The sequence below is a fragment of the Nuphar pumila genome, chromosome 4, assembly GCF_984573655.1.
Source record: "Nuphar pumila chromosome 4, dmNupPumi1.hap1.1, whole genome shotgun sequence".
NCBI classification, from domain to species: domain Eukaryota; kingdom Viridiplantae; phylum Streptophyta; class Magnoliopsida; order Nymphaeales; family Nymphaeaceae; genus Nuphar; species Nuphar pumila.
This window is the reverse complement of record NC_143252.1, coordinates 109,784,764-109,892,100: the sequence shown is the minus strand read 5'-3', so window position 1 is coordinate 109,892,100 and position 107,337 is coordinate 109,784,764. Positions and strand designations below refer to the sequence as shown.

Below are 107,337 nucleotides of genomic sequence, written 5' to 3'. Positions count from 1 at the left end.
ATTGAATGGTTCCGAGATTTTTCACCGACACAAACACAATAATATAAGGAAGAGTGTTCATTTTAAACGTAATAGTTTTTTTTCTAATAATTACTAAATAGCTCTCATCTTCAACTCTGAATCCCCCATCTAGATCTCTTTTCATTTTAAAGAATGATAAAAACAAACTAGCTATTAAGGTAACCTTCTAAAAAGATAAAATCTATCATAAAATTATGAATCCATACATAATCCAAAATAGCAAACAGAAATCCAAAATGCAAATGAACCCAGATCTTCTGCTCCCTTCGTGCATCGAGATCGCTGGCTCAGAGATTCATCCCAGATAGAAAAGAATAATTCTCTGTTGATAAGAAGTGTTCAACTATTTAACAAACACAAGCCCCTAAAGAACATAACATTCACATGCTAGGAACACTCAAATTGATAGACTAATAAACAGCTTGCAACTTTAAGATTAAAAAACATGACAAGATTGATGGTGAGTATCTGATGAAAAAAGTCATTCAGAAAAGCTGCCTCCAAGACACATACAGAACAGTTTGTTAAAATCAAGAGACAATATCATCAATCAATATTGTCAGTATCAGAATCGGACCTGTAAAGTTCGGCCAACCATTCAGGTGAATCGGCCGATTATCTATTTTCAAGTGAATCGTTTCTGAATTGGCCAAAAAATAATTAAAAATATTATGTGTCAATCATAACGTGACACATGTTAAAGCTATTAAAATGATATTAAAAAACTTAAGCTGTTTTTTTTACATTTATTAAAAAAATAACCGATTCAGGTTTATCGATTTTCTTAACTCCGTCGCTAATTAGCGATGGATTAGCGACAATATTTTTTTATCGTCAAAACACTAAAAAAAATGCTAATTAGCGACGGAATTAGTGGAAAATTTTTCCGGCGCTAAGCCATCATTCCCTCGCTAATTCCGTCGCTAATTTTCGATTTAAACCGTCCCACCTAAGGCGCGAAATTTTCCCTCCCCTCGTTCGAAATTTTCCCTCACTCCGTTTTTTCCTCCCCCCATTCGATTTAAATTGTCCCAACCTGAGGCACTTCTCAGGACGCCAGAAGCCCCGCCCTTCCTCTGAAGACGGGCAACGGCCTCTCGCACCCTCCGAGCGTGACAATGGCATCGGCCCTCGGAGGCCAAAGGCTCGCGAGATCAACTCCTGCTACCTCTCCTCCACGTCATCCTCCTCCTCCCGGCGGTGCCCCTCGCCAATCTCCACTGCCTGTCCCGCCTCTCCCTTGTCGGATCCCGTCTCCACTACGACCCCAAAAAGGTAGCAGTCGACCGATCGACGTCGCTCCTCTACCCCCTCCCACACATCCACTCCTTCGCCGACAATTTATTCCGTGAAGGGAGCGCTGGAGGTCCTCTGGCCGTCGACACGGAGTTTGTCGATCTCCTTCCAGGGGGAGTCGTTCTCCCTCCCGATTGGCCGCCGTGAGAGGCCGCCTGCGGCTGCCCGCGTCTTTTCTCCCGCCGTGACTGGCTCGCTGCAGAAGAGCATCCCGATGCCGGAACACACCGGTTCTGTGCAAAAAAAAATTCTCCATGTCGAAGAACGCACCGGCAGAGAGCAATTTTTTTAAATTTAACGACGGATATTATCCATCACTAATTTAAAATAGCGAAGGACTCGCGATGGATCATGTTTGTCGCTAATCCGTCGTAAATTAGCGGTGGATAAGTTCTGTCACTACTTAGCGTCGAAAAATCCGCGATGAAAGTTATTCATCTCTAATCCATCGCTAAACTGTTTAGCGACGGATTAACATCAAATTAGCGACGGATTTAGGTTGACGCTAATCCACAGTAGGGATGGCAGTGGGGCGGGGCGGGGGACAAGGTCTCCACCCCCGCCCCGCCTCAAGATTTTATCCTCCACCCCCGCCTCCATCCCCGATGGGGATGGATTTTATCCTCCACCCCTGCCTTCATCCCCGTTTCATGTCCTCCATCCCCGGTTCAAACGGGGATGAGGCGGGCGGGGATATTGCGGGGAAAAGTGGTCGGGGTGGGGATGAGGCGGGGATCGGGGCGGGGAAAAGTGCACGTCCATCCCCGGACGGGGATGGATTTTAACCTTCGTCCCTGCCTCCATCCCCGTTTCATACCCTTCATCCTCTGTCCAAACGGGGCGAGGCGGGGCGGGGCCCCGCTTTCCCCCAGTCCACTGCCATCCCTAATCCACAAGTTTCTTTTAGTGAAATGGTGCAATTGGAAAAAGATGGTGATCATTTTGAGATTGCGCCTATATGCGTGCAATGCTGAATCGGGCGTGGGGAGACCTGCACCTCAATTTAGGGATGGCGGTAGACCGGGGCAAGGGTGGGGTATAAGGTCTCCACCCCTGCCCCGTCTCAAAATTCTGACCTCCATCCCCGCACAAGTTTTAATTTTAACCTTCATTGCTGCCTCCATCCTCATTTCATGTCCTACATCCCCGATCCAAACGGGGTGAGGCGGGGCAGAGCCTCATTTTTCTTAGATCCACTGCCATCCCTAAAGAGTATTTTAGCATTTTACTAACGAGGATTGGGGATGGGGAGGGGCGAGGGAAAGCTTAAGTCCATCCTCGCCTCTATCCCCACACGGGTTTTGATTTTAACTACCATCAATGCTTCCATCCCCGTTTCATGTCCTCCATCCTCGGACCAAACGGGGCGAGGCAGGGTGGGGCCCCGTTTCCTGGGGTCCACTGCCATTCCTACCTCAATTGGGACTGTATTCATTTTCCTAGAGGTGTGCTGATTGCATACCATATTGCCCCAAAAGGACCTAAATGCATATTCATTTGGCGAGTCTGACTTCTCACGGCATGGAGACTTTTGTGGCTGGAATCGTAATCGTCGGATATTTGCAGGCAGCAAGAGAGATATGACTGGTCTTCTGGATCACCTAAAATGGGAAGTTGCTGACAATGCTCGAAGAAAATGGCCTGGCCAGGACTTGCGCTGGATTGGGAAGAACAGGGCATTGTAATTCTTATTGTTTGATGCCTTCTGCTACTGTTTTACTGCTTTTCCTTTTTTCTTTTTCTACTGTTTCTCCCTGTATCAGAGTGATACCCCGTCACTTATGCAGAATGATTTCACTGAATGAACTCCCTTTCTGTCAAAAAAAAAAGAATGAGATGGTGTTAAAATCTTCCCAAATGAAGAGAAGAAACAAGTGTAAGGACACAAATTTTAGAGACACTTGTCTTTTTAGGACACTATTTTTTAGGACAAGATGAAAAAGAAATTAACCATGAAAGCTCATTGATCCGTAATGTACTGTGACCTCGGGCTGGTGCAAGAATCGTTCTCCAAAAACATGGAAGAGTGTTGCATGATATCATATGGCTTATTATAGTATCGGCCTCCAACTGACCCGATACACAGTCCTGTATTGGTAAACGATGATTATTGGACTGCATCAGCTTGTGTGATACAATACAAGGTTGTATCGTACTGTATTGCATGAGGCATTCATAAGAAATGAAACACTTAAAGGTATTTTTGCAAGACGAAGAGCGATACTCGTTGCAATTTTGCAATATCGGACTTTCACAAATAATTCAAAATTTCACAATATTTCATGCGAAACTCATGAGTTTTGCAAAATTTTTGAAATTATATAATCTTTTTTGGAATATCGCAACCTCTAATGTGATTTTGTTGGCGAGTTTCATGAGTGTATTATTTTAGCATCATAACGCGCAAAAAACAGAAATTCGCATTTTGCAAAAGGTAAAAGCGACCATAAAATTTTGAGAACCTTTGGATGGTCCATCCGACATATTTGATAAATTATGGGGCATTTTTGAAAACTCATCATTTTTGCCATAGAATACAGTCATTTTCTATATAACTAATAACCAGGTTTGGGTTTTGTTGGGTTACAAAAATAGAATCATAAAACCAGGCTTGTATAATTTTATTTTTATTAAAAATAAATATAAAATACTCTGATTGGATCGAGTACCTAGCAAAAATTATTATCCAAACTCAGCTTGCATATGGCTCGCATCGACCTGAATATTATTCAAGTCGGCACTTTCTGTACCCATACCTGAGAATTAGGGTTCAGGTCACAAATGGGACCCATTGACAGTCCTAACTCTTAAGCCAACCTTATAAGAAAGAAGTTCCTAATTAAGTCACCTATTGATTTTTTTTAATGAACTCAAGTCATCCCATGATGATTGAACTTTTTTTTCTAGCCAGACAAGTGCATCTCATTGAATGACTATGGTATATTAGATCATCCATCTACAGCTCTGCCATCATCATCATAATCATCCATATACATCATCATGCTTATGTTATGTGTTTTCATCCACCCAACCCATGTCACAATACTCGAATTTAAAATTCATAAAATCAGGTTCTTTGTCATCTTGAACAAGCTGTAGGCCCCACCATGACTTTCTACACTTAGCTAGTGGTTGATGTGTACACACTTTGGCACTTGCCTAATTGGGCACGGCTAAGTTCACCCACATCCTACGGCTATATCTTTACATGCACAAAGGCCAACTTATGGGCACTATACAAATTGAATATTGAGGGCATTTTTTATGCAGCAGTGCTGCATGTGCAGCGCCACCGCCGGCAGCCACCCATCTCAACATTTCTTGAGATGGAGTCCACACCGGTCTCAAGAAATGCCAAGATGGGTGGCTAGGAGTGGCGCTGCATATAATGTGAACACTTGAATATTAGCATATTAAGCAACAATATGGATTATAAATGCCCTTGACATGGACCGATGGATCTAAAGATCTAATTCTCTAATTTCTATTACATATCGGTGAACCAAGAGTACGTTCAGCTTCAACTTTGTGGCAAGGGGAAGTCCCTGTGCCTTAAACTTGTGATACCCTGTCAACTGGATGACATTTACAAGTTGCCCTAACAGATGAATGAAACTTTTAGGGTATATTTTGGAAGCAAGAAAAACTCTTGTAGAAAAAAAAATTGCTTATGAGAAGTTTTAATATGATAATTTTTTTTAAATGAAAAATTTTCAATTGTTTGGGTGGCAAGAGAAAATTAAAATGAAAAATCTTTAAAAAATGAAAGAGAGGAGAGAGTGGCAGTGGTGGTGGAGGAGCTTCTCCTGCACAGTTTTTTGGGAGATGGGTGATGGCGGGTGGTGGTGAAAAATCAAAGTAAGGGTGGTGGTAGTGGTGGTGGAGCTTTTTCGATGTGGCTTTTCGGGGGGTGGGTGATGGTGAGTGGTGGTGCAACATCTCCAGTGTCATTTTTCGGGAGGTGGTAATGGTGGGTGTTGATGGATGATGGAGAGTGTGGTTTTTCGGGTGATGGTGGTGGTGAGATGGATGGTGGTGATGGTGAAAAATCATCGTGTGGTGGTGGTGGAGCATATCCAGCGTGGTTTTTTGGGAAGTGGGTGATTGTGGTGGTGATGAATGGTGAAAATTCATGAGAAAGGCGGTTTTTCAGGTGGGTGGTGGTGGTGAGATGTAGTGAGATGGGTGGTGGAGAGTGTAAATCACCATTTTCTCTTGGTAGGAAACATTTCTCTGCCTCCTCCCGATGGAATGTTTCTTATCAAAAAGTGTATTTTTTATAAAAACTCTTTCATAAAAAAAAAAAGTCTTGTTTGTAAGGGAAAAAAAAAACGTAGCAAATTTTTCCACTTTGTATCATTTTTATACATCTTTTTCACTTTCAAACTTGCCCTTAAAGTGATTCCCCAGCAATTGTTTGGTAACAGCGGTTTGTGCAAGTCACCATGTGATGGGATGTTGCAAGTTCAAATACCACTGGTATGGGTCTACCTGATTGTATAGAAGGGCTTGTCTATTGGAAAGGAGGAGGGCCTTAATCGCCAGCTTTTATCATAAAAAAGATTTACATCATGTTTTCTTGTGCATGTAATTTGAACTCTTTCCTGCCATTCATGAGATGAAACATGTAGATTGATTAGTGGGCGATTGGGCCACCAAGATCGGATTTCAGAATAGGCAGTCAACGAGAGTCCAACACATGCACATCAAATAGTAGATTTGGTGGGTTGATGGCAGTGACCACATGGTTCATATTAGATCTGGAGAAGCATTGATTCATCTCAGTTGTGTTATCATTTTTTTGTTTTTGATATTTTCACAGAGAAATCATCATAGACCTAGCCGTGCTGGCTCTACCTGTCATACTTAAGATCATTGCTCTGGCAGTTTAAAACTCTGTGGGCTGACTCCTTGCACACTTTGGCTTGAACAAGAGGTGACACCCATAGGATTTGAACCTAAACCACCTGCCTAGCAGCCTAGGTGGCTTGAACAAGTGGCGACACCCATAGGATTTGAACCTAAACCACCTGCCTAGTAGCCTAGGTCCTATCCCACTACACCAAACCCCTTTGAGGCAGTTGTGTTATCAATTACATATAGTTTTCTAATTCATATTCCAATTCTATCATGGCACTAAGGTTTGATTGCACCCACTCATCTAGAAAATTGAGAATAAGATAGGATATTTCATCTTGTCTCAATTTTCCGGGTAGGTAGGTGCATTCAGGGTGAGATAAGATAGGTGAACTGGTTAGAGGGGCACTAAGTAGGGACAAACATATCTGGTCTGGGTCCGATATCAGACAGAATCTGAATCTGATTAGTCAGATTCACTGATTCGGCAAAGCAAATAGAATCCAATTAATAATACTCGTGCCTGGTGATGTAGATTTTCGTTCAAATCCAAGCCTAACCCGAATCCAACTGATGCACAGTTACTTTATCACAAAATTATGAATGAGTAAAAAAAATGGCTAATAAATATAGATATGTTCAAATCTCATTTGCATCATCCACTGGCCACTCCGTTGGGGGAAGGGGTAAGCCCACCGAGTTTTACACTGCCAGGACAGTGATTGTAAGTACAGCTGGCAGAGCCAGCACGGCTAGGTCTCTGATACTGGGAGCGGTGTAGATGCTCGGGAAGGAGTAACATAACAAGCTACAATTGGACTTTTATAGTTTTGAAATATTGAATACCATCTTAGTTTGGTTTAGATTTGATATAACTACATCTGGGGTGGTATGTCAATAGCTAGAATTCAGGTTGGATATCCAACTGAATCCAAATTCAATTAGTCAGATTCGGTAAAATAAGAAATGTGTAATTATTATTTGGATCTGGAGTGGTTGGGAAGGGGTCCAGCCCATATTTCTGAAGGGCTAACTGGCCCATGCACGGGGAATGGCCTAGTCAAAGCCGGACCTGCCGAAAGGCCAGGCCAGGCGGACCAACCCAACTGGAAGGGTTTCCAATGTGCTGGGTCATCCCATTTTGAGGCCCAGTTAAATGAAATACGTATTTAGTGCCTGAATAATATAATAACAAACAAACATCATATTTATCACAAAAAATTAAGGAAAAATTAAAAAAGAAAAAAAAACACCGGTCTAGGCGCCCATGCAATTCTATTTTGACAACACCGGTCCATTTTTTTTTGGACAGTGGGTATAAACCCAACTAGGGCAGACACTGAGGCTATGTTTGCCAAAACAAGGAGTTGGGATTCATGGTATTTCCAATTCCACAAGATGTTTGAGAGCTCAATGTGGATTTCAAGTGGCTTTGACATTTTCATGAATTGATGTTGACTCCCAAACAACTGTCATGTCATTACATTTTTATTAATTGATTTTGAAAATTCAATTTTGTGTCAGATCAAAAGAACAACAAATTTTCCAATTTCATCTAGTTCATCCCCAAAAAAGATCTTGCACAGTATTCATATCAATGTGAAAATTTAGAAATATATATAGTGAAAAAGATGGGATCAAATAGATGAAAAAGAGATAAATGATGACTGAGAAATGTAAACCAATTTCAAGAGTTGCATAATTTTCTGAAAACTAAAAAAGAAAAAGAGAGAAAGTGTTGCCTTCATTAAAAAGGATTTTCAATAAAAAAAATATTACCTAAAAAACATTCTTTCTAACAAATGCATGAAAAAGAAAACAAAAGGGTGTGTTTGGAAACACACCTTCATAAGGCGCCGGAGTGAAAATATAGAATCTCCAGCACCCAAAACTGTTTGGGACAGAGGGAAAAGCAAAAAAAAGGAACTGGCATGGCATTTGCCAGTGCCAGTTCCTTGGATTGACTACCACCATGGTGGTACGCAACTTCCACACTGATTCCCCTACCGACGATAGAATTCAATATTCTGGTTCATCTTCCGATGTCTCCTCAACTTGCCATGTTAATTCCCAGCTACACTCTGCTAGCTGCAGCCAGGGGGAAGAGTATGCTCAAAGGAGAGAGAGAGAGAGAGAGAGAGAGAGAGAGAGAGAGAGAGAGAACACCCCATATGAGGAATCCGCTACATAAGCAAAGCTAATTTCCTCATTACTTGAAAATTCCTCGTACTTTTCCCTCAAAAAAAATCCTCATACTTGAAATTTATACCTCAACCTAACCCTAATGGGTTCTGGGAGCCAACTCCTATGGATCCTCTGGCCCGCTCCAACTGGAAAGACTCCTAAGCACTCCTTATGGTAAAGGACTAACACACTCCCTACGCCACACAACCACCCCACCCTGGCATCCCTTTTCATTCCTTTTCACATGCCCTTTCTCGCTATCCTCCCTTACTCACCCTTCTCACATAAACCTTAGCTCAAGATGTTGGATTCTGCATCCAGCTTCCCCTTCTACTTCTACAGTTGATTATTGAAGGCTTGGCATACCAGGGACTAGTTTGATTTTTTTTCCTTTTGGATTATCACGTCTTTATGTTTTTTAATAGAATTAGGGCTGCATATTGCTGCCATGTTCACTGACCAAAGGTTTTTTTTTTTAAGGCAAGAGCCCCCCCCCCCCCCACCTTGGGGACAAAGATCAAGTTTTATTTATGTTTAGATGACCCAAAATCTTAAAAACCAAGTTTTAGATTTTCAAAACTCAAAAACTTAACAAGATAAACAAAAATTAATGACCAAAGGGTTGCTAAGCTGAAATCTTGAGATATGTTCCTAATTAGTCCTATAAGCACCACCATCATCTTCTATGTGCACAAGGGTTAACCGAGTTGCAATATAGCTGCCCATGATAAAAGTAATAATAAAGAAAAAGAAAGGGAGATCTCCAACAAAAAGATGTAGTTATGTTTTTGAGTAGTTTTTTTTTTTTGTCGCCTTTTGCTGAACCTATTTATCTAACTATTGACTGCACACTAACCGTCTGACAGAACAAGATCATAGCAAACCCAGCTGCTTGATAAATTTCCCAAATTTATGTTGTATTTGTAAGCATATTTCTATTTTAATCTAATACCAGTTGCTTGATAAATTTCCGAAACCCGCTTGGTGTTCATATCATAATTTAATAAAAAGTTTTTGCTGCATTTGTTTGTCTTATTGGTGACTGAACCTATTTATCTTATTGATAGTTTCCTTGCACTTGCTAACTTGTGAAATTGTTTTGCTTTCAGTTGGAAGATCCTAAGCGAGTTCAATATGGATTTGGTAAATCCTTGGCCGGAATTCTGATAGTGCTCCCAAACAAGTAGATGAGAAGTGCCAAATCCATAGAATTTGTGGATATTAACAGCTCTCACCCTATCTACCACGTTTGCAAACATAGCCTAACTGAAGAAGACCTCAAACCCCCTTCCCTCACTCACCAACAATTGCTCCACCTTCCACCACTGCATTATCAGCAACCCTATCAATCAATCCCCCAAAACACATCATTGTGCATCCAAATAGATGAAAAAGGACATGATCAATAGAAAGCCAGGAAGAAGAGAAGAACGTGGAAGAAGAGAGGAGAAAGAAGAAGAATCGATCAGTTAGAAGGAAGAGGAAAAGAGGAGAAAAAAAAAAAACCTGGGTGCCAAAATCACCCGAGATGCATCGGACTGGCGTTGTCGCTGCATCCACTCCTTGTGTTGCCAACAACTACCTCTCCAGGAGAGAGTCGAGTTCTTGTGCTGGGGATGGAGTTGTGTTGCCAACTCCAGCCCCAATGCATGGATTTGGCAACACTAGAGCTCCCAAACGTCCAAAGGCTAGAGTGGAAACCACAAAAACAACACCAAGATTGTGGTGTTTGGGAACATAGCCTAACAGGTTTCTTCATCATCCAAAAAAAAAAGAAAATCAGACCAAATGCTTTATGGCAGACACTTATGGCCCACTTTTGTGAAGTAAATAATTTTCCTCCAACACTAAATTTGCTTTCAAAGGAGCTGTCATCCAAACAGCACTTGCTGATCGCACTAGACTAAGAATGAAAGAACTTTCATTGAAGTGGTCCTCATTCCACATATAATTACAGGCAGCCTTGTCAAATCTCTTAATATAATGCTTCTAAAATGAGAAAGGCAAAATCGAGATTTATGCTAAGTTTATACCGTTTCACTAATTCAAAATGCATTTCCCCTTTATGGATCGCCTTTAGTCTCTTGCATTTGTTCAGCAGCAATATATAATGGTGATAAAGTATTTGTTATTCATTAGGAAAACTGAAACTAAACAACTTCGACATAAAGTTCTGCAAGTAGCTAACATGTGGATAAGGCAAGGAACCACAGGGGATGCTGATTTGTTCAATCTATATGCCTAACTTCCAAAAGAAATTAAACAAAGGGGATCAAAAAGCATTGCTTCCTTTCGGAGGAATCTGGTAGAAACATGCAAAGTTACCTTCAGATGAAGATCTTGGGGATGCCACTGGCTTTTATCTGGGAGGCGGTGGCGGCGGTGCAGGGGGCACCTGGGATTTCGCCATACCAACCCATGCAACAATACCAACTGCAAGAATGACCCACCCTAATATATCATATTTGAGATCGCTGCTTTTCTTCTTTTTTGCACCCTGTAGAGAAAATGATTATTAGAGAGACAGGAAGGACAGTGTAGCATTGTGTTTTAGATTACACACATGATACTTCTCGGTGAAGTGCATCTTACATAACCAGCAGCACCATTGGGGCCTGATAGTCAATTTGAACATAAACATGTAATGTATTTCTCAGTGGCTGTGTAATTTTAGAATAGCAGCAGAATGGAAGTTAAGGGGACAAAACAGGCCGGACCTGATTCTGAGCTAGGCACATCCCAATCCAACCTAATCAGATCCAGGCTAATTACATTCAGATTCAGCATGACTGTGCAACCTTTTTAAGTGAACCAGGCCTGATCAAGTTTGTCCCATTTTTGTTTTATCACTTTAACCTTTTAAAAAGGACAAACTTGGGTAATAGATAATTGGGGCTTAAGAATCCTCTACCAGATTACCTGTAGTGTTATTTTCCTTCCTTTTTTTACTTGTAAAAGGATAAACTGGTTAGCGATCATGTCTGATACAAGAACACAAAATGAAACTAATGTGATTGTAACATTCATATATCTAGCTAAAACTCATGCCACATATCCCTAACTGGTAGGAATAACACAAGATGGCCTGTTGACTGCATACAATCATCAAGCTTTTGAAACCAGAATCCCATGCTTCTGTTGGGAAATCACCAAAAAAAAAGTACTAAGAATTTGGCAAAATTGCACTTTAACAAAGTTAGCATCAACTTATAATTCTGTCGCTTGATCTGGATCTCACCTGAATGGCCACTTGTGGTCCAACTCAATGGGTACCAGATGCACTGCATTCAGAGCATCTAAAAGACTGATGATTGAAACCTAAAACAAAGCAATTAATAGCTAGAACCTACCCTATAAAATAGCAAATAGTTCCACATACAGCTTTCCATGGAGTTGTGTCCCACACAATAGTACATCTCTCTTATTAAAGTTGCATAGAGCACACCTGATAGCTTAGTTGACATAGGCTCTAGGCAGAGCCTAGGCAGTGAGCCCCTAATCAGGCCTAGGCGGTACTCCAAATAAAAAAATTTAAAAATATATAAGTAAGAAACATGTATACAACATAAAATCAATCCACAATAAGCAATAGACAAATAACATGTTGTTGAACACTGTAAAGCAATTATATTAAGTAACCTTAACTTGCTCAAACAAATTAAGAATAAATTAACAATTGAATAAACAAACAATACAAATAACAATGTGAAGAACAACACACACAAAATAAAATCATGTATACAAAAAAATTAACAAAAACAATAGACATAATATAAGCAATAGACAAATGATGACTTCTTCTTCTTCTTCTTCTTCTTCTTCTTCTCAACAATAGACATAATACAAGCAATAGACAAATAATGTCTTTTTTTTCTTCTTCTCAACAATAGACATAATACAAGCAATAGACAAATAATGTCTTTTTTTTTCTTCTTCTCAACAATAGACATAATACAAGCGATGGACAAATAACATGTCTTCTCCTCCTCCTCGAAGAAGAAGAAAATAAATGATGTCTTCAAAAAAATTAAAAAAAAAAAAGCCTAAGTGGTCGCAGCTTAGGTGGCGCCTAGGCGGTAATATAAAGCCCCACCGCCCAAACATGGTCGCCCAGGCGGTGGGGCTTCACCTAGGTCGCATAGGCACCGCATTTGACAACTAAGCCTCCTAGAACCACAATAGCATCCACTTGAATGGCACGAGTTGCAGTTTATACAACAATTGTACAATCCCAGCCTTCAGCAAATGAGGACATGCAATCTGCCTAAGCCTCACAAAATTCCAAAGCTATTTGCATGCTTGAATAAGACTATGGACAAAGGACACGGAAATATCCAACCACATGGAGTCCACACTAAGATGAAACCAATGTTTATGCTATTCATGAGGGGCATGTCACAAGCAATGCAGGCCACAGATCAACTTGAATGCATCAACACTACCATTTCCAAGAGATCTTGCCAATCACAGACACTACAAGGAGGCTAAAGCCCACTTTCAAAAGTGAGCCATGGCAGCTCCAGCATCCCATATAGATGACAATGAATCCCATCATCTGACATAGGATGGGACCCATCCTACATTCAATCCTAGCCATCCAACCAACAGCTAGGATTAGTCCACATTCTCACCTGGATGTGGACTAATCCTAACTGTCCAGATGCATCAGTTGGAGGCTAGGATCAACACAGATCCTCTGATATATAATGTCAGATTCTTTTTTAATAGAGATGTGGCCTTATCACATAGGGACTGCAAGATCACCTTCGATGGCCAACAGCTAATGACATGCTACCATGTGGTGGTACTGATAAACAACTCTGTGCACAATTAGATTCACTAAACGTACAAGAACCATTAACGAGAAAAATTAGACTACATTTTTAGCCTTTGACCTGAACAGGTATGTGGACAAGGTATAGGACCAACATGGCAACTTAAGCAGTTGAAGAGACTTCATTTGAAGTCCCTCAAAAAGTCAATTCCAAGGAGTCCCCTCATCTTCTCTCCTCTTCTTAGAATGTGTGAGAACTTGTAAAACCAGCAAGCTCTGAAAACCAAAACCTTTCATTGTATATGTCAAAAAAGAACATGTTCAACATTCAAATCTGTGCATAAGTTCCTCCTTGTGTCTTTTTTACTAGAACATCTGCAAGAATGGTTATGGGAGCCAACAGAAGCTCCACGCTGATCGACTCTAGGCATATACAGCTCAATGCTTAAGCTCAGTAAAGCACCCCATCATATCGTAACAAAACCCCATTAACCTACAGACTGGGCTACTGCATGTGTCCTTCATACCAATTGTTTCATGAATGCAAGATGTATGAAATCTATAAAGTATGAAGACACTCTTTTTTCAGTCATTACAATTTTGTTTGGAAATGAAGCCTTGTAAAAACTTTACCTTCATATTTGACGATACAGAGGCACTTGCAGCAGCCTGTTGCTGGTGTTGTACCTGCCTGTGGACCTCTAGATGCAATTCAGGAGCCTAAAGGGAAAAAAAAATCCTCTCAATTAGTTGTTTGCAGCCCAAAATATGAACTTTTTCATTGTTATTATGATTAGTTTTCCCTGAAACTATAAACTTCAACACAAATATGCATTTAAATTGCCATTGTTTTAAGCTTTTAGCCATCAACAGAAGAAAAGACAGCTTATCTAGCCATACAAAACGGAATATAATTTGGAAAGGAGGACCTTGACCAAGCAAGCTCTATGAAACACATATTTTCAGTGGAAAACACTTTACCACTCAGAAAGTTGGACAAGTGGCAATATGCTAGTTAACAAACAACAGCAACAAGCACAAAAGGGGAAATATATACAATATTTCAAACATCTTAATTACTTGGAAGAAGATCAATGACAGAAGTACACCATCGTTATATCTTCCTTATATTCTTTAGTAGCCCGCAGGGCAGTTTTGTCATACATGTCAAACATTTTTTTTTCATTATTTATGTATCATGTGGGCATGAGATGTATTTTTTTATATTTTATCATTATTAGTTATAATCTAAAACAAGACCCCAATCACAAGATTAGAGGCCACAAATCATTGAGCCTGACATACACTTTGGACTTTCATAACATATAGAAAAAGGAAGAAAAAAGTTCACCTCAAGCTAAATATACAAGATTGTTTTGTTTTCTGTTGTAAAATATCCTTACTTTTTCAATGAGTTGGTACAGAAAAACAGATAAAAGCATTAAAAACATATTCGTTACTCAACCTTTTACTTCCCACGATTATAGCAATGCACACGGAAAAACACTCTTATGCACCAAAAGCATGTGCCACACACTCTCCCAAGGTGGCCACTTCACCATTATACTGCAATAGGCAGGACCACACCATAACAAATAACATGTTGCAAGGGAAAAAATACGAAATTCAAAAAAGAAAGGCCCACATGCAAGCCTAGTAATCACACATTGGTCGCACATGTGCTTTAAAATGATGAACAGTGTCAGAAATGTGTTGTTGCTGTTTCATGAAAAAAACAATTCAAGACAAACTCATTAATACCTCCTTTACAATTATTGTAATTTTAGAAGCCAGCACACCATGAAAAGGATATTGTAGACATCAATGATTTGCCGCAAAATAATTCCAATTGAACTAACAAAAGTACCTTATGCAAATGTGATGATAACTAAATGGCAAGAAGATGTACCTTGGCAGTCAACTCCAGAGACTTCAGATAAAGCTCGTTGTCTGGATCCTACAAAAGAAAAAAGAGTTGAGATCAACAAACAAAAAGCCTAAAAAGTACTAGCTGCAGTAGGCCTTGATCATGAAGATCAAAACAATTAACATTCAGATTTCACTATAACCTGACATGCATGATACACAGAATATCTGGTTGAACTAAAACATTAACTGCAGTAAATTTTGATTTTATCTCAACTGATTAAAAATAGCTCATAGTTGCTGTGTAGCCATTTTCCCAAGAACAAAGAGGATATAACCATTGATCACGCTGCAGAAATCCACATCCCAACCTTGAGACCCATGGTCGATGCAGATTTTTTGGGGTTGATGTCATTGGCCTAACCCATGCTTGCCACCCAACAGAAAACAGCGGTAGAAAAAATAATATTTAATAATAAGAGGCGGAAAAGGATTCAAAAACATCCACTGAGCAAATATAACCTTTGCTTAACCAACAAAATTGAATCAAACACTAACTACCAAGAAAATAGAAAACTGATTGCCAATTAGTTTCAGTAGTTAAATGCAAGTGTTGGATAAGTCACAAACATCAAAGTGTGAAGCCCTTTTTCAAAAGCAGATGCAAGTTGCAACATTATAAAAAACCAGTCTTTCAGCTAAGAATTCAATTTCTACAAGCTAAATTTTTCATATACAAGAAGATTAAGAATTTTGTCTTCATAAGCCAAAGCTGTAAACTGCCTAGCATGTGGCAAAAACTTGTAAAAGAATAATGAGAAGTGCACACAAAGCAGTGAGTTCCACAACTATCAATGCCAAGATACCTCTTCGACTGCCTGCTGAAAATATTGGGTCGCCTTCTTGAAATAAATCATTGCAACATCATGCTCAGAAGTAAGAAATGCATGGGAAGTGTGAGCATTTCCTAAGCACCATAAAGTATCATGCTTTCTTGGATTGACTTCCAACGCCTTCTCAAGTTTTGAAATAGCATCTAGTTCAAAAAGTGGCAAATTCTTCGGGTCAGAATTAATAAAGATCACTCTTCTAAATAAATATTCATCTGGACCCAAGACATGGAAGAAATCTTATATATGCTATCCATCAAAATTAGGCTCAATTAGATATCAAGCCAATGTTTTTGAGACAAACACATTAAACTCTCATCAAGAAACCTTAAGACAAAAGTTTTCTGTTTAAAACTTAAAAAACAAAAATCAAAATTCCCAGAATGCCAAGAATGGGAATAACAGAAGAATAAAGCATGTAAAATGGATACCTCTACCCAGCCCCCATACCTGTGTCACACCCATATAAGTACTGGGTACTCCTGGTTACGGGTCATCGAGGTTTTGAACTTAACTCAACCCATTTTTCCCATCATATCATCCAATCAACATATAACATATGCTTGACATCAACAGTGTCGACTATTACTATATATTTGTTGATCATTATTTGTCTATGTCACACGGACTCGGCTAGGGAGGTGCCGCACCCGAGTCGACACGCCCCGACACGGGTGCGGCTTCGGACACGGCCCGGACTCGGTCAACGCCGAGTCGGACTCGGTCAACGAGTCGAGGCCGAGTTCGTCCTTGTTTTGGACTCGGTCAATGTTGACTGAGTCCAAAAATGTCCATTTTTTAGGGTAAAAAACAAAAAAAATGATCTTTTTATATATTTTTTTTAAAATATATATAGCATGAGTCTTAAACATAAGCCCCACAAGAAAAAAAATCCGGGGGGGCGCTGCCCCCCTACGGCCCCCCTTGGACCCCTGCCCGCTGATCGCGCAGCAGGACCCATGCCGGGGGGAGCAAAGTTTATAAAAACACTCATGCTGGTGCCAAACTTTAGAGGACAATATCCATATATATGCACACAGGATATATATATATATATACATATATATTTTAAATATATATATAGCCGAGTCCCTGTGTCCAAAAATTTTAAAATTGTGCCGCACCCGTGTCGCACCCTCACCCGCACCCATGTGACATAGTTATTTGTTAGTTAAATATATACTTTTGACATGCTTTAGACTTCAAGTACAGAATTAACAATCCATGACTTTATGTCCAAAGTGCCTTTGAAAATGTAGCATAACTGTGCACTTTTGCACATATGTCTGTATGTATACCCATTCTTTTTAAAAACTTTTGTATCATATACTTAATAACTGTGTCGTGTCCCATACCACCCATATCAATGTGACATGGGGAACACCAAATGGTCACAAGGTGGAATACAGATGAAAAGGTCACATAACAAAAACAATAAAGAGGGGGTTCCTAAACTGAATAGAATTTCACAGAACAGACTTGGTGGTAACATTTTAGAGATTAATGTAAGCAAAAGAATACGACCTTCAAGATTCTACTCAGGAAAAAAAAAAGGAATGACCTTCAAGAACATTCACCAACACTGCATCAAAGAGTGGAAAAAAAAAACAAAACTCAAAAGCGAGCATCTCTCTCTCTCTCTGTCCACACACACACACACACACACACACACATATATATATATATATATATATATATATATATATATATATATATATATATATATATATATATATATATATATATATATATATTTGTGTGTGTGTGTGTACAGTTTTATGTATGTTTTGTGCAGTTATTGCTAAGTCTACGATATGTCTAGACTCATTAACATCATATCCTTGCTTGAGACATACGCATGTTGATTATTAAGTATGATACAAAAGAAAAATAGACAACTGATTTGGATGAATCATGTATTAGCAACTTGGGTGATTTTTTAGTGTGTGTGAGTCCAAAGTGCAGATACACGTGTTGTTAGAACCACTGTTCCTAAACCTACAGAATCAGCAACCGTGAACATTCATATGCATTCAACAACTAAATAAATTGTTACACAAAAATAGATTCCAGACCCAATTGAGCTCTTGAGTATATACTATGTAAACATTCAACAAGTTCATTAGTTACATGAACTGAATTACCTCTCCAGGAAACATACATACATATACATATGATATATACACACACACACACAAAAAGAAGAGTGATACCTTTAATCATGTTAACGCATCCATCTCCTTGCTGGAACTGTGATAATTCCAATAGTGCACCTCCCCATCTAGTCAAATTCTATTGACAAAAACAGCAACAATTATAAGCCAACTCATCTCGGCTCATGAAACCAAATGCACGTACTATGGATCAAGAACTCTGTTCTTTAACCCTTTTTAGCCTGTATTCACAGCTTACTGAAATACCCAACTCATGTTCCGTATAGAAACGAGAAAATGGGCTTTCTGATTTTATTGAAAGACACATGTTTGTTGTTTTCCAAGGAATGCGGATGCCATATATCAAGAGACGGCTCCATTCTCATGAAATTGGCTTTTGATTCTGTGGACCTGGACGTGCCATCAATAAAGCGCAAAAAAAAAACAGCATCCATGATCCACCAATAAAAACTAAATAAAGAGAATGAGAGAGGAAAGGAAATTCATGGATAAGATTGCCCTTTTTCTTGGTTTCTTGTAGAATGCAGAAGCTACTGTCGAATTGAATCACAATCTAAATGTATAGCAACAACAGCCAAGTAAGTGTGTTGACAGCAAATACCCACACATAGACACGCAATGAAACAAAACAAAGCTCGTGAATGAAGCACTGAATGCAATCGCAACAATACATATTTCACGGTTCACCATCGTTGTAATCAAATTAAAGCGACAAAAACCGCTACGATCAACAACATCCACGAAAAAACAGCAAAAAGAGCGTAGATAGTTCGTGCTGCTTGTTTAGCATTAGGCACTCTGCTCACTGAACCGACACTCGCAATGCCCACCAGTCAGCTACAAACTTACATAGACAACAAATCTTCCATGACCACCGTACAATTCCAACCAAATTTTTGTGGGGGCATAAAAAACACACAAAGAGGAAATTAATGAAACTAATGACAGGATTAAAAGTACTAGGGCTCATCAACAGTGAAGAGGACGATAACGCTTGCTCTATAGTGTGCCGAAAATTATTACCAACAAGAATGAACGATAAAGAAAGGCCCCAATTAAGCGTTCCCGATCTCCAGGGCTCGCTTTCTACAAGCAACACGGCTAGAAATCGAGATTCTTCGTTGTTGGGAATGACCAACAATCGAAAAACGATAGAAGATAGTGTGAAAATAACCGAATCATCAAAAACTTATACAAGGAAAAAGATGGTAAGAAGAGAGAGAGAGAGAGTTGGGGTTCGCTTACATCGGCGTCAAGGGGATCCTTGGCGTAGTTCACTTCGGCCGTCTTCCTCGCGGCTTCGAAGAAGAGAAGGCGATCCAATTCGTTGGTCGGAATACCGTCCATCTCTCTCTCTCTCTCTCTCTCTCTCTCTAGGGCACTAGCAAAGCGAGGGAGAAGAGAAAGGTTTGCTTAGGACGGACGGATTGAGAGAGAGAGAGGTAGAGTACTGCACACGTGTTACACCTTTGGACCGGCCCCGAGGTCCAACCCGTGAACCCCAAGAAAGGGTTCCCGGATACGGGTCGTCATGAGGTGGTATAGATTCGAACCGGTTTTCTGGACCATGTCCATGTGGTTTGGTTGGTTTAAACACACCCCAGTTGATACCATGGGCTTACCGGGTCGGATCAACGTGTACTATGTTGTCACTGGTGTGGTCTTTCATTGTGTAGCCTTCGCATAAGAGATTGGTTTCTATTCATGAATGGACCCTGGTTTAGATCCAATTATATGTGAAGAGTAAAAACCACGGTGAGTTTTGACTTGGCTGAAGTCTACCTAGTCCAGCCTGGACTCAAAGGCGGGGTTCACCGTTGTGTTATACAGTAGTTACAAGTAGAGGTGTCAACGGGTTGGGTTTACCTAGACCCGACCCGAACCAAACCCTATATGGTTCGGATATGGTGATAAATAAGAAGACCCGATTAAGACAGGTTCTGACACGAAGATCCGATTAATACATGAACCCGGGTATAGTTTGTGAAATTTTATACCAGACCCGGGCTTGACCCGAGTTCCGATTAAGACCCACAATTTTCAATGTAAAAATGCTAAAAACTATTGTTTTACAGGGTATGATCCGGGTCTGATTCATCTGGTTCTTACTGGGTCCGGGTATGGTTTCTCTTATGGTGAGTCTGATTAAACTTGGGTCCAGACCCGATACCATACCCAAAAATCGGGCCAAGTCTGGCTCCACCGGGGTCCAGACCAAACCCAACCCGTTGATACCCCTAGTTACAAGAGACCAAGGGTCTATAGTTCAATCTCAACCTCTACAGCCCTTCTCACCTAGAGCTGTAGTTACAAGGGACCAAGGGTCTGTGGTTCAATCTCAACCTCTACAGCCCTTCTCACCTAGAGCTGTCAAAGTGTTGGCTATCTGACCCATCAGAGTGTACCCAAACCCATTCAAATAACAATTTGTCGTATTTTACCAGGTCATGAAAATGAAATTCCAAACTAGAATCCATGTAATATCAATACATATAAAACACTCGAGTTGAGAGTTGAATCCGATATCCGACAAAAATCACAACCCGAGTCGGTTGGCAAAAGCATAACCCAAACCCGACCCAGATATTGCTCGGGACTGTATACTGCTTGGGTCAGGTTCGGGTCAACCTAAACAATATATGGGTCAGCACTTTTTATGTCGATGCTTAGAAATTCAGATCATGTTGAGTTGGGTATCCGGTACAAACCAGACCCATTGACAGCCCTATTTTCACCTAAGGATCGGAGGGATTAGCCCTAGCAAAGATTCATGGCAGTGGCCTTGGACTTGATTGGAGCCCCAGCATTAACATCCGCATTAGGTTTAGCTGTTTATGTGTGGTAGGCATTGGCATGGTAAATGGTTTTTTAATATAAATATACATATATGAGTTTGTTTGATGGTTGATTTAGTAAATATAAGGTTTTTGAAGGACTTGAAAAATAAAATAGCTCCCAGATTTTTAAATTATAACCTTGAATTTTTTTCCATCAAAAAAGGCCTTAACAAATATCTTTTCTTAGTGAAATGGACATATCAAATGCATACATGCAATAGAACTATCATGAAACTATAGTGTTTCAGCAATGCACTTTTGGGCACATCTCTTACTTATATACAGGTATATGTAAATTTAAGTTAGTTATACTAATGCAAGATTTTTACAAGCAATTAATGCTATTGAAACTTGCATCAAACATTTAGCTGAAATCATAGTGAGTGCAATCCAAACAGTGTTATATTTGAAATTATTTTAGATAATTATGTATTCAAACAAATATTATACATGTAAACACCTTTATTCTTCTCAATTACAGCCAAGACAAAAGTGGTAAAAGTCTATTATTGTTTTATAACCACAGTGACATTGACATGGTGTACTGATAAATAACAGTAAATTTTTTTCTCCAACCTTGTTGATATCTTTGGCCTTATGATTGTTTTTTTATCTGTTAAGTAGACCAATCAAAAGTTGCAATTTTTGTGTAATGCTTGTACATGGAGAATTAGCAATTGCCAATGATTTCTCAATTAAGTTAAAATTGTTTGTAGTTTCGAATTGCCTGGACAAAAGTTGGATAGGAGTTTAATAGTATTTGCTTATTTGTAAGTAATAACTCATAAAAATGACGTGGAAGCAATTAAATTAATTATAAAACTAATGTAATATTGTTTGAAATTTAGATGATAAATAAATTAAGATGAAATTAGTGGTAAAATTTTGGTAGTTTCCCTGGGCATGTAAGTTTTTTTTATTATTATTATGGATTAGCATATTTTGAACTTTTGGCGAAGAATGTAATAAAGTTTTTTGCAATTTAACGTTAGACTCTATTTTCCTACTTGCTCAGCTAGATTATCTTTTATGTGTACGTAATCCCAAATACAGGAGAATAATATAAATATAGCTATTATGTTTTTCTTTTCTTACATTAGTATAATCATCCAATACAAAAATATGCATGTGAAGGCACATACATGGTAAACTGATTGGTTCCTATGGTGCTTTATTGGCGTTGTTTATCTCTTTAAACCTTTATATTTTTTGTTAATATGGCATAGATCTTTATTATGTATGTGTAAGAATTGACTGTTGCATTATATTGCATTGTTTTTTAGTAGTTGACTCATTTTTTTTTAAATTGTTGAACTTAGTTTTCATTATAAAATCTAAATAACTCAGAATACTTTGTTGTCAGTGGTTTTCAATGGGGACGAGTGTTACATTAATTTTCTTTTCCTCTTTTTTCAATTTTTTATTTTAATGGCACTTCCTTCATTAGTTTTCATAGTTCCGAGTGCCTCTTAATAACTTTAAGGTTGTATATGTGTGTTTTCTTAGACAAGATGCAACTAGTTATTGTAAATAACGAGTTTGATTAGGAATATAACCTTGGAATTGTACATGGTTTTGCATGTGAATAGTACTTGTGGTACAAGGTCATATGGGCTTTTTTGTTTATATATATATATATATATATATATATATATATATATATATATATATATATAACAATAAAACAATAATAACAATTGATCCCAATCTATTTGTTGACTTTGATTGTTTTGTAGTTTTTTTTTATCTATCCCATGACATTGCTTATAATGTTTATTTGGGAAGGATTTCAATAATAAAGATTTTTAAAAAATACATTATAACGGCAATATTGCAACATTGCTATCATCATTTTATCAATGATTTTATTTAACCTTAAGTGCCTTTTATATTACATATACTCTTATTAATGTTATTATTATAACTTTAAAAATTACACTTATCAAAATTATTATTCAATCAAATTAATGTATACATATTTGTTATTTTCGTGGTGGGGAAGGTGAGATTTGCCGGCTAAGTTGTCCGCACATTATCGTCAAACAGCGGACATTTGGAACATAGCATTTGAGTACGGTCCAAAAAACGTTGGACTTTGAACAGTTGTTACAAAACGAACAGATCCGTTCTTTTTATTCATTTCGTCCAACTATAAACAATCCATCAAACATACCCCTAAGAATGTGCGTACAAACCAGACCCAAACATTGTTTGATTTATAAAACACTCGGTCAAAAGAAACTTGGATCCCATTCGTTCACGAACAAGAGCAGTTTTACCTAGAACCTTTGTCACAACAACACGGATATGTATGTTGTCTCATGTCTCCACGAGACACGAATATGTAATTTTATCAAATGATATCGTATGCCAAGTAGGCTGTTTAATAATACGAGGCGATTAAAATGAATTATTAATTTCTAATTGACAAAAATACAAGTTGATAATTTAAAGCATAAGAAAGAATAATTCTCATTCAATAAAAAAAAGTATAATTCCGAAACACACTATTGGACGTCATGATTCGTATCGCGTCGCGTCGTATCATAAAGAACGTGTCATCGTTCCGGCCGGTATAAAAACCGCATTCCCGCTTGCCTGGAGGGTCTCTCTCTCTCAGGAGGACTCGGAGATGCTGCCATCTGCGAACGAAGTGCTGGCGGTCGCCGGAGAGCCGCCTCCGGCCGCTGCTCCGTGGACGGATCCGGCTGAGGCGTGGGTGGTCGAGGTCCGCGCGTGGCTCTCCTCGCTCCCTGAGCGAAGGGACGTCGGCGTCGACGAGATGGAGGCGTGGATCCGAGCCAACGAGCTGAGGTTCCCCGACGAGATCAGGGAATCACCCCGAGAGTCGCTCTACCGGCGCATCCTCTCCGTCCACAAGCTCGTCCGGCAACCCAATGAGGTACTTCTCTCGACCGATATGCTGCTTCTTGTCACCTTACCTCTTCGGCATAGGGTACGGTTTTCCGTCTCGTTAGTTTTTTTTCATTGCTCCGATTCTCGTTTTCACCTGGTGTATTCATCTATAGAGTTGGTTTTTGCAAGGGATTTCTGCAGTATTTCGCAACGAAAGCTCATCGGTATTCTAATGTGCCACTGAAATTTCTTTTATGGCTAATTTTTACGTGACATATAGCAGGAGACAGCATCTGTTAGTACCGAGGCGAAGCTTTACCAATTCCAGCGTTCTGACATGTGGAAACCTGTTTATGCATGGTTAGAATCACTGGATACGACTGAGATTGTCAGAAACAGTGAAATAGTTCGCTGGCTTTCGGAAAATCCCGTAGCGAAAGATGCGTTGCAGTCGAGGAATTCCAAATATAGTTTCATGCATTACATACAGAAATTGCATAAGAAGATGCTGAGAAAACGCGGGAGGTTGAAGGAGGTATCGTCTATTTTTTGCTTCTTTCACGATGCTTAATTTTTTGTCATCTGTGTTAAGAGTGGTTAGTGGCGTTTGCACATACATGAGTTGAACCTATGTTCATTTGTTACCTTCTTGCATTTAATCATCGTGTCTTGCTGACCAATTGTTGAGATTGTTCTGCTGTTATTTTATTTTGTGTCTTAGATGTACTTTTGATTGAATATTACTAACTGGGCATTCAAACAACTTTTTTTTTGTAAATATGTGCTGACTATTGGTGCAGGCTCGGAGACCACGTGGACGACCACCCATAGGAAAAAATATGAAGGCCCTCAAGAGTGAGACACCATCAATAGCAGTAGTTCTTCCTGGTATGCAGATGTTCTCCTGTATCTGTTGCTACAATGGTAAAACATGTTCTCTTTCTTCAATTGATTACTCATGAAACATGTACAAGGATGTAAAGGTGGATATGCAACAAAAAAAGGCGTTGAAAAGTTGAATTTGTTATGTTTTCAAAGCTTTGTTTTGATTTTTTTAAAAAAGTTTGGAGTGCAAGAAATATAAGATCTTCATGATGCCTGTGACTGAGATGGATCATTCTCCAGATTGTGTAATGTATGAAAATAAAAGTTGTTTGTTTGGTTTGTTATTTTTAGATTTTTGGGAACATTCACGTTATTACTCTCCTCGATTTGTTTTGGCAAATTCATGGAAGAGGAAACTTTCTTTACATTTGTTATTTTGTCATTTATCCCTGCTATCTTTTGTTGTATGATCACCTTTTTTTCCTCTCTGGCCATACTATCTGTACATTCCCATGGTTATTATGGCATTCATGCTCCTAAAGCCTTGTAATGCACTTATCATAAATAGGGTAGTTTCTGATACTTTTGGAGGTAAACCTGTACTTGCATTTCATGTCCTTATAATTTTATGTTTTCCTTACCCTTTTAATAATCTTTCAGTGTTTTGATATGTTCATTACCTAGAAAGGAATGGTGGTGTGCTTGACTTTGAAGCCAAAACATGTGGTTTGTCGGTTGTTGCTCTAAAAGAGTTCTTTTGTATTTTTCATCATACCACCTAAAAGGTTTTATCCATGTGGATCTGTTTCTTTTTGAACTTTCAGAAAAAGCACAATCTCCTAATAAGAGGAGTGAATTGTGTGGTTTAAAAGGAAACTAACTATAGAAATGGCCCTGTTATGCTACCAATTATTGATGCACGCTTAATCATGTTACTTTTAACTCTAGAGCCCTAGATAAAGTTGAAAATAAAAAATTAGGACAAACATCGTTGAACATTTTAACTTTCTCTTTCTCTTATACTTTAACCTATAGTTGAGGAGCTTCACTCCATTATAATAAAATTTATTACCTTTAGGACAACCCTTCTTTCCTAATTAATCTTTATTCGGTGGTTCCCTGGTCAATGACATGCTAGCAACTTTAGCTGCTTTCTCTCCCTAGGCTTGATTTTCAATTCCTCCCTATGTAGTGAACATAGGATGTTTTTTTCTTTTTTTAGTAGAGAGAGAATGAGGCTTGAAAGGCAGGGCATGCAGGATTGGTATTTTTCATTCTGGTCTTTACCATTGGATTTCATTCCATGAAACTATCATCATCTTGCAAGTTTAAGAGAAGACCTATGGGTTGAAGCAATTGACACGAGCATGGTTTGAAAGGTCCAATAGTGTCATAACAAGTTCTGGATACAAGCATAATGTGGCCAATCATGTCATTTATGATACGATAGTAAGAAAAATTGTTATCTACTAGCATTTTAGACGAATGTTGATTGAAAAATTCACCTTAACTGATCATGTTAAAAACATCTTAAAAAAATTAAAAGGTTCCTTAAGCCTAAAGTTGTCATTAATCTTTATCTGGAAGAAGGCATTTGGAGGTGTGGGGTTTAAGGAAGTATTTTGGTCAAAAAACTTCTACAGCTACTATTCAGGAGAAGGGCATTGGATAGAAAATTGGGACTTTGAGGAGGAGCTTGGCCTTAATCAACTGGCTAAATTTTGCAAACTTTCTCTTAGAGAATATTTACAAAACTTTGTTTTAGTCCTGTTGGTGTCCCTTCTTGTTTTAAAATTCCATCTCCTTCTTTAGGAAGAGCCTAAAGGAGTGGGCTATGTCACATGGGTGCGGGTGCGGGTGCGGGTGCGGGTACGGGTGTAGATGCGGCACTTTAAAAAAACTTGGGTGCGGGCGTGTGGGGAGCGTATATATATAATGTTTAACAGTTTTAAGTTAACACTACGGGTATGTGTGTGTATTTATGTATTTATATATATATATATATAATATAAATAAAAAATGGATTTGATTAGGGTTAACTGAATCTACCTTTGGATAGAAATGGACCTCAATGTGGTTGACTTCACCTAACACAATGGAAGCGGTGCCCTGTTAGAAGAGTCCGTGTTACACAGGGAGTGGGCTTTCTGAGGTATTTTCTTGGAATATATGGTGCAGGCTTCAAGAAAGAATTTTTGTTTATTAGAGAAAGAAAAACTCCGTCCTTGCTTGTCTGAAGCAAATTAGAATTCTTAAGGTCAGTGTACCCCACAACAAACTCATAATCTTAGTGATAGAGGTTCAGACAAGTGGGACATCAAAACATTTCAAAAGTAATAATTTATCTATCTCCTTTTAACTTGGTCTGCTATATTTTATATAGTAAACATAGTGAGTGAATTCATGCATATGCCCTTACATCATATCATTTGGAAGTGATTGATTTGATTTCAACAAAGCTGCTCTCGGGTTCATATTGATTGGTTGAAAGACCTGAAAGAGAATTTTGTTTTTATTACTTTTTTTTTTTGGGGGGGGGTACTTGTTGGTACTGGATTAAAACGATTTGTTCACTTTTCAAGGGGATAGAACAACATTCCTTTTGAAATACAAAAAAAAATCTATTCAGGGCGGGGGAAAGGGGGGGAGGAATGAGAAATATTTTGTTCCACCTTAGTTCTTTCATCTCAAAGTCAAAGAGTTTCCATATTTCAAACTGTCCTTTTGTGGGAGGAAATGCGAGGCATATCTTGTTTCTTGGAAAGTTTTGGTTAAAATTATTGTCACTGATATTGCTGCTATTTTGAAAATATTGTTGATAATATTAACAAAATCAACTAAGCCTATAATATCGGAAAATTATTGCGATATTTTCAAAATATCACTATTTTATCACAATATTTTTGAAAAAGATCTTATTTTATATATTTTAAGCCCATTTTTTTGTTTCCTTTGTGTTTTAAAAACTTTTTAAACTTATTTCCTTATGTTTTTGCAAGAAAAATGATAGACAAAACATATTGTACTCTTATAAAACTATCGATATTTTTCCGAGAAAAATCACTTATTGAAATCTTTTCAAAAAAAGCCCTCTGCGAAAAATTACCTTGAATGATACAAGTGACTGGTTAAAATATTACTGTATTAGGTTACTGATTTAAGACATCAATAAAGCTGCCATGAAGTTGAAAGTGATGTAGTACAGGCACCATATTGTGACAAATCCTATATATCATGAGATAACCTAGCATATTCCAAGCTGCAAGTCAGGTTAGGCCACTTAGAGAACAACCTTTCATGGTAAGTGGCAGAACTTTCTAAAAAATCGTGCCAGCATAACCCTCCCATGAGAGTTCTTTCATTTGAGAAGAGGTGTGAAGGAACTTTCATGTGAAAGGGGGAAGGTGGTGGGAAATACTGGGGCCCACTTGTTCCCACCTTGTTGATTGGTTTTTTTCTTTCACCCATGGTGGGAAAGGGAGGGAAAAGGATTCCAGCTCAACATTTTTGATGCAGGGCAGGACCCGATTGGGTCCATCGTGCCACCCGATCTGCCACAAAGGGCAGATGAAGGACCCCGCGCATATGACTCACTTGTAGGGACGGAGCCACGACGCAGGGAGGTACCCCTGTGCACCTAAGTCAGGCGTGGTGGAGTTCGCACGCCCCAGAACCAGCTGCAGATAGAGGCTGACCCGGATCATGGGTCAGATCCAAATCTGGACCCACGACCCGGGTCTAGTAAACAGCCTTTAAAAAGGGGTTGCGTGGAGGCAGAGAAGATTGAAACTCCAGCCTCCTTTTGCCTTTTGCCTTTTGCATTTTCCTATTCCTATTCCTTTATTTACTTGCTTACTGTGTTCCTTTACATTCTTTACTGTTTATTGATTTTCCCTTGCTTATTGAAACATTTGTGAGTTTAATAAAGAAGTTCAGCCACACCGATTCACGGTGGGCCATTTGTTTCATCCTTCCTCCATTGTGGGCTGCATCAAAGTGGTATCAGAGCCGCACCCATCTTCATCAGCGAGATGGCTCTTGAAGCAGGGAGCGATCCAGTGCGAGGCGAGGAACGTGAGGAGGCCGGCAGCGAAGACCCATTATTGCGTGTCATGGATGTATTGACGAAAATCCAAGAAAACATGATGCGAATGAGCAGGGATATCGCCGGCCTGTCAAAGAGGATGGACGGGTTTGAAGATCGCGTGACAACACTCGAGAAACCCCAAGAGCCGTGCGCAACATTGTGCGCAGGCCTCGTCGAGGGCGCAACAGCAGGTCCACTTCCCAGCTTTACCGCATCCCTGCAGCCGACGCAACACCAGCAGGGTCGAAGCACCGCGTTCCTGCCGGCGACAACCCTCGCCCTTGATCTGAATAACGCGCAACAACACCAGGGAGCCCCGATGAGCAGCAACCCTCTGGTAACAACCCCACCATCTAAACCGTGCCTCCCTGCGTTGGGATCACAGGTAGGACCGAACCTGTAGGGACCCAGCTGTGTGCAGGGGACACCTGCCAGTCCCGGCGAGTGGTCGCGCGTACCTGGGGCTACGCTGCAGGTCGACCCAAACCTGCAGGGTCCCAGCCTTGCGCTGGGCCCACCTGCAGGTCCGACCTCGTGGCAGGGCACCACGCGCGATGCGCAACAACTGGACCTGGGTCGACAGGGCCCCAACGTCATGCTGGGCCCAGTTGTAGACCCAGGTTCGTCTGTCCGAATCAGGGGAGAGCCATCTCTCCCTCCCGATCCCGCGCGGGGAGGCTCCAAAATGGTACCTCTGCGAGCGGGAGCGGGCCAGACCCATTTGGGGGGACCTGACATCAGAGGGTCCAACTCGGTTTTTGTTCCAGCAAGGCACAGGCCCGTTTCGTTGGGACCAACCCTTGGGTCCCAGAGAGCGGGTTTGGGTCTAGACCTCCCGTACCCAACCTACCTAGTTGGTTCAGGTGCGCGGGCAACCCCGAACCAGAACCAACCTAGTAATTTTGACCCATAAAGTAGATAGCATGCCGACCCTAGCCCATATCGGACCCGGACGGAGCTCCAGTTTGGATTTGAGCCGGGTCAAAACCAGACCCATAATCCCTTGGATCGGGGATCGAGTTCAGACCAAGCCTATTATCCCAAAAACTCGATCCTCGATCCTTCTCATCCATATCTGGGTCCAACGAGTAGTGTAGGAATGGGCCCGATCCACATCCCATCGGGCGAGTCAACCCATCCATATACACATCAAACCCCATACCCATACCCATACCCAAACCCACCTATTTACCCAACCCTGACCCAGAACCCAGCACAACATCCGGCCCAACACCATACTCCTAACCCACAACCATATTATACCAATTCTACCCGCCAGGAACCAGAACCTCACCCGAACCCTCCCCCCTACCTTGGACTTCCCGTCATTCCAGTACCACAATACCGGCCGCAGATGGTGCCCGCCCACGGGCAAACCAGACCGAGGCAATGTCAGCAGGAATCGGCGCGCCCTGACCGCCGACCCCCCATCGGAAGAGTTCGACATCACCAGCATCCCGGCGAGCCATACCCCCTACGGGCAATGAAGCAGCATGGGACGACGACATTTTCTGGAACGAGCATCCTGCAGGAATGGTGGAGCCGCGACAACAGAGAGCACCAGACACTCCTCCACCTATGGCGTAAAACTGGATCTTCCGGAGTTCGCGGGGCGATTCGACGCGGAACAGTTTTTCGACTGGTCTTATGCAGTGCAGTTCTTCTTCGACTATCACACCGTCGCTGAACATCGTCGTGTCTCGCTAGCGTCTACGCGATTGAGAGGCCTAGCACAGACATGGTGGGTGGAGCTTCAACGATCAAGGGAGCGACAGAGATTAGAGCGCGTACAGTCGTAGGAGGAAATGCAAAGACTGATGCAGTCAAAGTTCGTGCCTTCGGATCACGTCGAACGAGCCTACAAAGAATACCTAACCCTGCGCCAAGGTTCCCGAACTGTAGCAGAGTATACCGCGAAGTTCCATCGTCTTTCCCTGCGTGTGCAAATCGAGGAAATAGCTCGTCAGCAGGTCACGAGGTACATTTCGGGTCTCCGTCCTGTTATCTTTGACGATTTTAGTTGTGTCACAGTGGAGACATTAGATCAAGCCAGCAGTTACGCCATGAACATCGAGGACAAGCTGAAGCGGAGGCAAGAATATAGGACGACTCGTAGTGAGCCCACCAGCCGACCCAAGCCGAGTTTCCCAACTAGGGGAGCAAGCTCCCCTAGTGATTTAAAACCTAGAACAGACCTTAGCAAACCTGACCAGTCAGGCCCAGCTTTCCACACCCGGTCCAAAGCCAAACCTAGTGAGTCGACCCTTCATTGTTTTAGGTGTCAAGAGTTAGGACATGTCGCGTCCAAGTGTCCGACCGTGAGCAGGAACGCCCATCTTGTTGAAGGGATTGTCGAGTCCGCAAGTGAGAGTGATAGTGATGACAATTCATTAGTTGAGGTTGAGGATGAGAGGGGAGTTATAGAGTTCGACGGCAACGTCGAAAGTTTATTGTCTATCCGTCATGTGTTGACCACACCCCGAGAATCGGCCCCATCGAAATGGCTAAGGAATAACATTTTTAGGACCCGGTGCAACTGTGAGGGGCACGCTTGTGATGTCATCATTGATACTGGAGCATGTGAGAACATGGTGTCTGAGAGTGTGGTGTCTACCTTGAAACTCAACACCGAAAAGTTGTCCCAACCCTATAAGATGGCCTGGTTCAAGAAAGGAAATGAGGTTCCCATCACTCAACGATGCCTAGTCCGGTTTTCCATGGGGGAACACTACCACGATGAGGTGTGGTGTGATGTAGCCCCTATGCACACGTGTCACATTCTCTTGGGACGTCCCTGGCAGTTCGATCGACAGACAACTCACGATGGCCGCAAGAACACATACTCCTTTGTCTTTAATGGCCATAGGATAGTCCTTCTACCTATCAAGGAGACTGGTTTCCTTACTGTAGACAAACCTGAGCGAGTTCCCCGGATCGCAGGCCTTTCGTACCGGCTCTTCCTGGACCATTGTCAGGAAGATGGCTATTGTTATGCCCTAGTGGCAAAGCCAGTGATGAGTTCGTCCGTGTCCATTCCCGCGGACGTTGCCCCTTTTCTAGAGGAGTTCCGCGACATTATGCCGGATGAACTACCTGATGGATTACCTTCGGCAATGGTAGTTCAGCATGCCATTGACTTTGTGCCAGGGTCGAGTCTACCCAACCTTCCCGCATATCGCATGAACCCCACTGAGCATACTGAGTTATTAAGACAAGTTCAGCAATTGCTGCAAAAGGGTTTCATTTGCGAGAGTGTTAGTCCTTGTGCCGTTCCCGCCTTACTTACTCCTAAGAAAGATGGGTCCATGCGCATGTGTGTCGATAGTCGTGCGATCAATCGCATCACCGTCAAATACCGTTTTCCCATTCCTCGTTTGGATGATATGTTTGATATGTTATCTGGTGCCTCCATTTTCTCTAAAATAGATCTAAAAAGCGGGTATCACCAGATTCGTATACGCGAAGGGGACGAGTGAAAAACGACATTCAAGACGCGTGATAGATTGTACGAGTGGTTAGTCATGCCATTTGGGTTATCTAATGCCCCAAGTACCTTTATGAACATGATGACCCAGGTCTTGCGTCCGTGTATTGGGAAGTTTGTTGTTGTCTACTTTGACGACATTTTGATTTATAGTTCCTCATTGTTCGAGCATTTGAGTCACCTGCGTCAAGTCTTAGATATTTTGAGAAAGGAAAAATTGTATGCCAATGCCAAGAAGTGTGAGTTTATGACGTCCAGTGTCGTGTTCTTAGGGTTTATTGTGTCATCTGATGGCGTCAAGGCCGACCCCGCAAAAGTCCACGCGATTGTCGATTGGCCTACCCCAAAGACTATAGGAGAGATCCGTAGTTTCCACGGGTTAGCCACTTTTTACCGATGTTTCGTGAGAAATTTTAGTACCCTTATGGTCCCCATCATGGAGTGCCTAAAAGGTACTAGTTTTCATTGGACGCCCGCGGCTAGCAAAGCCTTTACGATCATCAAAGACAAAATGACAGTGCTCCTGTCTTAGCTCTCCCAGATTTTAATGCAGTCTTTGAGGTTGAATGTGATGCCTCTAAAGTGGGGATTAGCGCCGTCTTGAGTCAGAATCGTAGGCCCGTTGCCTTCTTTAGTGAGAAGCTGACTCAGGCCAGGTGCCAATACTCCACTTACGATGTTGAGTTCTATGCCGTTGTACAAGCCCTTTGTTATTGGAGACATTATCTCATTTATAAGGAATTTGTCTTGTACACAGACCATGAGGCTTTGAAGTATCTGAACAGTCAAAAGAAGTTGAGTGCTCGTCATGCCAAGTGGGTCAGCTTCTTGCAAGAGTACACCTTTTCGCTTCGGCATCAATCTGGTACCCTGAACAAGGTGGCTGACGCTCTTAGTAGGAAGAACAGCCTTCTGATGACTATGTCAGTGCAGGTCATTGGTTTTGAACAATGCAAAGAGTTATACCCTACGGACCCTGATTTTCACAAAGTCTGGGAAGGGTGCACCTCTTTAGATCACACCCTCGACCCCCGTTTTTGTATTCATAATGGTTACCTCTTCCGTGGTAACCAATTATGTGTGCCCAATTTCTCCCTTAGACTTCAGTTGATTTCTGAATTACATGAAGGAGGGTTAGCAGGGCATTTTGGGCATGATAAGACGTTCGCTCTCTTAGATGAACGATACTTTTGGCCCAAAATGCGCAAAGATGTTGTCAAGTTCATCCAAGGCTGTCATGTGTGTCAAGTGTCCAAGGGTCATCGTCAGAATAGTGGTCTGTATCCCCGTTACCCATTCCTGAACGGCCGTGGGAGTATGTATCCATGGATTTTATCGTGGGCCTTCCCCGCACACCACGTTGTTTTGATTCAATTTTAGTAGTTGTTGACCGGTTCTCCAAAATGGCTATCTTTGTTCCGTGCAAGCGCACCACCGATGCCTCTTTAGTCGCCTCATATTATTTCAAGGACGTTGCCCGTTTCCACGGTCTACCTCACACAATCACTTCCGATCGCGACACGCGTTTTATGAGCCACTTTTGGAAATCGTTATGGGCCCTGTTGAAAACTAAGCTTCAGTTCAGTAGTGCGTATCACCCCAGACTGATGGCCAAACCGAAGTTGTGAACCGCACCTTAGGAAATTTGTTACGGAGCTTAGTGGGCGAAAATGTCAAAACTTGGGATCTCGTATTGCCCCAAGCCGAGTTCGCCTATAACAACTCCATTAACCGTTCTACTGGTAAATCTCTGTTCCAGGTAGTGTATGGTCGGTCTCCCACCCATGTCGTTGACCTAGCCCCTGTGTCAGATCTCTCAGCTCCAGCTCCGGATGCCTTTGATGCCGTTGAATATATGCGTGACGTTCACAGACAAGTTCAGGCCAAACTTGTTGAAAGCTACGAGACCTACAAAGCTTTCGTAGATCAGGGTTGTCGTGATGTCCATTTCGAGGTCGGTCAACTTGTCTGAGTGTATCTGCGTCCAGAGCGTTTTCCTGTAGGCACCTATAGCAAATTAAGTCCTAAGAAGTATGGCCCTTTTAGGATCCTTCAGCGATTGGGTTCGAATGCTTACCTCCTTGAGCTGCCCGATGATTGACATATTTTCCCTATTTTCAACGTGGCTGATCTATATGCTTACTGTGGCAACAACAAGTCGACAGAGCCGACTTCTTCCCAACCAGGGGAGAATGATGTAGGGCAGGACCCGATTGGGTCCATCGTGCCACCCGATCCGCCACAAAGGGCAGATGAAGGACCCCGCGCATATTACTCACTTGCAGGGATGGAGCCACGACGCAGGGAGGTACCCCTGCGCACCTACGTCAGGCGTGGTGGAGTTCGCATGCCCCAGAACCAGCTGCAGATAGAGGCTGGCCCAGATCGTGGATCGGATCCAAATCTGGACCCACGACCCGGGTCCAGTAAACAACCTTTAAAGGCCCTGCCTAGGGTTGCGTGGAGGCAGAGAAGATTGAAACTCCAGCCGCCTTTTGCCTTTTGCATTTTCCTATTCCTATTCCTTTATTTACTTGCTTACTGTGTTCCTTTACATTCTTTACTGTTTATTGATTTTCCCTTGCTTATTGAAACATTTGTGAGTTTAATAAAGAAGTTCAGCCACACCGATTCACGGTGGGCCATTTGTTTCATCCTTCCTCCATTGTGGGCTGCATCAATTTTCCCATGAAAATTACATCAGAAAAATGGGTCCTCAATATCATCTCCAACTAGGGGTTGCTTGATGTTTTTGCATACCTGTAGGGATTTGGCAACTACAGAACTTTAAGCACTTCACATTTTTTTTCTCTTCATCATTGTTGACTTTTTGAGTCGTCGAAATCTGGGTATCTATGGGTATGAATGTTCTTAAAATGCATACCTTCATGCTGTTCTGATTGCCAATGTTTTGTCATGAAAGTTACTAAATTTCTTTTTCTAAAATAACGAAACTTCCTTTTCTAAGGTGTGATGCCTAAAGATTGTTTCATAGGTGCGTCAAACAAAGATTGTTTCACGGACATGTCTCTAGTGAGTTCTGCTACAATGACAAAAATATGGTAGCAATTTCTGTTGTAGGATTTTGGGAAATGTCTTGTGTTTGCGTTGAAGTATCCTGTAAACATTAACTGCTCATGGGCAAATTATGACATCAAGAAATAATGTAAAGGTCCAATCCAGCTGAATGTCCTTTTGCTTTCTTTTCCATTCACAATGTAAAACTCTTTAGTTTAGAAGCCGTCTTTTTTGTCAGCCATGCTGATACTAACTTTGATGAATGGTTTTTCTAGATTGAATCTGTGGCTATGTTATAGCAGGTCTTAAGGACCCGGGTTCATGTTTGTTCTTTTCTGCAGGCAGGCCATTGACAAACGGGTTGAGGGGACCTTTGAAGGAACCTTTATTGGACAGAGAGAAAGCCTTTCTTAGATATCAGCTGTAAGTAATTTATGTTTTCATTATATTTTAGTTTTTATAGATGCATGTCCTAAATTAACTTGCGTGCATATCTTGTTTGTAGTTTATCTGAACTACAGAGCCGACTGATAAGTATTCTCTCAAAATGCAAGGGTTAGTGTTGACTTGGAGAAGTATGACAATTTCTTTGATTATAAGATAGCCTTTTTAAAGGTATTTTACTGTTTTTGTCTTTGTAGATGCAGGTGATGGGATGAATAGGACTAAGTCTGGGGACACACCTCACAGCCTAGACACTGGGAACTTGTCGTTTTCTGGACATCCAAGTCCACAAACTCCATTAGATTCAAAGACTGGTTGGAAAAGAAGGAGATCTAAAGATTTCACTGTAGTAACCCCAGCAACAGCATGGTCTTACTGCGAGGCATCTGCTGGTAGGCATGTTTACCTCATAATGTATGGCTTGGTTTTTGAATATTGAGTTGTGATATAAATCCTGCTTAATGTGGGACTGTTTCACTCATCCTGGACATCAAACAATCTAATTGAGTTGCTAAATGAGTCCCAATGGACAGTTAAAGAAGTGTGCATAGTTTGTTGATTACTGAAAAAATGTTATGGTGCTGTAAAAGAAAAATCATGGTGCTGTCATCTTAGGATCTGGCAGAGAAGATTTGCTGGTTTTCCCTTGAAATTTCAGGAAAATCCAAATACATCCAAGACAGCACATAAAGACCACATCCTCAGGAATATAAATTTTGTACATTTTTTGAACTGAACACAAAATACCTTTTGCGGGCACATTGCATGGGAATTTAGTATGAATCACCTGGATGCAGATTTTTAGAAATCTAAGCGCGTTTTATATCCTATTGTATAAAGATTGCTATATGCCAGATATTTTTTTTCCTCCACAAATTGGTAGACAACTTGCTGGTCTGCTCAGTGAAACATCATCTATAATAACTGCTGGACCAATCTGCAAGTTACTGTGTTGAATTTTGTGGCTAAAATCTTCTGGCAGGCTAGCAAGTGTCTGTCAACTGAGTACAATATGGATCATCTCCACTAAAACTGGATATCATGGTTATTTTGTACAATTTGAGCTGCATCTTGCATGTCATTACCATTGAAGGTCATTTTGGTATTTTTTTATGTTTTCTGGTATGCTGGTATTTTTCAGACCTTTGCATATATTTTAGGTCCTTTGAAATGTAACTGATATTTTAGTCAATCCATTTGAACATAGAAGACGCTGTTATATGCACTCAAAATTTATGGAATGATTTTATGGTATTAAATGCATGTCATAGGTTAATCATGTAGTCTGGCAGTTTCACTTTGTTGTGACTTCTCATTGCATGCCCTATCATCTTTTTCCTTCCCACAGAAGTTACTGCACATTTCTACTTTTATATGTGACTTAGATGAGATATCAAAATGATGTTTTAGTTGTGTTTGTTTGTTATTAAAACTTCATATATGTTTTAGCAATGCTATTTGATTGAGACTTTCAGGCATTTTTCACCTATATATATGTATGTATGTATGTATGCTGTCTGCAGGTCAGTGAGGACAGTGTCATTGCTATAGCAGGGTTGTACTTGATTTTTTAAATCATAATTTGCTATAACCTCTTTTTAGCCACCAACCTATCATTTATTTGAATGTTGGTGCTATATCTGTTGTACCATCTGGAAGACAAGCTTATTATACTAGTATGGTGCTGGTAGTTTGGACTTTGGAGAACACAATCCCACAGCATTGTAAATACATATCTCATAGTTTAGAAGCTGTTGATATAGTTGATAGAACTCCAACCAATGTGTAACTCATTCCATTTCCTACAATATATTCATCACCAGTTTCTCTGATCAGCAATCTGTTGCATGATGCAGCACTTGGTGGGACATTAATAAGATTATTTTTATCTTTTACCTGTTTGTATACTTGTTTAAAGGGGTGTATTTTCATTTCTCACCAGATTACCTGGCTAACTAAGTGTTGCATGATGCAGCACTTGTTGAAAATTTCAAAAGGATACTTTCCACCTGTTACCTAATTTATATACTTGTTTAACTGCATTGATATTTTGTTTCATTGGCTTCTTAAAAAATTACCTGTCATCCTCTCTTTGTGTAATCCTCCCTGATGATATGTATTTTTGTTTGGCTGGTTTCATAAATTTGATGGTTTGCATTGTGAGACAGCTTTGTTCATTGAATGTAGTGATGTATGTACCAGGTGATGGCACTTAATTCTTCACTTAATAGAATGATTATTCAGGCCAAATGTCTCAAATACGAACCTTTCTTCTGCAACCTATTGATTCCAGTTAGTTCAAGCTTCATTCTAGTTGGAGATTGCAAAAGAATCAGGATGAGACTGGAAACTGCAGAGCAGATATATGGGAAGAGCTGGGCATACCAAATTAGAAGTTTATCAGTTTTTATTTTATCATGAATGGCTATGTTCGTCATGTATTTATGGACTGGCTTATATTTTGTGAGGTTCAATTCTCATAATTTTATGGTGCTTGTAGTTTTGGTGAAATTAGCAATAGATGAAAAGACTGTTAGCAGATTTGAGACCTTGTAAAATTGGATTTTGGGGTCTACTAAATTTTAATTTCTGAATTCTCAAACTCGGTGCTTGTGGCCTCTTTTAAAGTATATTTAGCCGTCAGTACTGCATATGTTTTCAATCATTTTATCTGTTTGGAGATAATGGCTTTTCTTTTATTGCTTTCCCATGTAGATACTTTTTCAGGTTACCCTTCAAAATCAAGTTGTGAAGGAAAGGTACTTGATGCTGAGCCTTGCTCCTTGTCATGTCAGCTATCATCCAGGAAGCATCTGGCTCTCTCAGAAGATTGTCGAAGGAACATAGTCATGTGTTTGCAAGGAAGAGAAAGGGGTTTTAGTTGGCCGCTGACAATTTCACGATGCGGTTATGTTGGAAGGCAAAGGGAGAAATGGATACCCTATCTTAAAGGTTTTTTCTTTCGCTTATTTGTTTGCATTAAGATACATTGCAATAGTTGTAAAAATGTTTTGATGAGTTGACAACTTTTAACTGTCGATAACTGTAAAGAATCCTTGCAAACAATCAAGTTTTCAAATAACTTAATACTTCAAATACAAAAGAAGTGCAATAAATGCACAATGTTTATAAGCTTTACACTACACAAGAAGTGCAATAAATGCACAGTGTTTATAAGCTTAAGGAGACAACTCCTTACTCTAATACTTACATTCAATGGGCTCACATAGCCCTTATTTATAAGAACACTTAAAGAGTTGTTGGGCTATTCCCAACGGCTCTTATTAGAGACATTGGGAATCAGCCGACCGTCTACCTTTTAAACTGTGTACAACAGTCAGCCTGTTGTACACTGTACACGGTGAGCCACTGACTACAACTACAACTACAACTACAACTACAACTTCATCCCAAAACAATTTGGGTCGGTGATATGAACCAAAAAAGAAAATCATTCTGGGTCTTCCACATGAATCCTTCTCCTCCAATCATTTCTATCCAATGCCATGTCCTCGGTGAGGTTCAAAGCATTCATATCCTTTCCTATCATCTCCATCCAAGTCTTCTTAGGCCTACCCCGACCTCTTTTAACTAATATATTTTCTCATTTCTCCATCCTTCTAACTGGAGCATCATTAGGTCTTCGCCGAATATGTCCAAACCACTGTAAACGATTCTCTCTCATCTTATTTTCAATGGATGCAATGCCTACCTTCTTACGTATCTCCTCGTTTCGAATCTTATCTTTTATTGTATTTCCACACATCCATCTAAGCATATGCATCTCAACTACACTCATTTTTTGAATATGATGTCTCTTGGCAGTCCAACATTCTGTACCATATAGTAAAGCGGGCCTAATTCTTTTCCTTCAACCGCAATGACATTCTACGATTGCACAACACTCCAGTTGCACTTTTCCATCTCATCCACCCAACCTTTATCCTATGATTTACATCTCCATCAATTTCTCCATACTTTTGAATGATAGATCCCAAATATTTGAAACAGTCATCCATCGGTATTACATAAAATAATAAAAATAAGAAATGAAAAAAATTACAAAAATAAGAAAAAATAAAAAAGAGGAATTACAATCATATTCAAAAACATCAATATGCGTAAAATGTAGAAATGACTAACATACCCCTATAGCTAATACAAGAAAGAAATATATATTATATATATATAAGTAGATGGATACACGTACATATATATGAAATATATATATGTATATGTATCTTCTTTTATATATATAAAATATATATAGAAAATATATTGTCTTATGAATTACAATTTAACACCCTCAAACTTAGGGCAAGATGACCGAAAGTTTGCCGAGGAAATTGAACCACGGAGCAGACAAAACTTTGATGAAGAAATCTGCCAACTGATATTCTGAAGTTACATATGGAAGATCTATAAGTCCTTTCAGATACGTTTCCCGAACATAGTGACAGTCCATCTCAATGTGTTTAGTCTGCTCATGAAAAGTATGATTTTTGGCAATGTATATTGCACTTTTGTTATCACAGTTTAGCTTGGTGGGCCTTTCTATTGAGATCCCCATGTTTTCTAATAGCTGATGAATCCATACAATACAATTTCCATGGTAGTAGTAGCCATTGCACGATATTCAGCTTCTGTTGAGGATAGAGACACTTTTTGCTGTTTCTTACATCTCCATGAAATCAGCGAGTCTCCTAAAAATACACAAAAACCAGTGGTGGAGTGACGGTTATTTGGATCACCTTCCCAGTTAGAGTCAATATAAGCAATTAATTTTAATTCAGAAGAAGATGATAAAAATACTCTCTTGTTTAGTGTGCCCTTTATGTATCTCACAATCCGCAAGATGACACTCATGTGAACTGATATTGGTGCATGTTGGAACTGACTTGCAGTATGAACTGCATGAGAGATATATTGTCTAGTAATACTCAGATACATCAAAGATCCGTAGAGGGTGGGATCGGAGAGAGGAATACCATCATCAATCTTCATTTTGGCTCCTACTATAGCAGAAGTTGCACAAATCTTATCATCCGTAATACTTGACCTGTCAATAATATCATAGGCAAACTTAGTTTGAGATAAAAAATACCCTCTATGAGAGTATGCTACTTCAATACCCAAAAAATAAGTTAGAAATCCCAAATCAGACATTTCAAACCTATCATTCAAAATTGATTTTATGCTTTTAACCCCTTTAGAATCATTTCCGGTTATAAGGATATCATCCACATATAAGAGCAAAATGACAATCTCTGTATTGTTTTTTCTAACAAATAACGCAATGTCAGTGAAACAGGAAGAAAAACCATTTTCTAACATTACAGAGTTAAATCTATCATTACTAAGCCTTGGGGGCTTGTTTTAAACCATAAAGTGCTTTTCCAAGGCGAAGCACTTTCCTTTTGGGAGTCTCCATTCCTGGTGGAGCATCCATATATACCTCTTCATTCAGATCACCATTAAGGAAGACGTTTTTAACATCCATTTGATAGATGTTTCATTTGTTGATTGAGGCAACAGTAATGAGACATCGGACAATGACCATTTGAGCTACCGGGGCAAAAGTTTCTTCATAGTCAATCCCGTATTTTTGACTATATCCCTTTGCAACTAATCGAGTTTTATATCTTTCAAGAGATCCATCGCTCTTAGTTTTTACCTTAAATACCCGTCTAGACCTTATTGCTTTCTTACCCTTAGGAAGATTTTGGAACTCCCAAGTCTTTGCCCTGTTGAGAGCTGAAAACTCACGTTCCATTGCTTTCAGTCATTCATCATTCTTTTTGGCTTCTTCGAAGTTTCTGGGTTCTATATAGGAATGAATGACGCTAAGGCAGGCTCTATGTTTAGGAGTAAACAAATCATATGAAATAAACCTAGAAGATATCTTTCTACTTCTCTCAGTTCTTCGTAGGTTTTCATCATTTGTTGAATTGGACCCACTAGGTTCACTGAATTTTTCAATTGCACTCCTAAAACTTTTTCTATCTCTATGGGTATATGTTATAGGATCTCTCAATGCTCCTTCATTTCTATGTTGGGAGATAGGTGGATGGGAAGAGCCATCTTCTTTATCATTGACGTCATTATGAATGAAATTGTTATCACTATCATCATCATGTGCCAACATTTCAAATAAAAAAGAGTAATCCATGTTTTCTTCAAAGGGTTCACTCCTTTCAAAACCATTAACATTTTTCAGAAAACATATAGCTTATCATTCTTAATATCATAACAACGAAACCCTTTTTGGGTTTCAGATTATCTAAGAAAAGCGCAGGCAATGGCTTTTGGTGAAAGCTTGTCGTTCTTGTCAGTAATAACGAAACATTTACAACCGAAAATTCTCAACCGACTATAGTCGGGTTCTTTGGTATACAATTTTTCAAAATGCGAGATATTGTTCAAGTTTTTAGAAGGTAGCCGATTTATCAGATAGACAGATGTTGAAGCCGCTTCAGCCCAAAAACCTTTTGGGATGTTTTGAAAAACAAGTAATGTTCGAGTTGTCTCTATTATATGTCTATGTTTTCTTTCGGCTAATCCATTTTGTTGAGGGGTTTTCAGACAAGATCTTTGATGAAGAATACCATGACTTTCAAGATAATTTTTTAATTCACTTGAAAGGTATTCTCCACTAGAGTCAGTTCTAAAATTTTTTAGATTTCCATTAAATTGATTTTTAATCATCTTATGATAGGTTTTAAAAATTGAGAAAACTTCATATTTGTGTTTAAGAAAATAAATCCAATAATATCTCGTGTAGTCGTCAACAAAATGACATAATATGCAAAGCCTCTTTTTGATAGGACGGGTGTCGGTCCCCATACATCCGATTGAATAATTTTAAAAGGTCTTGTTGTAAACATAAATCTTTGACAAAAAGGCAACTTTTTCATTTTCCCAAGAATACAGTCGTTACAAGTGAAATCACTTTTACATAAACTTTTTACAACAACAACAACAACCACGCCTTCATCCCAAAACAATTGGGGTCGGCGATATGAACCAACAAAGAAAATCATTTTGGGTCTTCCACATGAATCCTTCTCCTCCATTCATTTCTATCCAATGCCATGTCCTCGGTGAGGTACAAAGCATTCATATCCTTTCCTATCACCTCCATCCATGTCTTCCTAGGCCTACCCCGAGCTCTTTTAACTAATATATTTTCCCATTTCTCCATCCTTCTAACTGGAGCATCATTAGGCCTTCGTCAAATATGTCCAAACCACCGTAAACGATTCTCTCTCATCTTATTTGGATGTCCAAGTCTCTAAACTTTTACATAAACTTTTAACAAAAGGTAAATAAGATTTTTTTGCAATATTTGGATGTCCAAGTCTCTAGTGCCACACATTAATATCCTTTTGTTGGACAACATTACAAAATGAGTTTTTTGGAATTTGAAGGGAATCAACATAGTATAGATCGTCCTTCCTAGATCCTTCCCCAATCAATCTCCCGGACCGACGATCCTGTATCCAACATTTGTGAGATGAAAACTTTATATCACACTCATAATCCGAGAGTTGATAAACGAAAAACAAATTTAAGTTTAATTTGGGTATAAATCTAATTTTTGGAATAAAGAACCCTTGTTTTTCAAAATTTCCTATTCCTTTTACTTCATGAGATATTTCATCCGCGGTTGAAACAAAAGATAGAGAGGGATTTTTTGAGTATTCAGAAAAAAAACTAAAACTTGGGGTCATGTGAAAAGAAGCACTCCAATCTAAAAGCCAAGAGGTCTTACCTGGAGGAGAAGAGGTTGACATGGCATCTCCGAAAATAGCCTCTTTTAGAAGAGGTTGAAGTGCATCCACGGTTTGTTGCAATGAGAGAGCTCTATTTGAAGATGACGAGCACTCTTCCTTTCTGTGTCACACGGACTCGGCTAGGGAGGCACCGCACCCGAGTCGACACGCCCTGACATGAGTGCAGCTTCGGACTCGGCCCGGACTCGGTCAACTTTGACCGAGTCCAAAAATGTTCATTTTTAGGAAAAAAAACAAAAAAATCATTTTTTATATATCTTTTTTAAAAAAAAATATATAACCAGACTGTGCAATGCAGTTGCACAGTCATTGCACACAGTCTGTGACTGTGCACAGTCTGCACAGTCACAGACTACATTGCACAGACTGTATTGCACAGTCTGTGCAACTGTTAACGTATAAAGTTTAAACATTTGAATGTCAAAACTGAACAGATCACAAAGATGTGAATGCTATAGTAAATGAGTCATTTAAAAAATTGGACCATTTCACAAGGTCATAGTTTCAAGTTTTTTTTCCTTTAACCATGGCTCATAGATGTGTTTAGCTTAATTTTAATTGTTTACTAGAATTATATATATATATATATATATATATATATATATATATATATATATATATATATATATATATATATATATATATATAGCCGAGTCCCCGTGTCCAAAATTTTTGAAATTGCGCCGCACCCGCACCCGCACCCATGTGACATAACTTCCTTTTAAGGTTGGGATGTAGTAGCCATGGCAAGTAACTTTTTCCACTTTGGGCAAATAGGCTTGATATGCCCCGATTTATTACAAAAATGACATAAAAGCTTGATATAATCCTTCTTCCCTTCTTGACCACTTGAGTTTTGATTCTTTAAGTCAGGAGACTTGTAGGTCCTTAAGTTGCTCCCCGGTCTTGAGACGACATTAACTCCTTCATTTTCTTCATTATTGGAAGGTGTAGCTAGAACACTTGGGTTGTTCTTGCTTATACCCATACGAGTCTCTTCCCCACTTAGTTTAGTAATTACATCTTCAAGAGAGGGGGAAGTGAAGGCGGATAAAAGAGAAGACCGGATTTTTCGAATTCAGGCCTAAGCCCATTCAAAAAATTAAAAAATCTATCTTTTTTCAATTATTTATGACGAAGCTCTTTGGCTTCTCCACTCCACTTGGGTTCGAGCATAGCAAACTCATCCCAAATAGAAGAGAGTTCGGCAAAATACTCCCTTATAGTCATCTTTCCTTAATTAAGAGTTGGCGTCCTCTTTTGGAGGTAATATTTATGGGACAAGTACCTAGAGGTGTACATCTTCTCAAGGTACTCCCACTCTTGAGAAACCTTTTTAAACTTGATAATATTGACGTTAATTCTTGTTTCTACGGATGAGAAAATCTATGAGAGGATTTTAAAATTCTATCTCCCATTCTTTATGCTTTTTGGTGCAGTCTTCAAGAGCCTTGGCTCTTTCTTCGCCTTCAAGGATTTTTATTTCTCCTTTCTCCATCAAGGTTATCTTTGGCTCTGGTTAGGGAATCGAGCCCTAGATATAGCCCCAAAGCCCTTTCTCTTTAATACGAGCCTCCATGTTTTCGGCCCAAACATGATAGTTGGACCCATTGAGTTTGAAACCGAAAGAAAAATGAGTCTTTTTCACCCGTTAGAGAGGAGAGATGATGAAAAAGAATACGTACCACAAAGGATTTTTAAACCTTTCTTGATAGAAGAGTCTTCTAAAATATTGGATGAACAAGCGGATCCACTCCAATCACCAAAAAAACTGAAAGCACGTTTTTCGAGGCACCCAAAAAAGTGAGAATCCACACGATTTTTCTTTCTCCAACCTTGCTCTGATACCATCTGAAGAATCCTTGCAAACAATCAAGTTTTCAAATAACTTGATACTTCAAGTACAAAAGAAGTGCAATAAATGTACGGGGTTTATAAGCTTAAGGAGACAACTCCTTACTCTAATACTTACATTCAATGGGCTCACATAGCCCTTATTTATAAGCACACTTAAAAGAGTCGTTGGGCTATTCCCAACGGCTTTTATTAGAGACATTGGAAATCAGCCCAACGTCTACCTTTTAAACTGTGTACAACAGTGAGCGACTGACTGTGTACAAAAATATTACATAAAAGAACAAAAATAAGAAATAAAAAAATTACAAAAATAAGAAAAAATAAAAAATAAAAAGGAGGAATTACAATCATATTAAAAAACATGAATATGCGTAAAATGTAAAAATGACTAAAATACCCCTACAGCTAATACAAGAAAGAAATATATATTTTATATATATATAAGTAGATGGATACATGTACATATATATGAAATATATATATGTATATGTATCTTCTTATATATATATAAAATATATATAGAAAATACATTGTCCTATGAATTACAATTTAACAATAACATGTGACGACGACTAATATGTGGCCTGATTGTTTGATGTACTGACAGGTTGGAATTCACTAGGTAGGCAATTTCATGGGCCTGCTGTGTTGCTGGAGCGAAAATCTTACTACTCGTGGATTCCTACTTGGTGTGCCTATACTTCGAGTGTGGCTGTTGCACAACCCATTGGTAGCGTGGATGTATGTCTGATTCATAGTTTGATTGATTTGATTTAGCTCTGTAACTGATAGGTAAGGAACTTTTTGAAAAAGTGCTTGTTAAAAAAGTTGCAAATTGATATTCAAATCAATCACAGATTATCCTAGCAAGGCATAGAGTTGAAATACTATGTAAGCTTTCATGACATTAATTGTGAATTCTAGATCACATGGTCAAAGAGTGAAATCACGTCAAGCTCAAATGTAACAAATCAAATATCTCAAACGAGTAAAAAGTTTGGTGACTTCAGTACGCCATACACATCGATATTCCTTGTTGGCTGTCGCTAGTGCCTCTACTCTTTCCTTAGGTATTGATTCCACCATCTGTGATCAAGTGATCAATATGAGGGGTCTGATTTGAGGTTGCTGACACGCATGTCCTAAATTGATAATAAAGGATGCTGCATAAATGGCATTATGTGGACCACAAAAACATTTTTGTATTTAAATGAGAGGCTGAACCTGGGCTTGTTGCTAACCTTATATCGTGGCCTTCCTATATCTCCAGAAAATGTCTGGATTTGGTTCAGTAGAGTTTCTATGCTAGTAGGATGAACTATTTGATGACACAGGAAATGACTTATTGCTAACAAGTTAAGATAAAAAAAATTCTCTGTAATGAACTGCGGTTGGCACCGCCATTTTTGGTCTATAACTGATGATGATGGTGTTCAACATTGGTGATGAATGTATGCTAAGCATTATGCTTCCATGTAATTGAGGGCTATCTAACATGGATATAGATAGAGACAAATGTGATATGAATTCGATACAAGAATATGTTATTTTCTATGAAAAGCAGGCCATGAGGGCACATATTTCCCTGAACATTCAGGGCATGTTTGATGGCGTGGGAGAAGTTTCCTCCCAAGGAAAACCTTTCGGTTTTCTGTGGGGCCCACACATGCCATCAAAAGTGCGACTTTGTCTCCCTCTTTTGTGCCATTCCTCTTTTGTGCCATTTTTGGGGAGTTAATCTCCTAAAAAACTGGGAGGAAAAAGTCGAGTGGGGGCCCATGTGACTTTTTCCCCCCAAAGAGGTTTCTCCCTGTGGAGAAACTTGTCCCTCCGTCAAACACTCACCCTTAATGTATAAAAGTTGACTTTTAATAGTTATAACTTTGACATTATACAAACATTTTTATGAACAATAAATGCTAAAAATGATTAAAAAATTATAAATGGTGTTGGATGATGTTGTCCACATGTTTTCTTATGTCCTCTAAGACACAGGAGACATGACTCCAATTAGTGTGTCCCTGTGATGTGGTTTTGAGGGTTATCATCTCAAAGATGCCAGCTTTAGTGCTATTATGTACTATAATACTGTATGATAGTTCTTTAGTTACATTATCAATGATTGTTCTCTGTAGATATATCCCCATCAGTTTTTTTTTTTAATACTTGCATCTCATTGTCTCTCAGCAAGGGGTTCAGAAGGTTCTGGATGTGAGATTCCATCCTGGTGGACATCCTCAGATTGTATGTAGCTCTAATGAGGTTAGCGTTGCTTATTCTTTCGTCTTTTTTCCCCCCCCTAAAGGTAACAAACTTGGAACTTATTCTGTTCCTGAAGTTGGCTGATGTGGGTTTTTGACAACCTTCTGTTTGCACTAGAGCCTATGTTGTATCTTAGCATATTCATATTATTTGCTATTTGTCAATCTTGTTATTTGGCAAACTTTGATGATCTGCATCCAGTGAGAATATTGCAGGCACCCAATGAATTGTTGTTGTATGATCTACTTGCTGGAAAGGCAACTGAATTGTCTGGTCATAACCATCAGGTATCCCTGCATTTTCTCATGCTGATTCAGATATCATGTCATTCTCTATCTTTACTTTGTTGGCATGAGAATATTCTGGAAGATGTACTTTTCATGGTTTCATTTTGTTCTGGACTTGGTTGTCTTCTTTTTTATTTGGCTTTTGAGATAACATCTTCTAGCTTATGAAGCCACCAAATCAGACTCTTCATAATTTGTAAACCATGGGTTCCAAATAGCAGTGCAGTTCTATCAGAATTCAAAATTCACTTGTTTCATGGCTTTCTAGCAAACTAGTTCTACATATCTTGTGAACCATGTACCATAACTAAGACATGTAAGCACATAATCAACATAATGTACTGCTACTTAGGCTCTAACTGGTCATACATATATAGTGAGCTGCCACAACCAACACACACAATCGTTATGCACATGCATATGAATAACCATACCTATTTCTGAGAAGTTTTATTGACACAGAAAGTTCTTCGACTTCTACTGCTTCAGTTCATGTTAACAGTTCACAAGTCTTTTTGTCTGTATCTATCACTTTGTGAAATATTGTGGTGATGCTTAGTTGCCACCAGGAAGGATATTTTTACTGATTAACAAAGTACAATTGCTGTGCATTACTTGTGCTTCTGGGATGTGATTAATCCTTTTGAAAAAGTGAGTTTCACTTTTTAAGTTTTCTAAACTACCATTAATGATGCAAATTACTGCTTCCACCACCGTGGTTTCTGAAGGACTTGCTGAATGCAGAAAGACTTTTGGTCTTGTTAATGTTTTTTCAGTTTCGAAATTTTAACTTGATGTCTGACAATTCGTCAACCAGATAGGTTAAATTAGATTGGTTGGTTGTTGATTACTCCGTAGTCCGTATAATTCAATTGAATGCCATTTGTTGCAACTTCCATGGCTGGAAATTGCTTGGAAAAGAAGGGCCAAAAACCTTGGGTTTTCAGCTTTCTTTTGTAGCCATTCGAGCTATTTCCATCAACCTATTCAGGAAAAAGTTGGCAAAAAATAATCAGAAACAGAAATTTGATAAGAAGCTTACTTGATTGTGCTTGACTTTTTGGTATGAGTCTTTGTGTAGATTGACCTAAGGGGCAATATATTTGATGGTTTGAAATCGTTTACTTGTTTGAACTGTTTCACATTTTAAGCATCCATTTTTAGTTCCTCTCTCTCTCAAAAAAAAGAAAAACATGGTTGTTTGTAGGTTTGTGCAAAATTTATTTCATGTTATGTTGGTCTTCATATTTGTGTGTAGTGAGCTTGTTCCATTATACAAAACTGATTGTCTCTTTCCAATTCATTCTTTACTGTGATACAATATTTTAATAATGGAGCAGATTCAAGCAGTTGAGTATGCGGTAGAGGGTGCTAGTGTAGTTTCCTGTGGCTCTAACTTATTGAAGGTACTTCTTTTTCTGAAAAGTTCAGAAAGTTGAATAAGTTGAATGGAAGTAGAAGCTTTGTAGTTGTTGCAGTATGTGACACATTTCCCAAATTCTCATTCTCATGAAGTTGGAAACAGGTTTGGGACTCTACGACAGGTGCATGTATTTTCACTCTAGGGCCTTCTGACAATGACCGCGATGCTATTGGGCACATAAAGAAGATAAATGCTATGGCTGTAAACCGTTGGCAAAGTTGTATGTTTTACAGTGACTGGTTTAAAATCTTGAATTGTAGATAGTTATGTGATTTTTATTTGAAATTTAACACTCATTATCCCTCTCTTAAAATGTCCATTTTTGTCAGAATGTTGGATGTGTTCCTCTTCTATTTGATATTTGTTTGATTTATGAACAATACAATTAGTTACTGGAATGTCATTCTTTTTACTTTTTTTTTTACTTGTTTTACATATCAGGGCTATTTCATGTGGCCTTTGACATCCATTAGCAATGGTGCATGTTAACTGTCTTATAGTTAACAATCAGTGTTGATTATAAGCTTTGAAAATTGGTTCTGTTTTTTATTCACAAAAATCAATAGTTAGGGGTAGACATATGCATAGAATAGATAGAATGATAGAAATATCTATCAACTAAAGAACATATATCAAATATATGGTTTAAAATATTCCTGAAGCTTGTAAGTGGATCAGGTCGAATGTAGCTTGCTTATGAACATTTGGAGTCACTTTTACTTTTTAGGGCCAGCTGTTTTGAGATCTAAACTAATATATCGAAATGATTCATCTAATTGAGGTAGTGATGTTGTATGCTTTTGCTTTGTTATCTTGTGATTCTAGGATTCTCCTCTTAAAAAAACAGCTTGTGATTCTAGTATTTTCAATAACTTTTTAGAAGTTATGTCACATAGGTGCGGATGCAGCAATGTGACACTTTAAAAAAACTTGGGTGCAGGGGTGCAGGTAGTGTGTGTGTGTGTGTGTGTGTTTATAGGCCCACACTAGGTTCACCCAAAGATGCCTCTAAGTGACCCTCACAAGAGTGTGCAAGCCGGTTGCCTTATGTTGCTTGTAAACTGAATTGCCTAACTCGGTTCTTCCTTTGAGTTTGGCCTTTCAAATTCTTCAAAATCAACAACTCACCCTTAAATACACTCATGCGAGACTTGTATAACTCAATCAAGCTGCATACAACTTGTTACAACCCAAAATGACCCAAATACAATTTCATTGAACACTTTACAAACTCAAGTAGTTGTCTTGTCAATACAATACACGTTATATTTCTTGCCTGACTTTACAAGATCATAGAACACAAAATACGAGTTTAAAGCTGAAAATTGGTACAAAGACTCTTGTATTATAAACACCAAACACACAAAATTTCATCCCTAGAGCACAGATGGATCTCGAGATACGTGTGCGAAAGTTGGCAAAAAACCACACTGCACAGAAACTGCAGAAAACATTCCAACCGCGACTCGTCGGAAAACACTGCACAATGCCCCAACACTGGCGCTCCTTCCTCAGTCCCTTCTACGTATCTTAAAGCCTCTGTGGACCAAAATTGATGCCCAACACACAAGTGAGTTTTCCGGAATTGAGATCCAAGGCGCCACTAGCCTCTTGCGCACAATAACAAAGCTACTAGCTCTGCAGATTGTCGGAAAACGGCCGTCACGACCAAAATTCGAATCAGTTTCCCAATGCACCTTGCTCTATTTCTAAGCTCACACTCCTAGGGATCTAGTTGTTAAGTTGTATATATATATATATTGTTAGAAAATGGTATTCTACCATTCAATCACAAGGAGAGAAGCAGAGAGGAGAGAGAGAGACGTCTGTGGCTGCAGAAAACCCAATTAGGGTCTGCGGTAATGGCTTACCATTAAGTACATGTTGATACAACTATTAGGGTACGAAAATACCCATTACATGAAAGGTTAAAATTACAGTATGTCATTAATGAGCATGTGTTAAAATGAAACCGAGTTGGGTCTGGATCTTGAGATCCAAACCCAGTCGTGAATGACGTCTTTTCACCCTCCCTTAAGTTGTACATGGTTTTGAACCATGAACAACTTGCCTTTTAACATCCAAAATTTGTCCTTAATAAGCCCCTTTATAAACAAGTCAGCAACTTGATCAACAGTCCGAACAAATTCTGGTTCAATTTTTTTTTCTTCGACCTTCTGTCTTACAAAATGTTGATCAATTTCAATATGCTTGGCACGACTGTTGTAGATAGGATTAAATGACATGTTGATGGCACTTTGATTGTCACACAATAGAATGCATTTAGAAATTGATTCTTCTACTTGTTAAAATATGTAATCTCATAAACAACTCATATCTCATATGTAATCTCATAGATAGCTCATGTAATCCCTTGTAATGTTTTTCTTTTTTTTAGTTTAGTTCTAGTTTAAACTCAACTCGAACTCACTTAAAATCTATTTTTAGGACACCTTTAGGCTTCACCTTTTTTACTAGTCAAAAAAGCCTTTTTGTCCAAGTCAAAAAGGTGAAGCTCCAAGGGAGCCGTTGGGCTCCCAACAACTCTAATAGAGCCGTTGGGAGTCCAATGACTCCCTTGTGGCTCCTCTCCCCTTCTTCTATAAATATGGGGTTGTTTCCTTTTGTAAAGTATTCTTTGTTCTTTGTTCTTGTAGGAGTTCTTTCCCAAGTTTATGAAATCTTGTTCTTCATTTTATGTATACCCTTTTTTGGGTATTGTGTACGAGTGTGAGCTCTTTTGTGTGAATGCCTTTATTTTGTAAATCCTCTTTGTGAGTGTTGAAGAAACAATCCTTGTTAGGGATTGCTACATTCTTTCATGATATCAGAGCTCGGTTGATAGAAGCAATCAGTTCAGAGTTCTCCTTGTGCATTGGGAAGCGTGCCATTCGAGTTTTCTTCAAAAGAAAGAAGCCTCTTTGAAGGGGTAGTTGTGTGGAGCCTTGAAAGCTTGGAAGGCTAGATATTTTTGCTTCTTGTGGTGGTGTATTTTTTTCTTATTCTTTTCTTTTTCTCCCCTTCTTTCATTCCTAAGCTTGTAAAATGGATGACAATGATAATGTCACCATTAAGCCCATAAAACTCAATGATTCAAACTATGTAAGATGGGCTTCTATCACGAAGCACCTTATTTGGGGAAATGGGCTATGGGGATTAGTGGATGGAACCGATGAGGAACCTAAACTAATGCTCACTAAAGAAGAAGGAAAAGAAATACCTCTTTCGGAGGTAGAAAAAGTTAAAAGCCGTTTCCACTTATGAGAAAAAGTGGAAAGAATGGAGAATGGGTCACTCCAAGATTATGTCTTGGCTCATTTCTAGTGTGGATATAAAGAAGTGTTCAAGCCTTGCGAAGTTTGAATACGCTAATAATGTTTGGGACTATCTCAAGAGAATGTATTCTCTTAAAGATGTTGCCCATATATGTAATCTTCAAGAAAAGGTTCACAATATGATTCAAGGAGATAAAAGTATTAGAGAATACTTTAATAGCTTGTCCGAGCTATGGGAAGAATTGGCTCTCCTTGAACCAAAGTGCCATTGTCCACAAGATATAAAGTTTCACCAAAATCAAATGAATGCGGAGCATTTTTTTCAATTTATTAATGGTTTAAGACCGGAATTTGAGACAACCAAGTTCGCTCTTCTTCATCGAGGGAAGGTTCCCTCTATTGAGGACACAATTGAAGAATTGAGTATGAAAGAAAACCGACTGAAGAAAAGAATCTCAAAAAATGATGATGACTCTGTTTTAGCTGTTTCAAGATCCGGGAATCATGTTCGTGCATATAAACCTCCACATTTTGGAAGAACATATGATGAGAAATACGGAAGTAAGGTGAAAAGAAAAGAAGTAATTTGCTATTATTGTCGTGAACCTGGGCACATCAAGACGCATTGCCCAAAGTTAAAGAAGACTTATGAAAAGAAGGTTGCTACTATTGAAGCCCAGCAAGAAACAAAAGAAACATCTATTGGAAGCATGTCGTTATCTCAGCTAGTGGAGGCACTTCAACCACTTCTTAACGGAGCTTCCCCATCTGCTGGAGCTGCGGTCTCTTCAGTAAGCATTTCCGATCCAGGTAAACCTCTTTGGCTTCTTGATTTTGGTGCATCTTTTCATATGACCCCTAACATAGAATTATTGTCTCAATATCATAACTCAAGTGGTTCAAACGTTTTGACTGCCGACGGCACTCCTCTTGAGATTAAGGGAATAGGATGTTTTGAAATTTCTTTTCAAAACTCAAACAAATTTCGTATTTCAAAAATTAGATATATTCCCAAACTTAATTTAAACCTTTTATCCGTATCTCAGTTAACCGATCATGGGTGTAATGTTTCCTTCTCCTCTCATGATTGTCGAGTACAGGATCATCAGTCAGGGAAGCTGATTGGGGAAGGCCATAGAGAAGGAGACTTATACTACATGGATTTTTTGGATTTTCCCAAGAGTACACTGTGTTGCAATGTTCAAAAATTGGATTTGGATCTTTTGCACAAAAGATTTGGACATCCTTGTATATCCAAGATTCAACACTTTCCGAACATGAATTTTTTTTGTAATTTTGAAACTTTTACATGTGAAAATTGTATTTTTGGAAAAATAAAAAGATTACCTTTTCCGGAAAGAACTTTTGTTTCTACAAGACCACTTGAGTTGATTCATTCTGATGTGTGGGTTCTGCACCAATTATATCAAAAGGTGGGTTTGTTTATTATGTTATCTTTGTAGATGACTTTACACGACACACTTGGATTTATTTTCTTAAACATAAATTCGAAGTCTTCTCGCATTTTAAAATCTTTCATAATATGGTCAGAAATCAGTTTAAAGAGGATATTTCAATATTTCGTACCGATTCAGGAGGAGAATACTTATCAAAGAAATTCAAAGATTATTTAAATCAACATGGAGTTATACATCAAAGGTCATGTCCCTACACTCTTCAACAAAATGGCCTAGCTGAAAGAAAGCATAGGCACATTATTGAGACAACAAGAACCCTCCTCATATCACATCAAGTGCCAAAAATTTTCTGGGCTGAAGCAGCCTTAACTGCTGTTTATCTCATCAATAGGATGCCCTTTTCGTCGTTAAATAATATTTCTCCAATCGAAAAGCTTCTTAAACAAATTCCTGATTACTCCAGGTTAAGGGTATTCGGGTGCAAATATTTTGTATTCTCAGATAAAAATGATAAGCTTTCCTCTCGAGCTATTCCTTGTGTCTTCTTAGGATACGCAAGTCATCAAAAGGGTTATAGATATTTTGACTTTAGAAATAACAGATTATATGTCTCAAGAAACGTATCCTTCTTAGAAAATGAAAGTCCATTTGAAACCAAAGCATCTGCAGAAACATATGAGTATTCCTTTCTATTTGATTTAGTCTCAAAGTATGAAGAATATAACGTTGAGCAAGGTGATCAAAGTGATATTTCTCCTCCTGAACCAATTAGTGATAACCAAGAGTTCATTCAATATTCTAGACGAGCAAATTAAGAAAGACCATGTGCCCTTGAGAGGTATTCTGTAGAATCAGAACCCGAGGTGTCAACAAGAAAATCTACTAGGATCTCAAAAATTCCTGAGAAATTTGTCATATAAATCTTTTTCGCCAAAATTTCAAGCCTTTATAGCCTTAATTCACTCCTATGAAGAACCTCCCAGTTATGCTATAGCCAAAACCCAATCAGAATGGGTAAAAGCCATGCAAGTGGAATTAGAAGCCTTAGAAAAGGCAAACACTTGGACTATACAAGAACTTCCACCTAACAAGAAACCTATTGGTTCTTGATGAGTTTACAAAGTAAAGACTAAAAGCGATGACAGTCTTGAGCGATTTAAGGCTAGATTAGTTGCCAAAGGCTACGCTCAAGAGTATGGAATAAATTATGAGGAAACCTTTGCTCCAGTAATCAGAATGACCACTGTTAGAATTCTAATTGCCCCCGCCTTTATAAAGCAATGCTCCATATATCAAATGGATGTTAAGAATGCGTTCCTAAATGGTAGTTTAACTGAAGAAGTATATATGGATCCACCACCAGGAATTGATGTTCCTAAAGGAAAAACTTTTCGTCTAAATAAAGCCTTGTATGGACTTAAACAAGCTCTGAAGGCTTGGTATGATAAATTTAGCAGTGTGATGCTTGATTTTGGTTTTCAATCTTGTCTTACTGACACTGCTTTGTTTGTTAAGAATTCTAATACAGGTATCATTATCCTCCTTCTCTACGTCGACGATATGATCATCACTGGCAGTGACAAACAGGGAGTGTGCAATATTAAAACATTTCTCAAAACTCACTTTGAAATGAGTGATTTGGGTTTCTTCTTAAAGTATTTTTTTGGTATAGAAGTTGCTTATTCTTCTAGAGGATATTTGCTAACACAATCTAAGTTTGCTTTGGATATTGTTGTCATGTCAGGTATTTCAGATGAAAGACATGTGGACACTCAAGAAGTTGTAAATGTCAAGATGAAGAGTGATGATGGAGAACCTCTTGAAAACCCAACTCCGTATAGACAACTCGTCGGGGCTTTGTCATACCTTTCCATTACAAGACCTGACATTACACATGCTATCCATACCGCCAGTCAATTTCAACATGCTCCAACCTCTGTGCATATGGGAGCCGTTTTGCGAATTACCAGATACATTAAAAATTCTATATCTTGGGGTCTATTTTTGTCTGCTTCTTCTAATCTCAAGCTTCTTGCTTATACTGATGCAGATTGGGGAGGTGATCCGAATGATCGTCATTCAACGGAAGGTTTTTGTGTCTTCTTAGGAGAATCGTTGATCTCATGGAGATGTAAGAAGCAACATAAAGTATCCCTTTCATCAACAAAGGCTGAATACAGAGCAATGACTACTACAACTATGGAAGTAGTCTGGCTTCGACGACTGCTTTCCGACATGGGAGTTGAAAGTTCAGAAGCATCCGACATGTGTTGTGACAACAAGAGCTCTATCTACATTGCAAGCAATCGGACGTTCCACGAACGTATCAAGCATATAGAAATGAATTGTCATTATGTTCGGGAGGAATTCTTGCGTGACAACATCAATCTTCCCTATGTTGCTTTTGAGTATCAGCTGACCGATTTCTTCACCAAGCCTCTTGCTGCTCCTAGATTTCACTTTCTCTTAGGCAAACTTTCGGTTATCCAACCGTAAGTTTGAGGGGGGTGTTAAAATATGTAATCTCATAGACAACTCATATCTCATATGTAATCTCATAGATAGCTCATGTAATCCCTTATAATGTTTTTCTTTTTTTAGTTAGTTTAGTTTTAGTTTAAACTCAACTAGAACTCACTTAAAATCTATTTTTAGGACACCTTTAGGCTTCACCTTTTTTACTAGTCAAAAAGGCCTTTTTGACCAAGTCAAAAAGGTGAAGCTCCAAGGGAGCCGTTGGGCTCCCAACAGCTCAAATAGAGCCGTTGGGAGTCCAATGACTCCCTTGTGGCTCCTCTCCCCTTCTTCTATAAATATGGGGTTGTTTCCTTTTGTAAAGTATTCTTTGTTCTTTGTTCTTGTGGGAGTTCTCTCCCAAGTTTATGAAATCTTGTTCTTCATTTTATGTATACCCTTTTTTGGGTATTGTGTACGAGTGTGAGCTCTTTTGTGTGAATGCCTTTGTTTCGTAAATCCTCTTTGTGAGTGTTGAAGAAACAATCTTTGTTAGGGATTGCTACATTCTTTCACTACTTCTGTCAACAAGTGTCTGATTCATGTTATTTCGGTTGTAGCAGCTGCCATTGACCTATATTCAGCTTGTGTGCTCGACCTGGCTATGGCTTTTTGTTTCCTACTGCTCTAGGAGACAAGATTTAGGCCAATGAAAACACAGTATCCTGAAACTAACCAACGCTCTTCTGGATCTCCTGCCCAATCTGCATCTATGTAAGTAATAAGTTCATGCATGTGATGACCATGTGTACTCTTTCTATACACAAGACCATCTCCAATAGTTCCCTTTAAATATCAAAGAATGCGTTTAACAACTTTTATATGCCCAATATGCGGTTCATGGATGAACTGAGATACCTGATTGACATAATAGATAATATCAGGCCGAGTGAAGGTAAGATATTGAAGCATTCCTACTATCCTGCGATATCCTGTAGGGTCCTCATGCAAATATCCATCTTGGGAACTGAGTTTCTGATGAAATACACTGGGTGTGCTTAGGGGCTTGCAATCTGTCATACCTGTCTTGCTAAGGACATCAATGGTATACTTATGTTGGGTAAGTGTCATGCCTTCAGTAGTCCTATTGACTTCTACTTCAAGAAAATATTGCAGTTTACCAAGATCCTTCATCTTGAATCTATGGTTCAAGAATTCTTTAACCTGTTCAATGTGTTCATTAGAATTACCTGTAATGATAATGTCATCAACATATATCAATAACAGGGTAACTATATCTTTGCATTTGAATATGAAAAGAGAATGATCCAGATGAGACCGACTAAAACCATATTTTTCTACTTCAAGAGAGAAACTGTCAAATCAAGATCGAGAAGCCTGCTTCAGACCATATATAGCTTTCTTTAACCTGCACACGTATTCTTTAAAATTCCCTTTTGCATACCCAGTGGGCTGCTCCATGTATACTTCCTCCTTCATAGCGCCATGTAGAAATGCATTTTTTACATTCAGTTGACTGAGAGTCCACTGGTGCTCAACAACCAATGATAGTATGATTCAGATAGTGCCCATTTTCACCACTGGATTGAATATCTCATCATAGTCTTGTCCTTGCTCCTGTGTGAAGCCTTTGACAACCAGCCTAGCCTTGTATCGCTTGATAGTACCATCCGGGTTATACTTTATCTTATACACCTACTTTGACCCAACCACATTTCGATTTAATGGTCCGGGAACAATATCCCAAGTGCCATATTCATGAAGAACTTCCATTTCTTCGTTTATAGCTTCAATCCATCTCTTAGAATTTATTGCTTGATAAAATGTTGTGGGTTGATCTTCCTTGCCCAAAGAGGTTAAGAAGAGTTGAAAATCCATCGTGAAGTTCTTATAACTAACCCACCTAGCAATAGGATGTCGAGGTCGGGTAGACCTTCTGTGAACATGTGATTGAATGAAAACAAAAGGAGAATTCAGTTCCTGATTAGAGTTGGGAAGTATCTCCTTCTCACGTCGAGAGTAAACAATACCTTTATACCTTTCAGGACCCAATAGTGGTTCAGAAATCACACTTTTTTGAGTCATTTGTGCAATAGTAGACACGTTTCCCTCATCTTTTTTATTGCATTCTAAAGAACAAGTATCATCAATACTAGAAAAGAGATCTGAGCTCAACCAAGGGTGATAAACTTCAATTTCAGGAGGAGTGTTAGCATTATGACCAAAATTTGATTAATCAAACACAACATTTTTGGATATTTTGATGCGCTTGCTCACAGGATCATAGCATCTGTATCCTTTGTAATCATCAGCGTACCCCACAAATCTGCACTTTAAGGCCTTATCCTGAAACTTGTGTCGCATTGAACTGTCAACAACGATGCTTTTGTTCAGCAATCTCATTCTATTGAGGTGTATGAGGACAAAATACCTGCCTACTTATTCCATTTGTCCGGAGGGAATTAATAAATTCATTTGAAGAGAATTCACCCCTCCATCACATTGGAAACAAATAATATTCTCAGAGAATTGATTTTGAACAAAGGAATGAAAATTCCGAAATAACTTAAAGGTTTCAGATTTATTTTTCATAAAGATGATCCATGTATATCCAGAATAACTATCAACAAAAATGAGATAATATCTAGTGCCAGACATGGAAGGAACTGGAGCCGGACCCCAAACATCAGAACATATAATTTCAAATGGTCTTGAAGCTCTTTTATTAATGGAATGAAATGAAATGGAAGAACATGACTCTTACACTGAAGACAACTAGAACCTTTTTTATTATCGACACTTAAATTTAGACTTAACTTGGGAATAAGACTACTTGAAACAAGCTTATCAATAGAGCGACTACCACAATGACCCCGACGACCATGCCAAAGATTCAGTTTAATACATTCAGAAGGATTAAAAACACTCTCAGGTGGAACTGAAGATGAGGATGTGAGCTTCAAGATGGAATCAACAGGTTGAACACGCGAGGAAGGATTCTCTTGGAACACGTACATATTTCCTTGTCATTTTTCTTCAACGAACATTTTTCTCGTGTGAAGGTCCTTAACACAAACAAGAAAATGAGTAAACTCAACTGAAGCATTAATGTCATCTACAAGCTTAGAGACACAAACAATATTTTTCTTGATATTAGGAGCATGAATGGCATTTGAAAGAACAAGAGAAGAGTTGGACATAGGAATTACAGATTTTTCAACTTGCGAAATATGGTGGTGAGACCCATCTCCAATAACTATACTATTTATACCAACATAAGGAACAAGATTTAGGAGCTTACCAGCATCACCAGTGACATGAGTGGCTGCACCAGAATCAACATACCAAGTGCCTTGATAATTCTGTTTGATATTCAATTCAGCCAAGGCAGATAATAACAACTCTTTGACTTCTCCACTATTCTTTAATGTATATGTTCCCTTTCTTGTCTCTAATTGCTTACCTCTATTTTGCGGGTTAAACCAACAATTTGCCTTGATGTGCCCCCTTTTGTTGCAGAGAAAGCAGGTAGGTATTGTCCTTTGCCTTTGCAAATTAGGAGGCATACTGGTGGTAAGTAATATGCCACGAGCTCCTTGTCCATTCCTCTCTTGACCTCCCCTTTCTCGAGATTCATACCTGCCATGTTCTCGACCATAGGTAACTTCTGTGGCAAGAATGTCGTGTCCTCCAATGGGGTTGTGAATACCTTCAGAGAATCATTTCAAAGTCATCTCATACTGTAAGAGCTTAGCACAAAGGTCTTCAAATGTAGGTAAGTTTGGCAAACACAGTAAAGAAGTAACCATCATATGATAATCGGGTCCCAGTCCGCTCAAAGTTTGTTGCACCATATCTTTGTTACTAACCGCGCAACCCACGATGACCAACTGATCCATGATAGTCTTCATTTTGTTTAATTTCTCTATGACATTCATGAAGTCTTTTCTCAGCATTTGAAACTCTTTCTTTAAAAATAAAACTCTAGCATGAGAAACTTGAGAATACGTCTGAACAAGACGATGTCATAATTGCATAGCTGAGCAGTCATCTGGGATTGCCATAAGCACTTCTTGTGACAGAGTGGAAGTGATGTAGGCAACCAACGCCTGATCTCGCTTCATCCAGGATATATACTCTCGATTTCTAACAAAAGTAATTGAAGTGTCACCCTCCCCATTCTTTCCCTCTTGTGATATGAACTCTGGAGGAACAGGAATAGAGTCATCCAGATGCCTAGAAAGATCCTGACTTCTTATTAATGGGATGATGCCTCTTCCAGGTAAAAAAATTGGAATTGTTTAGTTTCTCAGACACAAGCTGACTGAGAAAGTTGGAAGAAAGGCCCGATTGAGAAGAAGAAAATGAATCCATAGTCGATGGGAAGTGAAAAACTAGGAAGATTAAGAGATCGGAAAGAAAATTCACTTGAGAGCAAATAAAATAAAAATTCAGAACAAATATTTGAATTTCAGAGAACTTGGCTGCCTTTTTTTTTTAACCTGCAGACCCGAGGCAGAAAACAAGACTGTGCACCAAAGAAAAACTGTTCTGGAGAAAAATAAGAATTCATTCAGTTAGAAGCACGTTACTATGAGAATAACGTGTATTCTTTTCCAAATGAGAAAAAAAAGAAAATCCAAAGCAGAGAGGGAAATAGGTTCAAAGGGATATCAATCAATCAAGGACAAAATTGAGATCATATCTAGATCAGAATTTGTTCTAACGTCAATTTGGAAAAACAAAAGAAACAAGTTTGACGTGATTTCATCCTTTGAAATCACACATATATGAAATCCGATATTGCGTGATCATCTAAGGTTATTGTTTCGGTGAAATCGCGTGCAGCAATATGAAAGAAAGAACAATAAGAGAAGAAACAATCAAGAGAAGGGAAGAATGCGTGATTAATGAACCAATCCAAGTTTTTGGATTGTAAAAAGAGAAGTAATGAGATGAACTGATAGGAAAATAGATTAGAAGAGAACAAGGAGGCTTGACTGGATGCTCATAAGATGAACATGATCTTCAAGGGTGGATCTAGTGCTTTGATACCATGTTAGAAAATGGTATTCCACCGTTCAATCACAAGGCGAGAAGCAGAGCGGAGAGAGAGATGCCTGTGGCTGCAGAAAATCCAATTAGGGTCTGCGGTAATGGCTTACCATTAAGTACATGCTGATACAACTATTAGGATACGAAAATACCCATTACATGAAAGGTTAAAATTACAGTATGCCATTAATGAACACGTGTTAAAATAAAACCAAGTTGGGTCTGATCCTGAGATCCAAACCTAGTCGTGAATGACGTCTTTTCATATATATATGTATATATATGCATTTATAATGATGTAATAGGTAAATACCCATTAAAGCTATTTTGGTCATTTTATTCCTTGTAATAATTTGTGCCCATTAAGGGCACATTAGTACCTTTACTTTATTTTGTTCTTTTTGTCATTTTCTGTTTTTATAAAGACTATTTGGTCAAAAACTAAATAGAGTTGTTGGGTTCTTTTTGAAGTAGACTAGTCAATACAGCTGTTGGAACAATCCAACAACTATATTTATAGCCGTTAGAACTGTAATAATCGCAAATTTTATACAATTACCTAGAAAATTTGTGTATATACATATTTTTTTTTAGCATGATTTGGGCCTAGGATCCGTTACCCGAATCCAAAAAGAAAAAAAAATATGGATGTAATAGCAAATAAACTGGTCGAATCCATCGTTGGACCCAAGTGGATCCAACCCATGGATCCACTATTGTTCACACGACTCAGATCCACATTTTTTTTATTCCCCGGATCCAAATCGCTACCGGGTCCAGCGTCGCGGGTCGCGGTTCGGACCCGGACCGGGCCCACACCCTGTAAAAAGGATACAAGGGCTGCCCGATAAAAATAAAGGGGGAAACCCCCCCGATAAGTCGCTGGTTAGGGTTCTTTTGAACCCTAACATTTGGAAATGGGAAGGGGGGGGGGAGGAAGTCGAAGCCGCCGGGCTTCCTTCCTTTTTGGAAGGTCACCCACCTACAAAGGGGGACCCGAACCCTTTCTTCTCCCTCTCTCGCTGTCCCATTCTCTCTCTTACTCTCTTCTACCTCTCTAAACCTCGAATCACCCTCCGATCTCGGGCTGCAGCTCGAGGCCTTGCAGTGAAGAGCCGACCTCGCCGGTGGTGGTGCTGTCCAGGCCGACCGACCCCTCTCGTGGATGCCGCAACACCCTCGCCGGATAATGGTAGGAGTTCAGTACTTTTATTGTTTGGTGTTGAGTGCATCCGGGTATGTGGGTCAGTTAAGAAAGAAAGCTTATTATCGCATGAAGTGGGGTTTGCATTTGGGTTTTTTTTCCGATGACTGCGGGAAATCACTTCAGATTTGGGGGTTTTGCAATCTTAGCATGGAATAAACTCGGATTAGGAGTTTCTAGCTCAATCTTATGTTAAAGAAAGTCCGATTGTTTTTGGATGTATAAAAACTCATAATCGGGGAGTTCGTTCTGTTTATGTTGGTCATTAGATTCTATTTCCATCCCTGTTTCATGTGCTGATTTTTTATAATAATAACAAAGTTTGGGGTAATCGGCTATGTTTATGACAGTTGTTAAAGTCTGAAATTTGGGTCTTAAGGTCTCCAACAACCATTTTATCGCTGATCATAAAAATGAACTTCCTGTTGGATGTTGACTTGCCGGAAGGAACACCTAGTTTGGTTTGAATTAGTGTAATTGTTATTACTTGCTTAACTGTAGTAGCACCTTAGGGTCAACAAGTAATATATTGAATATAGTATGCTGTGGTAATGCGAAAACTGACACTTTGAGGTTGGCTACTTTCATGAAATTATGATTTTCGTCCATTTATGCAATGACTATATTCTGCCCAGTTGTACAGGGAAACACATAGTTAGAATGTTTCTTTAGGTCTGGTTGTTGAAATAAGGTTTCATTGTAACCTGCTCAAGATTCATATTTTTAATGATATCTCTAGATTGAATAGTTATTCACAGAGTCATAGATTTGCACATTCAAGCTAAGAAATGAGCAACCGTATGCATAGTAATTTAAACTGATAATTAGTTATATATGAAACTGTGTAGTAACTTGGAAATTTACATCGATATTTAGTTACATATTAAGTTGCACAGTATATAGTAATCTTAATTGATGTTTAGCTGCATATTAAACTGCATAGTAACTTGTAAATTCATATGGATGTTTAGTTATATAATAAGCTGCATAGTAACTGGTAAATTTAATGTGAGGATTAGTTGCATAATAAGCTGCATGAAAATTTTTGGTGTTCACTGCATAGTAACTTGGGAAGATAAATTGATATTTAGTTGCTGCATAAATTATGTTGGTCAAATTTCATATTCCTTAAAATATTCAAATGTTATTATGTGTGCACCATCTAGAAGGTTCGAATGGCCATTTAGAGGCTTATTCGTCAATGTTCCCATGTATGTGAAACTGTGTATTTTTCTGAGGTACTATTTTCAGACCCTACATAATTTCTGAAATTATTAAATAAAAAGAAAAAAAAACTGCATATCGTGGGGGATGTTCAAATGAGGGTGTATTGGGAGAATTGTATATAGTAGTGTCACTGAATCTCAAGACACCAGCTGTGCCTTTGCTTGTTGGTCGAGCTTTCAAATACATGCCATTTTTTTTATATACATGGAGGGGTGGCGGCCATTTACTATTAAAGAATAAAGCAATAATAATAATAATGTTTCGACAACCGAATCTATGGGTCGGTTTGTTGTGGACATACGAATGTCCAGCCAGTGTATTGAGGGTCTTGCATAGGCCATCAAAGTTATGATGTGAATCCACATGAAAATGAAAAATAAAATATTGTTGCTTGACTGAGTTAAAGACATCGGAGCAATTTGGGTGGGTTATGCTATCAATAGGACAAAGGATTGGGACTGTTCTATAACCTTGGTGAATTGACTAAGGTTGGGATTTCTACTGCTGTGGTAGTAGAAGGAAGTTGGGTAAATGCCCTGTACTTCGGGAAATAAATTAAATGAAAAGATTAACCCGCTCAGTTTTGGGCTTACCTTGGAGAGGGTAGGTGGTACAAAGCTCCGGGGACATGTTTACTGTTTCGAGCTAAAGTGACTCGTTGGTCCCCAGTCCTCGGAGTTGGGGGACCCAGACTACCAATATGTCCTAGGTGGTAGCTCTTTACTCTTCTGCAGAAGTTAGGGATGCATCCTGTTCTGGTTTTGGCCTTTGGGAGTTTCTCTCGGTCACTGATCGCTCCCTTGGGATTTCAGTCACAGTTAGAATGTTCGGGTTAATAAAACAACTTTGAATAATATACCCCCGAACGTTCTTTTCTGTGATGGTTGCCTCGGCCCGTGTGTACCCACGGGATAAGACAAGATAAACATAAATTAGTACATGTTAGGTATCACTGCGAGTGGAGTTACTAGTGAGACAGGTTTATATTCTTCCAGCATGTTCTGAATTTGTGATTAAATGACGCCCTAAAATGAGTAGACATGAGATAATCAAATCCGTATTGGGACTACTACACGAATGATTGCATGACTGTCATTGTGATGCATAAAATGTTTAATTGCTTAAATACTTGTTTAATTATTAAGTTGCATAACATGTTCTAATGCCTTACTTGTTTAATTGTTGTCGTTGCATGAAATGTTTAAATTGCTTAATAATAACAGCCGTATAATCTGCATGCCTGCTGAGATATATGTCTATTACTGCTGCTGCATAGTCTGCTTTGTGCGATTCTTAATAGGCTGAAAAAAAAAATTCACACACCACATATTAGATTCATGACATACCTGCATTAAGAGTACAGTCTTTCCTACTTAGACGTGGTAGTCTAATTCCTATAATTTTTATCATTTTCAGGCACAGAGTAGTTCCATGAGCGAAGCGGGATGAGGCGCTGACCAGGACTGGATCTATTTGTTCCCTGGCGGTCCTAATTGCTTTCTGATTGAAATTTTTGTCTTAAGACTGATGACGTGATAAACTCTAATGTTGGATTCTATTATTATGGAAAAAAAATAAATAAATGGTGTGGTTGCTTTTACCTTCTTGTATCGTTCTGAAATGCTTAACCCTGTAATCATTTGTTGTTTCCGTTTAAAAAAAAAAATCCCTCAAATTTAGAGTTTATATTTCGGGGCGTTACAAGAACAGTCCAACAACTCTATTTGAGACTACCTCTTGTGTATAAATAAGGGTGAACCCTCCTCTTGTTCTTTAATGCTTCTCTTAAGCATTCAAGCTCAATAAAATATATATTTTTTATGTTGTGTTCGTCTTTCAGATTCTTTGTTGTCTTGAATGCACTTAGTGCTTGTATAGTGCCTTTATGCCCTTGTATTGTCCTTTAGTTGGACTTGTGTATGTAAATGTGCACTTTGTGTTTATGATCTTATAAACACTTAGAGGCCCTTGTTTTGTATTTTCGTATATTTCATTACATGGTATCAAAGTCAATAAATCCTTATTGGGATTTTGCCTTTTGGGTCTTTGGATCTTTGGTTCAAGTTTGTGCTTCGTGAAGGTTCGTGATTGTTGTGTAACTTGGATTCAAGTGAATTCTTGACCCGTTATGTATCTTAAATCTTTAGTGTTACTTGAGTTATCTATCTCATGATTGTGCATGAGAAAACACTCATTTTTCTTGTCTTAAAATATTTTATGAAATATTAAAAAATATTATGTGGTTAGGATCTTAGTGATAATGGATACTTCCTATGTCACAGGGACTCGGCAAAACAGATGCCGCACCCGCGTCGACGCGACGCGGGATCGCGTGCGGGTGCGGCACCGGGTGCGGTCAACACGACCCTGGGTGCGGTCAACGCACCCAGGGTCATTTTTGTCCACATTTTTGGGTGAAAAAAAAAATCCCCCCCCCGATGAAAAGGAGGAGGATTAGGGCAAAAAAATTTTTTTGCCCTAATCTCTCCTCTCTCTCCCCCTGAGCTCGAGCTCTCCCATCGCCGCCCCAGCTCCGCCGCCCCCAGCTTCGCCTCCCAGACTCCTCCTCTCGGCTCGCAGGTATGTCTCACTCTCTTCTTGGGTCGGCTGGGGAGGGGCCGAGCACCCCCCTCCCCCCCTCTCTCGGTCTCTTGTTGGGTCGGCAGGGGGGGGGCTGAGCCTCCCCTGCTCCCTTGTTTTTCGGCACAGGAGGGGCCGAGCCCCTCCCCCATCTACCTCTAGGTCGATTTATGTAATTGCTTTACTTGTGGAGCTGCTGCGGGAGGTGGACGGCGGGGTGGCGGAGGAGGCCGTGGCCGTGGTGGCGGTGCTGACGAGGCACGCCGACGGGGTAGCCGCCGTGAGTGCGTTGCCGGCGGGAATCTCGGCCCTCGTCTGGGTGCTGCGAACCGGTTTGGCAAAGGCGAAGGAACACGCAGTGGCTGCCCTGCTCGAGCTGTGCAAGCACGGCGGGCCGGACGCCCTGGAGAGGGTGGTGAGGGCGCCGTTGCTGCCTCGCTCCCTGCAGTCGCTGCTCTACTCCGGTACGTCCCGGGCGAGACGGAAGGCCTCGTCGCTGGCTCGCATCTGCGGTGGTGGTTACGGACCTTCTGTTTCGAGACATGCCATGCCCGTATAGTTGACAGTCTCGGTTCCGTTGCGGTAACGGTTCGCTCTTGGTTGGTACATTATACATCACCCATTTTGGTTTCACTGCATTTGTTTTTTTATGCATATATGACCTGATTGGCGGTTGTATTATCTCATTCTTTTGGGAAGAAAGGAAAGGAAACAGTGGCCTCCCTTTGCTTTTGTGTGTATAGTTGGTGCTGATTGCCATTATCCATTTGTTTAATAAATCTGGAAACGTGAGACAAAAGTTCCTGTAGTGGTGTCTGTTCAGGAATTGATGGGACCCTTGTTGGTTGTTTGTGCTTGTGAAATCATGAATACCATATTGGTGGCTTCATTTTGAAATTTTATATATACTTCTGTCAGGAAAATGAAAAGTTTTTGAGGTCATATTGGCAATCTCTCTCTTTCACAGATCCGACTGCGAGAATGAGAGAACATCACTTGTTCATAAGCAAACTTTGATGCTCAGGTGAAAGTGAAACCATCAAACGTGCCTTTTGAGAATAAATTTAACGTTTAAGACAAATAATAATAATTGAGAGCAAAACATGAACCTAAGCTTCCAATATCAGCTGTGTGTGAGTGTGAAAGATGGATCAATAGTGGTGGTCTTGGACATTGCCCTTAGCAATGCTGTGCTGAAGCCACCATTGCTCTCATTCTCAATGTGGGTGTTGTAAAATCTCTGCAATTTTTTTCTTCCCTTCTAGAAGTAAAGGCACTTCATCCATGGCTTCGGGCTCTCGCGATGAAACATGTGATTGTAGGGAATGGAAGGTGCGCCTCTACCAGATGGTGCGGTCATCATACTCACTGGATTTTAGATTTGGGGATATCCCACATTTTCTTCTTCACCACTTTGTTCTATTCTTGATGGGTTAGTGTTGCAGTTTGTTCTTTCAGGCTTGGGTTCTCACCCTCTGGGTAATTGCTTTACTTATTTGATTGATATTTAGGTCGATTTATGTAATTGCTTTACTTATTTGATTGATAATTTGATATTTAGGTTGATATACTGCATGCATGATGAATCATATTATGATTTATGAGTTTATGACAATGTTTACTGTTAAATGTTAAACTGTTAAAACTTCAAAATTATATATATATATATATATATATATATATATATATATAATTTTTTTTTTTATATTTTTGCCCCTGCCGCACCCCCGCACCCGGGTTTTTTGGAAGTGCCGAATCCCCGCACCCGCACCCGCTCCCGCACCCGCACCCATGTGACATAGGATACTTCATTATTTTTTAAATTTAAATAATTTTTTTTTATATTAATATATGATCCTTATGCATAAGGTATTGAGCTTGATTTTTTCTTATGGGAGTTATTCACTTTTATGAATGTTTTTAAAATTATTAAAAATAGTTATGTTATTGTTGATCCTTTTGTGGCCCTTGTGATCATCCTTTGTGGATAATTATGCCAAGTATTGCATGCTACTTTTCTTATATATCTTGCATTAGAGTAATCTATTACTTGCATATATGCTTAAATGTGTTCTTGTATATATCTTATTTGATTCTTCATAGATTTTGTATAGGAAATGTGACTTCAAGTTATTAAGATTATTGCATATACATGAATTTTTATCTCTTTATAAGTATCCATTATTAGTTGTACTAGTGTGTGCTCTTGGTTTCCTATATAGTTCTTTGAAAATCTCTATATATGTTTTGGCCCTCTTTAATGTTGTATGTCTTTGTGGTCTCATAGTAGACTTACTTGTATTGACCATGCATGTGATTGCATCAATTGACATCTTGTTCTGCATATGATTGCTCTATATTCATTCTAAAGGTTTCATCTACCTTTATTGGATTTGATTTATATATGAACTCACTTGATTTTCGTGAGTATGTATTGTCTTCTTATGACAATTGTTTCGTCCATCCGATTTCATTTCTTTTTGGCCTTGTTGTTATTGGATCATGGTTAGCCGTTGAGGTGAGTTATTTGTGCACCTTATGTCATCTCATCAGTCTAGATTCTCAAGGGTTACGAGTGATGTGTTGTCACTTGTCTTGAGTCTGATTGATAGTTGATTGACCTTTGGATTCATGTTGGCTTTGTTGAACCAAAGATATTTGTTGGGGTGAGTTGTGTGCACCTTATTTTTTGGCAGTTTAGATTGTTGGCTTATAGTTCGGCTCTAACTTATGGTTGTTTGATCTTTAGTTTTATGAGTATGTTGTATCACTCGTTTGTTTATTTGGCCATTATTATTATATTGGATGCTTATAATTATGTTTATCTGTGATGACTATCTATTTTTGAAACCATGGTGTTTCAAAAGATTGCTAAAATTGATATCCTTATTCTTCTTGGTGACATTAGTTTGTTTTCATTACATACTCTCTTATCTCTTGTGTTTTCTCCTATCATGTCTCTTATTTAAGTGTCATTTTATGTAGACAAGAGATGTTTTTCAATGTGGTGAGTTATGTTCAGTCACACTTTTTTGTGTTTGTTTAGCGACTTTAGCCCATAAGTGACATTGTGATTGTGCTCTTGTTCTAGTAGTTGATACACTTGAATTTTGAGTGTCATTTTATCTAGACAAGAGATGTTTTTTAACATGGTGAGTTATCTGCACCCATTGGTTATTCATACTTTTTGTGTGTTTGTTAAGCCCATAAATGACATTGTGATTGTGCTCTTGTTCTATTAGCTGATACACTTGAATTTTGAGGTTTGGAGGTAGTGAGGTGATTGATTGTGGTGGTCGAACTATTCTTGAGATTTGCAAAGTGTCATTTCTTGATATTTGTGGGTTTTCAAAAATCTCTCCATGAAATTTCTAAACTTTTACTAGTTTTTTTTCTTGTATGAAAAAATGTTTATTGATAAAATTTCATGCATTTCATTGATAACATATATATATATGTTTTAAAGATTGTTATTTGGTTCCTTGTACTTAAACCCATTCTAGGTTGTGCGAGTGAATTCTAATGTGTTGTGATTTATGAGATTGCTCTCATTCCTTATTATGCGTATTAAACATATTGCATATATTTATGTTTCGTATTGATTATCTTATTCACATTGTTATATGCATAAATTTAATTAACTCCTCTTTATTTGAGGGTTCTTTTTTTTAGGTGTTGTACTTTATATGCATGTTGTTTTTAGTATAAATTGATGATTTGTTTTATTTTAAGTGTTTTCCTAAAAATTTGGAATATTATTAATACATGATTTTATTATCTCTTGATAATTCATATGTTGTTTAGGGATTAAATTCCCTTATGATCAATATTTATGTTTTCTTTAAAAGTACGCTGATTTTGGGTTTATGATTGTCTAAAATTGATTTCATTAATTTTTTCTTTGAGGTATGCTCTTCTTATCTTTCTTAATGATTAAAAATTATTGCTACTTTGTTTGAAAAATCCTACTTGAGTGTTATTCTTGTTCAATATATATATATATATATATATATATATTTGTTTTGAAACTTAATAACTATTTGGTTAGAACACCTTATTTTGTGTAGTTGGGACTTTTGTTTTGTTCTCCCTAGAGGTTCTTAAAGATGCGATGGATTGCGAAAGGAATATTTTTGATGCGTCATGAAGATGGATATAGTTGATAAAGGCGTTTGGGGATGATCACCAATTAAGACATTTGAAGACTTGTATTTGCAAAATTATCTGATATGTCATAAAGATAGATTTTCATTTAAGACACTTAACGGCCGAATCATTCTCATTGATTTTTTTTTTGTATTTTCAAACTTTCGGTATACCACACTAAGTTTGAGGGAGAGTGTTAAGTTGTATATATATATATGCTTTGAATGTATTCACATATATATATTTATGCTTTGAATGTATTCATATATATATATTCATGCTTTGAATGTATTTATATGTATATATATGTATGTATATGTATTTATAACGATGTAATAGGTAAATACCGATTAGGGGTATTTTGGTCATTTCAGTCCTTATAATAGGCTTATCCATTAGAGACACATTAGTATTTTTACTTTATTTTGTTCTTTTTGTCCTTTTCTGCTTTTATAGGGACTATTTGGTCAAAGACCAAATATAGTTGTAGGGTTAGTTTTTGGACTAGTCAACATAGAGTTGATTAGTCGGTAGAGCTGTTGGAACAGTCCAACAGTTTTATTTGAGACTACCTCTTGTGTATAAATAAGGGTGAACCCCCCTCTTGTTTTTTAATGCTTCTCTTAAGCATTTATACTCAATAAATTATATATTTTTTATGTTCTTGTTTTCTCCTTTTAAATTCTTTGTTGTCTTGAATGTACTTGGTGCTTGTGTATTGCTTTTGTGCTCTTATATTGTCCTTTAGTTGGACTTGTGTATGTGCATGTACACTTTGTGTTTACGATTGTGTAAGCCCTTAGAGGCCTTTGTTTTGTATTTTCGCATATTTCATTACACCAGTGACACTGAGAAAATCCTCCTTAGGAGAGAATTGCTCGTGTAAGTTTCTGGAAATTCTGCTAGTGCAGTGCAATATAAAATGACAGAAACTGTCCAATAGTCACTGAAATTTGGTCGATATCGGGCTACTCACTGCAGCTCAGGTCATGAAATTCTTCAGATAGGATCTAGAGACCCTTAGGCCCCCAATCAACACAAAAACGCTCCAGTGATTGTTGGATTTTGGCTGAAATTTTCTGATTTTTCGATGACACTGAATTGCTTAAACTGAACGTGCAATGAGCCGGAGAATGACTAGAATCACTTGATCCAGACTCAAATTGCACGAATGATCGTTGAGCACCCACAGATCTAATAAAGGAGATGTAGATCTAACAATTCTCAGCAGAATTAATTGGAAATCAAGTTGGAAACAAATAGATCTACCTTGAATTTCCCAATAATAGGTAGATCGGCCAATGGAAGAGCACGATCTACTCGGTGCCCCCCCGATCTTCACGATTTGACTTCCAATTTGTGTGGATCGGTCTTCAGCTGCACTCCCTCTACAACTATGACCAATCTGAACCTCTTCTCCATTTGAGAGATGCTAGAGGATGAGATCTCACCGAAATTGCTCGCTTGATGAAGGATATGGTCCAGTCGAATAAGCTCCATGTGTGTGAGTATGGAACTCTCTAGTGTCGAGCTCTAGAGACTTCTTATCTAGTCTAGATTTGAAAATTCAGATCTCCCAAAGAAGAGAGAATAGGAGGGAGAAGAGAGAAGAAAGAGCTAGAGAGATCTAAATTATTCCATTCATATCCCCAAGAATAACTTCAATTTGGGTTTTTATAGACCCAAGCTTGGATCAAAGTGGATCCGGGTCATATGCTCGTGCAATCCTAACCCCAAAACCCATATACACACTTAGACTAAATGCATGAGAAATACAGCTCAAATGAAATGCAAAAAAATTAAAAAGTCAACAAAGCAATTGAGCTAGTCCAAAGAGGTAGAGCACCCTACTTTGAGGCCTAAGAGGGTTGACCAAGTCGGTTCCATTATTGGAAGACCTCCTACCCTAGTTGGCTACCCCCAAACAAGCACAACTTGAGGTGAATGTCCATAAGACCATGCTTGGCCACAAGTTGAGAACTCAACTCCCTATGTAATGAAACAAGAGTGCACAATTACAATGCCAATGAGAGGCTACATAAGTGCACAAATATAATATGGTCTCTAATGGACCGACAACAATCTCACAAAAGAGATAAAAAATATGAATTCCACAATAGAACAAAGGCACAAATCCCACAAGAACATAAAATAAAAAGGAATTCTATTCACTTCACAATATGCTTTGAAAAAGCATAATAATACAAGAGGGAGTGAGGCTCTATTTATAGAGCCTCACTTTACATAGAGGGAGGCAGTCCAACGACTAGTTGGACTGACCTCCCAACAGTCACATGAATTACAATTACAAAACGAAAAATAAAAAGAAAACGAAAATGACTTTTCAGTCCCTAATGGACTGTATTAAAATATATTACACGAAATGACCATAATACCCCTGATATATGTATATTTATAAATATACGTATATCAGTGAGTATGTACATAGTATTTTAACACCCTAACTATGATGGTGACAACCCTTGAGGTTGGCTAACCTAGGCCATCCAATACTTTAATTGTCATGATGTTACGGGGGAAGTAAGGGTAGATGTTGCGGGTGCACACATAGAAGGGAGTGCTTTAACATGGTTCAAGTGGTTCAACATGTTTAAGGGCAAGCCTACTTGGGACCGATTTGTCCCAGCCATGATGGAGAGGTTTGGAACTCAAATATTAGACTATTATGAAGAGAACTTTGCACAACTGAAGCAAAAGAATGTGCTAGAAGGATATGCAACCTAAGTTGAAGATGTGAGTGGCATGGTTCTTAGTTTGAGGCAAAAACCCCACTTTGGTTCTAATGCTAGTGGCCAAGAGGAATAATTAATGAATGAGGTGTCAACAACCAATGCTCAAACATCTAATGAGGCATCCCAATTGCCAAATTACATGAAGAGAAGCATTAACAAATGTGGTCTAGTGAGAAGCAAATGTCGAAACAGGTTTGCAAAAAGAAGACCCATTTTCAAAATTTGGCTGTCAAAAGAAAGATATATCAAATCCTATCAGCCCAAAAGGTGTAATGCTATGTTAGAGACCATCTCTAGGTCTCAACATGTTGAGGGAAGGCCCAAAAGCCTAGGTTCCAGCCATGATAAGCATTGGATTCTAGGTTACAAACGTAAGAGCCTACATGTGTGCAAGATGGGTGATAGTGAGGCCAACTTACAAGAGTCCCAAGACTCAAGTGAGGAATAACTTGAGCCAACTCTTGAGTCAGCTCCAGAGGTGATTTGCCACTTCTTATCAGAGGCCAAAGGACCCCATTCAATGGTAATTAATGGTCACCTAAGTGGTTTCAAAGTGAGTGAATCGGTAGATATGTTTTTGACCCACAATTACACTCAAAGTAGCAAATATCACATTGGTGAGTACAAAATCAAGGACCAGCCGGATTATAAAGTGGATGAGGGCAATGATGGCACTCTCTAAGTGTTGGAGGAGTGCCAAAGTACTCTTGTATTTAATTTGATTAGGGCTTTTCTTCTTTGATTTTCTTTGATTAGGGTTTGAATTAGTGCTTTTTATATTTCATTTTATGATTTATTTATAGTTTCTTTGATTTTATGGTTTACTTTTCTTGTAACTTAGGGTTGTTTTGGTTTATATTGTGAAAATATCTCAAAAGGAGATAAAGTGTGCTATAAGCACAACACCCCCAATAGGTATGTGCACAAAGGCACAAGAACACTTATAACAAATGTACACAAAGGTACAATAAAGAAACGCAAATGCACAAAGGCATATAAAATATAAAGATTTTTTATTGAGAAGAATGGAGAACAAAAGCTCCAAGAAGTGGTTTTTACAAAGGGGGAACTTTCCTATTTATAAGCTAGCAAGAGGCCTTGGAGGGGCTCCAATAGCTGTTGGAGCCCCTCCAACTGTTAGAATTCTAACCGTTGGAGAGGCCCAACAGCTAGTGTTGAGCCCCCTCCAAGTTGACTTTAGTCAACAAACAAGAAAAAGAAAAAAGAAAATGAAAATAAAAAAAAGAAAAGAAGAAAAAATAAAAGTACGAAAAAACATTACAGCATATTCATAATTATGAACATGCGCAAAAGAGGAGAAATGGCTATAATACCCTTGCGGGTTTTACAAGAAGAGAGAGAAACATATATATTTACATATATATACATAAGAGAGATACAGTTTAACACCATCCCTCAAACTTAGGGCGCAATGACCGAAAGTTTGCCAAGGAAAAAGTTGAATCTTGGAGGGCAAAGCGCCTTGGTGAAGAATAACAATATAGATTGCACTCTTATTATCACAACACAACTTTGTGGGTTCTTGAATTTGAATTCCCATGTCTTGCAGCAACTGATGAATCCAGACAATCTCCATAGTTGTATAAGCCATGACTCGATATTCTGCTTCGGTGGATGATAGAGACACCTTCTGTTGTTTCTTACATCTCCATGAGATCAGGGATTCCCCTAAAAAAATGCAAAAGCCTGTAATGGAGTGACGATTATTTGGGTCACCTCCCCAATCAGAGTCAGTATATGCAATTAAATTTAACTCAGATGATGAAGAAAGAAAAACTCCCTTGTTTAAAGTTCCCCTTATGTATCTGACAACTCGAAGAACGACGCTCATATAGACGGATGTAGGAGCATGCTGAAATTGGCTTGCAGTATGCACAACATGAGAGATGTCTGGCCTTGTGATGCTAAGATACATTAGAGACCCCACAAGTTGTTGGTAGGGGGTAGGATCCTCCAATGGTATCCCATCATCGATCTTCATTTTTTGATCCCACAATTTCAGGGGTCTTACAGATTTTATCGTCAGTAATACCTGATCTGTCAAGAATCTTACATGTAAGTTTAGTTTGAGACAAAAAATAGCCTCTATGAGAGTAAGTTGCCTCGATACCAAGAAAGTAAGTCAGATACCCCAAGTCTGACATTTCAAACCTTTCTTTTAAAGTAGTTTTAATGTTTCTGATGCCCTTTATGTCACTACCTGTTATCAACATATCATCAACATACAACAGTAAAATCACAATTTCTGCATCAGACTTTTTTGACAAACAGAGCAGTGTCAGTGTAGCATGAAGTAAAACCATTTTGAACCATTACTTTATTAAATCGATCATACCAAGCCTTAGGGGCTTGTTTTAAACCATAAAGCGCTTTTTGCAAACAAAAGACTTTTCCCTTTGGTACGTCCATACCAGGAGGAGCATCCATGTCGACTTATTCATTAAGGTCCCCATTTAAAAAAAACATTTTTAACATCCATTTGGTAAATGTTTCATTTTTTAATAGATGCAATGGTGATCAAACATCTTACAATGACCATTCGTGCAACGGGGGCAAAGGTTTCTTCGTAATCGATGTCGTATTTTTTACTATATCCTTTTGTAATAAGACAAGCTTTATATCTTTCAAGAGTGCCATCACTCTTGGTTTTGACTTTAAAAACTCATCTACATCCTATTAATTTCTTTCCTTTTGGAAGATATTGAAAGGCCCAAGTTTTTGCTTTGTTGAGGGTTCTAAGTTCATTATCCATGGCGTCCCTCCACTCTATCCTTTTCTTAGCTTCAAAATTCTTAGGTTTTTGATATGAGTGAATGGCGCTAAGACATGCTTTATGTTTTGGAGAAAAGGATTCGTAGGATATAAATCTAGAAAGATTTTTCCTAGATCTTTCGGTTATTTGAGAATGGTTGGAGGGCTCACTAGAGTCACTATACTTTTCTATTGCACTTCTGAAGGTACTTTTATCTCTATGTGAGTAGGTAATTGGTTCAACTATCATTTCTTCTTCAAGTTGGATGGGTGGTGGAATACTTTCACTTATATCCCCATCCTCATTCAATTCATCATCGCTAAAAAAATCCTCATTTCTAGATAATAATTCAAACAAAAAAGAGTAATTGGCATTATCTTCATTAGTTTTGTGTTCTTCAAAACCACTCATATTTTCTAAAAAGGTTACATTTCTTGAAACATATAGTTTGTCATTTTTAATATCATAACACCTAAAACCTTTTTGTGTTTTCGAATATCCCCAAAACGCACAAGGAATAACTTTGGGAGATAGTTTATCGTTCTTGTCGGTGAGGACAAAGCATTTACAACAAGAAATTCTTAGTCTATTGTAATCAGGTTCTTTTTTATACAATGTTTCAAAAGGGGATATTTGATTCAAATTTTTGGATGGAAGTCGATTTATGAGGTAAACCGATGCAAGAACTGCTTCGACCCTAAATCTTTTTGGAATTTTTTGAGAAATGAGTAGGGTCCTTGTAGTTTCTATTATATGTCTATGTTTTCGTTCGGTTGAGGTGTTTTGGGGCAAGACCTTTGATGAACAATCCCATTATTTTCAATATAACTTTTGAAATCATTTGAAAGATATTCTCCCCCGGAATCGGTTCTAAGAATTTGTAATTTACTATTGAATTGATTTTGTATCTGTTGAGAATAAGTGGTTTTAAGTTTAAGTCTTCTTAGATTAGAAGTTATTTGAAATTTTGTTTTAGTAATGGACTTAGATGTAGTTTATTCTTTTTAGCCGCTCTCTATTTAACATAGAGAGAAGCCCTAATAACCAAGTTAACGAGTTCCTTATTGTACAACCGACTCTCTCTCTTTCTCTCTCTCTCTCTCTACTCAGGTAACTGCGCATCACTCCTTCCTTCTACATGGTATCAGAGCCTTCGATCTGGGGAGCGTAATCAATAGGGATTGATCTTCACCAACGAGAAAACTTTCTTGTTAATCAGGTTTGTTGTTCTTTCTGTCGTGGAAGATCTGATAACAGATCTGGGATGTGACCCAGATCTGTCATCAGATCTAAGGGAGCAGATGTGGAGCCGTAACCCTTGAGCTCCTGCCGTGATATTTTTTTTCGTGATTTCTGCCGCGATTTCCTGCTGTTTGGGAGCAGCAGAAATTTTGATTTCCTGTGTTGTTGCGTGCTGTCGTGATTCCTTTTCTGCGTCTGCCTATTATCGGTGGTTGTGATTTGTTTGGGAGTAGCAATGGTGCTGTCGAGCCTTATATGTTTGGAGAGCAGCTGTTGTCGTGATTCCTTCTCTGCGTTTGCATATTATCGGTGGTTGTGATTTGTTTGGGAGCAACAATGGTCGTGATTCCCTGGAGTTTAGTTAGTTGTTTTATTTCAGAATATGGTTTTCAGAAGTTGTGATTCCCTGTTGAGTCGTTCTTTTTTTTTTTTTACATGCGTGCTGTGAAAGAAGCATTTCAGTTTCAGTTATCCTTCTGTCGTGGAAACAACAGGCGTGATTCCCTGCTGTGTTGGAAAATTTCCCTGTTTGTGGGCTGCTGTTTTTTTTTTTTTGTCATAAACAGCAGGCGTGATTCCCTGCTGTGGCTGTGTTGAAGAAAAAAAATATTCCCTGTTTGTGGGCTGCTATTTTCTGTCGTGGAAACAGCAGGTGTGATTCCCTGCTGTGTTGGAAAACTCTTCATGTTTGTGGGCTGATGCTCTTTACTGGTTGTTACATTGCCTGACGCGTTATTATAACACTTGTTGTTCAAGTGAGGTAATCTATTTTTTTTTAATTGAATTACATCTTCAGTATGGCTCAAAGCTCAGTTTGATCGTGTATGAGTATAGTACAATTAGCATTTTGATTATGTTCTTAGTTGCATATAGGTACTTTGTATTTTCGTGTAGAGTCAATATAACATTTCCAAAATTGAACATATTGGGGAGTATAAGGCTTTTGCCAATCCCTTCTCGTACGACTCTTCTATAAGGTTGAATGAAACCAACTATGCCAGATGGTCCAGAACTTTTATGATGTCGGTATCTGGACATCGTCGAAAACATATTTTGTTGGAAGACGAACCCACTGAAAAATTGGGAAAATATGTTACTTGGGATGAAGATAATGACATAGTTATGTCATGGATCATGAATAGTGTCGAACCTCATATTGCAGATGGATTAATTTACTATAATACAACCAAACTGATGTGGGACAATCTTCGAGATACATACTCACAAGAGACTAATTTGAGTCGTATCCTGCAAGTCGAACATCAGATATATAATTTGCAGCAGGGAGATCAGACCTTGGCCCAATATTATGCCTCTGTCAAAGCTGCGTTTGAAAGACTTAATTCTCACAGGCCTCTTTGTTGCTCGAAGCAAAAGGATCATCAAGAACAAACCATGGTTGCTCGCTTTCTTACAGGTCTCTCTTCAGAATTTTCTGTTGCAAAAGTTTAAATGTTGATTGGATCTGATGTACCTACTCTTGCTGATGCATACAATCGTCTGAGTAGACTTGCGATCTCTCTTCCACAATCTCAGCCTGTGACTCAGTCATCTGCTCTTGTTGTCTCATCTGGTTATGGGCGTAGAAATATTCAGAATATCAGAGGACGAGGTCGTGGACGTGGTATGGGAGGCAGAGGAAAGTTTTAATGTACATTATGTGAAAAATCTGGACATTTAGAAGATCGTTGCTGGGATAAGCATGGTCGGCCAACCTCTTCTTCATCAAAGTCATATGCTCCTAAAGCAAATGTTACTACTATCGAGGCAACAAATGTACAGGATAATATCTCTGCAAGTGACTATAGTATCACCCTCAATCGTGCTGAATATGATGAGTTGATAACTCTTCGTCCTTTGAGTTCCACTCCTCTTGTAGCTGGTGTTGCCTACTCAACAGGAAATCATCTTCATCCGACTGACAGTAAGTGGACTATTGACTCTGGTGCATCCAGACACTTGTGTGAAAATTCACTTGTTTTTTCAGATCTAAAGGATATTACTGTTCATCGAGGAGTCTCATTAGTCGATGGGAGTTCCTCCCCAGTTGTTGGTCAGGGAAATATTTCTATATCCTCCTCCTTACAGTTGAAAAATGTTCTTCAGGCTCCAAACTTTCCTCAAAGTTTACTCTCTGTTAGTTGTCTTACAAAAGAACAAAATTGTAGAGTAATATTTGATCCGATGGGTTGTCATTTTCAGGATTTGCTGACGGGGAAAAAGATTGGTGGAGGCTATGAAGAAAATGGAGTCTACTACCTACATCATCCAGTGGGTAATGTTCATGCTGCAGTGGAACACTCATTCAGTCTTGTTCAGTGGCATCGTCGTCTTGGTCATCCTTCATTGTCAAAGCTTCGTTCGGTCTTTCCTCAAATTCCTTCCACTACATCATTTCAGTGTGAAGCATGTCAGTTGGGCAAGCATCATCGAAGTTCGTTCCCTTCGAGTCAGAGTCAGTCTAGTAATAAAGTTTTTGAACTTCTTCATGCATATGTATGAGGTCCTTGTAAGATTCCTACTAGGACTCAGTGTCGATATTATTTGTTATTGTTGATGATTTCTCTAAGTTGTCATGGGTGTTTTTAATAAAAGAACGATGTGAAGTTCCAAGTATTATCAAATCCTTAATTCTAGAAATAAAAACTCAGTTTGAATCTATTGTCAAGATTGTTCGCACTGATAATGCTCTTGAGTTTAAATCAAAAAGTCTGTTACAATTTTACCAAGATCATGGCATTCAACCCCAAACTTCTTGTGCCTATTCATCTCAACAAAATGGGGTGGCTGAGCGAAAACATCGGCACCTGCTTGATGTTGCTCGGACCATTATGATTCAATCTAATATTCCTGCGTTATACTGGGGTGATGCGATTACCACTGCTTGCTATCTGATCAACCGCATGCCTTCGTCTTCTGTGGGTGATCAAATTCCATTACATATCTTAAAACCTAATGCCCCACTCTTTTCTTTCTCACCAAAAATATTTGGATGTGTTTGTTTTGTACACAAACTTGGCCCTGACCGTGATAAATTAGCTGCTCAAGCTACAAAATGCATGTTTATAGGTTATCCCAAAAATCAAAAGGGATATCGATGTTATGATCCTATTTCTCGCCGAGAGTATGTCAGTGCAGATGTATCTTTCTTGGAATCCACTCCATATTACTCTAGTACCGGTTTCCCGCTGCAGGTTGATCCGGCTGAGTCTTTTCTATTACCTATACATCCTTTTCCTTTGGAATCTGTGCCCTTATTACCGAACCAAACTTCATCCTCTTCCAGATTCAATAATCCTCCATTGGTATATGTGCGTAGAGCTCCACCTCCACAAGTGCCTTCTGAAAAGAAGACATTATTATCTTCATTGTATGTCTGACCCGATCCATTTGTATAATGGATCAGGTCCAGATCCAGTTCATGTATTGTAAATTATTATTTTGTAAAAGGGTATTTTCGTACCCTAATGTTTACACTTTATGTTAAATAGAATGAGAGGGCATCACGATGACTGTACCCTCCTTTCAGCTGGAAATTTCTCTCTCCCTCTCTTCTCTTCTCTCATCGTAGATTAGGGTTTCATTCTTTCATGGTATCAGAGCAGGGCGTGGATCTGCGTGAAGAAAGCAAGGCGTGGATCTGCGTGAATCTGCGTGAATCTGCGTGAAGAAAGCACAACGTGTGCATCAACGTGGATCTGCATCAGCTATCTGCGTGAATCTGGGTGTGAATACCCAGCGTAAATACCCAGTGAAGAATGTCTGGTCGTGAATCAGCGTGATTTCAGCCTGCGTGAAGAAAGAAAGCCCAGCCTGCGTGAAGAAAGCCCATCTGCGTGAATCTGCGTCTGCGTGAAGAAAACCCAGCCTGAGTCTGCGTGAGCAAATCCCAGCGTGAATCCACCAGCGTCAGCAGAGTGAACTTATCAGCCGTGAATCCCAGCGTGAATCTGTGTGCCGTGATGTGAATCTGTGTGGTATTGTGGCCCTCAAATACCTAGCGTGAATCTGTGTGAAGAAAATCTTTGTGAAGAAAATCTGTGATTTCTTTCAGCCGTGTGTTACAACATCAATCTGTGTTTTCTTTCAGCCGTGTCTTTCAGCCGTGATTGCTTCTTTGTGAAATCAGGTTCATCAGGTTTAATCCCTGCTGTTTTCCTACATTTAATCTCTTGATCTGTGGTTTAATCCCTGCTAACCATTGTTAATCTCTTGATCTGTGATTTCCTTTTCCTTTCTGCTGTTTTTCCTGCTAATCACTGCTAATCATTGTTAGCCATCTGTCATATCTTATCTGTCTTTTTCTGTTAGCCGAGTTCTTTGTTCTTCATACCTAAGTGTCAGTTCAAGCATATTCATCAAATGGAATTTACTCACGGGCAATCATGCCTGTCCTCAAGTTTTCTTGGTCAACTAGTCTCTGAAAAATTGAATAACTGTAATTTCTTGACCTAGAAAAGACAGATTATTCCGTTTATAAAAAGTCAGGACCTTTCTGGTCATCTGGATGGATCGGTCCCACCGCCTCCAGAATTTCTTTCGCAAGAAAAGGTGGATGATAAAGGCGAACAATCTGTTGTTTTTCACAAGAATCCAGAATATGTTGCTTGGATGAAGAGAGATCAATCGCTAGTGGCATATATCACTTCAACTCTTTCACAGGAGGTCCTTATTGCTCTTCTTGATGATTGTTCGGCAAAGGAACTGTGGGATATGTTAGTTCAAACATATTCACAAATTTCTGAGGCAAGAATTATGTTTCTTAAGCGAGAATTTCAAATGCTGAAGAAAGATTCCATGTCTATTATGGAATACCTGAATAAAATGAAAGGCATCACAGATCAGTTGGCGGTTGTTGGGTGTCTCGTCAGTGAAAAAGATAAAGTACAACAAACCTTGAGTGGATTGGGGTCAGATTATCATGTTATGACGACAACCTTACTATGTTTACCAGAACTTCCAAAGTTTGAAGATCTTCGTGCAAAACTGTTGCAATATGAGATGAATCTGAAAGGTTCCTCTGAAGCTTTTCATGGGAATTCCGGAACACAAGATGTGCTGGCTATGGGAATGAGTTATGGTCAAGGTAGAGGAAATTCTTTTCGAGGAAAAGGAGGACAAGGGAGAAATAACTATGGAGGTCGTGGCATACTTCCAACACCCAATGTTCAGGGACAAAGACCCATTCCCACCCCTTTCCTATGCAACAAGAAAGGGCACATTAAAGCGAACTGTTGGTTTAATCCTCAAAACAAAGGGAAAGCTCCACAAGCAGAGGCTAAAAAGGATGGAGAAGTAAAAGAGTTGTTGTTGGCAGCCTTGGCAGGATTGAATATGAAACAAAATGACAAAGGAACTTGGTATGTCGACTCTGGAGCAGCTACTCATGTTACAGGTGATGTAGGTAAACTCTTGACTCTTACACCTTATGTTGGAAAGAATAGCATTGTCACAGGAGATGGATCACATCATGCCATCTCACATACTGGAAATGCCATTATACACATGTCAAAGTCCTCTCTTAAACTTCCAAGTGTCATCCATGCTCCTAATATTCAAAAGAACATTGTTTCTGTCTCAAAGCTTGTTGATGATGCAAATGCTTCAGTTGAATTTACTCCCTCTTCTGTTTATGTCAAGGATCTTCGCACGAGGAGGACATTCGCTGAAGGAAAACGATGGGGCAACATGTACATCTTCCAAGAAGATCCTTCCTTCATTCATCCCAACTATTCATCCTTGAAGCCTCACCAAGTCTTTGATTCTGATTTTTTATTTAATGTTTCTGAAAGTAATAAGCCAAGACTTTGGCATAGTCGTCTTGGCCATTGTGGTCGCCATTTTATTGAAAAACTTGTCATGAATAATCTTATTCCTAAGTCCAGTCTGAGTTCAGAAGTCGTTGACACAAAATGTTCTAGCTGTCATCTATGTAAGAGTCATGTCTTACCTTTTGCTTCCATTAATAAAAGAGCTTCAAGGCCATTTGAGGTCATTTGTTCAGATGTCTGGGGTCCTGCTCCAATTACTTCTTTTTCTGGCAGTAAATACTATCTTATTTTCGTTGATAGTTATTCACGTTATACTTGGATATTCTTTATGAAGCACAAATCAGAAGTTTTTGGATTGTTCCAGAAATTCCACTCTTTCGTTCAAAATCATTTTTCTACCAACATTCTTAATTTTCAGTGTGATGGAGGAGGTGAATTCTCCTCGAGTGACTTTGTTAATTTTCTTCAACATAATGGGATAAAGAGAAGAGTGTCTTGCCCTCATACACCTCAACAAAATGGGATTGCTGAGAGGAAGCATCGACATATTGTTGAGACTGCAATGAGCATGATGCACGGGAGCAATCTCCCTACATCATTATGGACTGAGGCCTTCCACTCCACAGTTCATGTGATAAATCGCTTGCCCATGAATATCTTAGAAAATAAGTCACCATACTTCTCTCTTTTTGGCATACAACCTGATTATCATGAATTACGTGTGTTTGGGTCTGTTTGTTATGTGCACATTGATAGCTCACTCAGGCACAAGTTCCAAGATAAAGCTTTGAAATGCAGGTTTATAGGATATGCCGAAGATTACAAAGGGTACAGGTGTTATGATCCCCTGAGTAAGCGTGTCAAAATATCAAGGAATGTTATTTTCGATGAAATGAACTTTGCTGATCAGGATAATAATTCAACTATGGTGGATACTGATAACTCAAGCTCCAACATTGAGGTATACTACCCATGGTTAAATTCAGAACTCTTCTCCAATGGTACAGTAGAATGTCCAGAAAATTGCAGTCAGAATGAGCCACATGAGGATTCAGCCAATGAGACTCAAACGGAGGAAACTGTCACATATGACTTGGAGCCAACAAGGTATAAGGGAATTGTGTACACTCGGCGAGAGAAAGAGCCCTCATTCACTTCTTGTTCGAACACGGATCCATCTGGATCATCCGTTTCGCAGCAAATGGATATCAGAAGATCTTCACGGATTCGACATCCACTTGACAGGTGGGTAAGTTATAAAAATTTTTCAATGGATTTTCAGTTATTCTTGACATCCATAAGTAAAGAGGATGAGCCTCTTATGTTCTATCAAGCTGCGAGCTCTAGAAGATGGGTAGAAGCAATGAATGAAGAAATGGAGGCCTTACATGAATGTGGCACATGGGAGATTGTGCCTAGACCACTGAACAGAAATATAGTTGGGTCAAAATGGGTGTACAAGATAAAATATAAACCAGATGGGAGCATCGAAAGGTACAAGGCTCGACTGGTAGCCAAGGGATTCACACAAGAGGAAGGCCAAGACTTTGATGAAACTTTTAGTCCTGTTGTCAAGATGGGGACTATTCGTATTGTGTTGAGTCTAGCCATTAAACATGGATGGACATTGAGCCAGCTGGATGTGAAAAATGCCTTTCTGCACGGGGATTTAAAAGAAGAGGTCTACATGGAACAACCCACTGGATATGCAGAACGAGACGCCAAAAAATATGTATGCAAATTAAAGAGAGCACTCTATGGTTTGAAACAAGCTTCTCGTTCCTGGTTCGATAGTTTTTCTCTAGAAATACAACGGCATGGCTTTTCTAGGTCTCTTCTGGATCACTCATTATTCATTCACAATGAACAAGGAGTTACTACCCTTCTGTTGATATATGTTGATGATATCATCATCACAGGGAATTGTAAAAGCCACATTGAGCAGGTGAAGAAGTTATTAAATCAGAGATTTAAGATGAAAGATTTGGGAGAGCTGCGATATTTTCTTGGGGTAGAAGTTGATAACAAGAATGATACACTTACCCTTACTCAACACAAATATACGCTGGACATTCTCGGCAGAGCAGGCATGACAAATTGTAAGCCGTTAACAACTCCAAGTGTCATTCATCAGAAATTGAGTTCACAAGAAGGGAATATATATGGAGATCCCACTAAGTATCGCAGTTTAGTTGGCATGTTGCAATACCTGACTTTTACTAGACCCGACATAGTATATTCAGTTAATCAGGTATCCCAGTTTATGCATGAACCTCGTGTGTCACATATGGAGGCAGTCAAACGTATACTTCGCTACCTAAAGGGTACAGTGGGTGATGGGCTGGTATACAAAGGCAAGGAAGAATTAGATCCAGGTGGGGGCCATGAGATTATTACTTATGCTGATGCTGATTGGGCGGGGGATCCAGACGAACGACGATCAGTATCTGGTTATTGCAGCTTCATTGGGCCAAACTTGGTATCCTGGAGCAGTAGAAAACAAAAGGCGGTTGCTAGATCGAGCACTGAGGCCGAATACAGATCAATGGCCACTGCCACGGCCGAGGGTACATGGATAAGACATCTTCTGACTGAAATGGGAGAGCCGATTGTTCGATCATTGTTGCTGTGTGACAATCAAAGTGCCATCAACATGTCATTCAATCCCATTCACCATAGTCGAGCAAAGCACATTGAAATAGATCAACATTTTATCAGGAAAAAGGTTGAAGACAAAGAGATTGAGCCCATGTATGTGTCAACAAAAGAACAAGTTGCTGATATCCTCACTAAAGGGTTAACAAATGATAGATTTTGGTTTTTGAAGAACAAGTTGTTCATGGTCCAACACCATGCACAACTTGAGGGAGGCTGAAAAGAAGACATTATTATCTTCATTGTATGTCTGACCCGATCCATTTGTATAATGGATCAGGTCCAGATCCAGTTCATGTATTGTAAATTATTATTTTGTAAAAGGGTATTTTCGTACCCTAATGTTTACACTTTATGTTAAATAGAATGAGAGGGCATCACGATGACTGTACCCTCCTTTCAGCTGGAAATTTCTCTCTCCCTCTCTTCTCTTCTCTCATCGTAGATTAGGGTTTCATTCTTTCACCTTCATCTTCTTCTTCCCCTGAGGTAAGTTCTACTGACAATAGTGATCTTCATGATGATGATAACAGGCCTATTGCTCTACGCAAGGGGACACGACAATGTACCTTATATCCCATATCTCATTTTGTCTCCGATGCCAGAATTGAAAATCAGATGAAAACTTTTATTTCAGCCTTATCTGCTGAGACTATTCTTCTGAACTATCAACAGGCAGAGCGTGATAACCGCTGGAAGCTGGCCATGCAAGAAGAAATGGATGCTTTAGTATCTCAGCATACATGGGATCTAGTTGATTCCCCAGCAGATGCTGACATTGTTGGATGTAAATAGGTATATATAATAAAGTACAAATCTGATGGTTCTATTGAAAGGTACAAGGCCAGATTAGTAGCAAAAGGGTATACTCAGACATATGGTATTGATTTATTTGAAACCTTTTCTCCTGTTGCACGGATGGGTACCATTCGTCTTGTTCTCTCAGTTTCTCTTCAGCATGGTTGGAGCTTGTACCAATTAGATGTGAAAAATGCATTTCTATATGGGGATCTATCTGAGACAGTTTACATGCAACAACCTCCAGGATTCGAGGTTGAGGGAGAGTGTCAGAAGGTGTGTAGATTGAGAAAGGCGATTTATGGCTTGAAACAAAGTCCTCGTGCATGGTTTCAAAAGTTGTTTGAAGTGATGTCACGCTTTGGCTTTAATAGGTCAGCAGCAGATCATACCTTATTTATCAAGAAAACTAACTCTGGCATAGTTGTTATGGTGGTATATGTGGATGACATCATTCTTACAGGAGATGATGTGAAGGCTATTGAAGCCACAAAGGCTCATCTTCAAAAACACTTTGTTACAAAACACCTTGGTTCACTTAGATATTTTTTGGGTATAGAAGTTGCCAGGAGCCGTGAAGGGATGGTTTTGTCTCAACGGAAGTATGTTCTTGACTTATTAAAGGAAACAGGAATGTTGGGAGCTAAACCAGCAAATATTCCCATGGACCATAAAGTTCAGTTATTTGAAGAAGAGTCAAAACCGGTTGATAGCAAAAGCTAGTGTATGTAACTGTGACCAGGCCGGATATTGCTTTAGCAGTAAGCAAAGTTAGCCAGTTTATGGACAAACCAACTAAGATACACTGGAATGCAGCTATACTGATTCTCAGATATCTAAAATCTTCTCCTGGAAAGGGGTTATTGTTCAAGAAAGGTGGAACTCTGGAGATAGTGGCCTATTCTGATGCTGACTATGCAGGATCTGTAGTGGATAGAAAATCTACCACAGGATTCTGTGTATTTCTGGGAGACAACTTGATTTCTTGGAGAAGTAAGAAACAAAATGTGGTTTCTAGGTCGAGTGCTGAATCAGAATATCGGGCTATGGCCCAAACAACTGCTGAATTGATGTGGGTTCGTACTGTTCTTCATGATCTTCAGGTGAAGGTTTCCTCTCCTATGACCATGATGTGTGATAACAAGGCTGCAACATATATAGCGAACAATCCTGTCTTTCATGAGAGAACAAAGCACATTGAGGTTGATTGCCACTATGTAAGAGATATGGTTCAAACTGGTCATATCACTACCAAATATCTAAAGTCGGAAGACCAAGTTGCAGATATGTTTACAAAGCCTCTTGCTAGACCAAATTTCTCAAAATGTTGTGACAAACTGAGCATGATTGATATCTTTGCTCCAGCTTGAGGGGGAGTGATGAGAATAGGTGGTTTTAAGTTTAAGTCTTCTTAGATTAGAGGTTATTTGAAATTTTATTTTAATAATGGACTTAGATGTAATTTATTCTTTTTAGCCTCTCTCTATTTAACATAGAGAGAAGCCCTAATAACCAAGTTAACGAGTTCCTTATTGTACAACCGACTCTCTCTCTCTCTACCCAGGTAACTGCGCATCACTCCTTCCTTCTACAGTATCATTATATGAAAAACCTTAAAGGTAGAGAAAACCTCATGTTTATGTTTGAGGAAATATATCCAACTATATCTTGAGAAATCATCAACATAAATAACATAATACGAAAACCCTCCCTTAGACACAACGGGTGCCGGTCCCCATACATTTGAATGCACAATTTCAAAAGGCTTAGTTGAAAACATAGTTCCTTGTCTAAAAGGTAAGCTTCTCATTTTATCAAGAATACAATCATTACAATTGAAGTTATCTTTACATAAAGTTTTAGCAAAATATAAATAAGAAAGCATGACAATATTTGGATGCCCAAGGCGTTTGCCAAACATTTATATCTTTATGTTGGGCAACATTACAAAAAGAGTGTTTTGGGAAATTTCATAAAATATAGATCTCCCTTCCTAGAGCCTTCCCCAATCAACTTCTCGGACCGAAGATCCTATATCCAATATTTATTTGATGAGAATTTGATATCACACCCATGATCCGATAGTTGAGAGACGCAAAGTAAATTTAAATTTAGTTTTGGGATAAATCTAACTTTAGGAATAAAAAAAACTTGTCTTTCAAAATCTCCAATTCCTTTTATTTCAAGAGAAGCCCCATCTGCGGTAGAGACAAAAGAGGGTGACAAATTTTTTGAGTATTTAGAAAGTGCAAAAACATTTAGAGTCATATGAAAGGATGCACCTGAGTCTAAGAGTCAAAGAGTCTTACCGGGAGGAGAGAAGGTGGTCATGGCGGCTTCGGAAACGGATCCCTTGAGGAGAGGTTGAAGAGCTTTCGTGATTTGATTTAGAGACAAAGTGGCATTGTGGAAGTTGAAGGTCCTTCCTCCTTGTTTGGTTGGAAAGTTATAGTTATAACCACCATCTTTTTCCATTTAGGACAAACCGGTTTAATGTGTCCCAGCTTTTTTCAAAAGTGACATATGATTTTACTATAATCTCTTCTTCCATATTGCCCACCATTTTCTCTTCCTCCTTGGTTTTTGTTGAAGTGAGGGGGTTTATATGTTTTGACATTATTCCCCGGTCTTGAGACAACATAAGCACCCTCATCCTTATAGGAAACGACTAACACACTTAGATTGGTTTTATTCATCCCCAATCTAGTTTCTTCTCCACTTAGTTTGGTAAGCACATCTTCCAACGAAGGAGAAGAGAAAGAACTCAAAAGAGAGGACCTTGTTTGTTCGAACTCGGGTCTAAGCTCATTTAAAAAATTGAAGAAATGATCTTCTTTTAATTGTTTGGCCTTCAATTCAATTGCCTCTCCACTCCATTTAGGTTCTTGGTGAGCAAGTTCGTCACAAATATTGGATAACTCGGCAAAATATTCTCTAACGGACAAATAAGATGCTTAATGAGTGGAGGAAGAGTACTTTGGTGCCTCTATATAAGAATAAGGGTGATATACAAGATTGCACAAACTATCGTGGTATAAAACTCATGAGACATACTATGAAACTTTGGGAGAGGGTGATTGAGTCTAGGTTGAAGAAGGTTGCCATGATATCGGAGAATCAATTTAGTTTTATGCCTGGAAGATCAACTATGGAAGCTATACATCTTCTTAAACAACTTATTGAGAGATATAGAGAGAGGAACAAAGATTTGCATATGGTTTTTATTGATTTGGATAAGGCATACGATAGAGTACCTAGGGACGTTCTCTGGTGGACAATGATGAAGAAAGGTGTTTATCTCAAGTACATTAGTATAATTAAAGATATGTATAATTAAAGATATGTATGAAGGAGTAGTAACCAACATCCGCACTTGTGGAGGGGTGACAACCAATTTTCCTATAACGGTTGGGTTACATCAAGGATCTGCTTTAAGCCTTTTCCTATTTGCTATAGTGATGGATGAGCTTACGAGATCAATTCAAGAAAATGTGCCGTGGTGTATGTTGTTTGCTGATGATATTGTTTTGATTGATGAGTCTAGAGTTGGGGTTAATGCTAAGTTAGAATTATGGAGACAAACATTGGAAGCAAGAGGTTTTAAGTTTAGTAAGAGTAAGACAAAATATATGGAATGTCGGTTTAGTAAGCAACGAAGTAGTGATGGGAGTGTAGTGAAGCTTAGTGAGCAAGAAATACCGGTGGATGATTGTTTCAAATATTTAGGATCTATCATTCAAAGGTATGGAGAAATTGATGGAGATGTAAATCATAGGATAAAGGTTGGGTGGATGAAATGAAAAAGTGCAACTGGAGTGTTGTGCGATCGTAGAATGCCATTGCGGTTGAAGGAAAAGTTTTATAGGACGACTATTAGGCCCGCTTTACTATATGGTACGGAATGTTGGGCTGCCAAGAGACATCATATTCAAAAAATGAGTGTAGCTGAGATGCGTATGCTTAGATGGATGTGTGAAAATACAATAAAAGATAAGATTCAGAATGATGAGATACATAAGAAGGTAGGCGTTGCACCCATTGAAAATAAGATGAGAGAGAATCGTTTATGGTGGTTTGGACATATTCGGTGAAGGCCTAATGATGCTCCAGTTAGAAGGATGGAGAAATGGGAAAATATATTAGTTAAAAGAGGTCGGGGTAGGCCTAGGAAGATTTGGATGGAGATGATAGGAAAGGATATGAATGCTTTGAACCTCACCGAGGACATGGCATTGGATAAAAATGATTGGAGGAGAAGGATTCACGTGGAAGACCCAAAATGATTTCCTTTTTTGGTTCATGTCGCCAACCCCAATTGTTTTGGGATGAAGGCGTAGTTGTTGTTGGACATTTTCCCTTGTTGAAGAGTTAATGCCTTCTTTTGGAGATAATATTTATGGGACAAATCTCTTGAAGTATACATTCTTTCAAGATACTCTCAAACTTGAAAGGCTTTCTTGAACTTCAAAATGTTTGCATTTATTTTCGTTTCAACGGAAGAAAAAAAACATGAAAGGATTTTGTAGTTTTTCATCTCCCATTCTTCATGCCTTTTGTTGTATTCTTCAAAAGCTTTTTCTCTCTCTTCACCTTCTAGGACCTTTATTTCACCCTTGTCAATAATGGTGATTTTGGGTTCGGGTTCGGGAATGGTTCCTTTGACATATCCCCAAAGACCTTTCCCTTTAATGTAAGCCTCCATATTTCTGGCCCAAACATGGTAGTTGGAGCCATTTAATTTAAAACCGTGTGAGAAATTACAATTTTTCACCCATTAGAGAGGGAAGAAAGGAAAAAATATACGTACCACAAAAAGACTTTTAAGTCTTGTTGTAAAAACCTTCCAAAATATTGAGGAAAGAGAAGTCCCCACTCCAATCACCAAGAAGCCAAAGGCATGCTTTTTGAGGCACTTGCAAATACGAAGAATCACCTGATCTTCAAACTTCAATGTCGCTCTGATACCATGTGAAAATATCTCAAAAGGAGATAAAGTGTGTTATAAGCACAACACCCCCAATAGGTATGTGCACAAAGGCACCAGAACACTTATAACAAATGTACACAAAGGTACAATAAAGAAACGCAAATGCACAAAGGCATATAAAATATAAAGAATTTTTATTGAGAAGAATGAAGAACAAAAGCTCCAAGAAGTAGTTTTGACAAAGGGGGAACTCCCCTATTTATAAGCTAGCAAGAGGCCTTGGAGGTGCTCCAGTAGCTGTTGGAGCCCCTCCAACGGTTAGAATTCTAACCGTTGGAGAGGCCCAACAGCTAGTGTTGAGCCCCCTCCAAGTTGACTTTAGTCAACAAACAAGAAAAAGAAAATAGAAAATGAAAAGAAAAAAAAACAAAAGAAGAAAAAATAAAAGTACAAAAAAACATTACAGCATATTCATAATTATGAACATGCGCAAAAGAGGGGAAATGACTATAATACCCTTGCGGGTTTTACAAGAAGAGAGAGAAACACATATATATATATATATATCATATATACATGTATATGTATCTCTCTTTATATATATATGTAAATATATATACATAAGAGAGATACAGTTTAACATATATATGGTTTGTTTATGATTTATTTTCTTGCAATTTAGGGTTTATTTATGATTTATTTTCTTGCAATTTATTTATTTTCAATTAGGAATAATATAATTTCCTATTTGAGTTGAAACAAATGCTGGACGAAAAACAGTTATTACAGTTTTATATGATGGAATCTAGTAACTTTTCTCTTGAATTTTTAACCCATTTTCAGGCCTTGTGGTAACAAGTGGAAGTGAAGGCGATGGTAAACTTCTGTTATGGAATGTTCTGACTGGGGAACTTGCAACAGACCTAAATGTTAGTAAGAGGTATGCAACACATTGCTTTGTTCATCTAGGATCATGGTTTACTTCATGCTATTGTGACAACGGCAGATATATCTCAAGATTTACATTCTAATATTCTTGTTTTTTTTATTTCTTTTGTGAGTCTCTGATGTTTCCCTAATTTCTAGTATGTAGCGAGAGACTCTAGTTTGGTACATGTTGATATTATCATAGTTGTAGGCAGAGGAGTTGAAATCTAAGAGCTAGGAACGTTTCCTAGCAATGAGGTAGTAACAGAAATTTGAAGGTCGGCATAGGTGGAAGATCTAGAGGAGCATTGGATGTGCTTCCCATTCTTTTGTTTCACTAAAATGGATAGATAAGGAAATTGCATAGCAAGCACATTTGCTTGCTTCAGATGTTTCATGTGCACCTCCATCTAGTTCCTCATGTTTTGAATTGGCCTTTAATAGGCATCCTTATTGTTTCATGCTTACAGTATTTTCTACTTTGTTTAATGCTTGCTTCTTGGTTCTGCTTCCCTTGTCATTTCACAAATGGCTGTTCTGGAAAATATGTTTGTTTCTGTGACAAAGTTGCCCAATTTGTACCACTCAGTTAAGATTCTTTGCTTGACCACACTAATTTCTTCTTTTTCTTGAATTAGATCTGCCCAAAACACTCTTCTTCCCAGTCCATTTAGGCCTGTGTGGCTGTATTTCTTTCAACTTATCGTTAGAGTTTATTTTATGAATCCTAGTTCTTTTGTCTATCAGCAATGGACTATCTTCTAGTAAATCTCCTTCCTAAAACTGTATGTTCTGCAGCCTGCATTTCTGTGGCTTTTCTTATTCAGTTCCATATTGGCATTATTTTGACAATTATCAAGAAACTTTGGTAAATCATATAAAATTTATCGCTTGATTGGCTGTGCAAATAGATATGAGTTATAAAAAATGTGTAACATAGATTTATTAAGATTTTTTTCTATCTATCAATGTTCATTTCTTTCTGAATCCTTTCTGCATCTGGAATTTCAATTTCAAAAGAATGAACATGTAAATTTTCCATTTCGAGCAATTAAAATAGCAATAAAAGATTTGTTTCATTCAGTGTTGTAGAACAGTTGCAAGTTATTGTACAATATTTATTCTTTTTTATTTTCGAGTTTTTCCTATTATTGCCATATGTTTTGTGTGCATTTTATATGACAAAGGTATTAGAAAATACTTGATGATGTGAAAAGGTGAAACACCCCATTGACTGAATCATGGCTTCAGTCTTCATTGGTCCAAGGACAAGCCCTAGTGTCACCATCCCTCAGTGCATTGCTGAAAAAATGTAACAGAATCCCAAACGCCCCATGCTTGGAGTTGTTCTTGAGAACATTAGTGCTGTTCTGCTGTTTGAATGGCTTTAATTATGGGTTTTGTACATAAGATGCTTGACTCATTTTTATAATTTTATTTATTAGAGCCATAACTCTAGAATACCAAAACATGATTTATATGGTTTGAAAGATCAAGAAAAACATAGTTGTTCTTGAGGATCCTGGAAATATCACCTTCTGCAATCTCTCTTAGAAATTAAAATGGATTGGGAGGTTGAGCAATACTTGTATCCAATTTTTTTTTCTATTTTTCTTTCTGTTTCTATACTTTTGTTGATTATGGTTTTTTGCTTTTAAGTGCTTATGTGGCTCTCTGATCCCTGTCAGTTGTTCATCAATTTTATTGAAAATGTTAATTTGTCTAGTTTGCATAACTTTCTGACAATCTAAGTTTTCTTGGCTCTTTTCATGAAATATTTTCTGCTTATTACCGCCTTCCCCAAGAACATGATTTCCTGTTCCTGTTTGCATTTGAGTATTTGATTGGTTTTGGTTGCTTTCTTTTTCATCCATAGGACAAGTGGTCAAGTTTTGCCATCAATTGATGCAATGGAGTTCTGCAGTCAGAACCTTCTTGTTTGTGGTAGTGATTCTTCATATGGAGGTCCTGCTCTTGTTCAGTTGTGGGACATTGAAACTCCTCAAAATTGCATTTCTTTCCCTGCAAGTAACTCTGTAAGTATTATCACTGGATCTTACTTTCTTTGCTTGTTTTCTATGTCAACATTTTTCTTTTGGTTGCTTCAGTACATCACTTCATTGAACACAGACCCAGGCAGCAATACCATAATCACAGGTGTCTCATTATTCTCATTTTTTCCTGTCTTTCATTAGCATAACAATTTAGTGATTCCTTGTGTTTAATGGTTTATTGAAATCTTTAATGTGTGAAAGGTGCTGGGGATGGAACTATTGGGCTGTTTGACATAAGGACATGTGGGGGAATATCCCGTCTTTCTGTGGGATCAAATTGTGAGGTTGGTTGTTATAGTGGGAAAAATTGTTGCTAATTGTTTCAGATAATGATGCCTGTACACTTTTAATTGTTATATGTTTGTCCCTCTACATTTATGGATTGTATAAAAGAAACAACACGAGTTCATGTGTTCATTCTTGTTCTTGTCATATTTGCTCAGAAGTGTCTAACTTATACTGTTGTCTCTCCTTTCCAGTACATATTTGTCACGGGCTTTGGGGGTCTTGTACAAATTAGTTTGTGATTAGTTGATTGGTATCAGTGTATTACAAACTCTGGAACTTCATTTGTGCTTACCATCTTTATTGAATATTTCAGGTGACGTCTGTTTCATTTAGCAGCTGTGGTACATATTTCCATGCATCAAGTACAGCTAATAACACTTTGATATGGGATACCAGACTTATTCCGATGAACCCTGGGCAGATGCCTTTGGAAAGACCTCTTCCTGTGAATGAGTTGTCTTCTATGAGGCCTTTGCATTGCCTGAGCCATGGAAAGCCAATGCCAACTGTTGAACATGCGGGCCAACGTCCAGGGTAATTCTTTTTTGTCCTTCTGTTCTTTCTTCTCCTTCCAATCTGAACTGGAAAACTGAATCGACCCTCAGACACTGTACATGATTATTATTGAGTTTTCTGTTCTGAACTAGAAAGCTTAATCAACCCTCAAGGGTTGGACATGCTTAATATTGAGTAGTCTTTCTATCATTTTCTTGATGCTTGATGGATGTGTATGGTTATCAATTTGACTGCATCTTTGGTTGTCCTTTAAGCTGTTATTGAAGCTGTTTACATAGTTCGCTTACAAGTGCCTTCAATTTTGTCATCTATTACCTCCTTTAAGTTTCAGTTTTGGTTTACTATTGATTCCTGGCTTTATTTCCATTTCCTTGTGCTTTATTGTTGTCAACTTGTGAATTGTGATATGCCTGTTCGCATAAAAGAAAAGCTGCAGTTCTTTTTGAACAAATAATTGATCAACATGACTATAAATACATTAAACAAGAATAAAAGCTTTCAAGGACCTTACAGGCAGGTAAAAAGGGTGCCAATGGTTGACATACATGGCTGCCCCTGAACATACAGAGTGACTATATTAAATATTGTGAACTCCCTCTTGACCTTGTAGTGGGTAGCATGCTGAGGTTTCCTAGTAGATTCTGAAACCATAACAATGAGGTTTGGAAAACTTGCATGGCTTCTTTTTTCATAGTGGTGAGCTCTTTCTTAAGTCTCAATTCATGGATGGGCGCAGATCCTGCATTTACACTGGACTATTGCTTGGTAGACTCATAATTGTTGGAGATCATACTCATCTGGCCAATGGTTAAGCACTCTGCTTGTATTTTTACCTCATAAGCATCTTTGGTGACATAGTGGCTGCAGGAGCGGTCATGCAGTTGGGCCCATATTTTTGTCCAGTTATGTCAAGTGATGATAGGCACATTAGACATGTTGGTTCTCAAGGGCTGGTGTGAGAAACATGACAGGCCAAATAATCAAATCATCCAGAACCTTTAGTGGGTGGAACTATGTAAAACAATAATTAGAACTCTTTCAATTCAATATGGACTTGCTAAAATAGCTGCCAGTTTGTTAAACATATGTTTTTCTACTTTAAGTGGCAGAGAAAAGGCTTGATCATTTGTGATAAATGTTACATTCACACATTTGTGCTGACGGTTTGTTAAACATATGTTTTGCTACTTTAAGTGGCAGAGAAAAGGCTTGATCATTTGTGATAAATGCTACATGCACACATTTGCGCTGCCAGTTTGTTAAATGTGTGTTTTGCTGCTTTAAGTGACAGAGAAAAGGCTTGATCGTTTGTGATAAATTCTACATGTACTTGTTTGGCTCACATCTTGAAATTATGTTTTAGTTCACATTCATGAAGTTTGTCTTTCATTGAAAAACGATTAATTTCCAGATTTGTTGATGTGGGGGACCAAGGTGTAAATGATGCTCGCTGGCTAAATAAAGAGCCTATTTTGGTGACTGCAAGTGGCAATGGGAGGTAATAATATAGCTTATCTTCACTGTTGTAAAGGTTGTTTTGTTTTGTTTAACTGCCAAAGTTCTGAGTGTCATTTGCTCAACACAGTATTGCCATGTGGGATGTCTCCCTTGGTCAGCCATGCATAAGATACATGATCAACCATACTCGGTGTGCTAATACTGTGAGTTGAAAATTGTTTTTATTTGTTGTCATTTTCTCTAATCTATGTCAGTGGATATCTTTTGCACAAGATTGTGATTTTTCATCATTGAAAAATTAAATTTTAGGTTGCTGTAGCTCCAAATGATGCGTATCTGTGCAGTGGGGGAGATGACCAAAAAGTGGTAAGTTGCATGTTGTCTGGGCTATGATATGCATGATATAGGCTTTATATCTTCTGAAGAAGTTTTGAATGCGGTTGACACTAAGGACGAGGTTGAGTTGGATTCAACTGATTATGAAATCTTCTTTTTGCCATTCTTATTTTGGTGCATGTGCATGGAAAGTTCATATAAAACAAGGGGTAGCTCATTTAATCTGGTGTATTATCTGAAAATTAGGGTTTTTAGTCATCTAAAAGACATCTATTTTTGGTTTAAAATTTGATCCTGAACACATTCCCAACATACATGTGCATAGATTATGTATGCACACGCACATGCATGTAAATGCAGGTGTGAGATTATAGCATTCAATAGCAGTCTTAGAAACTGATGCTTTGTCTTAGCTGGTGGTGGGTATCGTAGGGTGCACTAAGTGAATGTCTATTACAAGGTTTTTAAGGGATTCCTCTCAAAAAAGTTGTGATAAAACTAAAAGTACCTTCCAGTCGTGTCTGAAGGGAGGGTTTCATTTCCTTATATATCAAAATGAGTCACAATATCTGAGATCCTGCTAGATAAGTTATGTTCATTTTGCTCCAAGTGGTCATAAATCATAATCCACATTTTCATGTTCTATTTGTTCCGTGGAAAGGCAGCTTTAACTGTGACAAACTTCATTTGGATTGGATATAAGTTTAAAACCCAAATTCAAATGTTTGGCAGTTTGGGTTTTATTAGCTGTTCGATATACTCAAGTATAGGTTCATACCCCAACTTTCTCTCTCGCTATATATATGCTGGAATTGACTTTTTTATGTTTCCTTTCAAGTCTTTTTTACTGAACTCCATTATCCTCGTAGTTTGTTGCTTGGACCAGTGGAGTACGTCCATGTGTAACGCTTCCTTTCTTGAAACACTGCCAAAGCTTGTGGGAGGAAGTTAGGTTTCCATTTATCATCATGGCATCCTTAAAAACTGTAAAATGTCGCACAATAAGCAGTATGATTTGCATGGGTAAAAAATGGTTTAAGCTTTTCTTTCCTATTTTGTCTCTGGAAAAGCAAAAGCACCCAATTCTTGTTGGCTGAACAGAATGGGAAATGGTAAGCTCTTTCTTGTTTACTATTGTTATTTTGAGTAATCCATTGGTATTCTTGAGTCATTACACTATCTTTTCCACACTTTCGTTATGTTAAATCTTATCATTAAAAGCTAGATGTAACCTTGAGATATGTTCAACATTGTCTATTGACTCTAATTATCATTTTGACGACGTTTATCATAGCAAATCAGTTGTAAGTTTCATTTATGAAGAGTAAATTGTCAACTGCATATTAGTCAAATTAAACTGTAGTTGAGGGCTAGAAATTGCATTACATATCGTATTGGAGTCAACATTAATGTACCACAGAGTACAGAGGTAATAAGTAGGCCATGCTGGACATATTCCAGGTGCTAGTCAAAGTTTTGAATGATGAAATCTATTCTGACCAAAGTGTACTGTAAGAATATATTAACGCTGCATAATCCCTCCATTTTTATTTTGCTAACTGTATGCAAGATTGCCTGTTAATAAGAGCAGAAAAATTACAGTTTAGCCCAGAGTTACTGGAAGCATCATAGATAGGTGGGGAGTACGCTTCTTAGAAACTTGCTTCAGAAGTGCGAAACTCGCTTCTGAAACTTGATGGGAATCTCGATTCTCCCTCATTTATCCCTATGCTTCTCACATTTTTTTTTCTGCTTCCTATGCGCTTCTATCGTGCTTCTTTTCATGTTTTTCATGTGCTTCCTTTCATGCTTCCCACTCACTTCCCGTGTACTTTCTCAAACTTGGCAATCATCATTTTTAAATTTTGAGAAGAATTTAATTATTTCACTACAAAATCATGAAGTTTAAGAATCCTCATTTTCATTTTAGTTTTTGTTTCCTTCTCGTTCGATTAATATTTCGCTTCCCATTCAATCTCATATCACCTTTTTTTTATTCCTATTTTTCCTTTTAAATTGATTCCTTGCTTCTCGCATCTTTTAAATTTAAAATACCTCGCTTCTCGTTTCGTTTCCCGCTTTCGCTTCCTAGTCTGATGACCATGGTTTAGCCTCTTTTCTACCATGTTTCTGTCACAGGAAAACTTTTATATACATGATAACATATCAAAAGGATCAGAAATTTACGTCTTTTGCTTTATGATAAAATGATTTAGAAGATCGATCCAATAGTTTCATGTTGAAAATCTATATTATTCATTTGAAAGTCCAATTTTTGTAACCTCACTCTGTAGATGCAGTATGGGCTTTTGCTAAACATCATTACACATGAATGCTCAGAAAATTATTTCAAATTATTGAAATAATTTTGATGGAAGGTTTTATAAAAGGTTTTGGGTGGCTCTCTTTGAAAACCAACTTGGAATTGATGCACATAAATCTATTTCCTCAGAGTGGGACAATCGAGACATAATAATGGGAATAAAAATATGTAGGCTTAGTGCAAGATGGTGAGGTTTCTATTTCCTAGTATTTTGGATCATGTGTAAGTTTTTTTTTTCCTTTTTGTTTTGGTAAGGTGTGCAAGAACCAGGAACTGAAGATAAATATCTAAGGCTGCTCTCACCCATTTGTTACTATCTTTAAATTGTGTTTAACAGGTTCTGTACCACAACAAGAGGAGCAATGTCCGAGTCAGGTGGCGGTTGACACACCCATTGGTGGACAAGGATGTAGATTTTTCTTAAATATTTCACAAAGTCTGAACAATGTTGTAATAAATGCACGAGTTCCTCAAGAAAAAAGGAAAGAACTCAGAGTTTGTGTTCGTTGTCATGTCTATTTATCATGTGCATAACTGGATAAATTCCTTGCACAGAAACATTTCTTTGTCAATGAATATTTATTACAAATTAGACTTAAACCAAGATAAACTGGGTTGATTTCTTTCCAGCTCTTAATTGTGTATGTGCATGTGTATTGAAGTGATGCAATCTTGAAGTTTTACTGGCAGATGTCATGGCGTTTGTAGAATTTCACGGAGACAATGGGCCCGAAAATGTTGCAGAAATTTGGGATGCGGAGTCGTCCATGACATCAGAATTGTAACTCAACTGCATTGGAATCCTTTGTCTTCGTAACTTACTGCCTTCTCTAACGAGGGACATGCCTTGGCTTGTTGAATTCATTCCTGTGGAAAGTCTTCTGTTCACAGGTGGTTTGCTACCAAAACTTGTGTTCAAGTATCCTGTTGAAAGTCGGCTGCTGCTAGAGCTTGGGCGTGTTGAGAATAGATTATCCTTGTAATCTATTACTTGGCTCTGAACCTTCTTCTTCTCCTGTGAAAAATGAAAATCTTATATCAGCTGTTCCTAGTTGAGAAATATGTGAAGCTGGTCTAGAACCCCATCTCTGTCTGCCATTCAGTTCAGATCTACTTGCCCTTTGCCTTTGTTTCTCATGTTCTTTTTCCTGCCTTAATAAGCTGTACTCATCCAGTAGTTCCAATAGCGGTACCTGCAAAAGGAGGGCATTCTTAGAGGTTTTTTTTACTCGGAGAAACCGCTCCAGGCACAGAGACCTAGCTGTGCTGGCTCAGCCTGCCATACTTACAGTCTCTGTTCAGGTCAGCGTCGGGGATTCCTAGAGTTGCAAGTGATGAATCTCTCTCTCTCTCTCTCTCTCTCTCTCTCTCTCTCTGGCTATTGAAAGTAGAAAGTGTAGTTCCTAGAATACTCACATCTTCATACAAGAAGACTTTGTTCCTTTCAGCTTCCCAACTTCTAGTCTTGGCGATCAACATTTCCACCAAAGCTGCACAAAATGCGATCAGACGCTATCGCCCTTTTTTTATTCACTAAAAATGTATATTCAGCTTTTAACTACCTGGAATTTTGTTGACGATAATCCTGGCGCGCTCAGCCCGCTTCAAATTTTTATGAGCACCTCTACTCGCAGTGTACCTGTTATAGTCCTGTAGAAGCCAATAAAAGTTCAGTGAGATCAAACTTGCTAACAGGATATATGATGCCTCATGATATGTCAGTTGTGAAAGAAATCATATGACCTTGTTGTATTCTTCTAACCATCTTTCTTCTTCACAGGCAGCCGTCCATTTCTCAACCTTCTCCATGACGTCCCTTCTGCTGTAGGCCTCCTCTTTGGCTTTAGAGATCTCCTCGTCCATGCTTGAGAGGAGATGGGCATAGTCTATCTCCCCTTTGGTAAGAGTATGAGGTCAGTGCATGGTACAGATTTTTTTTTTCTGCACTAACTTGTCCCCACAAGCAAATTACTAATACGCCGTGAAAGGGTTAGTGTAGGGATGGCAGTGGACCGGGGGAAAGCGGGGCCCCGCCCCGCCTCGCCCCGTTTGGACCGGGGATGAAGGGTATGAAACGGGGATGGAGGCGGGGATGAAGGTTAAAATCCATCCCCGTCCGGGGGTGGAGGCGGGGATGGACTGGCACGTTCCCCCGCCCCGCCCCGCCCCGCCCCATCCCCGCCCCGGCCCCGCCCCGGCCCATCCCCGCCCCGCCCCCGGCCCATCCCCGTCCCGGCCCCGCCCCATCCCCGCCCCCAACTCAGATGAACTGTTTACTAACCCTAACTCCCTTCCCTAATTTCCTAACCCTGGAGCCGGGCGACGTTACTGTGCACGTAGGACGCAGGGTTCTCGATAGCGTACCGGACTCCGGTCTGGGCGGCGAGGTGCATCACGTGGGTGAAGGCGACGAGGTCGAAGAGCTTGGCCAGGAGCCGGGCGTCGTTGATGTCGCCGGCGATGACGAAGACGCCGTGGTCGCCGAGGATTCGACGGCGGGCCTTCTTGAGCGAGGGGTCGTAGTAGTCGTTGAAGTTGTCGAATGTCGAGGCCGACGACACCGTCACCGCGCTTCCGGAGGGCGAGCGAGACGTGGGTGCCGACAAAGCCAGCGGCGCCGGTGACGAGCACGCTCATCCCGCGGGGTCGGGGACGGGGGCGGGGTCGGGACGGGGACGGGGCGGGGACGGGGCGGGGACGGGGACGGGGACGGGGCGGGGGTGGAGGACATGAAACGGGGATGAAGGCGGGGGTGGAGGATAAAATCCATCCCCGCCGCGGAGGCGGGGCGGGGGTGGAGGATAAAATTTTGAGGCGGGGCGGGGGTGGAAACCTTGTCCCCCGCCCCGCCCCGCCCCGCCCCACTGCCATCCCTAGGTTAGTGTAGTTGGTGCGGGGCTCGGCTGTCAGACTTGTTGGTTGGGGCCCACATGTTGTCCCAGCGCCATAGTGACAAATATCGCGAGAAATTGCCTGAAAGTTTAAAACGGCAATTTCTTGCGAGATTTTCAAAATATCGCAAGATTTATGAAAAACATAAATACCATGATTTAAATGTGATATTTGCATTTTAAACTGCTACTTATCATAAAAAAACTATGTATTTTTAATTTTAAATAAATTTTATTAATATTTTCTTATAAAAAGATTTTTTTTATATTTTTTAATTTATTTTTTTATTGCCGAGATTTTGCAGAAAAAAAATGCGAGATTTATGATTTTTTTTCAAATTCTCGCGAGTTTTTGAAAACCGAGATTTTGCCGCTTTTAAGGTTTGTCACTATGCCCAGCACTAGGCTTTGTGTCAATGGGTAGGGTTTGGTTCGGACTCAGGTGGAACCAGACCCACACCTGATTTGACATTATGGTTATGGATCTGGACCTGGGTCCAGCTGGACCCATCATAAGAGAAACCATACCCTGATCCTATAATGGTTAAGTGAACCAAACCTGGACCATACATGATAAAATAATATTTTTATCTTTTTCCTTTCATTGAAAATTTGTGGATCTTAATTGGAACAGGTCAGGTCTGTGTCTGGTATGAAACTTCACTAATCATGCCTGGCTCCATATATTAATCGGATCCTTTGGGTTCAAGCCAGATTCTAATCGGACCTTCTTATGTATCAACCCTGACCCTATAGGGTTTGGTACTGATTGTGTCAAACCCAACCCATTGACACCCGACCCAACACCAATGGAAACATGGAATTATTTGTCCTTTTTTTAAAGGGCAGGACCGTTTGTCCCATTGGGGACTAATAGTCGGATCCCAAGGAGTCCGAGTATTTATCTTATCCCGGATTTTTTGTGCTCGGACAAATAGTTCCCCTCAGGAAGGTAGAAAGAAAGATACAGCATACCAGCATTTATAAGACTGACCAACTCGTCCATCTCTGATAGTGAGGTAACTTCCATGCGACTCTTCTTACATATTTCCTCAATCTCCATGCGTTTCATGTGGAAGACCACCTTCATCTTGGTAGCCTTCAATTGATCCAGTCTCTCAACCTCAGCCTCAGCCTAAGTAGAATCAAAAGGGTTAGTATCGGCAAAGCGTCCAAATAATTTGAGTGAGTATTGATGCATAAAGAAATTGATTGAAAGCAAACTCTGCTGGAATTGCTATACTAGATAATTTGGACCTTATGAATCACTTCAAGGGCAAGGCTTCCAGGATTTGATATGTCAGATACTGATGGTGGGACCAACAAGATTTCTGTTACATGAGCAAATAAGCGCTGCTCCTCAATTGGGGTGTCCATTAGACCCCACAAATTTCTCAATGTTCTCCCCAGTTTTTTAAGCTGTAGGAAGAAAAACCAACAAATGCATAGTTACAGCTTTTTCAACTTTAGTTAGAGAAAGAAAGAGGTAATTGTCAAAAGCAATGTTGTCAATTTAGGAATCGGACCTGTATCATTTGGCCAATGATTCAGGTGAATCTGTCCATACGATTCTCGAGTGAATCGTTCTCAATCGGCCAAAAAAAAAACAATTAAAAAATATTACATGTCAATCAGACCGTGACATGTGTTAAATCCATTAAAATAATATAAAAAAATAATTTAAGCTATTTCAGGTCAGTACCGTATCGATTTTCTGATGATACGGCCGATTCGGGGCACCGATACTGACAACACTGGTCAAAACAGGCATTTGAATGCCTTGAATTGGCGAACAATGATTTTACATTCACGTCTCTGGCATAATAAATTCTCGGTTAAAACATTTTTGAAATTTCAATTTCGTGTGTGCATGCCAACATCGTGGCTGTCTGTTTGTATTTTGGATGAATGCCACGTAGCATATAACTGTTTTATTGACTTTTTTAGCCTTTCAAAATACAAAACGGACGGCCACGATGCTGGCATGAGCAAAAACGCTCATGTTGAGCATGACCTGATCTGCTTCCCTTCGTGAGGGGTGCCATCTTTTGGGGTTGTAAATTAAAAAAAAAAAAACTCACCTTCTCAAGCCTTTTCTGCTTCTCTTCTCTCAGCCGCTCTACCGTGTCATTCAATTTGGCCAAAGTAGCACTACTTATGTTCTTGGACTGCGGTCCAGATGAACCATCCAAACTCTGATGAATGCCCGCAATGGAACTAGAAGAATCCATTCCAATAGTAGCACAGAGGCTATTTACAGACCTCAAGTACTCATCAACTTTCCTGAGTCTGTCATTCTGTCATAAGGAGAACACAGTTTTACATCAGAACGCATGGTATCACTAGAAAGACAAACTACTGCACCTTAAAAATGAATGACACCCATCAAAGCAGTGAACAAGCTCACTGTGAGCCGTTCATTTTAAACCATTCAGATGCCGTCCATCCAAAACACGAACTAAAAAAAACAATAGTGGGGCTCATAGGCATCTCATTCGTACAGGTTTTGGATGTCGTTCATCTCGAGATCAACGGCAACCACGGAATACCCTGATGTTACCTTTTCCCTGTGGAGACGCTGCAGCTCAGTATTGTACTCTTCAAGTCTTTTCAGGGTGAGGTCATTTTGGTTGATATCCCGTTCTTGTAGAGCTTCTGGTTCTGCATTTCCAGACATTTCTGCTGAAAGCCTCTGAATTTGGTTTTGAACATCCTGAAATTGCTTGACTCTGTCATTCCTCACCTTCCGCATTTCGTGCAGGGCGGGCGTGATGGACTCGAGCTGTTGCTTGAGTGTTCCAACCAATTTCAATGGCTACCCAAATAAAAACTCTACAATAAGTCACAGGAATTCTGATGCAGTACCAAAGCAGGATTCTGCAGGTCAATGATGTGTTTTTTTTTTATATACTTCACATTATATTGCCTGACAACCATCCATCTTGGCATTTCTCGAGATGGGTGCATTTTTCATCTGGACAAATGTTGAGATGGATGGTCAGCAGTGGAGTTGCATAGAAAACGTTTACGATGCTTTTTTTTTATATACTTCAATTATACTGCCTGACAACCATCCATCTCAGCATTTCTCGAGATGGGTGCATTTTTTATCTCTAGAAATGATGAGATGGATGGTCAGCAGTGGAGCTTCATAAAAAAATGCAGCCGTTGGATAATTGGGAGAAACCACCATTATGGTTAAGATGTCTCATTATGGGTCAAGAGTTGTGTGCTGAGTCCTTGTGGGCAAATTATGATTTATGATTTCTCTCAGTTATTATACAATCACTAAAATTCTGCTGAAAAAAATATAAGATATGAGAAGCAGAAGCTATAAACGAGAAGCCCAGCATTTTAAATTTTATAGAAAGCCAGAAGTAGAATCAATTTGAAAATAAAATGAGAAATGAAAAGGAAGTGATATGAGAATCGAATTAAAAGCAAAATGAGAATAGAATAAAAACTAAAAAAAGTTATTATTATTAATTTCTTAAATATTTAGAATAAAAATCAAATTTTTGTCAAAAATCTAAAAATGATGATAGCAATTTAGAAAGAGCACATGAAAAGTGAGTGAGAGGCATGAGAGAAAACACATAAAAAGCATGAAAAAAAGTAAGAGGACATATAAAAAGTATTAAAAGCATACAGGAAAGAATCAAGATTCTCATCAAGTTTCAGAAACAAAAAACATCACCCTTCTGAATTGAGTTTACAAAAAACAGACTTTAAAATGACGTGAGATCGACCATTAGATTTGAGGCAATCAAACAAAGAATCTGAGATCACTTTTTGAGAATCCTAGATACATATTATATTTACATGATTCTTTTGCCCGACCTTTGGGCAAAAGATCTTGGTTATCAAATCCAAGGTTCACAATTCGGACTTGAGAAGAAATGATATAAAAAGGGCCCTAACGATAAAGAAGAAACCCTGGAAACCACAAGTATGGATTCCACATGGATCCAAGATTCAGATTAAATGGGAAAATACATATAAAAAAAGCCGAATACAAAAAATGGATCAAACAGGTCTCTTGGACCCATGTTGGTTCTGTCCCCATCTGCATCATTTTCTCTCTTATAAGACAGGAATCAAATATGAATTATGAATGAGAGACCATATAAGCTTTAAAAGGAAAAATCTGCAGAAACAAATCTCACTCGACCAGCGAAAGATCTTTCTCCCAAGGACACAAGAAGGTTGGTGAATTCAGCCTCAGAGTCAGCCAGCAATTGGTGCGAACGAGCTCTAACAATGTTTGCACTCTCCACCTTCCTTCGGTAAATCTCTCGACACTCCTGCTCTAATTCAAGCAGAACCTTCTCTCTTTCTATCTGCTCTTCCCCAACTTCATCCCATATCATCTACTCCAAATGATGAAAGAACAGAACCACAGAATAAAAAACCCAACATTTTAAGAACTCCAAAAAAGCACAAACACGATGAGAAAAATCATCACCCCAACCACAGAGTAACTTTGTTATGTGAGAAAATAATCAACCTTCAATTCTTGCAGAAGGTACCCACATGAGGACTCAATCATCATTGAATTCCTCATTTTTTCTTCAATGGGGATCAAATCCATCGATTATCTCTGGAAATAGAATGTGGGTACTCGAGTTGAGGTTGAGAGAATATTAGGAGACTGTAATCCACTACATGGATTGTGAGGGTAGTTGAGAAAAACGTGAAGATGAGCACAAGGGGGACAGGACAAAGGTGGGGGGCTATTGAGTACTGAGTTTTTGCTTGAATTACAAGGCTGAAAATGAGGGATGGTGGCTGCTATCTAACAGATGTGAAGCTTGCTTTCCCTTCAAGGATCACAATTCAAACTCCTTCCTTTATCATTTTTCCTTCTCTGCTCCGTTGCCTTCCAATTTGAAATCAGCGCGGAAAATGTGGAAAATGATATCTTCTCACCAGCTATGATCTTGGAAACAAAGGGTTGAATTGTCGTGCTCGCGCAAAACAAGCCCAGGAGCCATCTCCTGCCACGTGTAA

The 107,337-nt window shown here is 38.9% G+C and overlaps 3 protein-coding genes across 6 annotated transcripts; 1 reads left to right on the top strand and 2 right to left on the bottom strand.

Annotated features, from left to right (window-relative positions):
• Positions 1-10,468: 10,468 nt before the first annotated feature.
• On the bottom strand, positions 10,469-19,471 carry LOC149840530 (mitochondrial import receptor subunit TOM20-like). The gene is made up of 6 exons (XM_090004465.1): positions 19,308-19,471; positions 18,102-18,180; positions 15,865-16,034; positions 15,042-15,089; positions 13,766-13,852; positions 10,469-10,855 (listed from the first exon to the last, which is right to left on the bottom strand). The coding sequence occupies exons 1-6, from the start codon at positions 19,407-19,409 to the stop codon at positions 10,718-10,720; spliced, it is 624 nt and encodes a 207-aa protein (XP_089860591.1). The 5' UTR covers positions 19,410-19,471; the 3' UTR covers positions 10,469-10,717.
• Positions 19,472-23,523: 4,052 nt separating this feature from the next.
• Positions 23,524-100,065, top strand: LOC149840529 (uncharacterized). 4 transcript variants are annotated; one of them, XM_090003189.1, is made up of 21 exons: positions 23,524-23,801; positions 24,039-24,290; positions 24,556-24,643; positions 35,511-35,592; positions 35,675-35,724; positions 35,811-36,005; positions 38,329-38,565; positions 45,871-46,004; positions 47,451-47,525; positions 47,741-47,812; positions 49,153-49,218; positions 49,338-49,455; positions 92,378-92,474; positions 94,338-94,497; positions 94,570-94,618; positions 94,717-94,799; positions 95,117-95,337; positions 96,731-96,817; positions 96,905-96,980; positions 97,087-97,143; positions 99,774-100,065. In XM_090003189.1, exons 1-21 carry the CDS (start codon positions 23,532-23,534, stop codon positions 99,858-99,860), a joined length of 2,556 nt encoding a protein of 851 aa, XP_089859315.1. In that variant the 5' UTR covers positions 23,524-23,531; the 3' UTR covers positions 99,861-100,065. The 4 variants fall into 4 exon arrangements, with proteins under 4 accessions (XP_089859315.1, XP_089859316.1, XP_089859317.1 ...); XM_090003190.1 differs by having other exon boundaries at positions 23,525-23,801; positions 24,036-24,290; positions 35,817-36,005; XM_090003191.1 differs by having other exon boundaries at positions 23,525-23,801; positions 24,036-24,290; positions 38,341-38,565.
• An 83-nt stretch (positions 100,066-100,148) lies between these two features.
• On the bottom strand, positions 100,149-106,918 carry LOC149840528 (65-kDa microtubule-associated protein 8-like). The gene is made up of 11 exons (XM_090005087.1): positions 106,835-106,918; positions 106,494-106,697; positions 104,888-105,142; positions 104,409-104,624; positions 103,585-103,746; positions 103,303-103,462; positions 101,180-101,331; positions 100,999-101,086; positions 100,853-100,926; positions 100,555-100,629; positions 100,149-100,451 (listed from the first exon to the last, which is right to left on the bottom strand). Exons 1-11 carry the CDS (start codon positions 106,916-106,918, stop codon positions 100,149-100,151), a joined length of 1,773 nt encoding a protein of 590 aa, XP_089861213.1.
• Positions 106,919-107,337: the final 419 nt, after the last annotated feature.

Excerpts from the sequence above, each read along its gene's own strand:
- LOC149840530 (XM_090004465.1), bottom strand. The coding sequence starts at position 19,409 with ATGGACGGTATTCCGACCAACGAATTGGATCGCCTTCTCTTCTTCGAA. Across the intron at positions 15,090-15,864 it reads TTCAGCAGGCAGTCGAAGAG|GATCCAGACAACGAGCTTTA; the intron begins GTATCTTGGCAT and ends TTTCTTTTGTAG. Across the intron at positions 10,856-13,765 it reads CTGTATCGTCAAATATGAAG|GGTGCAAAAAAGAAGAAAAG; the intron begins GTAAAGTTTTTA and ends TTTTCTCTACAG.
- LOC149840529 (XM_090003188.1), top strand. The coding sequence starts at position 23,532 with ATGCTGCCATCTGCGAACGAAGTGCTGGCGGTCGCCGGAGAGCCGCCT. Across the intron at positions 95,338-96,730 it reads CATGCGGGCCAACGTCCAGG|ATTTGTTGATGTGGGGGACC; the intron begins GTAATTCTTTTT and ends ATTAATTTCCAG. Across the intron at positions 96,981-97,086 it reads ATACTCGGTGTGCTAATACT|GTTGCTGTAGCTCCAAATGA; the intron begins GTGAGTTGAAAA and ends ATTAAATTTTAG.
- LOC149840528 (XM_090005087.1), bottom strand. The coding sequence starts at position 106,918 with ATGGATTTGATCCCCATTGAAGAAAAAATGAGGAATTCAATGATGATT. Across the intron at positions 103,747-104,408 it reads AGCAGAAAAGGCTTGAGAAG|CTTAAAAAACTGGGGAGAAC; the intron begins GTGAGTTTTTTT and ends TTCTTCCTACAG. Across the intron at positions 100,927-100,998 it reads TATCGTCAACAAAATTCCAG|CTTTGGTGGAAATGTTGATC; the intron begins GTAGTTAAAAGC and ends CATTTTGTGCAG.